Source organism: Urocitellus parryii, chromosome 11 (genome assembly GCF_045843805.1).
Source record: "Urocitellus parryii isolate mUroPar1 chromosome 11, mUroPar1.hap1, whole genome shotgun sequence".
Taxonomy (NCBI): domain Eukaryota; kingdom Metazoa; phylum Chordata; class Mammalia; order Rodentia; family Sciuridae; genus Urocitellus; species Urocitellus parryii.
This window is the reverse complement of record NC_135541.1, coordinates 21857361-21990130: the sequence shown is the minus strand read 5'-3', so window position 1 is coordinate 21990130 and position 132770 is coordinate 21857361. Positions and strand designations below refer to the sequence as shown.

General features: G+C 47.6%; 4 protein-coding genes across 6 annotated transcripts; 2 read left to right on the top strand and 2 right to left on the bottom strand.

Annotated features, from left to right (window-relative positions):
- The first annotated feature begins 12065 nt into the window (after positions 1–12065).
- On the top strand, positions 12066–49445 carry Dlgap3 (DLG associated protein 3). 2 transcript variants are annotated; one of them, XM_077791240.1, is made up of 10 exons: positions 12066–13172; positions 17148–17353; positions 17685–17757; positions 31008–31221; positions 31481–31794; positions 32169–32254; positions 46539–47023; positions 48017–48108; positions 48454–48564; positions 49227–49445. In XM_077791240.1, the coding sequence occupies exons 1-10, from the start codon at positions 12066–12068 to the stop codon at positions 49443–49445; spliced, it is 2907 nt and encodes a 968-aa protein (XP_077647366.1). The 2 variants fall into 2 exon arrangements, with proteins under 2 accessions (XP_077647366.1, XP_026249219.1); XM_026393434.2 differs by having other exon boundaries at positions 48421–48564.
- A 5627-nt stretch (positions 49446–55072) lies between these two features.
- Smim12 (small integral membrane protein 12) lies at positions 55073–59430 on the top strand. 2 transcript variants are annotated; one of them, XM_026393418.2, is made up of 3 exons: positions 55076–55180; positions 58329–58422; positions 58509–59430. In XM_026393418.2, exon 3 carries the CDS (start codon positions 58514–58516, stop codon positions 58790–58792), a length of 279 nt encoding a protein of 92 aa, XP_026249203.1. In that variant the 5' UTR covers positions 55076–55180; positions 58329–58422; positions 58509–58513; the 3' UTR covers positions 58793–59430. The 2 variants fall into 2 exon arrangements, with proteins under 2 accessions (XP_026249202.1, XP_026249203.1); XM_026393417.2 differs by lacking the exon at positions 58329–58422 and having other exon boundaries at positions 55073–55180.
- A 47634-nt stretch (positions 59431–107064) lies between these two features.
- Gja4 (gap junction protein alpha 4) lies at positions 107065–109739 on the bottom strand. Its single transcript, XM_026393422.2, has 2 exons — positions 109673–109739; positions 107065–108571 (listed from the first exon to the last, which is right to left on the bottom strand). Exon 2 carries the CDS (start codon positions 108553–108555, stop codon positions 107551–107553), a length of 1005 nt encoding a protein of 334 aa, XP_026249207.1. The 5' UTR covers positions 108556–108571; positions 109673–109739; the 3' UTR covers positions 107065–107550.
- A 7366-nt stretch (positions 109740–117105) lies between these two features.
- On the bottom strand, positions 117106–117912 carry Gjb3 (gap junction protein beta 3). The gene has a single exon (XM_026393479.2). The coding sequence runs from the start codon at positions 117910–117912 to the stop codon at positions 117106–117108; it is 807 nt and encodes a 268-aa protein (XP_026249264.1).
- Between the last annotated feature and the right edge of the window lie 14858 nt (positions 117913–132770).

Below are 132770 nucleotides of genomic sequence, written 5' to 3'. Positions count from 1 at the left end.
GGCCTAGTATCGGATCTGGGAACAATGGATAAAGTTCTTGTTGGGGGAGGATTGGTGTATGACATTGAGCAGATCTGGGTGCTGAAGAGCTGTGAAATGAACATGTATAGCTCTCGGACGGGGATGAGCATGTGGATGTGTGAGATGTGAGGTTTGCATCTGTGCAGCTTCTGTGCACACAAACATCAGAGTGTTGTGGATGAAAACACACATGTGTAAGGGCCTTTACAGGAATAAGTTTGTGTGTTATCTGTGTACATTATTTGACGATGGCTATATGTGAGAGGACAAATTCTGTGTAAGATGTATATAGATGACTTCATGTCTCTGCAGTTTACCTATACATGAACACGTGTTCAATTGTGAATGAGCAGTCTTGGGAACATACATAGCCACGTGGGAGGGAGGAAGGGATGGCGGGGGTGGAGCTTTCCTGAGGCAGAGTGCTGAGCCAGGGCCATGGAGTGCCGGCTGCTGGCCTCATCAGACCATTTTGGTCAGGGAGACATGCTACTTTAGCCATGTCTGTTTAGCCTGGGCTTGGTGTCCTGGTGGTTGAAAGTGTCAGGCCTGGATTCAGACACATATTGAAATCCCTCTTCCACCACCTGTGTGGCCTTGGGCAATTTTCTTTATATTCTAAGACTCTCTTTCCTCATCTGTAAAATGGGACAATGGGACTAGTGATGGTAGCTACTGCATAGGACAGTTGTGAGGACTATAGGAGGAAATGCATCCAAAGCACTTAACACAGTGTCTGTGTGGTTGTGGGCATTCGGGGAGCTTGAACTGAATTGAAAGGCACCAGATATAGTCTGTTCAGTGTTTGAATCCAACCTCAGCTCGCATGCCTCCCTGGGCAGGAAACTCCCAGCTCTTCAGCAACTGGGACCAACTTTCCCTGCTGTGAAATTCTGGCCCAGCTACAGGGAGTCATTTTTCTTCCGCCTTCTCCTGTTTCTCCCCCTTTCTCTAAGCATTAACTGGGAGTGCTATTTCTTGATGGCTCAGTTGCTGACCCTGAAAATGTTGGGCACCTACTGGGTGCTTGTATGAATCATGGCCTTTAAGGAGCTCACAGTCTCACAACACAGTTACCCTTCTGTGCTGAAGGGAAGTAGGGGACCCAAGAGGAGGTAGGACCTTCTGTGTCCTGGGGTTGATGGGAAAAGCACTCCTACGGAAGGCTTCTTAGAAGAGGGTGAAATTGAAAGGACAGGTCTTCTATGTGGACATTACAGTCTATACTGCTTCCTCTTCCCACATACCCTCCTGTTCTCTCCCCAGATGCCCACTCTCTTCTGTCCTTCTAAGCCTGGAAATTTAGAGAGGAGCAAGGGTTCTGACAACCCTGAGGCTGGGGCAGGGTCTGGCAGTTTCAGGTAGTGCCAAGATTTGAACCCTGCCGTCAGCCAACAAAAGGACCTTCAAGGGACCCTGGGGGAACAGCCCTGTGCTTGATTTCCCTATAGGAGAGGCTCAGAAGCAGGGGACAGGCCTCGCGCTGGAAGTCCCTGATACAGCTCACACAAAAGGCTTATAGGGAAAGAAATATATTAAAAAAAAATTGGGAACTTGGTAAAATGATGGATATGTTAGCTTAATTGTGGTATCCACTTCATGGTATATAGGTATATCAAAATAATATATCACACACATATTAAATACATGCAATTTCTGTTTTTTTCTGAAGAGCAGGCCTAGGAGTATCCTGAAAACTGTACTTTTGATGACTTCCTCAGATGATTCTGATTTAGATATTTGAAGAACTGTTTTTCAAATACTGAGTCGATATACAAATATGTACTACAGATGAAAATCAAAATCTTCCGTTGAGTGGTGGTATCCAGAAATTATTAGGGCCACAGAAGGATTAAAACCTTAGCAAGCCACATTTGGTAGAAGAGACACTAAAACACAAAATTGAATAACATTTGAAGAATTTCTTGGAGTTACTAACCTATGTCTAGAAATAAGTCTCATAAGAAATGTCAGTCACGATTTATCTAAGGATATAACAACTTAAGAAATGATTGTATTATATTTTCTGGAAAAATTATAAAAAGGCTTATAGGACAGTGTGTTAACCCTGGAGGCAGTTCTAAACTTAGAACCTCCCAGAGGGACTAGATACCTAGGCTGGCGGTAGGAAAGGTTATGATCCTGGCCAAGCACCTCATTCCCAGTGGACCCCTGTCATGGACTTGGACACCTACCTGTTGTTCTCAGGTGGCCCTGCAGGATCAGGTCAGGCAATACACTGAAGGCCAGGGCAGCACTAGCCCAAATCACATACAAATGAAAGAAGGTGCTAGGGCACTAAAGTCAGGAGTAGCCAATATATGGGGACAAATGTGCCAGTTGACTTGTTGCCACAACCTAAGGAAGTAGGCATCAATTTCCCTATTTTATGGATGAGAAAATGGAGGCTCAGAAAGAGGAAAGGGGTTGTTCATGGTCACGCAGGTAGGCTGCAGTAGATGATCGGAGGTGGATGATTGTCTCTCTAGTACCCAAGCTGTGAGGTTGCTGAACTTTCCCTTCCAGATCCCTGGAGTTGGAAGAGAAACTGCCAGCCCTGGCTGCAGGGGTTTGGCAGGATCTGTGAATCAAGGGCTTCTAGCTCTCTCAGATGACACCATCTTTGGCCACCTGGGCTGTCCTGCTGTCTCCTGCATGCTCAAGATGTGGGATATCTTCAGAAAGATCCCAGGCAAACAGATTCTTCAGTGCATGAAACAAATGAGTTTTCAGAGTGTCCATTTCTGATCCAAACCTCTCATTTGGCCACAACCTCAGCCCAGGGCTGTCTGAGACATCCTCCTAGAGGTCTCAGCTGGGTGTGGTGGCTCATGCCAGTCATCACAACAACTCGGGAGCCTGAGGCATGAGGATGGCAAGTTTGAGGCCAGGCTAGACAACTTAGTGAGACCCTGACTCAAAAATAAAAAAGTAAAAAGGACTGGGGATGTAGCTCAGTGGTAAAGCATCCCTGGGTTCAATCCCCAGTAAAAACAAAAACAAACCCACAAAAAGCAAAACCTTGTGTCTAATTCCCATACAGTTAAATTGTTTTTCTTTCATTATCCATAGCTACCCCTCGGCACAGTATGGGACATTTCATCTGTATTATCTTTATTCTTATGGCATCACAGTAAAAAAAAGTGACTATTTTTATTCCCATTTGAAAATGGGGAAAGTGACCTTGAGAGAGACGAAGGGACTTCCTTAAGGTTACATGTTTAGGAACTGGCAGAGCTGGGCTACGAACCCTAAAGTTTGGTTCCAGGCCTGGAACTCACAGTCTCTCTCACCAATTGTCCCTGGCCAGGATCTCTTAGGAGTTCTGGTCCTGGGAGTCTTCCTTCTTATCAGATGGAGGCTCCTGGAGAGCTTCAAGAGGGGGAGAATGGACATGGCAGGGCAGCATAGCAGAGAATCAGTTTAGCTGACAAGATGGAGGAGATGGCTGAGAACAGGCTGGAAATGTTGGCCATGATGGGTGAAGCTGATCAAGATGAATTATGTCTTAGTGGGCCTTTGGCCGCCCTGGAGAAGGAGGAGGAAGTTCAAACTTTGCTTTTGGCGTCTCTTGATTACATGGTCCAACTAAAGAAGGAGCTCTGGGACCCAGCAAGTTGGAGTGAGGAGTCCTACTTGGGGCTGGAGGGTGAACCCCGAGTCCTGCTCCTACATACAGCTCATCCATGAGAGCCCTCCTTACAGCCTATTCTTGCCATGAAACATTGGGATGTTGGGATGGTCACCTTTTTTTCTTCTTACTCCTTCTCTACTACCTTCCTTGTGCAAAAGGGCACATCTTAGGGTAGACCTGGGCAAACAGGATGAGCAGGGCTGGGTTCAGAGGCAGAATTTCAAATACCAAATTTTGAAGATTGTTCCAAAGCCTTTTTTTTTTTTTTGCAGTGCTGGGTATTGAACCCAGGGCCTCACACATGCCAGGCAAGCACTCTACCATTGAGCCACACCCCAGCACTGTTCCAAAGCCTTTTGAAGGAAAGGTGTGGAGGTCCTTTCTGTGGGCACCAGAAGGTAGGTGAGGCAGCCAGGGAAGACACTTATTCATGCAATAGATATTTTTTTGAGCATCCATTAGTGCCAGGCATTGTTCTAGATGCTCAGGATACTGCAGAGCATGAGACAGATACAGTTCCTGCCCTTCTGGAACTTAGGTTCTACCATGGTAAGACACACTCTACATGTGTAATGAATGGAGAAGATAATATCAAGGAGCAGTAAGTTCCATGAGGATAATAAAACAGGGTGATGTGGAACGACATGGGGGATGTGGCTGAACTTTAGTTAGAGCGAGTGGTCAGAGAAGGCCTCTCTGAGCTGAGCCCCAAAAAATGAGACAGAGGAAGCCATGGGAATATCTGGGACAGAGTGTTCCAGCAGAGAGAACATCAAGTGCAAAGCCCCCTGAGGTGGGATTTTCAAAGAGATTATAGGTAGTGTGGGTTATTCACAGGCTGAACGCCATCCAGTGGGTCAGGAGATGCATTTAGACTCAGATCTGCCTACATGTCTTGAGTGTTTTGGAGCAGTAAACCCATTTTCTATGAAATTCCTGCCCTATGCCCCCAGGAAGAGTTGATGAAATACAGAAGTGAAGGTGAGTGAATAAGACTGCAAACCTCTCTCCTTCCATTCTGTTCCTCCTTCCTCTGTCTCCATTTTCTGGGGCAGGGAGGATAGGAGAAGGGTTTTCCTTGGAGTCCTAAGGGCTGGGGTCTTCAGCCATGGGACAGGTTGAGGGGTTGAGGGAAGCACGGACAAGGGCACCAGACCAGCAGCTACAGAGATCCTACCACAGGCATCGGGGTAAAGCCAGTGTCACACTGGCCAGGGGGCTCAGGCAGAGGTAGGTGAAGGGAGAGGCCTCTGTGGGCAAAGATGAATAGCCAGGTCAGAGGCCCTGTGTTAGGCTCCCAGTGGCTAGCTTATTCAGTGTGGGCACAGGGCCCCTGCCACCCAGCCAGTCAGGGTTGGGAAAGGGCTGTACAGGAAAACTGAGACAGAATCCTGGCCATATTGGTTAGGTCAGCTCAAGGAAATGTGGGAGATAGGCGAAACCTGAAGCTTTGGGGTCCCTGGGCACACGTGGCTCACCCACAGGCATGGAAGAGCCCAGGCTTGTAGCATCAAAATAAATTCTAGGCCTCACTTGGTCTAAGTTCTGCTCTAATACTGGAACTGGTGAGGGGATGACCTCATGGGCTCCCTGTGATGGGATCGGGTAGGACAGACCCCCAGTGAGACAGCAGCTGTACCCTTTTGCTGAACAATCACGTCAAGCTTGTCACTCTCCCAGAGGCTCCCCGAGGAAGGGGTGAGTCAGCTAATATTCAGTAATAGAAATCTTCGTCTTTGCCCAAGGTGTCACTTTTTCAACCTCTGAGACACTTTGTTAAATGCACCTGGATCCCTGGGTCCCTAGATATGGACAATCTTAGGAACAACTTATCTTTTCCACAGCAGAATACCTTTGGCCTTAGATGGTTGTCACAGAGAGATTAAGTGACCTACCTAAGGTCACACTGTAAGCCAATGGAGGCTTATAGTGCTAGGTACAGTGCTAAGGGAATTATATGCTTTCCTTTATTATCCCTCACATCATTAGTACTTTATGATGGCTCTCATACAATCCCCATTTTGCAGGTGAGGAAATAGTTTAAGAGAGGTGAATCACCTGCCCAAGTACACACAGCTAGTAAGTGAGTGGAGAGGGATTTGAACAAGGATAGTCTGAAGACACAGTCCACACCAATAACCGCTTTGATCCAGTGAGTTTGTGAGTCACCTAGGTCTCAAGAAAATCAACTGATTTGGCTGGGCAGAGCCCTGGGGACTAGGGAGAGAAAACACTCTGACTCCTTCTTCTGTATCCCTTTTCCTTCCCCCATTTTCCATTCTTTTTCTGGAAGGTAATTGCTTGGGGCAGTGACAACCTCCCTGGCGAATTACACAGCTGGTTTCCCAGTGAGATTTGTAACAACAACCCCGCCAGCCTGGCAGCCCCCAGCAAGTTCCGGTTTAAGAAACTAATTGCTGGATTGTGTAGTTGGTGCTAAATTGGGTAATTTCTTGGTGACGGCATCTGTGCCACTTCTTCCATTCCCAGATAGATTCAAGCTCTATCAGAGAAGAATTTGTCACACAAGGCACCCTCCCAGACTCCTTAGCTTCCCACTTCCCAGCCAGCCACAAGCGACTTGCAGAAGTGGCTGCTTTCCCGGCCCAGTGGTTAATCATCTGGGCAGCTCCTTGTGTCCTGGGATAGTGGAGAGATGACTTAGTGCAGTAAAGTGGGGAAAATAATGGCAGCACCCAGAGTTGCCACAGGGCTTCAGAGTGCTTGTTTTATTCTGTGCTCGTCTGACTTTAGTCTTGGTATAAACTCGCCATGCAGGGGAAAAGGTTAAATCATGCACTGGTTTGCTCTGGAGTGTGTGATATAGGTGAGGTCTTTTGATTGGTTTGTTTGCTAAACAAAAGCAAAAACATCCAAATGCACTATTTCCTTCAGAATGGCATTGGGTAAGTGACTTCTCTGGGCTAACAGCACAGACAGTGGAGAAGTTAAGGCTTTGGAGTTAGGCAGCTCTGGGTTTGACTTCTGGCTTTGCTACCGGCTTTCAGTGTGACTTTAGGATGGTTAATTAGCTTCTCAAAGTCTCATTTTCTTTTTCTATAAATTGGGAGGGGTGGGGATAATCTCCATCTCTTGAAATGGTTTTGGGAATCAGATAAAATATCACAAATGAAAGGCTGTTGTTCTTCGTAGGCTCTAAAAAGTCTCTCAACAAGCACCTGCCACGTGCCAGGCACTGTGCTAGGGGCTGGGGAGAACACAGCCACTGAGACGGACAAGATTCCTGCGCAGAACTTACATTCTAGCGGGAGAGACAGGTGATCTCGGAATCACACAAATTTAAAATGGTAATGATGTAAGAGCCAGGTCCGTGGTGCCTTGAGAGCAAACAGCAGGGGGATCTGACCTACTCAGGGAGGCCAGAGAAAGCTTCCCCGAGGAAGCAACCACTGGGCTGAGATCTGAAGGGAATGCAGGAGGCAGCAAGGCAGAGGTGGTCCAGAAAAGCATTGGGGACAGTGGGAATAGGCCCCATGATGTGAAGGATCATGGAACTGAAAAAAGACTGGCATGGCTGAAGCAGAGAGAGCAAGGAGGGGGCATGTGGTGCGAGGATGTCGGAAAGCAGGAAGGGACACGCCGTGCTGGCCTGGTCAGACAGGTGAAGGTGCTTTATCCTAAGCATCATCAGGAAGCCAGTGAAGAATTTAAAGCAGAGAAGCCACATGATCAGATTAGCGTCTCCAGATGATCATTTGGGTTGGAGTAGGGTAAGAGCTGAAACATGGAGACCAGTTGGGAGACTTTTGCAGATGTACAGGCAGAAGGTGGTGTTCGGAGGTGTAGCTGGATTCTTCGTAGCGCTTTCTGCTGCACATGCAGAAAATCTGGCCCAGGGAGGTTTAAAATAGAGTTCATTCCCGATTACAGCAGGCCTGGGGAAAGGCAACCGCTTGTGTTGCTTCCTGGCTCCTTGGTGCCAGGACTAACATCCCTGCCGTTGCCGAGGGCTTTCTCTCACGGTGGCAAGATCGCTACCCTCATTCTGGCCATTGTTATTTTATTCTGGCCAAAAAGAAGGGGAGGAAAGATGGCACTAGCAAGCTCCATCCTTTTTGTGACAAAGGCAAAACTATTTCCCAGAAACCCTCACCTAATTTTTATGTTTTGTTTTGAAGTCCTGAGGATTGAACTTGGTGGTGGGCTACCACTGAGCTACATTCCTAGCCTCATTTTTTTTTTTTCCTAAGACAGGGCCTTACTAGGTTGTCCAGGCTGGCCTTGAATTTGATCTGCCTGTCTCAGTCTCCTGAATAGCTGAGATTACAGGTGTGTGCCACAGTGCCTGGCTCATCACATGTTCATGTATATATATCGTTAGCCAAAACTGAATCACGTGGCCTGAAGTTACATGGGAGGCTGGGAAAGGGAGGAGGTTAGGAATGAGTTTTAGCTAGTCAGCCAACAGTGATTGGTGGCAACAGAAATAAGTGGGTACATTTATTTTTAGGAAGCAGAATCCATAGGACTGGGTGATAGATTATGAATCTCTTCCTCACTTGTTTTTCTTTCCCTAGATCATGTCTAGTATGAGTAAATGGCTGTGCTGGAGAGAGGTGCCAAAATAGTGGGGACAGAGGGTGAAGGAATGTGGCTGTGAAGCATAATATATAGGAATAAATCAGTTGATAATGAATTTTTTTTTGTTTAGGAAATCCATAAATTAGATATCTTTTCCCCCCAGTAACTTGGATTTTTTAAAATACCCTTTACTATTTGAACACTGAGGAATTCAGAATTCCAAAATAAATGCCTCACATGAGAGATTACATTGCACGATATTTTAGAGTTTATAAAGTGGTTTTGTATGCATTGTGTCATTCGATATGCACTGAAGTGAGCAGGGATCTCTATAGAGAAGTTGGGTCGCTTGTCTGGGTTGTATACCTACTGGTCTTGAGACTGTGCTCTTTCCACTAGACAGTGCTGCCCTGTAGGACATGGGTCAGGGAGCCAGAAGGGTCTGTATGGAGAGGAGCAACTGTGAGGACTTATCTCCTCTGGGAATACAGCCAGGAGAATATGGATCAATTTTAAAGAGACTGAAGTTTGTAAAGCTCTTGATCACAGCTTACCTATGTGAAGCTGGATACAGAGAGCAACTGAGAACATCTACCATTGGGAAGTTCAGTGTGAGATTCCAGCTTAATAGGACTGCAAACCAACCAAATGGGATTGTGTGCAGCTCTGCCAAAGTGGCCTTTGGTGCTCTGCATCTCAGACATGGGTCCTGCCTGGGCCAGGAAGAGGAGTGAGCCATGGACAAAGGACCAGGCTGTCAAAGCTTCTATCCAAGGTGTGGAAATGTTTGCGAGTGCTTTTCCAAGTGCCTTAGAGGCAGCCATCTTGGTCTGAAGTGCCCTCTGTTACTCCAGAAAAGGGCAGTAAAAGAGAAGAATTGTCATAGATCCAGGCGGCTGATATCTGTGAGGTCACCCCAGTCTCTCTCTAGGCAAGATAACCAGTAGCCACTTCAGTTCAGTTCCCAGGGTGAGCTTGGAGCTAGGCAGATCTCACACTCTCCTCTATGGAAGATTCCCAGGAGACTCCACAATCTTCTTCATTGTCTCACATCCCTCAGGGTCAGGAAGTTCTTCCTGATGTCTGACTGCGTCTCTTCACTACTATTAATCATGCTTGCAAAGCTAGCTCTTCTTCCTGACATCCCTGTGTCTAATAATGGCATCATTAGTCTTCCAGTCACGGCGGCTGCAAACTTCAGAGTCGTCTTCCTTTCTGACTCCCTCTCTCTCCTTCCCACTGTTCTCCAAATCCTGTCTTTCTACTGGAACTTTCTCTTTATTTGTACAACTCTTCTGGCTTGTGCTTGCCTTTCCTCCATTGGGAGTTATATCCCCTCCACCTTTGTGAAATACACAGCCATCTTGTACTCTAATTCAGTACCCTCTTCTCTGAGAAGTCTTCCTTGATTTCTCTCTACTGAATGGTCTTGCTCTCATCTGAACGAGCCTAATATTTTGGCACCTCTCTCCAGCACAGCCATTTACTCATGTACTTAGTATATGTTTATTAAAGATTAGGTCTGAGCAAAGCCCTAGATTAGATTCTAGAGATCCAGAGATGAATAGGACTTGGTTCCTACCCCGCAGAAGACTATACTGGAGGGGAGGAGAAAGAAATGGCAACAATTTCAGTGCAGTGTGATAGTTGTTTCATGGGGCCACATGAAAAAAAAAGCCCAGTAGAGAGGCATAACCCAGAATGAGAGTACAGAAAGTCTTCAAGGGAAGGTGGGGCTTAATGTAAGTGTTAGCTGGGGTTGGGAGGTTTGGGGCAGGTGAAAGGAAATTCTAGGAGGAGGGAACAGCTCATGTAAAAATGTAGGGACCTGAAATAACTCTGTCATGCGAAAGGTTGTTCCCTGTTAAACTATAGACCTCTTGAGGACAGGGATCACATTTAAATTACCTCTATACAAGTCTCATTCAGAGTTTTACTCATGGTAGCTGCTCAAAATGTTTGTGGAAGGCAGCCATATTTAAGGGCAATGAAAATGCTGTGGCTCAGCACCATGGACAGATCACACAGACACCTGCAGTTGGAGGTAGTCCAACCTGTGAGCTCATTTGCATGCATTTGCATAATGAAGCCAACCTCATTTCCCTGGGGGTCTGAAGGCTCTGCATCATGGGGGATCCAATCAGTCTTGGTTTTGGGGGTTGGGAAGGGAAACTGTCAGGGCCAGAGACCAGAGGACTTCAGAAGAATCTCTTTTCCCTTTTGCTGACCACTTCTTTCTTTCCTGTTAGGATCCAGTGGTCCTGAGCCTTCTGAAGTTAGGATTCTGCCTGGTGGTGGGGATCCTGGCATCAAGGATGGGATACCCCGGATGGTGAGTGGTAGGAAATTCTGGGAGATGGGATTAGATTCAGGTTCTCAAATCTGAATAATTGGAGTTTGTGTAGCCTTACTATTTTGAGCTCCAGTTTCTCATGGTAAGTGTGGGTAATATCTGCATGATAGGCTGTCAGTGGGGTTAGGGTGTTAGGTATGCACAGTACCTGGTACATAGGAAGTGTTTAGGAAGTAGTATGAGATTAACTGGGAGCAGGGTTTGGAAGAAGCCTGAAACAGGGTGGGTGTGGGGAGGTGGTGGTGGGAGGAAGGGAGATGGAGTCTCAGAGGTGCTGCTGTCTGGAGTCTTCTGGATTGTCATCCCCTCCTAGTCAGCAGATGGCCCAGGACATGGTCTGGGATGAGGGAGAGCTCGGTCTGCCAGCTCCTTCGTCCCTGTCCTTCCTGCTGTCACCCCCTCCTGCCATAGCTCCTGTCCTGGCAGCTCCTGGAGTTCTGATTGGAGGCAGCTCTTGCTGAGAGTTGACCTCTCTGTCTGTAGCCTTGGCAGCCTGGGATGGGGGCCAGGGACACAGGTTCCAGACCTTCTTCTTCATCACCCCTCTGCCTTGCCAGCCCACTGTTCCTGGGAGGAGGAACTCCTGGGTTCCAATCCCAGTTTAGGATTCAGATACTACCTGTATAGCCAGCATCCCTGCTCTATGGCTTTTCCTCCCTCCTTGATTCCCCCACCCCCACCCCAGGGGAAAGAAGCTGTGGGAGGGGGTACATGACAAAAGGGGAAATTTCACTAGAGAATATTTGGAGCCCAGAATATTTCCCCGAAGAGGCCTTTCATGCTCATAGAGGGTGGGAGCAGCCACAGCTTCTGCATAAGCTGGCAGCCCCAGTGGAGGAAACAGGAGGAGTCATCTCAGGTTTTCCTTCCTGTCTCAGTGATGGGGGTGGGGGAATGAGCCTGCAGCCAGATGGAAGGAACTGGGTGTGGAAGGAAGGGGAGGGATTTTTCTGTGAAATGGTGCTAGATATGTAGATTTGAGTCCAGTGTTGTCTGGTCACATGGCTGGGAGCTGTGACCCTGAGGCCTGGCACCTATGGTGGTAGGCTGTGGAGTAGGGTTGGGACAGGTGTAGAGCTCTGGATCTGTTTGCCTAAACCCAGCATGTTAAAAGTTAGTTCACCTAATGACTGGTTTCCTTGACTATTTGGTGTGTTTGCTGTGGATTTCCTTTTGTTTTTGATAACCTAAGGATATTTAAAAACCCATTTGGCTGAGAGGATTTCCTCTTGTGAATAACTATATATCAAATTTGCAGCATTTGATGAATGATGGGATTATTTTGTGTCCTTGTGTCTTTGTCTGTTGTGACTATTTTAAGGACTTTTCAGCCCATTTGTGGAAAAGTAGTACAATTAATCACAATAAATTGATACCTAAAGGAATACAAGACTGCCTAATGAAAAATGGTTTTAGGTGAAGTAGCTTGTTCGGTTTGAAACCCATTTCTCCCTATTTTCCCAGGAGGTTCCTGGGGCCTGGCCCCCAACACTATGAAGAGCCTTTGCTGAGGCCATGAGGGGTTACCATGGCGACCGAGGCAGCCATCCCCGCCCAGCCCGCTTTGCTGACCAGCAGCATATGGACGTGGGCCCAGCTGCCAGGGCCCCATACCTGCTGGGCTCCAGGGAGGCCTTCTCCACCGAGCCCCGCTTCTGTGCCCCAAGAGCTGGCCTGGGACACCTTTCTCCAGAAGGTCCCCTGAGCCTGAGTGAGGGGCCATCAGTAGGCCCTGAGGGAGGGCCAGGGGGGGCTGGGGCAGGGGGGGGGAGCAGCACCTTCCCCAGGATGTACCCCGGCCAGGGCCCCTTCGACACCTGTGAAGACTGTGTGGGCCACCCTCAGGGCAAGGGTGCCCCGCGCCTGCCTCCCACACTCCTGGATCAGTTTGAAAAGCAGTTGCCCGTTCAGCAAGATGGCTTCCACACGCTACCATACCAGCGAGGTCCAGCAGGGGCTGGGCCTGGGCCAGGGCCAGGTTCTGGCGCCGCCCCAGAGGCCCGAAGCGAGAGTCCCAGCCGCATCCGGCACCTGGTTCACTCTGTGCAGAAGCTCTTTGCCAAGTCCCACTCTCTGGAGGCACCTGGAAAGCGGGACTATAATGGGCCTAAGGCCGAGGGAAGAGGTGGTTCTGGGGGAGACAGCTACCCTGGCCCAGGCTCTGGAGGCCCCCACACCTCCCACCACCACCATCACCACCACCATCACCACCACCATCAGTCCCGGCATGGCAAGAGGAGCAAGAGCAAGGACCGCAAGGGGGATGGGAGGCACCAGACCAAGGCCGCCGGCTGGTGGAGCTCCGATGATAACTTGGACAGTGATAGTGGCTTCCTGGGGGGTGGGCGACCCCCTGGGGAGCCTGGTGGTCCCTTCTGCCTGGAGGCTCCAGATGGGTCCTACCGGGACTTGAGCTTCAAGGGACGCTCAGGCGGGTCGGAAGGCCGCTGCCTTGCCTGCACTGGCATGTCCATGTCACTGGATGGACAATCAGTCAAGCGAAGTGCCTGGCATACCATGATGGTCAGCCAGGGCCGGGACGGATACCCCGGGGCCGGGCCGGGCAAGGGGCTTCTGGGTCCGGAGGCCAAGGCCAAAGCCAGGACTTATCACTATCTGCAGGTGAGGCTTTGTGGGGGTGGGGAACAGGGTCCTCAGCCCTCACCAGTCTTGTCAGCCAGGAAACAGGGAAAGGGTTGGATGGGAACCAGCTGACCCTCTGATGGAGGGCACGAATGCAGAGAGGTGCCACTTGCCTCACTGTGTCACCCTGAGTCCCTGTTGGGGCTTTAGTTTCCCAGTTTGTGCAGTGCAGGGGCCCTTCTTCTGATGATGCACATCAATGCCAGGAAGACTTCTCACTGACCTACTGTTTTGGACAAGGTGTGCTGACTTCTATCTTATGAGATTGGAGGCAGAATGAGGTTGAGAAAAGGCAGTGCATAGCGTGAAGCTCTCTGACCCTAGCTGCCCTTTAGCTTGGAGGTTGGCAGTTGGAAAACAATTCTCCTGGCCCAAAGCCTTCTCCTGAACTTTACTGCTCAAATCAGAGTGGTCCAGATGTTTGAATATGAAGGCCAGTTTCCAGTATATGTTCTGCTGAGGTTTGTCATTCTTGGGTACCTGTGGTGGGAAAGCCGGTGGGGGCAGGGTGGCGGGGTATGGAAGAGCCTTGGGTCACTGTCTTGTGAGTTTTCCTAGGCTGAGGACATGCTGAAGTCTGAGCCCTGATTTAATTCCAGGTGGTGTTGGGAGTGGAGGTTCTGACAATAATTAGCATGCTCTCCCCATCCTGTTTTACTATCTCTGAGGCCTCTTCTGGTGAGGCTAAGAGTTTTGACCTCTTCTGATGGACCCTTCATCGCACCCTCTGCCAGCCCAGTCTGTTTTCTTGAGCTCTCCTGTACTTTTAGAAGGAAAAGTCAATAAAAGTTCTGGAGGTCCAGCAGACTTAGGGTTATCTCCTAAACCCACATTCCTCATAGATGATCAATCCACATTCATTCATTCCATGAGCATTTACTTTGTGCTCAGATGGGTACAGAGTTGAAGACATAGACGCTGCTTGTGAGAACTCACAGTTTAGGAGGAGTAGACAAGGAAGCAGCTGGAATAGAGTATGATTGGCTGTGACAGAAGAGAGTCCTGGGCACCTTGGGGACATAGGAGTCCCCTCACCTGCCTGGTGATGGTGGCCAGGGGTGGCTTGAAACAGCTTCTAGGAGGAATGTCCCCTAAATGGAGTGTCAGCAGAGGAGTTGGAGTTATTTGAGTGCAGATTAAAAGTGTTCCAGGAAGAGACTACAGGCTGTTCAGAGGTGTGGAGAAGTGAGCCTGCATGTGTCTTTTGGGTGTTTTCAGCCTTGCTGGTAAGTTGTTCACACATTACGATTCTCCTGGGGGAACTCTTGAAAGCCCAGAGGAGAAAATAGGGCCATTGTGGAAGTAGAAAGGGACTTCTGGGATTCGGGACTTGTGGGTTGGCCTTGGATTGCCCCCTCCTGGGTAGGAAGGTGCTCTAAGCTGAACTTTGAAGGATGCAGGGAGGGAACAGCCACTATTCCTCCCCCATAACTGAGCCCTTGCCATCCCTGGAGGCCTGCCACCATTTTGCTGCTCCTCGCTGCTTCTCCAGGGCTGCCCTGACCTCCCTGGGGGCTTCCTTTTTAACATGCACCTCACAGTGTCCTGCAGAGGAGCGAGGAACTCTGCAGTGGCTACGGAGTGGGAGCCCTGCAGTGTGGCCGAGCCTGCCCTGGCTGGCCCACCTGCTGACTTATCTGCTGCTCCCTTCTGTACAGCATGGGGAAAGGGAATGGTCCTCAGGGTCTGGGATTCCAGGGTGCCATGGAGTGGGAAGTCCGAGCTCCTTTAGGTGAGAACCAAGGAGCTGCAGGAGCCTCCCAGACAGCCTGGCACTCCCCAGTGCACAAGCAGGGGGGCTGGCTCCATCAGGCTGGGTATCTTCTTCAGACTCCTGGACCTTTTGTTCAAGTCCTATTTCTCTCCCTAGACACCAGCCCTTCCTCAACCCTTTTCTGGGTCCTCTCTTTCCATTCTGAGCCTTGTTCCTTTAAGGAGCCTCATCTCCTTTCTATATTCCCGTTTCCCAGCCCTGACCCCTTGCTGAGTCCTGCTCTTTCTTGAGGGTTCCTTCTTGGGCTCTCATTCCATCCCTGGTCCCCAGTTCTCATACTGATCCCTGTCCTTATCCCTCCCTGGAGCCCTAGACTCTCCTGAGCCTTGTCCCCTCTTGGAGCCCTGTCTTTGCCCTGTGCAGCCTCTTCTTTACAACAAGTGTTTTAAGTCCCGTTGGCTCCCCTCGTCGTCTCCCCTGGCCTTCACTTAGATGACATTCTTTGCAGTGTAGGTGATCCTCGTGGACTCCCTCAGAGGAAAAGCCAGGACCACCTAGCTCAGGCTGATCCCTTTAGAAGGGCTTGAGCCCATCCTCCTCCATCCCTCAACTGTCCCCTTTCTAAAAGAAAATCTTTACTGTCTTTTCATCCTGAAAACATGCTCAAAGACACTTTCACCCTAAAAACATCTTTCCTCAATTTCACTGCCCCTTGTGCTTCTTGCTTCCCTTTCTACCTGAGTTCTTAGGGTCTCCTCTCTTCGTTTCCTTTTCCTTCTGCCCCTCACAACCCCTGACTGCTGAAGGGACCTGGTTTCTGAGAGCTACCTTCAAAGGGTACCTTCCATACCTATAATAGTAGTTAACATTTATTGATCACTCTCTGTGTCCAGGACACTCGGTATAGGTTTATTTAACTTTCCCAACAACCCTTTGATGTAGGCATAATTCCATTAGCAGTTCCCCGACAAGAAAGCCAGGTTGATGCTTAGAGATTAATCGGTTTTGCTCAAGTTCACCTAGCTAGCAAGCAGGGGGCCAGAATTTGCTTATGGATCTTCCAACTCCAAAGCCTGAGTTACTAACCTCTGAACGCACTGTGGCATTTGACATAATCAACTTCTTTTATTCTCGAGATGTCTCCTGTTTTTATGACATGGCATTCTCCTGACTTCCCTCCCACCCTCCTGCCCACTCCTTCTCAGGTGACTCCACAGGCTCCTCTTCTGTTCTTCACAGCCCCCTTTTAAATGTCAGTGGATTGCTCTTAGCTCTCTCTTCCTGTATCCCCTGGGTTGTCTCCTTCTCTCCTATGGATCCAGCTGCCACCATGACTCCCACAGATCTACCTCTAGCTCCAGTCTCCCTGCTGAACCCCAGACCAAACATCCAACCACCTCCTTAACAGTTCTGGGCCAAACTCAAGGTGCTCAACCCCAAACCTATCACCTCTCCCCAAGCCTATGGCTCCGGGGTTCTGTGGCTCAGTGAGCAACTGCACCCCGCCCCCCAGGTCCTCAGCCATCAGCCTGGCAGTCATTCTTAACTCCTCCCTGCCTCCTTTTCCCCCCACGGCTAATCAGGCTCACTGATGCTCCTTAACACCTCTCATCTGCATCTCCTCTTCCCCCTCATTGTCACTGTCTTAATTTAGGCCTCATCATCTCTTGCCTGGATAACAGCCTCAGCCTCCTAATTGGTCTCCCACCTGCCACTTGAGCCCCTGCCCTGCTCCTGGTCCTCCACCCTGCAGCCTCCGTCTGGGCTGTGGAGGGCTCCCTCTGAACACAAATCTGATGTGTCCTCTGCATAACATCCTCTTTGGCTCCTCACGGGGTCGAGCAGAATCAGAGGATGCAGCAGGCGAGCTGGTTCAGAGGATGGAAGAGGAAGGATAGAAGGTGCCTGAGGTCAGTGGATACTTCACTGCCGGGAGCGGGATTGACAAAGGTCACTTGGGCTTCTGATCTTCAGTCAGCCTGTCAGCACCTGGCAGGTTACACCCCAGACTCTCTAAGTGGCCCTCAGTTAAGTGGCAAGAGGTCCCGGGAGGATGAAGTAGTCTCTCCCTCAAGGGAGGGGCTGCCGATCTGAGACCTCCCTTCTTGTTCCTCCTCTGACTGCTCGTGAACATGGTCTGCCCCAACCAGGGAGCCCCCCACTGGCAGTAGAGGTAGAGGATCCTGGCCCCTAAATTGACAAGGGACATGTCTGAGAGACAGAGGCCCTTGTCCCTGCAGGTGCCGCAAGATGACTGGGGGGGTTACCCCACCGGTGGCAAGGATGGGGAGATCCCCTGCCGTAGGATGCGGAGCGGCAGCTACATCAAAGCCATGGGGGATGAGGAGAGCGGCGACTCCGACGGCAGCCCCAAGACGTCTCCCAAAGCAGTTGCCCGGCGCTTCGCCACCCGACGCTCCTCCAGCGTGGACCAGGCCCGGATCAAGTAAGGACAGGGAGGGCTGGCAGTGGGTGTCAGGAAGCGGATGCTGGGTTTCTGCAGTAGTGTGTAGAGTGGGTTCCTGTTGGGCAGCCCTGCAAAGGGTTCAAGTGGGGTATCTTTCTCTGTCCCATATGAAGGGGAAGGATTTGATCATAGTTCCTGTCTGAGTGCCTTTTTTTGGGGGGGGGAGGGGGGGAGTGGGGTGTCTCTTTACCCAGTGTCTCCTAGGGGATCTCTGGAGGTTTCTGAGGAACAGAACCTGGTCAGAAGTCCCATTGCCTTCGTTTCCCTTAGCAGACCCCCGTTCTGACATTGACATTTTGACTTTTTCCAGCTGCTGTGTCCCACCCCGGATTCACCCCCGGAGCTCCATCCCTGGCTACAGCCGTTCCCTCACCACTGGACAGGTAGGGAGAGGCCAGTGCACCTGGAGGGAAGGGAGGAGAGGGGTGTTCCGGGCCATATTCATCCTAGGCCTTGAAACCAGAGGTCTGGCCAAGGGGAGAGCTCAGACCTGGTTCTGGTGAAACTGGGAAACCCGCCTTAAGTCTCCCGGAGCTACTCAGACTGGGGGGTCTCAGTCGCATCTGCGGAACTTGCCAAGAATTCTCAAGGTTATGAGTTTGTAAGGAAGGACAACACTCCTTCTCTGAGGGTCTCTGGCCCTCTTCAGGCCTGACTGCTTCCAGCCCACCCCCATGCAAAGAGGGGGATTGATTTGTACAGATAGGACATGGGCCAAGCTGCAGCCTCCCAGGCGATCTGGGCCTGAGTTCTGCCCCTACCACCTCCATCCCTTGGGACCCCCAGTGAGATATCTTACTTCTCATGCCTCTCTTTTCTCATCTTTAAAATGACAACAGTAGTGGTAGTTATCTCTCAAGAGATTTGTGAGAGTTCAGCGGAAAACTGTATTCAAACACAAGGTACCAGTCCCAAAATTGGTATTTTGTACGTGTGAGTTTCATCCCTAAGTGTAGGCTTTCTCTTTAATTAAGCAGAGACAGCTGCAGTCTAGTCATTAAATCTGGAGATGGTCTTGAATTCCAGCTCAGCTACTTACCAGCTGAGTGACCTGGGGCTAGTAACTTGACTTTGTTTGAGCCCCACTTTCCCTATTTAAAAATAGGCATCATAATAGTGTTCTTGGCACATGGCCAGCACTCAATAAAGGTTAGCTATTTTTGCTGTTTGCTGGGGGAAAAAGCAAGGCAAAAAGTGATGCAGAAGACCGTCCACACTGACTCCCATTGTTCCCCACAGCGGTCTCTCAGTGTTCCTTTGTTACATTTCCTGAATCAGGGAATCTTATTGGCACAGCTGTCTTTTCACATCACACCAACCTATGTTGCTAAACCCACTAGTTAATGCTCAGTTCTGGTGTTACTCGACCCATCAGTAACATCTTACCCAGTTCCTAACTCTCTTTCTTGAAACATTTTTTTTTTTCCTCCTTGACTTTGGACACACCAGACCCTCAAGATTCTCCCCCTGGCTGCTTAATCTCACCTGTGTGCTGGATGCCTCTAAGACTGTAGGATTTCAACATTGGAGTTTTCCAGGGCTCCTGGACTGCTTCTACACCCACTCCTTGGGTGATCTCATCTAGGCTCATGGCTTTGAATATTACTGAGAGCCTGATGACTCCTCTGGATACACAACCCCAGCCCCAATCTTCCCAGGAACACCAGGCACATTTATCAAGCCGTGTATTGAAATCTCACTGGGATGTCCAGTAGAGATCTCAAACTGGAAATGCCCAAAAGTAAACTGCCGACACCCCCTTTCCCTCCTCCATGGATTGGTGCTCCATCCACCATCTTCTCCTTTTCAGATAGCATCAACTTTGTTCTTTCAGGAACTTGGGTCTGAAAGTTCAAAGTCAGTGCTTTCCTTACTTTTTTTTTTTTTTTTGTGTGTGTGTGTGTGTGTGTATGTGTGCTGAGATGGAACCCAGGCCCCCAGACATGCTAAGCATGTCCTCTGCAGCCGTGCAATACCCCCATCCCATGAAGTCAATCTGTTTTTTTTCCTCTCATATCCCCTATCTAATCCCTCAGCAAAGCCTCTGGGTCCCACCTTCAAAATGTCAAAATGTATCCCGGATCCAGCCACCCTTTACCACTTCTGCTGAAAGTTACCATGTCCTTTTGCCTGGGCTCTTACAATGCCTTCTAGTTGGCCTCCTGGAACCTGCCCTAGCTTCACTTCATTCTCATCAGTGTAGACAGGGTGGTCATTTAAACAGATTCCTGCATTCATTTGCAAATCTGCTCAAAACCCTCACCCTTGCTCAGAGTAACCATCAAGGACTTTACCACGAGTTATAAGGCCCTGCATGATTTGTCCAGTGCTGCCTCCAAGTTCCTCTCCAAACAAGGGTCCCTCTTCCACTGCAGCTGCACTAGACCCCCTGCTGTTCCTGGACACCTCACTGTGCTCCAGACTTAGGGCCTTTGCATCTGGGGCTCCCTCTGCCTGGGTGTCTCCTTCCCAGACACTGCCCTGGATCACTTCCTCACTTCTTTCAGATCTTTTCCCATATGTTCTAAAATTTTAATTTAACCACCCCCTGCCCCCCCCCCCCGCAACATTTCCGATTCCCTTTCCTCCTCCTTCTGCTCCTCTTCTTTTCTCCTCCTCCCACTTTACATTATCTAACATCACATATACTTGATATATTTCTCCTGGAGGAATGGCTTAGAATCTCTGCTTTACAGAAGAGGAAAGAGATTTAAAGCACCAGAGACGCCACCCTATTATCTCTAATAATGCCTTTTCTCTTAAGCCTATTTTTTTTTTTGTTCAGTATTTGCCCAGAACATCTTTTTCCATCTTTGACTTTAAAGATTTTATTTTTGTCTGCTAATGTTTCAGGTATGTCTGTTGTAAATAGTCTGTGGTTAGATTTGATTTTATAACCATTTGATAATTGTTTGAGAGTTTAGTACGTTTATATTTATTGTGATTGCTGATACACTTGGATTTATTTCTGTCATCTTATATCGTGCCTTCTGTTTATCCTGCCTCCTGGGTGATACATTTCTACTCCTTTGCTGCCTCTTTTGGATTGATTGCCTCTTTTGGATTGATTCTTCTTCTGCCAAATCCCATGCTGGTTTGGCAGTTATGTATTCTATTTTATTCTTCATGGTTACCTTTATAATTTTAATGTGCATACTTGACTTAGCAGTTCAAACCTGATGGGTTTTTTCCTACCTTCCCTCTGAACAATGCAAAGACCTTAGGACACTTAATTTTGATGACCTCTTCCATTCTTCTTTTTTTTAAGCAATATGAATTTATTTTCAGTGATACAGTTCTTTCCCAACATTCATGAGGCCATGGGTTCAATTGCCAGTGCCATACACACAAAAAATTATTATCTCAGAGTTCTGGGTGCTAAAAATACAATGTTAAGTTGTGGTGGGGGTGGTTTCTCCTATTTAGGGACTTGTATTTTCATGTTGTTGTTTGAAGAATAAAACACACTGAATTTGATCAGGTACTGTTCATCTAATTTTCTCTTCATGGTTGTACTTTTGATATAAAATTTAAGAAATCTTTGCCTAATCCAAGATCATGAAAATTAATATTTCTTATACTTAATTTAGGTATGTGATCTATTTTGAGTTTTTTTTTTGGGGGGAGTACTGTGTGTATGATTTGAGTTAGGGGTCCAACTTTATCCTTTTGCATTTTGATATCCAATTTTCTCAGCATCATTTTTTGAAAAGATTTTTCTTCCCCCTTGGCTCCTTTGTCAAAATCAATGTACTTATAAGTGTATGTGTTTAATTAATGAAACTTCAAATTTATTCCATGGCTATAGCCACCTGTTCGATTACTATAACTTTGTAGTAAGAATTGATTATGGTAAATTTAATAATAGGATTTTGTAATTCTTCATAAGGATTATTTTGTGTCTCCCTTAGGCTTGTTGAAAGGCTTCAGGTATAGTTGGGAATTTGAAGAAACAGCATTGAATGCCCAGATCAATTTTTGGGGTATTGTGTTCTTAACAATATTAAGTATTATTATTCTTGGACATGGGCTGTTTTTCGTTTATTCAGGTCTTTCTTTTTATTTCAGCATTTAAAAAATTTAATTTTATTGTAGATTGATAAATTGTATGTAATTATGGAGTACAAAGTGATGAAATAATATATAAACAAAAGGTGGAATAATTAAAATATTAGCATGCCCATCCCTCAAATAGTTTAATGACTTTTTTGTCAAAGGGATAAAAAATGTCTCTCTTTAAATATTTTTCTGGTTGTTGACGGACCTTTGTTTTATTTATTTGTATGTGGTGATGAGAATTGAACCCAGTGCCTCACACTATAGGCAAGCACTATACCACTGAGCCGTAACCCCAGCCCTTAAATGACTTTAAAAACAAACAAACAAACAAGTTTTCTTTTTTTTAAGTTGTAGATGGACACACTACTTTTATTTTTTAAAAATAAAAATAGGCAAGTGCTAGATCTACCACTGAGCTACAACCAAAGTCCTGAAATGACTTTTTGATGATCACTTTCCTTCTTTGTATGTACTTGTTGCCCAGCATTTCAGTTCTACCTTTTTATCTCTCAAATTAGTCTTTATTATTGTTGCTACTTTTTATGCTCAGTACTTGATTATGTGTGCTCACAACTTTACCTTTTTTCTTCTTTACCATTTACCATTACATCTTTTTAAAGAAAAATATTATGTGCATTTTTAACCTTTATTTTATTTATTTATTTTTATGTGGTACTGAGGATCAAACCCCAGCCTCACTCATGCTAGGCAAGCACTCTGCAACTGAGCTAGCTATGACCCCAGCCCACCATTGCAACTTATATCCATTCCTTTCTCCTAAAGTATATTCTTTTTTTAAAAAAATATTTTTTTAGATGTTGATGGACCTTTATTTTATTCATTTATTTTTGTGTGGTGCTGAGAATCAAACCACACATCTAGGCAAGTGTTCTACCACTGAGCCACAACCCCAGCCCCTAAAGTATATTCTTTAGTAAGTTTTTCAGTGAATGTCTGTTCACTATACAGCAAGCTTCAACAAAAATACATGTTATCCTCGGTTTTTATTTTTATCTTTTTGATGCCAGGGTTCAAATCCAGGGCCTCACATACGCTAGGCAAGTTCTCTACAACTAAGCTATATCTCCAGTTCCTTATCCTCATTATTTGATATAGTTTAGCTTACTAGGGGAATTTTAAGTCAATAATTATTTTTTCTCAATGTTTCAAAGCTATTTGTCATCTATCTTCTATTGTTGCTGTTAAGAAGTCTGCTATTAGTATAATTGCCTTTGTAGGTAATTTTCATTTCTGCCCGGTTGCTGTTGAGATCTCGATTTGATTTTGGTGTTCTGCAGTTTCATTGTGATATGTTTGAGCATGTGCTTCCTAAATCTGAGGATTCATGTCTTTCATCCATTTTGGAAAATTCTCTCTGGTTACTGTTTGTATGGTATGTTTTTTTTCCATTCTCTTACTTTCCACCCGTGTTTATTTTGAATCTAAGGTATGTCCATTATAGACCACATGTAGTTGGGTCTTGTTCTTTTGTTTTGGTATTGGGGATTGAACTCAGGGGTGCTTTACCAACGAAGTACATACCCAGTCCTTTACATTTTTTTTTTTTAATTTTGAGACAGGATCTTGCTAAGTTGCTGATCTTGGACTTGCCGTCCTTCTGACTCACCAGTTACTGAGATTACAGGCATGTACCACCATGTCTAGCTAATCTCTGCCTGTTGAGTGGGAGTCTTCCATCCATTAATATATAATATAGTTATTGACATGATTGGGTTGTCTCATATCATAATTTGTTTATCTGCACTTTCTTTATTGTCTTCTTTTGTGTTAAATGCATCTTTTAGTGTACCATTTCAATTTCTTTGTTATTTTTTCACTATATTATTTGAATTATTTTATTAGTGGTTACACTAGGAATTACAATGTGTATCTTAGCTTATCAAATATAATTAATGATGTTAAAATATAGAAGCATTGCTCTAATATATCTCCTTTTTATATCCCTGCTTTGTGGTATTATTGTTACTTATGCATATATTATAAATTTAATAGTTGTTATAATCAACATTGGTATTATAGTAAGTGCTTTATGTAACCTTATGTCTTTCAAAGAAGAGGGTGAGGAAAATATTTTACATAGCCTTTTATATTTACTCACATAGTTATAATTTCTGTGTTTTTCATTTCTTTTGTGTATCTGAGTTACCACTCGGTGTTATTTCCTTTTAGCCTGAAGGACTTCCATTAATATTTCTTGTAAGATGAGTGTGCTGGCAATAAATTCTTCAGTCTATATCTGGAAATATCTTTATTTTAAATTCATATTTGAAGGGTAGTTTTGCTGGATATAGAATTCCTGGTTGACAGTCTTTTCTGCCATTCCATTGTCTTTTGGTGTTCATTGTTTCTGATGAAAAGCCAGTGTTTCCTAGTATGTGATGAATTATTTTTCTCTTGCTGCTATTAAGTTTTCTCTGTCTTCAGATATCAACATTTTGACTGTCTGTTTCAATATGAGTCTCTTAGGGTTTAACTTACTTTAGGTTCATTGAGCTTCTGTAATCTGCAGGTTAATTTTTTTAAAGGAATTGGTTTTAGATGTTGATGTGTTTTCATTTTATTCCTTTATGTATATATGGTGCTGAGAATTGAACCCAGTACCTTACACATGCTAGGCAAGCACTGTACCACTGAGTCACAACCCCAGCTCAATAGGTAAATTTTTAAAAAATCAAATTTAGAAAATTTTAGGCCATTATTTCTTAAAATATTGTTTCTCTCCCTGTCTTTTCCCTCTTTCTTCCACCTTTTCTTCATCTTCCTTTTTCTCCTTTTCTACTTTTTTTTTCCTTTTTCTAAGGCTGCCATTACATCTATTTTGGTATGCTTGATGTTGTCCCACAAATTTCTGAGACTTCATTCATTCTGTTATATTTTATCTTTCCATTCTTCAGATTGGGAAATTTATATTGACCTATTTTCAGGTTTACCAGTCATTTCTTATGTAGAGCCCCTCTACTGAATTTTTCATTTCAGTTATTATACTGTTCAGCTCCAGAATTTCCATTTATTTCTCTTTTTAAAAATAATTTATCTTTCTTTGTTGTGCTTTGTATTCATTAAACCATTGTGGTTGTGCTTGCCTTTAAATCTTTAAGCATAAAAAAATATTTAAGAATGGCTTTTGGGCTGAGGTTGTAGCTCAGTGGTGGAGAGCTTGCACCTCATGTGTGAGGCACTGGGTTCGATCATTAGCACCACATATAAACAAAATAAAGATATTGTGTCCATCAATAACTAAAAGATCTTTTTTTTTAAAGAATGGTTTTCTTTTATTCTTTTAATTAATTAATTAATAGTACTGGGGATTGAACCAGGTTCTCTCGCATGGTAGGCAAGCATTCTGCCACTGAGCTACATCCCAAACCCTTGAATATATTTATAATAATTACTTTGTTAGTTTTGAGTGATAAATACAACATTTGGGGACAATTTGCATTTTCTTCATTATTTGCATGTCTCATGATTTTTAGATGAATACGGAACATTTTGGGTAAATGGCAACTCTGAATTCTTACTTTTTCCTCCTGAAAATTGTTATTGCTTTGTTTATTTGTTAATGTGTCCCTGGACAAAATTGGTGAAATCAATCTGCCCTATAACATGTAGCCACTGATGTCTCTGTTCAGTTTGTTTGTTTGTTTTTCTTTTTGAAGCCCTGTTTCCTCTGGAGGTTGTCCTTGTACCTACATATCTTAGTGTTTAGTTAAAGATTGGTCAGAAGTTGTGCTAAAATATCCTGAGCTAGGAAGGCTTCTTTCTCTCCCTTGGTTCTCTGCAGGGCCTAAGGGGGGATAACTTCAGGTTGTTTTCAAGGTTGCCATGGCTTTTACTCTTCCCCAGGCTGTCTTGTATTTTTCTCTGAACATATATATTAGTTCCTTTGGCCAGGGATGTGTAGGTGGTTCAGAGCCTCTCTGGTCTCTGCTGTGCATTCACCCAACCTCCAGTTGGCCCAAAATATGTGGAGAAGTTATCAAACTCACTGTGACTATCTCATTTCCTGGAATTTTTTTGTTAATTTTCTGGCTGATCTGCAAGTCCATTTCTTGCCCCATGCAGTGCTGAAACCTCAGCCTAGGAGCGTTTCTGGCCTTCCCTGTTCTTGAAGCTGTCACTGACAATGCTCCAAATGAAGTGGAGCCCCTGGTAATGGCAGAAAGCAGCTAGTTTCACACACTGGATGAACTGTTGTAACTCTGAGAGCTGGAGGCTTGGGAAATGGGAGCGCCTGAGGCAAGGCTACTGCAGAGTCATGCTGTTCTTATCCAAAATACAGAAATGTTCATGATGAAGGTTCCTTTTTTTAAAAAAAAATATGCTTATTTTATTTATTTAAGGTTCCTTTTTAAAAAAATATGTTTATTTTATTTATTTGTATGTGGTGTTGAGGATCTAACCCAGGACCTCACACATGCTAGGTGAGCGCTCTACTGCTGAGCCACAACCCCAGCCCCTGAAGGTTCCTTTTTGTGTGCCTTCAATTGGTTATAATGGGATAAAGTGATTATTTTTACAGTTTTTTTCTAGCTTTCTAGTCATCTTGGGTGATAGGATTTAATGTCTTCCTTACTCTTTTATGTCTGAAATCACAAGTCACAAAAATTCCCAACAAGTGTCTTATCTCTTTAAATATTGTCTCTCTCACAGTCTATGTAGTCTGTCCATCTGGAGCTCCTATTGTTGTAAGAGGGACTTTCTATTGTTTCTTCCATGTATCTATTTTAACCTCTATATTTTCCATCTCTTTGCCTCCCTATGCTGCTCCCTAGGTGTGTTCCTTGGGTGAATCTTCCAATTCGGTGACTTTTTCTTCAGTCATATCTTATCTACTATCAACTCATCAGTTGTATTCTAATTTTACTAACTTATTTTTATTTCTCAAAATCTGATTTGATTCCTTTTCAAATCTTTAGTTTCTCTTTCCCCCAAGCTTTTGTTCTCTCTCTCTATTTTCAGTTTTAGCTTTGAAGTTAGGTAGTTCAAAGCTTGGCACAATAACACATGTCTGTACTCCTTGCTCCTCAGGAGACTGAGGCAGGAGGATCACCTTAGCCCAGAAATTCAAGGCCAACCTGAACAACACAGCAAGATCCTATCTTTTTTATAAAAAGAATCAAACATAGTTTAAAAACAATTTTGCTATACATAAGGCAAAATTGCTTTATATGGCAAAAGTTTTATGTATCTTCTAGATAGTTAAAAACTGGATTCTCAATGACTTAATAGAAGTTTATGTCACAGTTTGTATTAGTTATCTATTCCTACATAATAATTTATACCAAAATGCAGTGTCTGGAAACACAGGAACTTATTATCTCCTATTTCTGTGGGTCAGGCATCTGAGGGCAGCTTAACTAGGTGCTACCTGGGTCAGGCATCTCACAGGGCTGCAATTAAGGTGATGGGCAGGGCTGTGGTCATCTCAGGGCTTGCCTGGGGGGAGGCCTGCTTCCATGCTTACTCACGTGCCTGTTTGGAGGCTTAGATCCTCACCACCCATTGGCCAGAAACATCAGATTCTTGTCATGTGGGACTCACTTTAGGGACATTGCACAACATGGCAGCCTACTTCCATGTGAATCTAAAATAGAAACCACAGTCTGTAACCTAGACTCAGAAGTGACATCTCCGATATCTGCCATGTTCTATTCATGAGAAGTGGGCCAATAAGTCTAGTCCGCACTCCAGAGGAAGTAGTGCATGCCAGGAGTTGGAGACCATTAGGGTGATGTCAGAGATGGCTGCTACATAAACACTGTTTGCTCATCTTCAGTGGAGGCCTGAGCAGCCTGGGTTAGGCATGGATCCCTCAGGTATACATTTTGCAGTTGCTTCTGTTAGAATATTCCTGGTCCAGAGCCATTTTATGTGAATTTTTAATCTGAGCCATGCAAGCCCATGAAGAGATAAAATCCTGTATCTGTGGGAGGACGGGTTTATGGGTACAGGTTTTTAGGGGATTTGTCTCCTTTCTTCCCTCTGGTGCCTGAACTACAGACTGGCTTTTTTCTATCAGCCTGTGGTAAGGATTGATTTTTAAAAAAAAAATTTTTTTTGTCTACATTTTCATCGAAGATTTCCCCTTTTCTAGCTTTTAAAGGTTCTCATTTCAGCTTCTCATTTGGGCTTCGTGTGAGCCCAAAGCCTCACTCCTCCGCCCAAGTGGGTGTTAAAACTTAAGTCTTTTGGTTACTGAGACCAGAACCCCCTGCCCCCACTGCCCGCCTCCACTGGGCTGTTTGTAGCATTGGCTCACATAGTTCATATTCTGATTTTCCAGTCTCCTCTTTGCTTTTGTCCCCTGGGGACTTAGCTTGCTTTCTTGTGAGCTCAGCTATGCATATAAAATGACATTTGTTATGTTTTATCCAGTGTTTTGGAGTGGCTTGAAACGAGAGGCTTCAAAGGTTATCTAAACGAAATAACTTACGTAAAGTGTACAGGATGTCACCTGGCCCCCAGCTAGACCCACTGACTCTAGCATGGGCGACTTTTAATTAGATTCAAACAAAGTATTTTCCTTTCATTATCCCATGTGCTTGGAAATGGCCACTGATTCTGAGTCTGGTTTGTAGAAAGGCTCAGGATCTCATTTCCCCAGAGGATTCTTTTTGACTCTCCTTCAAGTGGGGGTTGGAGGAAGGAGGATGGAAGTTGATGCAGGAATAATGGGCGTATTCACCATGCAGTGGGACCATTTTATAAGCATAATATCACATAGGGCAGATCAACTCAGGTGCAGTATTCCTCTGTGAGTCTATATAGATAGAGACTGGGTTTCCCTTGGTCTTCGTCCCTTGTAGACTCCCCAGAATCTCCTCTTGGCCAGTTGAGCTGGAAGGTATATGACCACCGGGAGCTTCTCACTCTGCCACTGTCTGCCTTGGATAGAGTTGGTTGTGGACACAGCTGGGTGTTATTTTAAATATACATAGAGATATTATTTGGAATAGAGAGCTCTCTCATTCTGAATGATATTGCCACTGTGTTTTAAGAACCCTTGCTACTAATAGTCATAGCTAATGTTTATTGAGCATCTGCTGTGTCAGATATTATGCCTACTGCTTTACACATAGAAGAAAACTGAAGTTAAGTTCAGAATGAGATTCCTTGAATCCCTGATGACCAGGCTACTTGAGACCACAATGCTCTTGGCTAATGTTAGATTAGCTCCCATGGGATCCAGGAGGGACTCTCTGGGCTGGATAGGTTTTAGTTGGGGAGTACTTTGAGCCTAATCTAGAAAGGGCAGAAGTTGGTTGAGCTCCTGAGCTCCAGGAAATAACCTTGGCAACTGCTGTCCATTGGGGTTCCCAACATCCAGAGACAGTATAACTGAATAGTAGATTACAGGAAGTCATGGTGACAGCCACAGATGCCACATGGTGTGGCTTAGGCTGGTTGGACATGGAAGAATTTAACTTCTACTGGATCTTGGATTGCTTTTTCTGTAGCCTGTGATTTCTTTTCCATTGTAATGAAGTTCCTTTAGAAAGGAATTCAGGCAGTCCTCTTTTTCAGTTCTGGGCCTACATTAGAACCACTGAGTCTGTGTCTTCAGCAGATTTTTTCTGAGCTTCTAAGCAGCCAAAGCAGAGAAAAGCATATAGTTAGAGGGCCCGAGTTAACATAGATTTAACAGGCTCCCTAGGAGATCCTGATACTCAATCAGCCTTACAGGGAAGCTGACAAATGTAGCATTTAATTTTAGTTTTACCACTTACCAACTGGCTATCTGTGGACAATTTATCTGTCCTCTCTGAGTCTTAGTTTTCCCATTGATAGAATGGGATGAAAATTCCAGCTCTATTTGAGCTAGGGCCTAGTGAAATCATGCTATACTTAGGAGGCCTAGTTATGGAAATATTAAGCAGCATTTTACACTTGGGTCAAGACAATTCTTTGAATCTCTGTCGACTGCACATAAATATGATGCTGTGAATCTTTCCTGGGAGATGTCACAGATGCAGCTTAGGATACTTGCTGTTATATTCACCAGGGGATATTATTGAGAACCTTGTGTAAGACTCCATCCAGTGGCCTCTGCACAGTCATCCACAGGGAGATTTATCTTGGGCTCAGTGACAGGAGCAGTTATGGTTCTCATGAATGCCCCTATCCTGTGCTTTCTGGGTGTGATTTTCTATGCACCAGTTGCCATACTAGGTGTATTGAAAATGGAGTGTCAAGATCAGTTGTTTTGATATTTATGAATTAATTCATATCCATACCAGGTGCTTGCCTCTCCTCTTAGTTTCTTGTCTAATTCAGAACAACAACAAAAACCAATTGCAAGTTCCCATTTTTTTTTTATTTTGAGTCCCTTCAATAGACTTATAAATATGGTACCATTATCATTCCCATTTGACAGATGAGCAATCTGAGGCCCCCAAACTTTTGCTTTCCTAGGCCACATTGCTAGGAAGAGACAGAGACAGCACTTGAATCTAGGTGAGCCTCATCTCATGGCCTATGTAGGCAACTCTCAGGCTACATTTCATGCATGCTTTGGCTGAGTGGAAGCTCCGGGAAGAGTATGTACCCATTTGGAGCAATGTTTAGGACTCTGTCAGCTGTGTTTTGTCACAGAGCTTACCTCTGGTACTACTTTTTCCTACCTTTATTTTTTTCTTTATGCTGAAAACTCTGTAGTATATTTAGTCTCAGTCTATGGTTTGTGGCATGGTTCCATGAACAAAAATTTTGTATTGTATTTTTCTTCCTTGCTTCTATATTTTTTTAACATCATGAATTCTGCCCCACAAGATGTGAAAAACAAAAACAAGAACTTCAACCCATAGGCTTGGGATGCTGAGGCAGGAGGATTGCAAGTTCAGAGCCAGCCTCGGTGACTTAGGGAGGCCCTGAGCAACTTAGTGAGACCCTATCTCAAAATAAAAAGGGGAAGTGATTCAGTGGTTAAGTGCCCCTGGGTTCAATCCCCAATATCAAAAACAAAAACTTCATCCAGTAATGGTTGAGCTTTCCTTGGAGGGTGAGGGCAGGGCAGGAACCAGTGGACCAAGTTAGAACCCTTGTTCGTGAGCACAAAGTGGGGAAAGCCTTGAGATACCTGTAGGCTAATAATTACATTCCATCTTGCCCCTGGGCATATATATCTATAGGTTGATTTTAATCAATTTTGTAATATAGTGAGGTAATAAGTAATAAAGTGTCTTTCCCTGCAGTCCCCACCCTGATACCCAGCAGGAGTATGGATGACAAGATTCTCTCTGTCAGGCTCAAGTGTGAGAAAGATGAAGAACTAGGTAGAGAAGAAAGTGTGGTCAGAGTCCGGGGTACAGCCAGACACCTGGAGAAGCACAGGTGGGGGACAGGTAGGGGTATTTAAATAAAACTGGGCCCCAAGGCAGGCCTTAGGGAGTACAGGTGTCCCCATCTTTCTTTGGGGACACTGAGAGTTTCTTTTATCCCAAATGCTGGAGAAGAAGAGTCACAGAGGGCTAGTGGATGAAGACTAGCTATGTACCTAAGGCAGAGCACCCCTTCCCAGCTCCTTGGTAACTGACCTCCCGGTCCCTGCCCCTAGCTCAGCGACGAGTTGAACCAGCAGCTGGAGGCCGTGTGCGGGTCTGTGTTTGGGGAGCTTGAGTCCCAGGCCGTGGACGCCCTGGACCTGCCCGGCTGTTTCCGCATGCGGAGCCACAGCTACCTCCGGGCCATCCAGGCCGGCTGCTCTCAAGACGACGACTGCCTACCCCTCCTTGCTGCCCCCGCCTCTGTCTCAGGGAGGCCCGGCTCCTGTAAGTATGCTTTCTCTGTCCCTGGCCTGGGCCTTGGTTGGAGACCACCCTGGCGTCCGTTCCAGTCAGTGCCATGGCCATGCTATGGACAGATCACTTTCCTCTCTGGGCGGGATGAGAACAGTCTTTGGCCCTGTGTGTAGCAGCACATGGCGTGCGCGTGGCGGCCGGGTCCTGGGGGAGCACATGGGTGTGCCTGGTGAGGGGCCTTAGATTCTTGCCGGGATGTGTATCTCATTCCCTGCTCCACCCTCCACAGCCTTCAACTTCAGAAAGGCCCCACCCCCCATCCCGCCGGGAAGCCAGGCCCCGCCCCGCATCTCCATCACCGCCCAGAGCAGCACCGACTCTGCCCACGAGAGCTTCACGGCCACGGAGGGCCCAGCCCGGCGCTGCAGCTCCGCAGACGGGCTGGACGGCCCCGCCATGGGCGCACGCACCCTCGAGTTGGCGCCGGTGCCACCCCGGGCCAGCCCCAAGCCCCCCACACTCATCATCAAAACCATCCCTGGCAGGGAGGAGCTGCGGAGCCTGGCGCGACAGCGGAAGTGGCGGCCGTCCATTGGTGTGCAGGTAAGAAAGGAGGAGGCACCATCCAAGGCTCAGGTCCGGCCAGCTGGGGAGGGGTTGAGAAGATCAGAGGGGCCTTCTGGATACATAGAGCTTCTTGGCCTGTCTTGAGCTGCAAGTAGACCCTGTGCCTGGTCATCAACAGGGCTGTTTCAGCAACTCTAGCGTGCTCAACTCATCCCTTTCCTTGTCCCATCATCCCTGATAGGGAGTGCAGAGAGGGGCCCAGTTGTTGCCACCTTGATGTCTCCTCAGGGAGATTATCCGTTGAAGATTTGCCAGTTGGCTTGGGGCTCAGCCAGTGCTGACCATTCTCACTGGGAAGGGGTGTGTCCCCTGGCTAGGCCCCGCTGCTGACTCCTCCACCCTGCCACCAGGTGGAGACTATCTCAGACTCTGACACCGAGAACAGGAGCCGAAGAGAGTTTCACTCCATCGGTGTACAGGTGGAAGAGGACAAGAGGTAGGTCATGGTGGGTACACTCAGGTGTCACTGGGGAGAAGAGGAGCAAGGGCTGGTCATGTCCTCCTTGGCTCACTCTGCCTGCACTTGCTCTCCTACTGGAGTGAGACCCCACCTTCTTATTGGGGAGAAGTCAGAGCAGACAGAGGTTGTCCACAGAGACCTCCAGGGTAGTCATCAAACCTAAAGCGAGTTCTCCTTGTACTCATGCCACTCTCAGGTGCCTAGAGGCAGACAGACAGCGGTTGGGGGAAGGAGAGGTATACCATAGGTGGCAAGCAGGCCTCCAGTCATTGTCCTTTACAGGGGATAATAGGACTGCCAATCCCTCCTTACATCCTGAGGTGTGCCAGTATGTGAACCCCAAAGAAAAAAATAAACAGGAAGTCTGCTTTTCTCGGCTCCTGGCAGATATAACACTCCTCCTCACTTGGTTGCACAAGGTTTAACCAGTTGGAGTACCTATTATATGCCTGAGTCTGTGGTGTACCCAAGACAGTAGAATTACCAGCAGCCACTCTTCTGGCATTAGGTGGCCTCAGAAACACTGCTTTCTTAATTTCCACCTGAAGAATTAGCATTGTAAGCTCCAGAGGGAATATTGAAAGAAGTCCTCTCTGTTGTTGGGTGTCCCTGAGGAGACACTTTCTTTAACAACCACATGGCCATGCCACAGTGCCCATCTGCCCTCTGGAGCACGATGCCTGGTGGCCCTGGGTATGGTGTCTGGGAACCTTTCTGGGGCTGACTGAGAGTTTTGTGGTAATCCAAGTTGTCCAGGCCATACCCACTGCAGGTGTCAAACTAGTGCCCCAGCACTGTCCCTTGCAGCTGTGTTCCCATGTGCCGTTGTTGGCCTTCTGGCCTTCCTTGTGGTTCTGCCGTCTATTCCTGGCACCCCCTGGGGTTCCTGTGTGTGTGTGTGTGTGTGTGTGTGTGTGTGTGTCTGATCAAGTCTTCTTAGGGTTTCTGTGGGAGTCACCCTTTTCCTTCACTCCTGCTCTAGCTCCCTGAAGGTCCATACACTCCTGATGTAGTAAATGCTTCCTTCAAGGGTGGCAAAAGACTGCTTCTGTCACCCCCATCACTCCTAAAGTCGATGTCCTCCAAACTCTTAATAGGTCAGGAAGATTACAAAGAAGTAACAATTTATGACAAACTCAATTTGCAAATCCATGATTTAAGTTTTTGAGGATGGATATAGCTCTATGCTCCTAATTCTACACATCACCCTGACTCCAGTGCTGTGGACCATAAACCAAGCCCATGTGTCTTCACTGCTTGCTTGGGATGCATCCAGATAGATCCCTGAGGAGTCCCTCTATTCCTCCTAACAGGCATGAATCCTGGGAGGAGTGTAGCAGGCATCCTAGCTGAGCACACTCTGCCATTCATTCATGATGTATTCATTCAGCAAATACTTATTAAGCCTTTGTTATATGACACGTTTGGTGCACTGCCTTAAATGCTCAGGGAAACACCAAAGACATGACTTTTGTCCTTATAGAAGTTATGATCTAGAGGGAAACTGAGGCAATCAGTAAATAATCCATGAATAAAAATAGGATGATACATTGTGGTAATACCATGTAATGATATTATTGCACATCATGGTGGGAATATGAAAGAGGAAGAGATAAGAGAGAAGGAACCTTATTTAGATTAAGCAGATGACATTTGAACTGATGTTTGAGAACACTACAGTGATGATTGGGGTAAAAGCATTCTAGGGAGAAGAAATCACATATGCGAAGGCCCTGGGGCGAGAAAGGTTTGACACGCATCAGGAACTGATAGAAGGTTCCTGTGATTGGCAAGGAGTGCAGTGGGGGAGTAGCGAGAGAGTGCATTGGAGAGTTCCAGGGGCCAGGTCATGCCGAGCATGGGCATGATAAAGAATTGGAATCTAATTATAAGTAATGAGTAGCTATTAAAAGGTTAAAGAAAGAGTGTGACATGCTCTAATTTATGTTTACAAAAGATCACTTGCTACTGAATGGAGAATGAATTTGAGGAAAGTAGTGGTGGAATTGAGGCTAGTAGAAAGGTGATGGTGTTTTGCACTATGGTAGCTATTATGATCTAGGTCTTTTTTTTTCTGTTTATTTTATAACGGGGCACTGCTAGTATATGGGGACACTATTAAGTTTTGCCTACTGATTTTGTATTTAGCAGCCTTGCTGCTCTCCCTTATCAGGTCTCAGGTTATCTGAAAAATCATGATGGGTTTTATGTATAGATTTTTTTTTTGCAAATGAGGATATTTCTTCTAGATCTTTATTTTAAATTTATTTTTCTTATAATAATGCATTGAATAAGACTTCCTGTTTACTCCTGAGTAGTAGCTTGCTTATTCCATTCTTGAGTTTAGTAGCTAGGCTTCTCAAGATGTCGGCTACATTTTGTGATAGGTACTGTTTTTTTTTTCAGGTTAGGGAATTTCTTTCTATTGCTAGTTGACTAAGAGTTTTTATTTTCATTTTTTTTTAAATAGAAAAGGCAAGTGGAATTTTACTGAATGCTTTCTCAGAGTCTACTTAGATGATCCTAGATTTTCTCTTTCCATGTGGAATGTGGTGCATTATATGAATACATTTTCCCAGTTGGTCCATTCTTTCATTCCTGGATAAACTCTGCTTGATCCTGTTATCAGTTTGGATTGAATTTGCCTGTAAGAGGGTCTTGGTGTCTCAAAGAAGTGTATTTCTCTTACATCTAAAGCCACCTGGATGTAAAGAGGTACGGTGTCAGAACCCCAGGCTCCTCTTCGGCTGCTTTTCCATCCTTTGTGTATTACCTCATATCCAGGAGCTGAAATTCAAGCTCCTCCTGCCATGCCTGTACTGAGCAGTGGGAAGGAGGAACTGAGGAAGAAGGGTATCATCCTTTTTAAAAAGTTACACACAGCACTTTAACCTACATCACCTCGGCTGTAGGCTGTAACCACATCACGTGGTGGCAACTGGCTGCTGGTGGGGGGGCTGTGGAGGATAGTCTTTCAGCTGGGAAGCTGTCTGCAAAGTACAAAGTCCACAGCTGAAAATTACAGTTCTTATGACTAAAGACTGAGATGAGAATGGATGTATGCAGCTCTTGGAGTTTTTATCACAGCCTTGCTGTATTATTTTTTATGTGTATTGCTATATTTTTGAGTAGTTATTATTTTAGGATTTTTATACCTATGTTCACAAGGATATTGGCCTGAAGTTTTGTTTTATTTTTGTTCAGCTCAGGTATTAAGGTTATGCTAGACTCCTAAAATGAATTTGGTTGCTTTCTTTGTTTCCGTTCTTTGGAACAATTTGTGTAAAGCAGGCATGATCTATTCCCTAAGGTTTGGGAAGGGTTACCTATAAAACTATCTAGGCCTGATGCCTTTTGGGAATAAGAGAGCTTTTGGAACTATGGTTTCAGTTTCTTTAGTGGTTATTGATCAATTCTGGTTTTATTGTTCTTTTTGAGTCCATTTTGGTGACTTGTATTTTTCTAAACAATGGACCATTTTACAAAAATTGGTAGTTTTCCAAATTGGCATGAAATATTGTGTCTAATAGCAATATAATTTTATAAATGTTCATGGTATATTTAAATTAGCTTCCTTTTCCTTCCTAAGACATGTATTTATGCTTGACCTCTCTTTCTTGATCAACCTTATATCTTCTAACATTGAAATGTATTTTTAAATTACATTTTATCAGCCTTTTAAATAACTAGCTTTTGGTTTTGGTGAGCAATCATAAATACTTCCTTTCTTTTACCACTTTGGTGTTACGATTTTATTTCTTCTAACATGTTTGACTTTTATTTTAAAAAAATTCTAGAACTCAAACACTGACTTCTAATATCTCTTATTTTTCTAATGTTCTTTTGGGGCTATAAATTCCCTTTCTTGCTATACTGTTATAACTGCATCTCATAAGTTTTAGAATTTGGTATTTTTCATTGTTCAGTTCTAAATAGTTTGTAACTTTCATCATATTTTTCCTTTTAACCTATGAATTTAGAAAAAAATTTCTGGTTTTATTGTTTGTTTATTTTTTAAGTTTCCAAGTGTATTTCTTGGAGGGAGGGCCTGCCTTTTGATGATTGGTTTCTGAATTTGCTGTGTGTGGTCACAGCATGTGTTCTGTCTGGGACTTAGTCCTTAGAATGTGTTGAGGCTTCCTCTATCATATATACACATATTATATGTATATCATATACAGCATATCACATATGTGGTCTAATTTATAAATTATATCTTTCAAATGTTTATCTTTCATTTTCTTGGTACATTTCTTGGTTTTTGTTTGTTTGTTTTGTTTTTTGGTATTGGGAATTGAACTCAGAGGCACTTATCACTGAGCCACATCCCCATCCCTTTTTTTGGATTTTATTTAGAGACAAGATTTCACTAAGTAGCTTAGGGCCTTGTTAAGTAGCTGAGGTTGGCTTTGAACTCAGATCCTCCTGCCTCAGCCTCCTGAGCCGCTGGGATTATAGCTGTGTGCCCATTTTATATATATATATATATATATATATATGATGGACCTTTAGTTTATTTATTTATATGCAGTGCCGAGAATCGAACCCAGAGCCTCACACATGCTCGGCCAGTGCTGTACCACTAAGCTACAGCCCCAGCCCCTTATCTTCCAGTTTTGAGAGAGGTGTGTTTAATGTCTTACTGTGATTGTGGATAAGTCATTTTCCCTGGTAACTTTATTTTTTGTTGAGTCTGACTGTGTGCTGTTATAGTTATTTTAGCTTTTCAGTAGACTGACTCATTTTATCATGAAATAGGCTGCTTCCCCTACTCACTAATGATTTTTGCCTTTTTTAAAAATTTCTATAGCTGCTTTCTTTTGGTTACTTTTCCAATACATCTTTCTGCATTTCTTTATTTCTTTTTTTAAATATTTATTTTTAGCTGTATTTGGACACAATACTTTTATTTTATTTATTTTTATGTGGTGCTGAGGATCGAACCAGGGCCTCACACATGCTAGGCGAGCGCTCTATGGCTGAGCGACATCCCCAGCCCTGCATCTCTTTATTTCTGATGTTCCTATATCCTTATGTTTTAGATGTGTTGGTTATTGTAAGCAATATTTAGCCAGAGTTTAGTAGACATGTTTATCCCATTTGATGTTGATATAGTAATATTTTTGTTATTTACTTGGATTTATTTCTGCCCTTTTTTTATGAGGGTACTGGTATAATTGAACAGAGGTGCTCTACCATTGAACTAATCCCTAGGGGTTCCCTAGAACCCCTCTTTTTTTTTAGTTTGAGTCAGAGTCTCCCTAAGTTGCTGAGGCTGGTCTTGAACTTGGGATCCTCCTGTCTCAGCCTCCGGAGTAATGAGGATCACAGGTGTGCGTCATCATGCCCAACTATTTGTCACCTGTAAATTTTTTTCTATTTAACATGCTTTTTGTTACTTTTCTCCTCTCTGATTTTTCTGTTTTCTGTTGAACTGATCAAGTATACTTTCTTTTTCCCTCCACTGGTTTGGAAGTTTTACATTTTGTAGTAGTGACTTACCTTACAAATTTGACAGATATGCTTAATTTCTTGGTTTTCTAATGATGTCTAAAATTAGTATTTATATCCCTCTTAGATACGAAACAAGAGGCTCTGAACACTTCCATTTCACTTTAACTCCTTCCCTTCATCTTCTATATTGTATTTATCTAGGATTTTGATTATATCTATTTAAAAGTTTCTGCTCGGTCAGTTGTTGTGTTTTTTTATGGCTTAATAGTGTGGATTTACAAACATGTTTGAGCAATTTATGAGCTCACTATTACTGCCTGCTCCTTCCTCACGGGCTCAGTTTCCACCGTGCTGTGGTACACCTTGAGCTTGGGACCACTTTTAAAGTTAATATCTCGGCTTGAATTTCTGTGTTTCCCTGGCAGTACACATTTGAACCCCACACCTCCGCACAAAGCAGCCTTAATGTTCTGATTTCCCAGCATCCTGCTTCCAGACCACACTCCTGAATTGCTGGCATGAGCTTATTTGGTCCAGGTTTGTAAACTGAACAGACCTTCTTGGTTTCTGGCTTCATGTTACGGGTATCCTTCCAGCATTCCATGACGCTCAGATTTGGGGTCTCTCCTCCCTCCCTTCCTCCCTCCCTCCCTCAGCATTCCCTTCTAGCCTCTAGCATATGTCTGGCCCCAGATTCCCGGGGCTCCCTTGGCTTAGACGCCCTCTCACTACTTGCGTTTTGAATTTCCTTTTTGCTTCGGGTACCTGAAGATGTCTCTTTCCTGTTTTCAAGCTTGGCATTGTAGCAAAAACACCTTTTCAGTTTGATTTTCTCCAGCGTTTCTAAGTGTTTGGGGCGTGGGCGGGAGCTTCCTAAGTGGATTCAGTCTACTATAGTGATCAGTGCTTTGATCACAAGGCTGATAGCAGCAGATTCAGGGAGAAGTGGACCCAGGTGAGAGGCATTTTGGGGTGAAAGGTGGGCAGGGCAGGGTCAGGCAGAGAGCCTGGGCTTACCTGCCCTCGTGTAAGTGGAATCAGTTTGAAAAAGTGTCTGAAAAATGGGATTGCCTGGGACAGGTGATCACACTGGGAATTCAGAGGCAGTGACAGGTGGGGAGAGGGGAGATCTGGCCCATCTCTCTGGCCCAGCTCCCTCGCTTGTCTGCTGAAGGCATCCTTAGTTATACACCTGTACAGCCTTTGCTGTCCCTTCTGTCCCTGGCACTTTGAGTCTGACTCACCACACGCCATGCCCCAGCTGGTGCTTAACAGTGAGCCATGAATTCCAGCAGCCTCACCAGGCAAATATCCAGGACTCCCCCCCGCCCCACTACCACCCATTTCCTTGGACTCCTGTCCTTTCCTCTGTCTATCTTGTCTGTACTTTGGTTTTAAAATTGCCGGACAGGAAAGTGCTTGTCTCTGCCTTTCAGGATCTTCTCTGCCAACCTCTTGGGTAGAGTTCAGATGCACAGCCTGTTACATCTGACAATTGCCTGTGGATCCTTCTAGTTGTCCATCATCAGTGATGACTTAGCTTAGATAAATGCACAGGGGTGGGGACTGCACCCTCACCCCCGCCCAGGACTCATTTGCCCACAGATGGATTGGATCCCTGTTATTTGCCAAATACTGGGCTGGGTATTGAGGATAGACGTGAGCAGAACCAGATACAACTCCTGCCTTGGGGAAACATAGCTCCATGCTAATCTCAGAGTCTCCTCAATAACAAGGAATAGGGCTGGGGATGCCACTCAGTGGGGGAGCACTTGCCTAGCTCTTGTGAGGCCCTGAATTTGATGCCCAACAGTGAAACAAAACAAAACAAAACCCAGGCCGGGGGAGACTTACAGCTGTGACAGCTGGCACAGAGGAGAGGCAGGTGTGCCATGAATCTGTATTCTGGGGGCTTTAACCTGGTCATAGGGGTCAGACCAGGCATCCCTGGGAAGTGACATTTGGGTAGAGACCTGATGGATGAACAAAAATTAACTCAATGAAAATCAGAGATAAAAATGTTCAGGCAGAAAGAATGGCACATGCTAAGGCCTTGTGGTGAGAAGCAACATACCTGAACACAGTCATCAGCTCTGTCCCAAGGTGACCTTACCACCCCGACTTCCCCACCCAGTACCCTCTGGGTCATGTAAAGGGTCATCTCATGTCCTTGCTGAATTTTAGAAGACTATCCTGGGGTCCCCTGGGGGGTCACAGAAGATGTGCCTCCAGCTCCATCTAACCATGGGCATCTGACAACCCTACTTAGATCCACTTGCACCCACCCAGGGCTACTTGGGAAGCTGTGTAGGAAGGCCTGTCCACCCCTTCCTTAGCATCATGGTCACTTTGGCGTTAGCACCTGGGGAAGGGCATGTGCTGAAAGGACATGCCCTTGGAGCCCCAGGAAGGAGTCTCCCATCCTCATGAAGCTTTACATTCCAAGATAAGCCCTGGCACAGGCATTGCCTCCCCTCCCCCGCTTCAACTCCAGGGTGGTTCCTAACTGACCTTCATGACTCCTCCTGAAATGCCATCTAGTCCCACCCAGGCTAGATGGGTCTCAGGGACCCCAGCCTGATCATCTTAGATGCACTGTGCCTGGCTGATGTGTCACTGCCCCTTCTCCTCCCCGCCCTTCCTCCTCCTGCCCCTACCCATCTCCTGCCCAGTACCCCTGGCAAACCCTCTTGACAGTTTCTGGCTTTTTCCTTGGACACTGTGTCTCAGGGGGTAATCCAGCTTTTTGCCAGAGGTTTATGTGTTATCCCCCAGGGAATCACAGAGGGAACATCTCTCTAAAGTAACCATGAAAACAACTTCCAGAATCCCCAGGAATGTGATCATCACCTGGAAGAACTGAAGAGGAGGAGGCCTCTGGAGCCTAGTTAAAAGGCCCGAGGAGAAAACACCGTGAACGCATTGTTACACGGCAGTGAGAATTCACAGCCGGAGCCAGTTTCTATCCTGTGCTTACAGCTGTTGGTGGAGAGCACAGCAAACACTGCCAGATCCAGAACTTCAATGGGGCATAAGCCCTGGGCTTCACAGTCCTGAAGACTCATCTGCTATAGTTAGGATTAGGTTTGGCTGTGAATTATAGATCCCCCTCCTCCAAATGACAAGTGACTTCAAAATGATTGAATTTTATTTCTTTGTTGCTGAGAACAATCCCAGAGGGCTGGTAGGTGTTCCATGGTGTCAGGACCCAGGCTCCTTCTGTCTTCCTGCTCTTCTACCCTTGACACTTGCTTGCTGTCTCATGTTCTAAGTGGCTGCTTGTGGTCCAGCCATCATGTCTGACTCTGGTTATCAGGGAGGAGGGAAGGACAAAAAAGGGCACACCTGTCTTTTTAATGACACCTTTCTTTCTTTCCTTTTCTTTTTTTGAGGGGACTGGGGATGGAATCCAGTGTTGGGGAAAGTATAAATGGCAGCCGCACCCCAAAGAAAAACCCCAACATGGCGCCTAACGACCTTCTCTTCCTACTTTCCCTTCTTTTCACTGGCGCGAAAAGTTCCCACCGGCGCAGGGCCTTGGGCATGCTAGACAACTGTTCTACCACTAAGCTATACTCCCAGCCCAATGCTTTCCATATATATATATATATATATATATATATATTCTGTTTATATACACTTGAGATGTTAAAATTATACAGATGGAAAACAGATCCAGTGCTTTCCTTTGAAGAATACTTTCTGGAAATTGTACATACCACTTTTGCTTATATCTTATGGACTGGAACTTAGCCACATGGCGATACCTAGTTGTAAGGGAGATTGAGAAAAGAATCTGTATCCAAAGTGGCCACTGTCCAGCTTAAAATTATGGGATTCTGTTACTAAGGAAGAAAGAAAGAATGGATGTTGGGGGATAATTAGTGGTCTCTACCATCCTTCCTTCCAGCCAACCAACCAATCAACCACCCAGCCAACATTTATGTTTGAGGAGCTGCCCTATTTAGTGGGAGAGACAGATATGCAAATAACTCACTACAATACAATGTGATATGGAGTATAAAAGAGGTTTTGTTTGGAGTACTGTGGGAGAACAGATGGAAGTGATCAACAGCAATCAGAATAATTAATGACTACAATGCCCTCGCTGGGGCCTCCTGCTACATTCGGACTATTGTGTATATCCAGCTCCCTTTCTTTGCAGTGAGAGCCGAAAACTTTCCTACTTCTCCATAATAGCCAACACAATGGGCCGGCAGGTGCTGTCCTGAGTTCTTCATACACATTATCTCACTGCAGTCTCGCAAGCTGAGACTGTTCTTCTCACTTACAGATGAGAAACAGGCCCAAGCCATGGAGCGGGCTGTTGGATGCGGGCAGCCTGGCTCCTGAGTGCCTGGGCTTAACCGCTCTGTTCTGTCGCCCCTTCCTCTGTCCCCACCAACTCCAACAGAGGGTCTCCTCCAACAGAGGGTCTCCCCAGCCACTGCACTGTGACGGCCCATGTCATCTGGTGGCACCTTGCTTCACCTCCAGGCCAGCCCCCAACTTGCCTGCATCCCTCCCCTGGCTCGGCCTTGGTCTTCTTGGCTAGAGCTTCCCTCCCCTGAAGTCTGGAGAGGCAGCAGGCTGTGGTGGCTTAAGGAAGTCACTCAGCCTCTTTAAACATCACTTTCCTGTCTGTAAGTAGGGATGGGACTAACACCCTTATCACGGGACTAGCCTTGCACCTACTCAGTGCTCAGAGGATGTTATTACTTTTTATCCCCCTTCCATCTGGTTCCTTGGACTGTTATCTCTCTGCATCTTCAATCAACTTTTCTTTACAGGTTGTATTGGTTTCCTATTCCTGCCATAACAAATGACCACAAATGTAGAGAGTAACGCATACATATTTAATGTCTTACATTCCTGGAGGTTAGAAGGTTGTACTGGGTCTCACAGGGCTAATATCTAGGTGTTACAGGACCACATCCCTTCGGGGGGGTTTTGGGAAGAATCAGTTTTGTTACCTTTTCCAGTTGACTGAGGCTGTTTGCATTCCTCGTGGCCTTCGGGGGGTTCAAAGCCAGCTGCACTGGTCCTGCCCTCAGGTTGCCTTACACCAGCCTGGATTCCTTCCTCCCACCTCCTGCCTGACCTCTTGCGTCCCTTTCTCACTGATAGGGACCCTGTGACTAAACTGCACAGCCCTGGATAATCCAGGGCACTCACTTCATCCCATCTGTGGAGTTCCCAACACATTCACAGGCTCAGGGGATTTGGGTGTGAACCTCTTTGGATGCCATTATCTTGCCTACCCCTGGGATTATTTCCCCTTGGGATGTAGTAGGTAAGAACCATCCTAAATAAAACACCTCTCCTTTAACTGTGTGCCCTTCACACTTCTTTGCTTCTTAGGCAAACTTTTGTTTTTGGTACCAGGGATTGAATTCAGGGGCACTTAATGACTGAGCACATTTCAGCCTTTAAAAAAATTATTTTGAGACAGTCTTTATTAAAATGCTTAGGGCCTCAATAAATTACTGAGGTTGGTATTGAATTTGCAATCCTCCTGTCTCAGCCTCCCAAGTGGCTGAGATTACAGGTGTGCACCACCACATCGGCTCTAGGAGTCATCTTAATTAGGTTTCCCACTTCCTTAAAACCTGCTGCAGTCTGTGTCTGCCCCCACATCCCACCAAACCCACTTTTGCCCTGGTTACAGTGGCTTTGGTGACTCTTTTCGTTCTGAACCAGCTGCATTGTCCGTGCTGTCTGCTCATTCCTGCTGGAGACCTTCCTATCCCTATCTTCCTTTAGGTCATTTTGGTTTTCTTTCTCATCCTCCCTGGCTTCTTCCTCTCCTCTGTGAGCTATGCTGTTCCTCTATGAGCTATGCTGTCTCCACCCACCTGTGAAATGTCCATGTTTCTCTGGACTTTAGATCTTTGATCCCTTGCTCTTTTCTTGCTAGTTTTAAATGCCACTTACGCAAGGATGGCTGACTCCTGTTTGTGCTGTGGAAATCTCTGGCCCCTGGCTGGGAGTGTTGGTGAGGAGTGTGCTTCTACTACTAATCTCATGAGCTCATCAGCTCTTCAGTCTTCCTTGACGCACACACAGTGAGAGAGCTCACTGAGGTAGTGACCTGAGAACCATGAAGCCTGGGGCACTTGGTGCTTCTGTTCCAGACTGTGTGGCTGCTTCCATGGAGATGGAGCGCCATCCTCTCAGGACTTCTCAGAGGAAGGTGTGAAAGACAGCAGGCCCAGGTGTGCCAAAGGACAGATCCGTGTTTAGTGGGGGTGACAGGGAAGCAGCAGGGATAGCAGCTTTTGGGTAGTGTATTTACTGGTGCAAACCCCATCTTTACCTCTGTGATTTGTAACTGCTGGAGCTCTGAAGGAGTTACATGCTCACTAGTTCAAAGGCACAGAACTATTCATGGGATGGTTCTTACCTACTGCATCCTGACGGTAGTTAGACACACAAGACTCTCACCAGGGAACAGTTTAACCAAATAGTGAGGCTGCCTCTGAATGCAAGAAAACTGCTGGGGGGGGGGGGCGTGAAACTGAAGAGTGGCCTGGGGACAGTCAGGAGATTCAGAGAGGAAAAGGGACTTGGCCATGGAATGGACAGGGAGTGAAGAGGAGGAAGGCCATTTGGGGCAGGGGAATAACATGTGCCAAGGTAGAGAATCAGGATAACAGATAATCTATTTGGGGAATAGGGAGATTGTAGGGGAGATGAGGTCAAAGATGAGGACAGCAGCCGGAGCATATGGGCCTCATAAGGGCTTTAGGTAGGTTCTAGCAGGAAGTTTGAACTTGATCTCGCTGGCAGTGGGAAGCTGTCGAATTTTTTGTTCCAGTTCTGGGCATTAAACCTAACATGCATGGTCCGTAAGTGCTGTACCACTGAACTATGCCTCTTACCTGAAGAAATGATGGTGTGTGTGTGTGTGTGTGTGTGTGTGTGTGTGTGTGTTTGCTGGGAATTGAACCAAGGGTCCTATGTATGTTAGGCAAGTATTTTACCACAGATCTACATCCCCAGCTCCTATTTAAAGGTTCTGATCACAGAAATGACTTGACAGAGTTCAGCTCTTTTAGGAAGATTACTCTTCGGTAGATTGGGGAGGGATTGTTGGGCCTTAGATCTTAAAATATGCAAGGTATACTTTTAGAGGATATACCTTGATAATTACTGGCCCATTCCTATAATCTTATATTCCTATAATTTTATATGTGTGTATATTTTTAGATATAGGTGCATATTTATATATAATATATAATCATATATAACATGTATTTTAAGTTTACTCTCACACATATTAGATGGCCTAGGTGAACACATAGTGACAAAGCTAGCATTAGAACTCAGGTCTGCCTCCTAGTCCAGTGATCTTCTATATTGATCTGAGTGGTTGCAGAGGTATCTGAAAGGAGGCTGTCCAACTGTCTAGGCACATGGTGATGCCAGTCTTGACCAGGGCAGACACCCAGGTAAAGACCATGTGGGAGGCAGTGAAGACTTGTTGTCTCTCCTCCTCTCTCTCTTGGTGGGGGTGGGGACATAGGGCTCGTTGGAGACTGCACATGAGTGCATCTCTCTTTCCTGGGTCCTGCAGCATCCTTCTGGGCCTGGTTTCTATGGCAACAAGCTCCCAGCAGGCAGCCCGCCAGCTGGAGGGAAGCAGGCAGGCAGGCAAGGAGAGAAGGCCTGGGCAGTATGGGGAAGGCTGAAGTTGGCGGGGGTTGGGAGTCTCCTGGGAAGCTGGACAGGTCTCTGGAGCTGTCCCAACAAGCCTGTTTGTCTTCTGACCATGTGTGGAGGGGGCGGGGAACTCAGGACCCATAGATCTTTCTTGTGAGGTCCTTGCATTCTCAGATGTAGAACTTCTGTTCATCCTCTGTCCCCCCCGCATCTCCTGACTCCCACTTCTTAAAGTATTGTCAGACCCTAACCTTATACCTCTTAGGAGGCCACTGAGTTCTTTATAGAAAAGAGCCCCTACTCTGAACTCAGGGGAAAAAAATGAACAAGGCCAATTGACTTTCTGTTTTGCATAGGATTTGCATATTATTAACTCAAAGACAAGAAATTTCCAGGCCCTGTGTCATTCCTGCCAACAACTTAATTCAGCTCCACTGGCACTGGCATACTGTGTCTGGCCAGGCTCTGGGCTGAGCTGTCAGGGTCCCTAGGGGAGAAGTCCTCCCAGCCGCCTGCCCACTCCACCCCCAGCTGCTCCCAGGCACCTCCTCCCCTGATGTTCTAGCAGCTGCTGTGGAGTGTGGAACAGAGTGCTCCAACTGCGGAACCCAGCAGGCAGCCCTGGGTCCAAATTCTGGCTCTGCTACTTTGTGGCTGGGTGATGCTAGGCCTCTGGGCCTAGGTTTACTCATGGGTCTTAGGGCTCAGTACACACTGTACAGCCAGTGCAAACCAGCATGGATTTACTTTTGTTAGAATGCTGAATACATTTGCATTCATCCATAAAGAGCTAACACTACCCTGGACCCTACCTGGGACCCTCTGATCTACCTCACAATCCAGCTTCTACAGGTACGGTCCCAGCACTTTGGTCACAGTCTGCTCAGATTGGTATATGACAGCATCTGTTCTGGCCATGGGAGTACTGGTTGTTAAATATTTTGACTGTCACCCTGTCGAGAGGTGGTGCGATGAGTAGGTATATTGGGTACCTACTAGTTGCAAGGACTCATCCGTTTCCAGTGCTTGGCCTCATGCTCACTGCTTTGTAGGTTCCCTTGCTCACTCCTTTCCCCTTTTGCCTGGGATGTGGGTGAGGGCTAAGATGGTCAGGGACAGAGGGGACAGGCACCTCTCTCCACAGGCGGGCAAGGTTCAAGCGCTCCAACAGCGTGACGGCCGGTGTGCAGGCAGACCTGGAACTGGAGGGCCTGGCCGGCCTGGCCACGGTGGCCACAGAAGACAAGGCCCTGCAGTTTGGACGATCCTTCCAGAGGCATGCCTCTGAGCCCCAGCCCGGGCCCCGGGCCCCCACCTACTCAGTCTTCCGCACGGTCCACACGCAGGGCCAGTGGGCCTACCGCGAGGGCTACCCACTGCCGTATGAGCCGCCGGCCACCGATGGGTCGCCCGGCCCTGCCCCCGCCCCCGCCCCTGGCCCCGGGTCTGGCCGCCGTGACTCCTGGATGGAGCGTGGTTCACGTAGCCTCCCCGACTCAGGCCGCACGTCCCCCTGCCCACGGGACGGCGAGTGGTTCATCAAGATGCTGCGGGCAGAGGTGGAGAAGCTGGAGCACTGGTGCCAGCAGATGGAGCGTGAGGCGGAGGACTATGAGCTGCCTGAGGAGAGTGAGTCGGCCCCATCCAGGGGTGTTGCAGGGCTGGGGGCTGGGGGCTGAGGGCACAGGAGACCACGGAGCCGGGAGAGTGGGGCTGCAGCATAGTAGGCTCCCCCCACCCCGTTGGACTGAGTTTGCCTTCTTTCCTGGTTCTTCAGCCCCAGAGTTGGGGAGGTGGGGGGTCAGCAGTGGCAGCAGGACCTGCTGGGAGCTCTTAGAATCAAGCCGCTCTGATCAGGTAGAAGGCTAGACTTTTAGAAGATGGCTATCAATCCAGGTCACCAAATCCATGAGGACAAAGGGAATCCAGATCTGAACTGGTGTAGGGATCCAGAGTGATCCAGGAGCAAGACCTGGAGGTAGAGGGAAGGTAGTGCCAGACAGATCAGATCTGAGGCTCAGCGAAGCAGTCATTGCCCTGGCCTGAGAGGGCATGGCCCCTCCCTGTAAATCCAGGCTGAGGGGAGGGGAGACACAGTCTCTAACTTTATGGGACTAGGAAGTCAGAGTGTCATGTTCATGAAATTACCTAATAATAATTCTTTTTTTTTTTTTTTCTTTTGAGGGGCCAGGGCTGGGACTGGGGATAGAACCTGGGATTCCCAAATGCTAGACAAGTGCTCTACCACTGAACTTCACCCCTAGCTGTCCTTATTTTTGTGATAGGGCCTTGCTAAGTTGCTGAGGGTCTAATTTTGGTCAATAGGGCTAGGCTGGGGCTGGTATCCATCTGTTCTCTGATGTGGAAGGAGGAGGATACAGGATGAGTGCTTAGCTAATGTAGGCTGTGTGAAGGAAGGAGCATCAGTGCCCCAGGATTCAGTCCTCTTGGTGAGGTGGGCAGGGAGCTGCTAGTCAGGAATTGAGGATGGGGTTGGGGAAGGGGCTGGGGGAGATAGACTGTGCAAATAACTGAGTGGTGAGAATCATTCAGGGCAGACTTCCTGGAGGTGGGGGAAGGAGATGTCTCATTCCCCTCCTTGAGTTTCCTTCTGCTCTCCAGTCCTGGAGAAGATCCGCAGTGCTGTGGGTAGCACACAACTTCTCCTGTCCCAGAAGGTCCAGCAGTTCTTCCGGCTGTGTCAGCAAAGCATGGTGAGTGCCCATAGGAATACAGCCCACCAGGTTTGTTGACCTGGCAGATGATCCAGAGTGTGACCAGGAGGTAAGACCAGGTCTGTGTGCCTGCAGGGGTAGTTTTGAGTATATTGTGCCAGGAGAGGGGGTCAGGTATTTGTGCCCAAGAAAGGAGAGACCTAGGCTCTTTTTGGTCTTGCTTTCTCCCACCCCCAACCCCTCTCCCAGGTTGAACTTCCTGAGGGTGAGATTGGATGGGGTTATCTGTGGTCCTGACTGGGGTCAGACCTCCCTAACTGGCTGCCCCCACTATGTCTTTCACTGCTGCAGGACCCCACTGCGTTCCCCGTGCCCACCTTCCAGGACCTGGCGGGTTTCTGGGACCTCCTACAGCTCTCCATCGAGGATGTGACCCTCAAGTTCCTGGAGTTACAGCAACTCAAGGCCAACAGCTGGAAACTCCTGGAGCCTAAGGTGTGTGTTGGGGGGTGTCTCTAGAGGCCACACCCCGAACAGTTACCTTCCATGGAGAGATGTGTATGAAGGGGAAGGGCCCATGAGGAGGGACCCATGGGCAGCAAGGTGATGGGTGACCATCCGCTTCCAGAACTTCTGGTCATTGCAATCTGGGTGGCCCCAGTACTTATCACTGCCTGAACTTCCAGAGCTGCTTCAGGCATCTCTGGCCCTTGCAGATAGAACTAGACCTAGAAGGTCACCTTCAGCTTAGGCCTACGCATAGAGGACAGAGCAGTATATATACCCTCAGACCTCAGCCTACTAGATCCTGTCTGCCATGGGTCTCAAAGGAGTAGCGGGTCACCTCGCTTGCCTAGCCTCGGTTCTCAGAGCTGTGCCCAAGTCCACCTGGCGTGAAAACACAGTCTCTCAGCCAGCATCCTGATGCGAGCTGTTCAGAACAGCTCCACCAGGGGGCGCTCGAACACGTCACGTTTTAGTGAAAGATGGGGGGGGGGGGCTTTGACCTTGGCAGATCGAGTACACCTGGGGCTTCTAGTCGCGGCACCCGCGTTCAGAGTCACACAGTTTCCATCCCTCCGGGAGCTGGGACGTGGGGGCACGGGATGCCGGGTGGATCCCCCGCGCCCAAGCTCAGCCGCCCGCTCTCCCGACAGGAGGAGAAGAAGGTCCCTCCGCCGATACCAAAGAAGCCCTCGCGGGGCCGGGGCGTGCCGGTGAAGGAGCGCTCCCTGGACTCCGTGGACCGGCAGCGGCAGGAAGCGCGCAAGCGGCTCCTGGCGGCCAAGCGCGCCGCCTCCTTCCGCCACAGCTCGGCCACCGAGAGCGCGGACAGCATCGAGATCTACATCCCCGAGGCCCAGACCAGGCTGTGACCCGCCCGGCCCGCCCAGCCCGGCCCGGGCCGCGGTTTTCTACCCGTACTGTACACCCAGCGTCGAGGTCACTGTGAACACGGGCCGCCCAGTGCGCCCGCCGCGCCGGCACCGCACGCCCCGGCCCCTCCTGCCCGTCACACTCTCGTGGGTTTTTTACCTTCCTGACCCCACGCGAAGGCGCCCGGGCTGGGCTGGGGGCCGTGCCTCTCTGCCCTGCGCTCCCCACCTGGAACCCCCACCTTCCTGGTCCGACGCTTTGTCCCCACCTCCCCATGGGCACCATCTCTGCCATTATTTCCCCCCACGGGCCAGGCCGGGCCGGGTCCCTCATCTGGGCTCTGCGTCCCCCCACCCACCCCGCGGGGCTGGGCTTCGTGGGGATCAAGCTTCGTGGCTTTTTATGAAGAATCCCAATCCCCGCCTAGGAGCCCACCCCACCCTCCCAGGGCTCCACCTTCAGCCCTCAGCCCACAGGGCCCAGGGACCACAGTGGCTGGACCAACCCAGGACCAGGGCGCCTGGGCCTCTCCCCTTTCCCAACGGCTGGGGAGGGGAGATGGGGGCTTCCCCTCACCACACCTGTGGCTGTTCCCACATCCCGAGTATCCCAGGAAAAATAAAACCGCAGAACTGCACTTGAGCCAGCTGCTCTCTCCAGAAGAGGCCACCTCTGCCTGGGGGTGGGCGTGGCAGGGAGGGGGGCAGAGAAGTGCCATGCTGGTGCTCTTGATTTTGGGACAGCACAGGTCCTAAGCCCCTCCACGGGAATGGGCCAGCTTGGAGAAAGGGGATTTGGCCCTCTGGTGGCCACAAAAAGGACCGAGGCTTTCCTGGAGGGGCTCTGGTGGCCTGCAGAAGGGAAGGTGACAACCTCTTCACTCTCCCTGGTTCAGTTTGGTTCCCTTTCTGCCTCCCATTCCTCTTAGGGTTCCCCCAGAGCGGGAAGCACTGGCGCTCAATGCGAGGCACACAGCATGTGCTCAACAAACAGTGTGGTTATTATTAGGTATCTACAAATATGGTTTATCTTCCCTTGAGGGCACAGTGTTCCTTCTGCTCCAGTCATTCCTAATCAGCAGCAGAAAACTATTCAGAAAAGTGCTGCAACTTCCTCTGATGCCTCCTGTGGGTGGACACTGGGAAAAGGAGGTAGAAGGAACATAACTTTCCTGGGAAGCCAATCCAAACCTAGTAGTAGTGATGGCTAATATTTATCAAAAATGCTTCATGTGGGTCAGGCAAGGGATGCATGCATTATGTGAATATAGCTCATTCTTACAATGGAGGACAAAGCTGAGCCCAAGGAAGGTTAAGTGATTTGTCCAAAGTCATAAAGCTAGAAGTGGTATGCCAGGTCTATTGCCAAGTCATGACTTCTTAGTTTTATAGCCTTCCTAGCTCACAAAAGACTTGGTTGCAGCCCCCACCCGGAAAGCCCTATTTGTAGTCCCTTGAGGTTAGTGTGTCACCTAATCCCCTCAAGGGGTTGGTTGCTCTTCTGGGCTCTCCTGGACCAATTCTCACATTTATTCAGCAAACATCACTCTCAGACACCAGAGAGGTAACTCTGAACTGTGCAGTTTCTGTCCTTATAGAGCTTATGTTCTTATGGGAAAACCAGACAAGTAAACAAGCAATTAAAATGCAGTGGTGAGTGCTGGGAATGACTAGGTATTAGCCACTGACAAAGGGCTGGGGCTGGGAAGAATGTTCCAAGATCAGGGAACAGCTGTGGAAAGGCCTGGAGGAGAAAGGGCATTGGGAAGGCAGAGATGGATCATGTGGGCTTCTGGATCTGGTTGAGGAGGGTGGGCCTGCATTCTGTGTGCCCTGGGGAACTACAGATGGGTTTTGAACTGAAGAGTGGTGTAAACGTTTTATAGGCTGGTTTGGGAGACTACTACTCTGACAACTACTATTCATGCACACTCCCATGAGCCCATGAGGAGGGCTCCCATGTGATCTGAATTCCCCAAAGCAAATTAGCTTGGAGCTGATCCCATGCAGATTCCTGGCCTTGGTCCAATACTTAGTGAATGGACCCCATCCTTGAATGGTTATTTAACAAGTGGTCCAGGTGATTCTGATGTGAGGCCAAGTTTGGGAACACAGGTTGGATCACACAGGCTTCCTTTAGAAGTGATGATTTGTCTCTCTCCCATAGATTTGGCAAGGGAAGCCTGGACTGCATTACTTCTCTGAGATTGTTTCATGTCTAAAATTGGGACATGAATGAGTTTTGAACTAGACAGTACTCAGAACAGTCTTGTGAAGTGGGTGTTGCTTATCCATAAGGAAACTGAGTCTTGGAGAGGTTAAACAGCTTACCTCAAATCCTGAAGCTAGGAAGCAGCTGAGTCCAAGTTCAACCTTCTACATTATACCATTGTTTTTTTTTCAAGGTCCATATCTTTTCTCAGAAATGGAGCTGGGTTTCCTGGATCAGGAGGTATATGGGAGTGGGCACAGAGGAGCAGGTCAGTTTCTGCAGTTCTGATCATCTTGCTACTGGCATGATGTTTAAAATATCCCCAGGTGATGCTAAAGTGGGGCAGTCCCCTTAGGTTGTTGTGACCTGGGTAGTTGGACTGAACCCTAAGGGTATATTAACGTGGAGACCAAGTTCTTGTGCATGAGTTAACCCCAGTCTGGCCATAGCCAGGAACATGAACAGAAAGGCTACAAAGGGAGGTAGACCTGCTCCCCTAGGAGGTCTGAGGAGATGAGAGTGGGGAGGCACTAGCAATCAGGGTGCCAGTCTGTTTTGTGCTGCTATAATAGAATACCTGGATAATTTATAATGAGCAGAAATTAATTGACTCACAGTTTTGGAGGCTGGAAAGTCCAACACCATAATGCCTAAAACCAGGGCACAGCCTTGTATGCCTGTAGTTCCAGCTATTCAGGAGGTTCATTTGAGTCCAGATGTTCAGGGGTCAGCCTGGAAAACAGAGCAGGATACTGTAAAAAAAAAAAAAAAAAAAAAAAAAAAAGTGCCTGCATTTGGCCAGGGCCTTCTTGCTGCATCATCCCATGGTGGAAGGCGAGAGAGGGCCAGAAAGGGGAAGAGGGGGCCAAACTCACCTCTTTAAAAGGGTACCAAATCCCACCCACCCACGAGAATGGAGTGCTCAGCCAAATCACCTCTTAAAGACCCCATTATAACAGCAATTAAATTTCCACATGAATTTTGGAGGAACATACATTTAAACCCTAGCATAGGAGCCCGAGAAAGCTTTCTGCTTTGTGAACTGAGTCTTGCAGGATGAATTAGCATTTTGCAGTCAAGGAAGAGAAGGGAGAACATTCCTTTCAGGTGAAGGGATCAACTTTGGCAGAAGCTTGGAAAGGGTATGTGTGCTGGGAATGATGGGAGAGCAAAGAATGGAGATGGGCACTAGGCTGGGATGGGGTGTGGGGGGAGTGGAGAGATGTGGCCAGAAGGGACCCATGGTGGCAGTGGGGTGTGGGGAGGTAAACTAGGGATTTCATGGGTTTTTTTAAAAAGTTTTTGAAAGACCCTTGGGCCAAAAGGATGTAAGTGGTCTGGAGGGGGCAATAAGAAGGCAGGGAGACCATTGCTAATGGGATCCAGGTAAGAGGGAGTGATGTTGACTTTGAGAGACATTTAGGAAGCTTTGGTGAAACAATCTCAGAGAAGTGGCCTTGAAAGTCACTCAGGTTTTTGGCTTGATGAGTGAATAAGGCCAAAAAAAAAAAAAAAAAAAAAGGATGAGAGGAGGGGCTGGGGCTATGTAGCTCAGTTGGTAGAGTGCTCGCCTAGCATGTGTGAGGCACTGGGTTTGATCCTCAGCACCACATAAAAATAAAATAAAGGTGTCCATCTACTATATATTTTTTTTAAAAAAAAGGACAGGAGGAATGACTGTGTGTAATATTTAACATATCAGTAATAATTTACTGAGCACTTATTGAGGAGGTGCCAAGTACTATGCCAAGCACTTTATATACCTTAAGGTGATTTAACTCAGCAATCCTAGAGGATAGGTACTATTATTGTCTTTATTTTTTTTAAAGAGAAAGTGAGAGAGAATTTCTTAATATTTATTTTTTAGTTTTCGGCGGACACAACATCTTTGTTTGTATGTAATGCTGAGGATCGAATCTGGGCCGTACGCATGCCTGGCGAATGCGCTACAGCTTGAGCCACATCCCCAGCCCCTATTACTGTCTTTAAAAATGAGGAGTATAAATATAGCTTTCCTGAGATTAGCAGATAGACCGAGCTGGGATAGCCATCTGATTTCCAAGTGTGGGCTCTTGAGCCCCACCTAGTTCTGCCTGAGGACAATGTTTGGACCCAAGACACAGCTCAAGGGCTGGTTCTTCTAGGGCGCCTTCCCTGATCCTTCCTGGTTGTGCTGATGGTCCTCATTTGTCATCATGTTTCTTATACCCTGGAGACATTCTGTAAATTTGTCTGCTTCCCCTTCCGTCAATTCCGGAGGTCAGGGAAGGTCCAGGGTCATTTCTGCATCTCCAGTGCCTACTACGTGTTAATTGGCTGGCTGAATGCCAGTTATTCTAGGCAGTTCTGTTCCCTTCTCCTTTCTTACTTATTCAATGTGCAAGCAAATAAGTTCTGCTAATAACAGTCTCCTAAATAGTTCTTTATACTGTTTCTTTCCATCTTAATTGCCAAACTTAGCTTTGGGCTCTTCCCAGTAATAGAGGAAGTGTCTCTAACCTGATAGTGCAGTATAGGAGGCTTCCTATGAAAGTAATTCATGAACTTGAAAACAAAAACAACCAAACAAAAAGTTACTTTGTTCAACAAAGTAACTGGGTAAGTACTTAAGGTAAATGGAAAAGCATAAGCAAAGTTACAGGCCTGTAAAACAGTTTGATCTGTGTGGGGAAATAGGAAGGTATTATTATGTATTACTAAAGATAAGGAAATATGCCAGGCAGAGATCAGTTTGATGAGGTTGGGAAGGAAGGTCCGTGTGGAACCATTAAGGAGGTTGGACACAGGGACTTTTTTTTCCCTGTATGTGATAAAATAGATATCTGTTCAGTGTACAGTAGAAATACAAAAGAGGGAGTGAATACTTGCACCCGAGGGGTCACAGGTTTTACTCTATTTCCATTTTTTGTACTCACAATAGCTGCTATTTGTTTCCCTGCTTGTGGTGTGCCTAGCACAGTACTTTACGTACATGGTCTTATATAATCCTCACAACATCCCTGAAAAATGGGTGTTATTACTTCTATACAGAAGAAAAGGAAGCTCAAACAGATTAATAATGTTCCCACGGTCACACAGCTGGAAAGCTAGCTCGGATCCGAAGAGGTCTTAAAACACTAGATTATAATCTCCTAAAGAGAGTTACTTTAGGTCAGGGGTCATGTCTTATGTTTCTGTGTACCCGACCTAGGTCTTAGAAGATGCCTAATAAACGTCAGTTGAATGAATGAATGAATGCCTTTCACTTTCTCCACGAGAAAAGCACGGGGCCACGTCACAGTGAAACCTCCCAGACATGAGGGGGCGCTGTACCGATTTCAGCGCAGTAGGGTCGGGCTGCGCACACCCAGCTCCTTCTCTCCCTTGGCTGGAGCTCAGCCAATCCCTGTGCTCGAGAGAACCCGCGGCCAGTGGGCGGGGTCACAGAGCAACGCCCCGCGGGCCGTCGGGAGCCGTGACATCCGTGCTCCCGGCTAGCGGGTGGAGAGCGGTGCCAGGCCGAGGAGTGCGGGCTGGGCCGCAGGTGAGCACGCGGGCCCGGAGATCAGTTACCTTCTCTGGAGCGGCAGCCGGGGCCGCCCGTTCCACGATGACGGCTCCAGGCCGCGACCTCTGAATTAGGGGAAGGGTGATAGCGAGTTTCTGCTCCCGCGCAGGCCCGGCCTAACGGAGCCCTCCCTTCCCGGAGCTTGGTTGCAGAGTCCGGGAGCCCAGCCGGCCTCTGCGGGTTTCTTGGCCTCAGGCACCCGAGTGAGGATAGACGTTGACAGGGCCAAGTGTGTGGTGGGACGGAGGAAAGAGGGTAGCTGTCTGGACCTTGACCTCACTTGCGCTTCTAACCCTGGCTGGGCTCGAGTGGCTTTGAGAGCTCATTCTTCCACCTTCTGAGGCCCCCTCTGTCCTTAGCAGTTTTCCAATTTGGGAGTGCATCTTCGGGTCTCACTGGACCTACGGGGCCCAGGCCCAGGTTTCTTGGCAGCCCGTTGATCTATATTGCATACATTATTCCTCCATTGGAAATAGTCGTGACAGTATTTGAGAGACACTTCTGCCTCTTTCATTTTGATACCCTGGGGTTGACTCCATGGAGTCTCAAGTTTTCGTGTAATCATCAAAGACATCTGCTGTGTTCCTGCCACCTTTTGAGGGTGGGTGGATGACTGCTGTGGTTTTACCCTAGTGAATTGCTTGAGCAGTCTGTCATTCATACAGTGAATTCGCTCAAGCTTCCCCCACCTTGACCAATTTGTGCCAGAGAGGTTGGGAGAGGTGGAGGGATGGATAGGACATAGTGGGACTGGACTATGGATATGGTCCTTGCTCTTTAGGAACTTTAAGGTGTTTTGAGAAATGCAGACAAGTAGGGCAAGCCAGCACAGTGCCCACACAGAGAACATGGTTATAAGTGTTGAATAAATGAATAAATTGACTTATTTGGGAATGACTATAACATAAGCAGGAAGACAGAGACCTTGTATTGAGAGAATTTCAGTTGTAGACTTGTGATTGGTATGTTTTAGAACAGATTGGAAAGCTCAGTGGAGCTGCTGTTTAGAAAAAGTGTTTGCTTAAAAAGAGGGAATTTGCTTAAATGACAGGAAATAAAATGGAGACGTGTTAGGTTTGAGATTCTTCAGGGTGTCTCTTTTAACAATGTCTTAAGAATTTTACAAATTTCTCAGTATATCAATTTGCAAAAAGGGAAGCATTTCTAGGTAATGAAATGCTAAGTTAATGGGGAAAAACTGCAGGAGGCTCTTCCTAAGTCCAAAATTTGGACAGAATCCATACAGGATCTGCAGTGGGTTCTTTCCACCAGAAAAGCACAGGCTTTGAAGTTAGAGAGATCTGGGCTTAAAATCAATGGGTCTATCATTTCTAGTGGTCTTGAGCAAGTTAACAATGCCTCTTAGCCTTTATGGCTTTAGACAAAAATCTGGGCTACCTCACAAAGACATTGTGAGGGCCAGATGATGACTAGTGTATAAGTTGTCCAGTGTAGGGTCTGGTGCTGAGACAAAGGACTAGGAAGGGATTCTTGAAGCTGCTGCAGTTTTCTGCCCCCATGATGGTCCATTATAGTCTTAGGTCCACAGAACACTTGGATTCTGAAAGGGAGAGAATGAAAGAATGGATTATCTTTTCTTTGGTGAGATTTTGATTGTTACTCTAGTCCAGAGATAGGCTGGGGAAATATCCACAGGAGCACAGACAGATTTTTAGTTGGGGCTTTTGGGCAAGTTACTTAACCCTCTTATAAGGCCATCTATCTTAGGGTAGAGATGAGGATAAAAGAGATAGTTTATGTAAAGTGCTTAGCCCAAGTCTAGCTATAACATGTGCTTAATAAGTAGTAGCCATCATTATTATAATTGTGAATGATATTTGATAACTGAAAACCCATTTTGTTCCATTGTCCCAGGTGTGAAACACCTATAAAAACTTAAAATTGAGCAACAAATATACTGCTTCTGGTAACTTTGAAGTAATTATTGTTTTTAGAAGTTTACTCTTTTGAGAAATGAAATAGGTGAATGATTATATCATTTGAAAAAATACATATATGTGTATTTCACATATATGCATAAAGGATTTATGAGCTCTAGAGTATGATTTCCAACCTATTTTATAATCTTGTGTCAATATCATTGAAATGTTTACAGAATTGATAACTTGGGACTTCATTGGTTAGTATCAATAATAATCATTTGTCACTAAATGGCCATTAAAGTGAGCCCATTTGTGTGTGTGTGTGTGTGTGTGTGTGTGTGCGTGCGTGCGTGCGTGTGCGTGCGTGCGTGTACGTACGTGTGTTTGGTACCTGGGATTGAACCCAGCAGTGCTTTAAACACTGAGCCACATCTCCAGCCCCTTTTTATATTTTTTTTAGAGATAGGGTCTCATTAAGTTGCTTAAGGCCTTGCTATGTTGCTGAGGATGACTTTGAACTCCTGATCTTCCTGCCAAGGCTCCTGAGCCATTGGGATTATAGGTGTGCGACACTGTGCCTGGAAATTTGTGTGTTTTTACATTACTCTGGCATTGTCCTGTTTCATTTCAGGAGGCCCTAGTACACTTCCACTCCTTTTATTTTCTGCCATGCCTTGTACAGTGTTTTTTTACAGAGAATTTTCAAGTCCTGGGTCCTGTGATGCCCAGAGTATATAATGGTTTGTGATATTTTTAGGAGCTTACTATGTAAATCTAAGGATATGAGTTTGATTGAAGATAGTATATTTTGAAGAAGGTTTGACCAGCAGATTTGGGAAGTATAGATTAGTCCCAGTGTTAGAAAATCAAGTTCAGAATAGGAATAAAACCTTTATTTATCTCACACCCAGAACAGTTAGGTGATGGATTATGGTTTTGGCTGTTTTGATATGCTCCTTGTACTTTACATGAGGAAGAGGAACTATTTTCTCATTTATTGAGGAGGTGGGAGATGACAGTGGGATTGTATATGGTCATTATCTATTTTGTAGAACAGAGAAAGGCTTTTTTTCCCTTCCTAATATGTTGGCAAACTGGAGGGTTTGCAGGGCTGTGGTCCACAAAAGGCTTGATGCTCAGAGGTCCCCTTGTGGGGAGCACTGCCATGCATAGGTGCATGGTGCATGGGATAAAGATTCTTTCCCTCTTCCCTAATAATTGCATATTTCAAAATTTCCTAGATTATTTCAGGGACCTGACTGTGCATAAAGCATAGTACCCTCTGGCATTACTCTGCAGCAGCTGGCTGCTCAGTAAATGGTGCCAGGAAACTTGGTAAGTGGTGTGCCCTGTGGGTTGTCGATATCTGGTGGGTTATGGGTGTTTGTTTCTCCCTGATTCTACCTTATGCTCTGCTGCAGATGTCATGTGGCCTGTGTTTTGGACCGTGGTGCGTACCTATGCTCCCTATGTCACATTCCCTGTGGCCTTCGTGGTCGGGGCTGTGGGCTACCACCTGGAATGGTTCATCAGGGGAAAGGATCCCCAGCCAATGGAGGAAGAAAAGAGCATCTCAGAGCGCCGGGAGGATCGTAAGCTGGATGAGCTGCTGGGCAAGGACCACACTCAGGTGGTGAGCCTTAAGGACAAGCTGGAGTTTGCTCCCAAAGCTGTCCTGAACAGAAACCGCCCGGAGAAGAACTAATGGAGGACATAGGGCCATATGGTCCACAGGGCTGAGACTGGTTCTGCCATGTCAACCCAGCCCCAGAACATACATCTGATTTGCTTTGCTGCTTATTCTGGCCCCTCCTGCACCCCACAACCACACTGTACTGGCTGTTCCTTTTTGGCCAGGCAGGCACAACAGCAGCTGAGGGGCCAGCAAAGAGGAAGGCTGCATCTGTTGAATCAGGTCCACAACTGCTCAGGCTTCTGGGCTTACGTGGGTGCACTGCACAGAGGACTGTTATGGAATGAACATTGGTTCTCAGACTACCTGGGGAGATGGTTTGGTCTCAGGTGGGAGGGCTGGGATTTGGATGTTGCCTTTAAAGAGGGGTCCACACATGTCAAGTTCTAGTTTGCACTGGGAAAAGTTCAAAAATCTACCTGGCTTCCTCAATTGATTCACCCTCTTTCATGTTCATTCTTTCAGAAATTCTGTTAGCTCAGGAATGGGATTCCCCAGGGAAGGAAAGCATTTTTCTGTTGTCAGAAGCTCAGGCTGCTCACCTTGGGACAGGGAGGAACATGTGCCTGGTGAATTTGCTTGAAAACAATCACTGTCTTCTACTCCTCACTGATGTGTAATGAAAAACCTTGATTAAAGTGGCAACTGAGCACTTGTTGATTGAATCCTATCTTCTAGAGGCATTTAGTATCTCCTTAGGAGTTAGGAAGCTCAGGCATTCAGGTGGGACAATAGTGGTGTTCAAGGACTCCCAGGGGCCTGGAAGCCTTGTTTCAGGTGGTTCACAGCCTTGGTAGTTGCTGTGAATCCCAGAGACCCAGGTTCCCAAGAGCCTTTTTACCATGACAACAAGAGGCTATAGCATCATCTAAAGTCCAAGTACAGAAGGTGGATGTGTGTATGCATGCATGCACATACTACACATGACACCCTTCTCTTGAAAAGTAATATATGCACTTTAGAGAAAATTTGGTAGGGATTAAAAAAGGTCACCCATGCTCTCAGTGCTCTAACTACTGTTAACCTTTTGATATCTTCACTACTCTAGTTTTTAAAGATATAATTTACTTTATTATTTTTTCATGTTTCTCTTGTTTTTAAATTTTTTTTCAGTACTGGGGATTGAACTCAGAGCTTTTCACGAGCTAGGCAAGCACTCTACCACTGAGCTATAACCTTATCCCCCCTTTTTAGCATTGTGACCAGGGTCTTGCTAAATTGCCCAGGCTGACCACAAATTTGGTCACCTTTGTGCTTCCACCTCCTAAATAGCTGGGATTACATGCATGCCTTACCATGCCTGGTTACATATTATTTCTTAAAATCATTTCCATCATATCCTGTGGTTATCATAATTTTTTAAAAAATTTTCTTTTATTTATAGATGGACATAGTATCTATTTTATTTATTTATGTGGTGCTGAGGATTGAACCCAGTGCCCCACAAATGCAAGACAAGAGCTCTACCACTGAGCCACAACCCCAGCCCTTATAAAAAAAAACAAAATGAAACAGAAGTTTTTTTTTTGTAGTTGGACACAATGCCTTTATTTTATTTATTTTTATGTGGTGCTGTGGTGCTGAGGATAGAATCCAGTGCTTCCCACGTGGTAGATGAGCACTCTACTGCTGAGCCACAACCCCAGCCCCTCCTAATTGTTTTTAATAGTTGCATAATTGCCCATCAAGTGGGAGTATGGCAAAAGTTTATTTTAAAGATTCCTTGTTGGTGGACATTTGAATTGTTTGTTCACAAGTTTACATACTGCAATGAAGATCTTTTACAAGGCTTTCCCTGCATTTTTGAGTTAATGGTAGGAAGAGTAAATGGTATTTAGATAAAATAATTAAGTTTTGAGGGTTTCTGTGCATAGTTAACTAAACGTATTTCCAAGAAGACTATAGGAGTTTATGCAGAATGTTACCACTTAAGATGTTGCCAGTGGGATTGTACAGGCTGCAGAGTAGAGGGCTGGAACAGGCATAGGATCATGTTGCCTCATGAAGCCGAGTGGTGAACCACCTAAGTGAGCAAGGGGATTGTAAATAATGAGCACTAGACAAAGAGGGAATCTCTGTCCTTGCCCAGCTTATCAGGTTCTCTCTCCCCAGGACCTGATGGTTTTAACTGGTAGGTGAGGCTGGAATTCCTCAACAGGTAGAGATGCCAGCTGTGGAGAGGAGGAAGCAAATCCAGTGAATGGCTTCCCCTCCATGTTGCTGAGGCCAGGTGGGGATGTTGAACTGAACTGCTGTTGTCTCCCAGGGAAGGAATCCCATGAAGAGCATGGGGGAAGATTGCTAATTCTGTAAAATTAGGGTTCTGAAAGGATCTGCTAAACTCAGCTTCTGTTTACAGACCACCTGTGGCATGCCTCATGACAGACCGGTGCTGCCACCCTGTGGCAGACCTGAGCATTACCAGGCCTGGGATAGCTCCAGGGGGCTAAACAAGGAGCAAACTTGATGCCTACAGGTCAATCAGAGGGCAAGTGAACAGTAGGCTAGTCTGACTGGGAACTGGAAAGTACAGCCCTGCCTAGAGGGGGCAGTAGTGATTCAGCTTTCAATTTGTGCTGCTTGCACAGTGGCAGGAGATTTTCCATTTTTTTCCTCAAAAGATGCTGGAAATTCAATGGAGTTTTAATTTTTTTATTTGTGAAAACTTCTGTTTCATTTTGTTTTTTTTTGAAATGTGACAGTTTGTTTTTAAAAAATTAAGCATGCTAACACACTTGCAGGGTTAATTGGGCTAGGAGCTGCCAATTAGTGATCTTTCAAAATGCCCTTCTCAGAAGGGTCACATGGGTGGCGTTCGCGGGAGTTCGGGCAATAAAGGAGTTCCTGTTTGAACCTACAAGTTCCTCCTGGCAGCTGGGTTATTTTGTGCCCAGCCAGACTGTGGCACTGTATATTACATTTTTTCTGCACCCAGGTATTTTAAAATTTTTTTAGTGCTAGAGATTGAACTCAAGACCTCATGCATGCAAGGAAAGTGCTGTGTCATCGAACTATGTCACCAGACCTCATAATGCAATGTTTAAATGGTACCAAAAAGACTGAGAATGAAAGATACAAATGTTTATTCAGTGAAAAATGAGAGTGGGACAGACATGGTAGGCACAAGATACAACCTTTGTTCTTTTTTTTTTAATATTTATTTTTTAGTTGTAGTTGGACACAACACCTTTATTTCCCTTGTTTATTTTTTTATGTGGTGCTGAGGATCGATCCCAGGGTCTCGCACGTGCGAGGTGAGCGCTCTACCACTGAGCCACAACCCCAGCCCCACAACCTTTGTTCTTTTTTAAGCCTCTGAGATGCCAAGTTGTTTATTGCTATAAAATACTCTGGGAGCTGAGGTTGTAGTTTAGCAGTACATTGGGTGCCTATCGTGTGAAGTGCCTTGGTTTCTATTGCCAGCACCAAAAAAAAAAAAAAAAAAAAAATGCCCTTCTCAGGATGTAGCTTGTAGACTGCTTGCCTGGCATGTGTGAGGCCCTGGGTTCCATCCCCAGTATTGGAACAACAACAACAAAAAGCCCCGCTGCTAATGACATGGCCTAATTCATTTTTTTAGTTGTCTAACAACTTGTAACAAATATCAGGTCACATAATTGGTTTCCATTGAACACTTTTGGGTCTCCTGCACATGCACAGTTTAATATCAACCTAAGCAAAACATTTGAGGAAGGAAAGCCACATAAATGATAGAAAAAGATTTTCCCAGAGACATTTTTAGATTTTCAGATATTTTAAAACAACCCTGTCTCTGCTGGTATGCCTCCTACCAGTGCCTCTCTAAGGAAGCCCTATCTTTGGAAATGCAAGTTGTTCCCTTCTTCAGGCTCACTTTGATTGTGCCCCCTTTTAAATAATTTCATTTCCTAGGGCAAATCCTGGCGGAATTTCTGCCTCCAGCAAGTCTATTAATATTCTCAGCTAGATCTTTCCCACGGACTGGCTGAGATCTACTGCCGTAGTGGCTGTGCATGTTCTCCTGCTTCTGTGCAGGTGACATCAAGTAGCAGGGCTAATGTAGATGTGGGTAAAGACAGGTCATGGTTGCTGGGGTGAATCAGGGCATGGACTGGTTTTCTTCCATGTTTGCTGATTCACCTTGAAAGCATGTGACCCTCTGGTCCCACAGTCACAGTTCATTGAAACACATTATTAAGTGGCTGAGCTTGGAGCTCTTTGCTTGTCCTCTACTCCCCTAGGTTCTTTTATTTTTATTTATTATTTTTTTTAAATAGCCCCGTGATGGTGGTGGCTTTGGAGCAGGGTTATCCTGTTTGAACACGGCAGGAATCACTTCTCTGCCCTCAGCGGCTCAGTGTCTGGTGCTTTTCCACTCTCGTCCCTTTCCTGTGCCTGTTGCTGTGTTAGCATGTCAGCTGGGTAGCTGCCAGGACAAACCTTCCAGAGAGCCCTTTGACTCTTGTCGGCTTCCCAGGGCCCTGGGCTGGTGGGACTGTTGGCCAAATGAAACAGCATGGAATTAGTCCCACTGAAGTCTGGGTTGGGGGCAGTTAGCTGGGATGAAGAGGCTCTGCCTTGCCTCGCTTGTCCTCATCCATGTTGGCATGGGTCTCTACGTATTTGTGGAGTGCTGAGCCAGGGCAGTGTGGTAGAATGAGAGTAAAATGGGTTTTGGAGGTTGGCAGACTTGAGTTATGAACAATGCTTCAACAACTAGACCTTGGTCAAGTCACCGAAGCCTTTCTGAAGCTCAGTATCCTCATTTGAAAAACATATATAAGACTTTTTGGAGGTGGTTTGAGGGGGGATAAGGTAGTGTATGTGAAGTTTTAGCACAGCCCATGGCAACTAGTAGGTACTCAGTGAGTGTTAGCTGCTTTAATTTTTATTACAGGGAATGCCTATATTTCCTGCAGTTGTTGCATGTACCATTGTGATCCTGGTGAGAGGGAGAAGACAGCGATTTCAGCTGGTGACCCCAAGGACCCTCATAGGCCTGGTGGTTGAGGGCTTCTTAGGAATAGTTTATGGAAAGGACTGGCTTTCCTAAGAACCAAGCTGACCTGGGGGACTGCAGCTTTTAGACCTGGTTACTGAGTAGTACTCCACAGTGTGGTCTGCAAAGGCAAGAGGTGAGAAGTGGGGAGTAAGTCACCCAGAGGTGTTCTGACCCAAGAGGTCATGGATCAGGAGAATGGGAAGACAGAGCCTTGGACTTGAAGGCAAGAGAACTGGGAGGCTTGGGGATGCTGTCCTTTCTCCTGGCCTTTGGTTTCCTAGCCTGCAAAATGGGGTGCTAAAATGTTCCCTGCTGGTAGCACAGGAAGAGAAGCCGATTTGAGTATTTTGAAGACATGCAAGGGCTGGATGTGCTGACCCAGTAAAACTTCTCTTTTATCTAAGTGGGATGGCAGCCAATCTGAACAATAAAGTATAAATACAAGCTCTTTTATTCCTTTGCTGTACATGGTCTCTTTTAAAAGGATTTGTTAAATAGAAGTCTTTGGAGGATTCAGTGTGAAGAGCAAAGAATAATTATTAATTGGTGTATCTGTTTTCATCCTCTTCCAGCAGTACCTCTCATGTGCTTAAAAATTGTTTTTTTGTGCTGGGGACTGAACCCAGGCTTCATGCATGCTAGGCAAGTGCTCTACATTGAGCCACACCCTCAGCCTGGTGTATTCTTTTTTAATTAAATTTGTTAACATTATCTGTTAAGCCGCTTTTACATAAAACCATGGCTTTAAACAATGGCAAACGGGCCTTCTAAATTATAGAGATTTTAAAACAATGTTTAGCATCCTGGCAAGGGCATGGACACTTTGGAAGAGTCCAGGGTATTTGCCTTATGCCCTCTCTCACTGCCCCAAATGCTTCACATCCACCTCCATCTCCACTATCCATTGTTTTTCTTTTTTTGGTACTGGGGATTTAACCCAGAAGGGTTTTACTGTTAAGCTACATCCCTAGCATATAATTTTAATTTTTTATTTTAAGACAGGGTCTCACTAAGTCGCTGAGGCTGGCCTTGAACTTATGATCCTCCTGCCTCAGCCTCCTAAGTTGCTGGGATTACAGGTGTGCCCTGGCTCCATTGTTCTATTTCCTTTTGAGCCTGCACTGCCAAGTGCAACTGGAGCAATTTGTGTAGCTCACTCCAGGCACTCTCCATTTGTGGGTTCTGGATGCAACACAATCTGGAATGCTTCAAGGTGATCATTTTTTAAAAAAAATGTTTTTAGTTGTCAGTGGATCTTTATTTTTTTTTAAATTTATATGTGGTGCTGAGAATCAAACCCAGCGCCTCACACATGCTAGTCAAGCGCTCTACAACTGAGCCACAACCCCAACCCGAAGTAATCCTTTTTAAACAGGCTCCCTGAGTCCCCAACTCTACAGCTCTCTTAGCTGTGCTGCTTGCTCCTGCCCCTGCCACTGCAGTGCTGAGTCCGTCTTGGCTAAAAGCCTCTGTGATAGTAAATCTGGTCTCTTCGTTCCTTGGTCATGTTTGAGCTCTGCAGTTTGCGGCACTCTCTCCATGGACTTCTCCCTGACGTCACCACCATCTCTGTGTCTGTCCGCTTCTCTCCCCTGTTCTAAACATGATCAACTCCCAGCTTCATTTTTGCCTCTGCTTCCTTGTTGGGCAATCCTAGCCTCTTTGTGGCTTTAGCCACTTCCTGTCTCTGCCTTGATGACTCGCACATACATTTCTAGTTCTGAATTCTCCCCTAAGCTTCAAAGCAGTGCCCTGTACATAACCTGGAACAGATACTATGCATCTCTGCTTTGTTTTACTGTACAGTATGATAGTTAAGTGTGAAACCCAACTCTGTGATCTACTCATGTGACTTAAACTGTAGTGCGTCATCTGTAAAGCAGGGCTAATTCTGCTTACCTCTCAGAGGTACTGAAGACTGAGATAATGTTTATAAAACACCTGGCACAGGCTCTGGCACAGAGCATCTCTTCTGTTGCTCACATCATTTTGATACTTCCTCCTCCCACTGTCCCCTTCATGGATTCCAGTGCCACCCTGTGGTGACCCACTCCTACATCTGGAATCCATCTCACTCCCCTGCTTTAGGCCCTCATCTTCTCTTGCCTAAATTCTTGGTCTTTTCCTGAACATTCCTTTTCTACCAGCATTTTCTTTCTAAAACAGTGGTTTGAGGTTATTCCATGAAGACCTCTGGCTCCTCTTGCCTACCTTGGCAAGAACCCTGGTGCCAGGTAAGATCTTTCACCATCTTGCCCCAAACCACCTCTTCAGCTTTCTCTCTCTCACTACCTGAGGGCAGAACCTGTTTTTTGCAATTTCCTCATTATGTAGTGCTCCTTCAAACCTTGGTGCCTCCTGTCTGTGCATGGGCCTCCTTGGTTCTTGCCTCCTCAGCTACCTGGCGAACCCTAGTTATACTACAAGATTTACCATGTGGGTCCACACCTGACTTCCCCAAGCAGCGACTACCTTTCCCTCTCTGCTTCTCTAGCCCTGTGTTCATTCTACTGTGGCATTTGTTCCCAGGGACCATGACTACTGTGTATATGTTTCCTTAGACTGTGAGTTACTTGAGGGTAGGGACCAAGTCTTACCACTGTCCCTTGCAGGTGTCATACATTGTCATTGTCAAAAAATGTGAAAGAGGCCCTTGAGAGTGATTCTGGGAGGGAACAGGTAGTGGGGTGGGGGTGGAGAGCTCTCTGAAGGGTAAGGCAGCAGGGTACCAGGTTTGTGCTTTGAGGGGCCCGCTAGCCTGGAGCTAATGGCAGCTGTGTTTCGCTGCCCCTTTGCCTTCCCTAAGAGAAAACATTGGCTTAATTTTCCCAGGGGAAGTGGGCCTTGGGCAGAGGGCTGCCTTTCTCCACTGGGTAGGACCTGGACCAGCACAGCCATGATGAATTTGACCCTGATGACTCTGTAGTGGGGAACAATGTCCTCAGGAAAGCATTCAGGAAACCCTTCGTGTAGCAGTGATCAAAGCCCTACAGTAGCTCGGCGGGGTGGATGGGAAAACTCCAAGGAATCCAGCAAGGCCCTTGGGTCTGAGCCCAGGGAACTGCTTAATGCACTCAGCAGGTGGAGCGCTCGCCAGGCCTCAGACCCCTGGGCAGCCCTTGGGAGAAGGAAATCGTGGGTGCAGGCAGGAGCACCTGCCTGGGAAGCCCTAGCTGCTGGAGTACCTCATTTTCCCCTAGTGTCTTCCTCCACCTGAGGGACTGAGAGCTTGGGGTGGGCTGGCAGGTGAGGCTGAGAAGCCTCATGAACAGGTAGGGCAGGCTCTGGTTTCCATTTCATCAAGAAGCTGATGGAAAGGGGTTGGGAATAGTGTAGCTCCGTAGTAGAATGTACACTTTACATGCAGGAGACCTTCCATTCCAATCCCCAGCACCAAAATAAATAAATAAATACATTTAAGAGAGGGGATGACAGGTTTCTGCTCCTCCCTTCAGAGGTTCTAACTCAGTAAACCCAGGGCTGGGCTCTGGGATCTGCATTTTGGCTGGGCTGTGACTCAGTGGTGAAGCTTGTACTCGGCACGCACAAGCCTGATCTCCACCTCCAGCCCCCAAACAAAACAGAATCACACTAACGCAAGACTTCTTGTATTTATGTGAAATGATCTTTTCACTGCCCTCATCCTGGAGGAACGCAAGTAGACGAGAGAGCTCTGGTTGTCCTTATACCAACAGCAGGGACCTGGGACCTGGAGCAGGAAATGGCTCACCCCAGATAACGTAGGGTTCTTGGCAGAGCTGGCCATGCCGTCCCATGCCCTCTCCACTTCCCAGCTGCTGTTGTCATCTCACCAAACCAAGGTCAGCTTGTGGCCTGCAGAGTGGCTGACGTGATGACTGGGAAACACCCTTGAGTGCCTGCTGGCCATCAGGCGCCACCACAGCCCTGTGGCCAGCGGCTCCCCTGACTGAACTCTGGAGCAGCCTGCAGCCTGCTCTTCCTGCCCCTTCTGGTTTCATTTCCCAGAGTGCAGACCCAAGACCAACTCTAGGGGTAGCTCTGGCCCTTTGATGCTCTCCAAGCTGTTTTTCTCACGTGCAGGAGGGTAGAAGGTCACGGTCTTTCCCACAGACGGAGTCCTGTGTGTTTATCATTTGTTCAATTGGTGACAAGGGGGATTGTTCAGCTGCTGTTGTCCCTAAAGCCCTGTCCCTAGCTGCCTCTCTTCTCACTCACATTCTATGCTGGGGTCTCTATAGGCTCAAATCCATGCCTTCCCCCTACCCCCTCCAAGAAACTGCTCTGGAGTCAGATTTGTGTCCATACCCTGGCACTGCCACTTACTGCTCTGTGCTTTTGGCAAGCCACTTCACTTCTCAGTGTCTCAATCTCACTTGCCAAATGGGGCTAGTGCACTTCTTCTCTTCCAGGGTTTTTTCAGGTCTAAAACACACCAAGGCCCTTGGAACAGGGTGTCCCATTCAGTTAGCACTTAGGGAAAGCTGGTTACCGTGATGAGAATTTCCCTCATTCCATGCATTTAGCCTCACTTCAGGGCCCAGGTCTCTGGGTTCTCAGAGGGGGTGCCTGAGCATAGAGGGGAAGCAGGCCCGCAGTGATGCTGTGGCAGAGGGCTAGGGAATGGGGGGAAAGCCATGCTCCTCACTGCTGAAATCCTAGACCCTGCCATTTGCTGCTTCTCTGCCCATTTCACTGCCACCATAGTCCTGTTCTGCACAACCTTGGTACCTTGCAGTGTCCACCAGCTCTAGCTGGGTCCTCAACACCCACACGGTCCTGACTTGGTTGGCTCACTGATTGGCCTGGTAGAAGCTGGGTAGTGAAGAATGGGCTGAGCTGAAAGGGCCCTGCCTGGGTTATCGGGCTCCTGGAGTGCTATCCCAGTGTGAGGATAGCACACAGCTGGGTGTGCATGAGGAGGAAGTCTCCCCAGACCCTTCTTCATCTCCCAGACAAGTCAGGGAGGAGGCCTTTGTTTGCTAGTGCTGCCATAACAAAACACTTCTGAATGAGTGGCTTAGACAGCAAAAAGTTTATTTTCTCACAGTTCTGGAGGCTGAAGTCCAAGGTCAAGTTGCCAGCAGGGTTGGCTTCTATTTTTGTTTTTGGTACTAAGGATTGAATGTGGGGATGCTTAGCTACTTACAGAGCCACAACCCCTCTTTTATTTTGTATTTTGAGACAAGGTCTTGCTAAGTTGTTTAGGGCCTCACTGAGTTGCTGAGGCTGCCTTTGAACTCATGTTCCTCCTGCCTCAGCCTCCTGAGCCACTGTAATTACAGGTGTGTGCTACCATGCCTCACTGGGTTGGTTTTATTTGAGGCTTCCTGCCTGGCATTTTGCTGTTGTTGTTGTTGTGCAGGCTGGTTTTGAACTCCTGGGTTGAAGTGATCCTCCCACCTCAGCCTCCAGAGTAGCTGGGACTATGAGTATGCCACCACACCCTGTCTGCTGTCTTTGACTTTGCAACCTCCTGCCCTCTTCACATGGTCTTCTCTCTGTGCATGAGCACCCCTGAGCCTTTGTCTCTGCGTCCAAATTTCTCCTTATGGACACCAGGCAGATTAGATTAGGGTCCACCCTATGGCTCCATTTAAACCCAGTGAGAGTTAACAAAGGATACCTTCGAGTATAGCCACCTTCTGAGGAGGTGGGGTTTAGGTCTTCACCATCTGAGTCCCTGACAAGAGGATAGATGACAGCAGCATGGAAGGGGCTTCCCCTGGGGAAACCTGCAGAGTGGGGACAGCAGCCATGAGGTAAGGTATGGGCCTACTGAGGGCAGGCCTGCTGGTCCCTGGCTGCTTGCTTGGCCTTTAGGTGAGGCTAATACTGGGTCCTCCTCCTCTTCTCCCCAAGAGGTCAGGTGGGAACTAAATGCTTGAGGCTGGAAGGCTGTGTGAACTGGTGATCCCTGTGGACTCTGGGGCGAAGGAACAGTCAGGGGCCAGGCACGATCCTGTCCGTCCCCTGCCTTATCAACCTGGACATCCTTCTGCCTCCAGGCTGTGGCCCAGGATCTCCCAGTGTGGCACACTGACTTTGAAGGGGTAAGGCTGCCACCTTTGTTTTAGCTGAGCTCTTCAGCATTCTGTGTCCCCTGCTGGGCAGGGAGTGGTGGAAACAGCATGGAGAATCCAAACATCTCTTCTATTATTTTTTCCAGAAGACTTCACCTGCCTGATGGGGTTGATTCAGGCTGACACTGTAGTAAAGGTTTCCCCTGAGCTCATGAGTTTCCTGGTAAGAGTGAGGGCAGGTGGGGAAGCCGCTCAGCAGTGTGGTGGGAGTCAGAATTGGCCATTATTCATGCAGCCCCACAAGGCAGGCTGGGGGTCATTTCAGGGGCCTCTGATGGGGCACTACCCTCCCCAGTTCTCTGTGTCTCCCACTGGGTCAGTAGTCCTAGGCCTCATGAGGTTTCTTATCAACCAGGACTAATGAGAGGCAGGAGGGAACTGCCCAGCGAGTCCCACGAATCCCAAGCTTGCAGAGGTTCCTGGCATCTTGGAAAAGGGTCAGAGGGCGGCTACCCGAATTCTGTGGACCTTGTCATCTTGGGAAGCTAAGGCAGAAAAGTCCTGGGAAAAAAGAAAAGGGAAACTGTGCTCACTGAACTGCAGGTTGAGCACCAGGCTGGACGCTCATGGGATTCCATTCAATCCTCTTGAGAGCTTTGCACAGCAGGGATTGTTTTTGCTATTTTTACAGAGGAGGAAACTGAGACTCAGGCTATTTAACTGCCCCAATCACACATTGGACAAGAGTTGGTCTTGTGGGAAGGAGAGCCTAGGTCTGCTGTCTTTGGATCTCTTTTCTGCTCCCAGTGAAGCTAGGTGTCCTTCCTGACTTCTCTGTGCCCTTTGCCTTTCTTCTCCTTGGACGGTGGAGGGTGGGAAAGTAGGAGAGGGCCTACTCCCCGCCTCCTTCCTTCCAGTTTAGAGACCTCTTTGTTCCCCCATTCCTGTGCACTCCACACTCCTGGCTGGCTGAGCCATAGCTTTCAGGTCTCCAGTGGCTAGGAGGAATTGAATGGGTTGTCACCTCTGACCTGTCCCCTCCTCTTACACTGACCCTCCCAACACAGACAGCCACAATGGCCTGAGTACTGCTCAGTTGAGTGGAGAACAATCTCCCTAGAGAAGGGCTCCTGGCAGATCTGGGAGCAGCCACCTGCCCCTCTCCAGGGGTGTTTCTTCAGTGCCAGGAAGGTGGGGGAGGACAAAGATTTGGTGGGTGTGTTGGGGATGGGGTTCTTAAGAGCAGATGTAAGAGGAGGGGACATATGGTACTTTCTTCACACCCTTTATCTAAACCTGACTCTCAGTGTCAAGCAGGGCTGTGTGTAGTTTGGGCTACTTCTTATTAGTGGATTATGTGGTTGTCTCTCTCATTAGCTGGGTGTCCCCGGGCCACTTAACTTCTCTGTGTCTTCATCTTTAATATGGTGATTTTCTACCTACTTCAGGTAACCGAGAGGCAAGTTCTCAGCAGAGTGCCCAGCTCCATAGAAGACATCAGCTCAGCTTTCCTGACAGTTGGTGGGTGTTCTGGGTCTTGGTGATCAGTTTCTGCTGGGAGGCCAGGTGCAGGGGAGGCTCAACCTGGGTAAACCTTTTCCCAAGCCCTGCAGGGGCCTCCTGCTTCCTGCTCCCTTGCTTCACTTTGCTTTTTGCAATGTGGAGGAAGCTGAAGGAACTGTGATTATCCACTCTGGGAAGATAAAGCTGGGGGTGACTCAATACGTTTTTGTAAGCCGCATGAAGGTTATCGTTCAGAGCAGAGTGACCAGTGGACACCAGGAAACATGATCAGTGTGCAGCAGAGAGGGATGGAGTAGACATGAGAAAGTCTTTCCCAGCAGTGGAGGCCTGAGGTCCTGGAAAGGCAGGGGGTAGGCGGGTGAGATCTAGGAAGCCTGTGAAATCTTTAAAAATAGGTCGTTTTGTTCTGGCTGGGCTTGGGTGGAGTTTATCCAAGAGGTGGTCAGAGCCACTGGTCAGAAGCCAGCAAGGAATTCACCCTCGAATCAGAACTCAGCTGAGATTGGTGGCATCCTTAGGGGACAGTGTTGAATATTGGAGATGAGCCTGGACCAAGGGAAAGACAGGGAAACCCTGCCTCAGCCCCTACCCCCAGCTTTGCCTGGCTGTATTTTCGGAGACAGCACAGGAAGTGGGCCTTCACAATGTCAGGATACAGGAAGCTATCGGACTATTGAAGGCCACTTCCCGTGAGCTGGTCATTCACATACATTTGTCACTGGCTATCAGGCCTTTTGGGCCCTGCCATTGTCTGGAGGGGTTGCAAAAGGCTGGGGGCCCCAGCAGAGGCTCTTGGAAACAGAATGTGCTATTGTGCTGAACTGGCAGCACCCTGCGGGGTGGGGAGGAAAGTAGTGGGTAAGAAAGGGGACGCCTGCCTCTCATTGTCACTGATTGCACAATGGGGCTGGGGGCTGGGGTCCTCTCCTACTCGTGGGAACTTCTAGAAGCAGGGGTGACTGCACAGGAGGCTGACTTCAGGCATAGCCCCAGATAGATCTGGAAAGTATTCTAGTACCTTATTAGCACTGGTGGGTTTTATCAGCCTTGGTGGGTTTTCTAGATCTCTGCCAGGAGCCAGTGTGTTTTAGAATGGGCTTGAAGTCAGGCCTAGATTTTGAAGTACTTCTCTAACACTATCAACTGGGTGACTTTCCGCAAGTTGCCTCCCCATTCTGAGCTTCAATTCTGCTCTATGAAGTGAGGATAGTTCTGGCTAGCTCATAGGGATGGCCATTACTTGAGAGAATCTGTTGAAGATTTTAGCACATATTAAATGGCAGGTGGCACACACTAGATGTCCTTCTCTACTCTCAACGTTATTTCCAGCTCACTTCTGACCCTACCATCTGGTCCTCCAGTGAGTGAGCAAATCAGCATGTACCGGGGTATGAAGGGGTATTTTAATGTCAGCCCAAACAAAAGCATTGCTTTGCCTTCCTTGATGCCAAGAATATCAAATCAACTGTTAATTATCTGCTCTAATGGATACACAGCAGATAATTTTTCTTTGGTCATGTGCCTTATGTGTGAATCTGGGTGTGTTTGATTTCTGGAAGTTCATGTCAAGCCAAATAATGTGGTTCTAGCAGGCGAAGCTAGCTCAGAGAGAGGAACTGGAGAAATGTCTGCTGCCCAGAGCTCTACCCTGCTCTGTAATCCAGCAGTTCTGGGAAGGGGTCACTCTCTTTTCTCAATTAATAGGAGGAGATTGTGTACTTCGGAGTCAGACACTTGGGTTCAAGTTTTGTTCTGGCCTCAATGATGAGATAGACTTGTTAGTGGCACTTTACAAGTCTTTTTTTTTTTTTTTGGTGGGGGGTGTTACCTGGGATTGAACTCAGGGGCGCTCAACCACTGAGCCACATCCCCAGCCCTCAAGGTCTCATTGACTTGATTAGCACCTCGCTTTTGTTGAGGCTGGCTTTGAACTTAGAATCCTCCTATCTCAGCCTCCCAAGCTGCTGGGATTACAGGCATCACCATGGCTGGCACCTTATAAGTCTTAACTGTATTTACCTTTCAGAGTTTTTGTGAGGATGAAATAAGAGCATGCAGCTGCCTCGGTAGCACACACCTGTAATCCCAGTGACTAAGGAAGCTAAGGCAGGAGGATGGCAAGTTCAAGGCCAACCTCAGCAATTTAGCAAGCCCTCGCTAAGCAACTTAGTGAGACCCTGTTTCAAAATAAAAAATAAAAAGGGCTGGGGATGTGGCTCAGTGGTTAAACACCCCTGGGTTCAATCCCTGGTAGAAAAAAAAAAAAAAGAAAAGAAAAAAGAATGCACATGCCATATCATCTGTGTGCTTTCCTTCCTTTTCTTTCCCTTCCCCCTTGTCTCTGTCACCTCAGCCATGCTCTGATGGCTCAGGCACACAGCTAAGGTTAGATATTTGGACTTCAGAGGGTTTTACTGCCAACTGCATGGAAGAGCTCAGGCAGGGCTGTTCAGTATGGAAGCTCCCAGCCATGTGTAGCTATTAAAGGTGAAATAAACTAAAATGAACAATGCAGCGCCCCTCTAACCACCTTTCAAGTGTTCAGCAGCCACAGCGCCTGGTAGTTATGGTCTTGGACAGCCGAGGCAGAACATTCTTGTAGGCACAAAATGTCCTGTTGCATAATGCTGAGCTAGAGGCTAACTACGGAACCTGGTCAGCAGAAGGAAATAAACTAGCAAGGACAGGGGGTTCGGGAAGCTGAGATCTGAGTCAGTAGTGGCCCTATGCACTTGGAGTGTCTGCAAGGACTGGACTCTTCATGCTGGTGTGCTTAGTCTGACACTCAAAGGCTGGGGGACCTCTGAGGCTGGACCAAGAAAGCTGCCCAAGTAGACTTACATGGCCAGGGACAGGTCAGCTCCAGGCCTTATTGACTTACTATTGCCTAGGTGCCACAGCCCCCAGGTAGGCGTGTTGTGACCATTAGGCCGGGGGACACCACAACCACCACAAGACCCTTTAACCTGTCTGCAGCTCTATATTCTTGCATTTGTCTCCCATCCTTGGCACAGACACTGTAGATACTGACATGGCCTCACCCTGCCATAGAAGACACTCATCCTCTAAGAATGGATGGTAGTTCCTGCACATGACTCTATCTCTCCTTACTCAGTCCCCTTGACTGCAGGGGGCTGACCCTGACATTCTCAGCATGAGCACTCCCAGCCAGGCCTGGTTCCTGGGCTTCGGCAGGCTGCTGGGCTTGGGTCAGCCCTATTGCAGCAGCCTGGTGTGCGTGAGTCCTAGGCACCCCTAGACCTTAGCCATCTGACCTCAGCAGCGTGTTCCCAGTTTATGCTGTTTACAAGCCCTGCTTTACTTCCTGACACTGACTAGTCAGTGTCACCTCTCTCACCCCACTGCAGGAGCTGGGCTAGGCCTCTGTGCTCTTGTGAACTGGATTCCTGCTCTGAACTCACGTGTCTTCTGAAACTGCAATTCCAAAATCTGCTCTGATCATCAAACTTGCCCTAAAGATCTCTCACTGGTGTGCTGGGTCTTGCCTTTGGAGTAGCTCACCCTGTCTGCCCAGTCAGATTTCTGGCCTTTCTCATTAGCTGCACCAACAGTGAAGTCCTAGCATGCCTGACAACTGAACCATTAGTGTTGGACAGATTTAGGGAGGCCTGTGGACTTTCCCACCTTGGGCAGGTTCATGGACAGTCAGAACATGCAGAGTTCAGAGCTGCTGGGCAAGTGCTAAGGTCAGGAGCTGGTCTGGGATTCCACTTGTGAGGTTAACTTGTCCCCATACTTGGGGGTAATCAGGATTTGTAGCTCAGAGTATATTCTGCTCTGATTGCTTCTTTCACAGTTGGGGGCCCTGAGGCAAGATAAGAGATATGGCTGTATATTGGGGGGTCTGATTTGGGACCCAACCCATCTTGCTTCTGTTGGTCTGAGGTCGCTCAGCCTTTTTCTCCATCCAAGCCCAGGGTCATCGTCTTCCACCCTAGTCCAGTATGAGCTATTCTTTTCCCTCCCATCTGACCTCTTCCTCTCCCCTCCTGCCACTTGAAGTTGTGGTCAGAAAGGTGGTTCCCAGGCATGGCAAGGTGCCCCTACCACCCATTCCCACCTCTGCTTCACTCAACTGCCAGCTGAGAGGTGGGGGCATCCGGGGAGGGGTCTTTGATTCCAGAAACAAACAATGTTGCTACCCCTGCCATTGTTGGGAGAAACCTAAGGGACAGCCCAACAGGGGGTGGTGCCCCTCCCCCCCACCCCAGGCTTTTCTTTTTCCTGGGCTGCTGCTCATTGTCCTTCCTATCCTGGGCTGGACATAGGGCCTTAGGCAAGTGACCAAAATCCACCTCGTGCTGTTCAGGCAGAAAAAAGATTTTAATGGTCTACATGGTACCTTCAGTGACAGACACAAGTCAACAGCACTCCCCATCTCCCACCTTTGCATCTCTCTGAGCTGGCTGTGATCTCTAACTAAAGTCTAGTTTCTTCCACCCAAGGAAAACCGAGCCATAGATAGCTCCCAAGTCTTAGATGTCATAGGAGAGGGCAGCTATAATCCATGAGTTCTTTATCTTTATCCAAAAATCTCAGAGAAGGGACACACTGGCCCAAGTTCCTGTCCCCAGATGAATAATGGCTAGGAAGAAGTGTCAGATAAGGACATGGAAGCTTCAGCAATGGCCTGTGGATGGGGCCATGGTTCCTTGAGAGGGCATGTGACTCCTTAGATGACAGTACAAGGGAGAGCAGAACAGGTGTGGCAAGGCCTCTTGGGCAAGGGCAGGGGTTCACGGGATGGATTTATCCCTCTCTGCAATGCTGATTTCTTAGTGGCAGTGTGCTGGCTTAGAGAAGGAACTGAGGAGAGGATGGTATGAGGATTTGGGGGATTTGTTCTGGAAATGGCATTAATGGTGTCCCACGTAGGCTGGCACCATAGAAACAGTCTGAGGCTCTGCCACCTCCACAAGATTTAGCATCTATAAGCCTGATCCCCATATCTAAAAGTACGCAGGAAATGAGTTTTGCTGGCCTCACCAACCTGTGGGTACAAATGAAATCGCACTTGCCAATGCCCCACTGTTTCTGTCCCATAGCTCCTGGTGTGTGTGACCCTTTACTTACTGAGCTTGGAGAACTCTCAGGTGTCCATTGCTTACTATTTCATGATTGAATCCATTCTGCAAGCCACAGAGAGGCTATGGGGTCCCTGAAAGTGTCTTTATTCCACATCCACTGCTGTCCCAGGGGCCTTAAACTTGCAGACAGCTTGGGTGGCAAGTGTCACCACATATCCATTGGTCCTTACTACGTGGAACCACTTGGAATTCCATGAAGGCGGGAGAAGATTCACCAAAGCCAGCTCATACTTTGTCACTGGGCCCCAGAGCAGTGTGGCTTGTGAGGCTTCTCTCATAAGATGCCCAGGAAAAAGACGCCCTTGACCTCTGGCAGGAGCTCCCCTCCCTTTCTAAGGTTCCGACCTGGTCCCAGGAGCTGGGCTGGGAAAGGTATTAAACTCTGGCCTCTTTCTCCAGGACCCTGCCTTCTGCATACTCCCACATCAGGCCTGCTCTTGTCAATGGATGCTAGGAGGAGGGGACTGTCCTTCAACCTATCAGATATAACCTGACTCTGAATCCCAGTTTAACCTTGTCCAGAAAGCCCTCTTTGCCAGAAATGCAATTCCTTTTCAGATCGCTGTGTCGATTAAGGGAGATACACGAAGGGGCTCAGAAAATGTTGGTTCCCTTTCCTGAATCCTAGAGTTCAATGGCGTTCTTCTGGGAAGGCAGGGGCCATCATTTTCAACTTGTATAGCTTCTGGGAACCAGAGGTGTCCACTCAGAAGGTTAGGGATCCCTGGCACGGCTTGGCCAGAAGAAACCAGGGTTCTCCCAGCCCGTAGCTCTTGTGTAGTCTTTTAGGGAGAGGTTGGTGAGGAGGCTGTGGTGGAATCAAAGATCCCGGCCGGTGGTAATATGTCACTGTCTTAAGACAAAAGGCCAGGGAGAAGGCCTCCTGGCTGAGGTGTGGACAGCAGACCTCAGACTTGAGAGGGGAGAAAGAGGCTGGAAATTTCTAGAGTCCTGAAAACCAGCGTTTCACCTGTGCTGCCCCCTGCAGTGTGCGTGTCTATCCCGCTGAAAGTGAAAACCGGCTTTCCTCCTGGCAGGAAGGCCGGCACTCAGCCTCTGCCAGGATGCGCCAGACAGCAGGCCCATCAGATAGGAAACACTCGTGCTCTGGCTCAAAGGCCTCTCCCTATGTTGGAATGATAACGAATCTACCAGGGTTGGAGGGTAGACTAAAGGCAGGAAGGGGAGAGCCGGCTTCAAGAGTTCAGCTGAAAAGTAACGTGGGGACGGGACTAAACAAAGGGGAGGGAGAAAGGGCTAGGCCAAGGTCTTGGAGATGTTTGAAATCTTCCTGAGAGGAGGTGTCCTCCCCAGTCAGGTGTTCTGGGTTCTGGGAGCCAGGCCCAACTGTCCCTAAGCCCCTCCTCCGGTTTCCTGGGAAAGGCCCTCAGTGAAAGTTCGGGCCGCATCACTCCGTCTCCAGCACAAGTTGGGACCAGATCACTGACCCATGAAAGGAGCACACAGAGGTGGTGTTCTTGGGGACCAGGCAGAGTCAGGATCAGCTGGAAGTTGAACTTCAAGGCTGGAGCCCAGAGGAGCTGAAGCCAGAGGAGATGGCTGTGAACACGTGGCTCTCAGAACTCCCTCCTGTGAAGCAGCCAGTATGACCTGCTGTCATTTTCCACAGAAAGACACATAGAACCTAGTCACACACACAATGGAGGTTCCATCGCCCGTAGGAGCACAAATGGCCACGCGCATGCCTGTGGACACACATGGCCCGATACAGGACAGCACTTCCTCCCATCCTCAGCCACTCTGGTGCTGGAGAGTTTGTCCAGGCCCAGCATGGTTTGCCCCTCCTCTTCTGCCCTCACCCCACCCCTGAGAAAGTCCAGCTCAGGGGTCCCCAGGGCTGCACAGGAAATGCTTTGTACACTACGGGTCAGCCAGGCTATTTTCTGTCCCAGAACTGGAGGGAGGTTGGGCCAGGAGCAGCCTGTCACGACACATTCAGCTGTTCTTTGCCTTTCTTTGTTGTGGCTTTTTCTCTGCCTCCACAATCAGTAGCGGGTGTATCTCTGTCTCTGTGTCTCTGTCCTGACTCTGTTTCTCTTTCAGGCCTCAGGATCATTTTGACTCAATGTCTTTGCCACCTTTCACTCGATGGTGACCTAACAGATCCTCCAGAGCTTAGCTCAGTGCCACCTCTTCAACAGCTTTCTCTGATCCTTTCTCTCCCCATCCCCAGACCCATGTGCAGGAGGGACTCTGAGGAAGGTGCTCTGTGGATGAGCTAGGTCCCTCCTCCCCAGCTGGACCAAGGGCCCTCACCCTGGCTTAATGACAGTGTTTCTCAGCATCGGAACACAGAGACATACATTACACGTGTGTCCATGTTTACCTCTGTTATTCATTTACTCACATGAAGGGAGGCAGCACCTGTAACGGTTAAGAACCTGACTGTGCAGCCAGACAGCCTGAGTTGCAATCTTAGCTGTGTGACCTCAGGTGAGTCACTTGACCTCTTTGGGTCTCAGGTGCCTCCACTGTAAGATGGGGATAAGCTAGCACTTGCTTCCTTGAGTTGTTGGGATACTTAAAAGAGTTAACAGGTATAAAGTACTGACAGCAGTGCCTGACCATCACAAGTACTCTCAAATGTCATCTATATTGTTATTTCACTAGTGCTGAGATGGAGAAATTGCATTTACTGGTACATCCCCCAGGGAGAAAACTATTTTTGGAAAGGATACTTTGACTAATCACTAGGGTGGAAGCTCTATTGTCAAAAGCTATATCCTTGAGTAACAAGAGATGGTTGCTAACCTGTCTTTATTTATTTATTTAGTGGTGCCTGGAATGGTACCTTGGCTCTTGAGCATGCTAGGTAAGTGGTACCCTGGCTCTTATGCTAGATAAGTGCTCTGTCACTGAGCTATACCTCAGGCCCTCAACTGCCTTTATTTAAGGAGGGTGGTTTGAGTAACTGCAAGGCTTTTGTTTAGTTGAGTGTTATGCCACTTCTGGGCCAGAGCTGAATTGCTTGAGATGGGGCAGTCTGGGTAGGGTAGGGGGCAAGGGCAAGAAGGAGATGTGTGTGTTAGTTTCCAGTCACTGCTGAAACAAATCACAACACATTTAATGGCCTTAAACAGGATTGATTACTGTAAAAACAGTACAATTTCTTATCTTACAAGTTCTGGAGGTCATAATTCTGAAATGAATATCACTGGGCTAAGGTGAAGGTGTCAGCAGGCTGAAGGCTCTCAGGAAGGGCCCATTTCCCTGCCTTTTCGGGAGAGGCTCCTACATACTTTGGTATGTAGTTCCCTTTCTCTATCTTTAAAGCTGACTCCAGGGCTCTCTACTGCTGAGCCACATCCCCAGCCCTTTTTATATTTTATTTAGAGATTTAGAGACAGGGTCTCACTGAGTTACTGAGGCTAGCTTTGAACTTGGGATCCTCCTGCCTCAGCCTCCTGAGCCACTGGGATTATAGGTGTATGCTACCACATTCATTTTATACTTTTTTTGAGGAGGGCACTGGGGATTGAATTCAGAGACAATTGACCACTGAGCCACATCCCCATTCCTTTTTTGTATTTTATTTAGAGACAGGCTCTCACTGAGTTGCCTCACATTTTTGCTAAGGCTGGCTTTGAACTTGAGATCCTCCTGCCTCAACCTCCCAAGCTGTTGGGATTACTGGTGTGGGTCACTGCACTGGCTCTTTTTATACTTTTAATGGCTCCTTTGACAACCCCCCAAAAGATATTTTCTTTCTAAATGTCAACTGAACCTTCATTCTCTTTTTATGGAGGAGAGGTTCTATGGATAGAATGCAGGCCCTTGTGCATGCTAGGCAAGTGCTCTACGGCTGAGATACATCTCTCACTTTTTTCTTCCATTTTTTTTTTGTTTTGAGACAGGGTCTCTCTCAGTTGCTGAGGCTGGCCCCAAACTTGCCATCCCCCTGCCTCAGCCTTCTAAGTCTTTGGGATTTCAAGCATGTGCCGTCATGCCCAGTTCTTAATTCTCATTTGCCTTGTAACCTAACATAGTCCCAGGTTCTAGGGACTAGGACATGGACATCTTGGGGTGGGAGCATTATTCTGCCCACCCCTAAGGACTAAATGGTGGCAAGGAGCGTGGGGAATAAATGTATCTAATGAGCATTTGGGGTTCTTGCTGAGGGGTGTGCTTCTGTCTTACTTACAAAACTTCCAGTTCTCGGGCGCTTTGTGGATTGCTTTTTCTTTGGGGGAGGGTGGAAATGTGGAATCTCACTTCAAGGGTTGACATGAGGTAAAAGCAAAGGTCACCCTCGACAGGAGGAGACCAAAGTGGATTACACAATCATTCACTCAACCTGTGTGTGCCAGGCCAGGCCCACAGGCCTGTAGCCTTTAAATCATGAACAATCTATTGGAGGAGACAGGTGTACCAACAGGGGAGAGTTACTCCAGGTCAGGAGGGTCAGTGATGAAGGTCTGTGCGGTCAGAGCACAGAGAAGACCCCTGATAGCCGGGAGAGGGGAGGGGCTGGGAAGCTTCCTGAGGAGGAGATGCCTAATCTGAACTTTGAAGGAGAAATAGAAATCCATCAGATGACCATTGAGCTAGGGTGAAGAGATGAAGGCTCAAGTTGGCACGGCGTGTATCAATGTGTGTGACGGGCCTGGCATGTGAACAGTGCTCCAACAATACTGCATTTCTAGAAAGAATACTCTGGGGTTATCCTGTCCTATTTCCATTTCTTAGCTGGTCATGGACCTGCCAAACTTAACCAAACAGGAGACACCCCCTTTAGGAGAAGTCCCCTGCTGTTTGAGTGACCTGAGAGGTCTTTTTTCAGGAGCTTTCATTAGGAAAAGAGGAACATTAGTTTCTTATTTGATCTTCAATATGGCAATAACTTTTCACATCTAAAGAATGCTTCACACTTTACTGGATCCTTTCACCCACCAGCAGAAGAAGCCAAGGCTCAGAGAATTAACTACTTTTCCCCAAGGTCACACAGCTGTGTTGTAGAACCAAGACTAGGGTCCAAAGTCCCTGCTTCACAGCCAGAGGCCTGAGCACCTGTGAATTGCTGGGCATCCAGCCCCTTCCTTCTGGCTGCTGAAGCAGCTGGGGAGCTGGTCTGGTCGCCCAGTGCTGCCCATACCATTGTCCTCTCCTTGGGAAAGGGTTTTCTGAGGGTGGAAGTGGGCCCTGAAGCACAGGGAGAGCACATTGTTCAGCTGCACCTGGAGGGTGAGCTCATGTCGGCAGACAGAAGGGGAGGTGGTGCCAGATTGGAGAGGGTCTGCGTGGTTCTTTGGGCCCATGACCCTACCTCCATCTTTGCTGTCTCCTCCTGGGAATTGTTCCTTTCCTTGAGTCCTAGGCTGCCAATCAGGGGGCCAAGAACCTAATAAGGCCAGCAGAGTTCCTAGTTTCCCTGGTGAGGGTTGGGTCAATGGGGTTTCCCTCTGTGTGGTGGGCTGGTTATTAGGCCTGCAGAACCTTCTCTAAGAACAGGGCTGTGTGCTCAAGTGAACCAGAGAGCAGCTGAGGATCTCTGCACCTTGCATAGCACAGCTCTAGGAAGAAATCCAAGGTCGCCAGCATTTCTCACTTGACTTGTTGGCCCCGGGTTGTTCTCATACTCCCAACCTCATGGTTCCATTGCTGACACGTGGGGAAATGTGGGAACAGGTGCTCTCTAAGGTCCTCTCCTCACTCTCCCTCCAAAATACCAGCCCTCAAAGGTTCTGAACTATTGCTGACTTTTGTCATATAATTTTGGCTGCCCAGCACCCCAGAGTCCCTCTTTGTTTTGAGATACCTCCTTTGCATCTTGGAGGGAAGCAGAGCTCTCTTCTCACCACAGAAGTCAAAGGGACCAATGTGTTTCCTCCTCCCCCTTCTGGCTACTTGGGCAGGCACATATAGTCGAGGCTTAGGACTTTGAATCTGGAGGGAATGACCCAGAGACGGAGGAACAGCGGAGGATTCATTCAGAGAGGCCATGTCCACAGGCACACAGGAGCGCTGAAATGGCATTCTGCATGCATTCTTTGTCCACAATGTCACCTCAGCTGAGCTCCTGCTGCCACGCCTCCCTGGATTCCTGATTGTTCTCCGAGTCTCACTGGAAGTCTTCCTATGGATATTCTATATCCTCTAATATTTTTATGACATAGGTTGGCTTGAGTTTGTTCTGTTACTTACAACCAAGAATCCTGACTGAGCTCATTGTGGGTGCTAAGAAGTAATGGTTAAATGAATCTACACAAGCAATTTCTGTCCCAAGAAATGTCTCATACATGGCAACATTTGTTGCCTGTTTTCCTATTTTGTCAGCAATGCAATCCTAGCCAATACAAACCAATTTGTCTGGTCCCACAGTTTCTGAGTACAGGCCTTCTATGGCATGCAGCAGGGGAATCCAGAGATGGGTCACACTTGCTCTGTTTCCCAGGACCACTAAGACCAACATGGAGGACCAACCTGGGCCTGCCCGGAGGGCCTAGCAGAGTACAGTGGAAAACCATAGTAGAAAAGAAGAGTTCTGGAGCTCCCGAGCCTGGGCTTTAGGAGGGTGCAGGTCCAGATGGGTGGAAGGCCATCCTAGGCTAGAGGAACAGCTCAAGGGGTGTGAGAAATCCTGGGGCATGTATGAGTCCATATAGAGATGGACTTTCATGCTGATTGCTGCTAACATTTTGAGCAGGGGAGGGACATAGCAGCACGAGCCTGGGTTTTGGAACCAACAGCCAAATGTTGCCATGTATGAGGCAGAGCTCGGGCAAGTCACTTGAACTTTCTGAGCCTCAATTTCCTCATCTGTAAATGGAGGCAGTAAAACTCCACAGTTCATTACAAGGATTTGAGATATTTATGAAATGAAGTACCTGGTCCAGGAGGCACCCAACAAGGATCCCTGTGCTAGGACCACAAGCCCCCTCACCAGGGACCATGCCTTTTCTCTCCTAATTCTTGGCACAGTTCTTGGAACAGAGCAGGTGCTAGGTAACTCTCAAGTGGAAGACCCGTGGATGGAGTTTCGCAGCTAGTGTGGAGGAAGGAATGGAGAGGTGTAACTGTAAGAGGGATCCAGGCCTCAGGTTCAGAGCCACTCCTGGAGAGTGAGGCCTGACTCCAAGGAAATAAAACACTCTCGATTCAGCAGCTGTTTCAACCTAGGGGGTGAGGAAGAGCAAGGCTTCTAAGAACTGAGGGTTTCTTGTCCTGTGCAAGCAGAGACAGAGAAAAGGCTTCATGTTTTGGACTTTGAAGTGCTTGGTACACACTTAGTTGAACATGCAGATGGGCCTAGGAATGAGATGGTGTGAATCTGTGAATTGGTCCCCAGAATTCAATTGGAGAGAGATTTCTTAAAAAAATTTATTTTTTAGTTGTACTTGGACATAATACCTTTATTTAATTTATTTATTTATATGTGGTGTTGAGGATTGAACCCAGGGCCTCACATATGCTAGGCAAGAGTTCTACCACTGAGCCACAACCCCAGCCCCTTGGAGAGAGATTTTAGTTCAGAATATGGACATACTTTTAGAATAGACTGCCTCTGGAGGTAACTGGACTCCTGTTGGTGGAGATGGTATGAGCAGAAGCTGGGAAGCCATTGGTAGAGAAGCTGGAGCACAATGGTCCAGTAGCTGCTGGGAAGTGTATCTGTCAGCTTCTGCTGCATAAGAACCATATAACTTCAGTGTTATACAACGATAAGGATTATGGCTTACAAGTCTTGAGTGAATTGGGTTGAAAGGCCAACTCGGCTGAACTTGGATGGGATCATTTGCAGGTCTGGAGTGGTCAGTCGTTGGCTGATCTAGATTGCCATAGATGGGGTGATGCTGTGTCCTGGCTCTGATCCACATGTCTTTGTCCTTCGGCAGATTGGCTCAGGCTTGTTCTCTTGGTTATGGTAGAGGTGCAAGACAGGAGACATGTACATGAAGGCCCCTGGGACCTTGTCCCATAACTGGCACTCAGTCACTTCTGCTGCAATTTGTTGTCCAGAGCAGGCCACAGGACTGACTCAGAACTAAGGGGTAAGGATATAAACTCCAACTTGTGAGAACAGTGGCAAATCTGTGTGACAAAATTGGGCACAGAGGAGGGTTAAGAGGGAGGGCCACTCACAGAGTGCCTGGTGGTGAAGCCAGTGCTCTTCAGCCTGAGCTCTGTGCACACCTAGGTTTCTGTGCATTTTTGCCAGGGATCCTTGGAAGAGGCTGAGTGGGCTGGACTTTCCTCTGGACTATTAACTTAGGATAAAAAATGGGACACACTCCCGGTAGGTTCAAGGTGTTCACTACATACCTGGCATATTTTACCTCCTTATTTAATATTTTTTAAAAAAACTCTATATTTTAAAAATATTTTTTAGTTGTCAATGGACCTTTAGTTTATTTATTTACATGCAGTGCTGAGAATCGAACCCAGTGCCTTGCATATGCTAGGCAGGTGCTCTACCATTGAGCCACCAGCCCAGCCCCTCCATATTTAATCTTATAAGCACCCTTGCTATGGCTTTTATTACATCTACCATTTTGTTGATAAAAAGACACTGAGACCTAGAAAGGTTAAGCAATGATCCCAGAGTCACATGGTTGGTAGGACCTGTCTGATTTCAAGGTCCTCTCCCTGCTCTTCCACCTCCTGTGTCTCCATTCCTGGGACTGCTGATTGGTTTGACAGGTGGGGTAAGACCCAGGTTCCAGGAAACCGGAGAGCACAGGTAGCAGCAGAGCCACGGCAGGGGCTGCAGAAGAGCTTGTGGTCCTCTGTGGCCTGAAGGGCCAGTTTTCTGGAAAGGGAGTCAGAGGCTAAGATCCCGTGGGAGTTTTTGAGAGTCGATGCTGCCCAGGGCCTGTGAGGCTGAGCATTCCTTGACTTCTCCACCTACTTGATAGCTACTGAATGCCAACTGCAACTAGGCTCTGCTCTGGGTCCTGGGGATGCAGTTGGGAATGAGATGAACCAGAAGTCTACCTACCTGAAGTTCACTTTCCAGCAGAAGGGAAGACACGAAACCCATAAGGGAAACCATGATAGAACTTCAGCTAGCGGGAAGAGCTGAAGGCCCAGCCTCCCGGTGGGGGATTCCTCGCAGGTTCAAGGTTGGATTGATGACACAATGCATAGGTGAGAAGTCATCTTCCAGGGCTCCCTGCGGGGCTATGCTATCTGACAGAGGCAGAGCTCTGCCCAAGGTTAGAGCAGCAAGAGGTCTAGCCTGTTTGGATTGGATTCCCAGGACAGGGCCTGGGGATAGGAAACAGGTGGATGCAGCAAAAATAGAGCTGTGGAAACATGGGAAGATGGGTAAGGGCTGTGAAATGAAGAGGTGGGTGGGCACAGGGAGTTGGACTAAGCTTGAGATGATGGGGTCCAGGCTAGATCACGAGCCCAGAGAAGGGATATGTGGACTCATCAGAGACCTAAGGACTCATCCTTTAGGTCCTAGGTATGTTAGGTACCAGGGATCATTTCTGAGGCCAGCTCAGAATGTTGCTGCTTAGAATAATCTATGGAGGCAGCATCTTACTTCTGTGGGAGAGCTGATTGGTTCATAATGTCTGCCAGCGTTACAAGCTGCGAGGGGCGTGCAGTGGTGCATGATGGGGTGTGGTAGGAGTAGCCCCACCTGACAGGGGGGTATGTTTTATCAGTGTTTTACTCAGCTTTTTTGCTGCTGTGACTCAATGACCCCACCGGAACAATTGTGGAGGAGAAAAAGTTTATTTGGGGGCTCAAAGTTTCAGAGGTCTCAGTCCATAGGTAAGCAGACTCCATTCCTTGGGGCTCCAGGTAAGGCAGGGCATCAAGGAGTATTGGAGGAGGGAAGCGGCTCACATGATGATCAGAATGCAGAGACAACGAGATCTCTACTCTCCAGGTACAAATGTATACCCCCAAGCCCCGCCCCCAATGCCCACCTCCTACAGCCACACCCCACCTGCCCTCAGTTAATTAATCCCATCAGGTGAGCAGTCCACTGATTGGATTAAGCTTCTAATGACCCAATCACTTCACCTCTGATCTTTCTTGCATTGTCTCACATGTGAGCTTTTGGGGGACACCTCACATCCAAACCATAACAATCACTAATATTCTCTGGATGCTGACAATAAAGAGCAGACTGAGTTTCAGTCACCTTACTATTCTTTCCAAAGGTACCACAGACAGGGCTTCCGGTAAACACCCCACACCTGGGGTGCTGCACCCATGCAAACCACAGGACCAAAACAGACTAGAGTGCCTCTTCCTGGCATCTGCTTTAAACCTCTGTAACAGGACACACAGTCCCTTTTTTTCCAAAGAGTTGGAATTGAAAGATAGTGTGCCCTCTTAAAGTCAGACAAGCCACTGGACTTCCAGCGCTTTTCTCTGTGCAGAGAAGTGCCTGGTGTGGCCTGCTAGGCACTCAGCACTCTGTGTACATGGACATGGTGGCACTAGCCAGTGAACCAGAGGGGTCTGGATTCCTCAAGGAGGACATGGTGAAGGGTATTTGGGGACTGATTATTGGACAGTAGTATTATGACATTTCTCCAAAAAGAGAGAAAAAAATAAAATAAACACCAGCCAGCCTTTCAGAGGGGAGGACATGGATGGGAATGGAAGGCAGAGGAAGATTCCTAGGGACTCTCTCTGGACAGGTCAGGTTGGCCAGGATGGCAAGACTTGTCATTTCCTGGTGGGGTTCAGAGCCTGTGGGTTGGCTGCAGGGGCTGTGACCCTGGGAGAGAGAGCATCCTCTGCCTCAGAGCTGACGAGGGTCCCCGTGTGTGCAGGGAATGGGCTGGTGTGGCCTGAGGAACAAGAGTTTCTTCGGCCAAGTTGGGGCGGAGCTCCCTACTGCACCAACTGCAGCAGGTGTCACTGCCTCAGCCACAGCCCGGCACAGGTCCTTCCACTCATGCTGTGAACTGGCTGCTCTGTGCCTGAGGACCGGCTGCAGGGGCTTGCTCGGCCCACTCACGGGGCAGCCTGGGAGCCGGGAGAGTAGGGCGCCAGGAACAGCCCTTGGTCAAGGACAGGCACAAGTGTGGATTCATAGTCCAGCTTCCTTGCATCCTGAGGCATAGGTCTGCTCTGTGCTGTCTTCCCAGAGGCCCCCAGAGGCCCCCAGAGGCATAGACCCCAGTCACTCCCAGCAGTCCCTTCTCCCTTGGTTCCCTCTCTTCCTTATCTCTGTTGCTTTATGGAAGCTTCCTGGGGACCAATTCCCGAACAAACCCTTTGCATACAAATCTTTATTTCCTACTCTGGGAGGATCTCGTGAGACTCTAACCAAACTGGTCTGTTGTGAGCTTCCTGACAAAAAATGAGATCTAGATAAGGCAGGTTGATAATGCTCCCACCACATCTCTAGGACATTAATAACTTAAGTCTGATAAAGCAAATATGGTGGGCTGTGGTGGGACTGGACAGGGCATGCAAAAGAACATGGACTTGACAGGCAGCTGTGGACTTATATCCCATGGGCACCAATTGCCGTGTGACCTCGAACAGTCATTTAACCTTTCTGAAAAAGCTGATGGGCAGCAATCCTGATTTCTCATGTTCTCTAGGAGCACTGATAATGGTGTTCCTGGTGAGGGGAGGGACAGAGAGGCTGGCTAAGAGCAGGCACCGAGTAGGATATTGCAGCTCTCAAGGCTGGCCTCTGTGCTGCTGGATTCAGTGATTGTCCCTGCAATCTGGCCACCTCTGGGCCCTTCTCTTTTCAGTGAAGAAAGACTTGGGTTGGGTGTTTTTCCCCCCGAGTGGCAAGGAGCTTTCTATTCCCTCACCCTACTCTGAACCTGGCAGGCTGGCCTGAGTGACCTCTGGGCTCGGCCTGGCCCTGGCCCTGACAGCAGCCCCAGCTGGCAGCTTGGCAGCCAGACCCCGTCTGTGCTTATCAGCTCCTGTGTTTGCTCAGGATGGGTACGGGCCTCCTCCTCCCCCTCAGAAAACAAGAAAACATGTTTTGCCAGTGGTGGGGCGGAGTGGGGTGGCCTGGCTGGCTCCAGGCCAGCCCCCTGGTGGGGCAGCCAGTGGCGGGCAGCCTGTTGTTGTTGGAGTGGAGGGCTGAGCAGGCCGTCTGTTTCCTCCAGCTGTCCAAGCACCTAGGGCTGGCGAGGAAGCCCGCAGTCCCGTCCGTGGGCCCAGCCGAACCCCTTGTCACAACAAGGGAACAATGGCTTGGATGGGCTGGTGGGTAGGTGGGAGGACAGCCCCCTCTGCTCCCTGTTTCCACCCTGGACAGGCAGGTTGTGGGGAGGCGGGCCTGCTCTCTCCTTACCCCCAGCCGCTGTCTTGTTTTCCACCTCTTTGAACATACAGTCTCCCAACTTGGGGGCCAAGGAAAACAGCAGCCTCAGGAAACGTCTCTGGGCTGGTGTTGGGGTTTGTGGCTCTTGGAGGCGGCAGAGCTCAGGGAGGGGATTAGAGAAGGACTGGAGCTCATGGGTCGTGGTTCCGTTTCCCCCGAGCACCTTGCAGACTCTATCCTCCTGCATCTTTGGGTCTTCGGTCCCAGTGTAAGACCTGGGATGGAGCAGATGGCAGAAAAAATTCGTTGACTAAATCAGTGGAAGATTGAATATATGAATTAATTAATTTTCTAGCTCAGTTACCTGGTAGCTGTGTGACTTTCCGCTGGTTGCTTAATCTCTCTAAACCTTATTTCCCTCATCTGTAGACTATGCACCTCATAGAATCGTTGTGAAAATCAAATGTGCTTCTAGCATTTTGGCTTTGTCCTGGGGAGTATATAGTATAATAAATCCAACGGATTTTAACTAGTGTCCCTGGATGATTGTTGTGTTGTGGTGCTGTTGTCAGCGTGTGATTTAGAGGAGGTTTCAGAGTATTTCCAATAAGAAGTCTATGATTTTTGTCTCTATGGATACAGGGAAGAGAGATAAGCAGATGCTGTCCCTCTGGAGCCAGGAGGGCATCTCTCTACCTGTTCACCCTGCTGTGCGTTGTAGGCTGGCTCCTGGGGCCTGGTCAGCTCTGGTAATCCTTGGGAACAAGCAAAGGAGTTTGGGTCTCCTGAGAGACTTGTGTCTTTCTCAGGGAGTGGGGCCCTTTTACACATCCATCGCCAACTTTCATCTCCACGAAAATACTGCAGAAGTCAATAGGATCCCCGTCTTGGAGATGGTGAAACTGAGACTTAGAGACGGAGTCACATAGTCCAAGTCATACTTTTCAGTCTAACTTTGAAACACTAGACTGCATTTGCTCTATCAAGCCTCACTGCCAAGAGATTAAGGTGTGCTATCCTACAGCTTGGATGATCAGTGGGGATTGGGCTCATGGGTGATTCTAGACTCAGGAAGCAAAGATGGAGATTCAAGCTTGAGGCCAGAAATGGAAACAACAGAGCCGGGAACTGGTCTGCCACGAACTAAGGCTTGTGAGGAGTTGTGTTCAGTGCAGGAAGGGTAAGGCTAGAGCAGTGCTGTCTGTGGGTGTGCACTGCGTGGCCATGTTGGATTAGTTACACTAATGAGTTAATGACAACAAAAATAAAAACCCAGCTCTCCGTGGCTCTGTGGCTTAACACAAGAAAGTTTGTGTTTTGCTAATTTCACAGTCCAGGGCAATGGGCCCAGCCCTGCTTTGTGTACTCCTGTAGCCTCCTCTAGGAGGCTAAATCGCTTATTCTACTATCTTTTTTGTAGGTTCATTGGGATTTTCTAAATTATTGTATCTCAAGAATAAAGAGAATTTGACTTTTTCTTTTATACGATGTATGCCTTTATTTCTTTTTCCTTATTTCATTGCACTGGTCAGTAAAACGTTAAATAGAAGTGATGTGATCAGAAATATTGCCTACATTGAGTGTGGTTCTTAAAATAGACACTCTGTATCAATCAGATTGAGGAAGTTCTATTCTCAGAGTTCTCAGCTGAATCTTCTCCAGTGCCCAGCAAAGAAAGGGAAACATGGGGAAGGCAACTTGCCCTGAGCTGCCTGGTCTGTAAGTAACACACATCACTTTCATCCTCATCCTGGTGGTGAGAACTGGTTGTGTAATTCTGCTAGATGCCTGGAGTCTGGAAGTGGGGTCCAGCAGTGTGTCCAGGAAGAAGAGGTCAGCTCAACCAGTGAGCCTTAGAAGCTCTGCTGCAATAATGACACTTCTTTTAAAATATAGCTAACAATTTTGATGTGCAAGATACTGTGTTCCATAGAGGTTATTATTTTATTTAATTTTCATTTAATCCTTGCAACAGCCTGATGAGTAGGTAGGTAGTTAGGGAGATGACTTCCCCACTTTGTAGACCAGGAAACTGGTACCTATTAGTCTGCTTTCTATCATTAAACTTTTGTCTGTTGTAGAATTTCTTTTTTTTTTAACTTAACATGGTTTTGAGATATATCTATATAGTTGGTCTGATAAATCTTCATTTATCCCCTTTCAAGCATTTTGTTAGTGGTGTTTCAGTGTGATTTAAATTTGCATTTCCTTAAGGACTAACATTGAGTACATTTTCATGTCTTTTAGTTATCATTTTGATGAAGTCTTATTTATTAATTTTTTCTTTATGCTTTGTGTTTGTAAGAACTTGTGGTCACAAATTTTTGCCTATCTCAAGAATTTCTATTTTTTTTTGTACTTCTAGAAGTCTTATATGATTAACTCTCAAGTTTAGGCTTTAAAATTTATTTTGGGATAATTTTTGTGTTTGGTGTGAAGTAAGGCTAAGGTTCTTTTTTTTTTTTCTATATATTCAACTGTTGCAGTGGTATCTGATGGGGGAAAAAATCCTTTCCCCACTGATTTACTTTAGCAGCTTTGTCAAAAATCAAATGACTACATGTGTGTTGGTATGCTTCTGGATTCTATTCTGTTTTATTGCTACATATGCTTATCTTTTTGTTAACATTTTGATCAAAATGACTTTAGTAAACCCTGAAAACAAGTAACATGTGTGTTCCATACTTGTTCTTTTTCTAGGTTAATTTCTGCCCCAAGTATTGATGAGGTTACCACCAGGATTCTATTTAATCTGCAAATCAACTTCAGGATGATCAACAACTTTAAAACGTTGCTTTCTGTTATCCATGAACATTGTATGTCTTCCATTTAGTTAGATCTTATATTCTTTTCACCATATTTCATAGTTTTCAGGGTAGAGATCTGTACATTTTATTAAGTTGATTCCAAGGTTGTTTTTTTTTTTTTTTTAGCTTTTTGCCATTGCAAGTAGCATTTTTATTTTTATATTCTTAACTATTCATTTATTTATTATAGTACTGGGAATCAAACCCAGGGGCCCACACATGCCAGGCAAGTACTCTACCACTGAGCTACATCCCCCAGCTTCATAAGTGGCATTTTTAAAAATTCAAATTCTAATTATTCTCTGTGGTATATAAAACACAGTTAATTTTTGTATACTGACTTTATAAATTGCAATTTTGCTAAATCGCTTATTTGTTCTACTATCTTTTTTGTAGGTTCATTGGGATTTTCTAAATTATTGTATCTCAAGAATAAAGAGAATTTGACTTTTTCTTTTATACGATGTATGCCTTTATTTCTTTTTCCTTATTTCATTGCACTGGCCAGTAAAACGTTAAATAGAAGTGATGTGATCAGAAATATTGCCTACATTGAGTGTGGTTCTTAAAATAGACACTCTTTATCAGATTGAGGAAGTTCTATTCTTAGATAACAGAGTTTTTTTAACCACTGGGTGTTGAGTTTTGTCAAATGCTTTCTTGTACTTTTTGAAATGATCACATGGTTTTGCTATCTAATGTTTCAGCAACCTTATATTCCAGGAATGAGCTAATTTAGTCACAGCTTTCTATATATCACTAAACTTCTGTTAAAGATTATTTGTGTCTAGGATGGGTGCAGTGGTGCATGCCTGTAATCCCAGTGGTTTGGGAGGCTGAGGCAGGAGGATTGTGAATTCAAAGCCAGTCTCAGCAATTTAGCAAGGCTCAAAGCAACTTAGCAAGCCACAACTTAGCAAGTCTCTAAATAAAATATAAAGCAGGCTGGGGATGTAGCTCAGGGATTAAGTGCACCTGAGTTCAATCCCCAGTACCAAAAGGGGAGGGAAATATTTTATGTGTTTATGTCAATGAGGAGTTTTGGTCTGTAATTTATTTTTTGAATTTTGTTATCTATTATTTTTATAAGGCTAATGATTGCCTCCTATACTGAATCAAGTTTAAAAAAATATTCTGGAGGAGTTTGTGTAGAAATGCTAATATTTTTGCTTTACATGTTTGGTAGAATTCACCAGTTATGTTATCTGAGCCTGGAGTGGTTTTTTTTGTAGGAAGACTTCAAACTTCAAACTATTTCTTTAAATAGATTCAGGGGTGTCTTGGTTATCGATTTTTGAGTGAGCTTTGGTTGTTTATATTTTTCAAGGAACTTATCCATTTTATCTGAATTGTTGGATTTGTTGGCATGGAATTATTCATAATATTTTCTTATTCTTCTAATTTTTTTCGGGGGGGGGGTACCAGGGATTGAACTCAGGGGCGCTCAACCACTGAGCCACACCCCAACCCTATTTTGCATTTTATTTAGAAATAGGGTCTCACTGAGTTGCTTAGCTCCTCGCTTTTGCTGAGGCTGGATTTGAACTCCCAATCCTCTTGCTTCAGCCTCCAACTCCTCTGGGATTACAGGTGTGGGCAACTGCGCCCAGCTCTTATTCTTTTAATAGCTGTAGGATCTCTGTACTTCATATTGGTAAAATAGGTCTTTTCTCTTTTTGTCTTCATCAGTGTGGCTGGTGGTTAATCAATTTTTTATGTCTTTATGTATTTTTTAAAGAATGAGTTTGATTTAATTGATTTTCTCTATTGTTCATATATTATTCAAGAATGTTATATAAATGGAATTGTACCATGTGTAGTCTTTTGGGATCGGCTTACTTTACTCAGCAAGATTAGTGGAGTGATATCTCATTGTGATTTTAGTTTTACTTCCCTAATGGCAAATATGTCGATACACTTCAAGTTCTTATTTGTCACTAGTGTATCTTCCTTCAGTGAAATAACTCTTTATGTCTTTTGCCCTGTTCTAATTAAATTGTTGGCTTTTTTACTGTTGAGTTTTGAGAGTTTATTGTATATTCTAGATACTAGTCCTCCCTTGGATATGTGGTTTGCAAATATTTTCTTTCTCTCTGCTTTTTCTTTTTATTCTCTTAGAGTCTTTCACAGAGGGTATATTTTTATTTTGAAGAAGTTCAATTCATCCATGTTTCCTTTTATAGATCAAGCTTTTGGTGTCAAGTCTAAGAACTCTTTGCTTAGTCCAAAATCTCTTTAATATTTTTTTTTTCTTTTTATGGTGCTGGGGATTGAATCCAGGGCCCTGGGCATGCATAGCAAGCATTCTACCAACTGAGTTATATCCACAGACCTTCTTTAATGATTTTTTTATAACTTTACAATTGATATTTAAACTCCATGATTCATTTTGTATAAGGTGTGAGACTGAGGGTGAGATGCATTAAAAAATTTTTTTAAATAGATGGACACAATACTTTGATTTTATTTATGTGTTTATTTTATGTGAAGCTGAGGATTGAACCCAGTGCCTCACACATGCTAGGCAAGCACTTTACCACTGAGCTACAATCCAGCCATGCATTTGTTTTTTTAAAATTTATTTATTTTTGCCTATGGACGTCCAATTGTTCCACCACTATTTCTTGAAAAGATTACCTTGCTCCATTGAATTGATTTTGTGCCTTTATTAAAAATCAGTTGAGAATAATTGGGTTTATTTCTGAGTTCTCTGGTTCATTCCAGTGATGTTCTATCTTTCCATTGGTACCATGCAGCTAGTTCTGGTGCCTATCTAATAATTCTTGAAATTGGATAGGCTGATTTTTTTCATATATATAATGCACACACACATATATGTAATTTTAGCTATTCTAGTAAATTTGCATTTCCATGTAAATTTTAGAATAACCTTGTCAATATGAATAAAAAGACTTACTGGGATTTTGATAGTAATCCCCTTAATCCTACATATCAATTTGGAGAGAATTATCTCTTTTTTTCTCTTTTAATACTAGGCATTGAACCCCAGGGTCTTGCACATGCTAGGCAAGTGATCTGTCACTGACTCAATCCTCAGACTTTATTATTTTATTTTGAGATAAGGTCTTGCTAAGTTGCCCAGGTTGGCCTTAAACTTGAGATCCTTCTGCCTCAGCATCCTGAGTGGCTGGAATTACAAGCATGCACCACTATGACCAATCAGAATTATTATCTTTACTATATTGAATCCTCCAATCCATGAACATGATAAATCTCTCCACTTACTTTTTTTTTGAACCAGGGATTGAACCCAGGGTTGCTCAACCACCGAGCCACATCTCAGCCATTCTGATTTTTTATTTTGAGACAGGGTCTCACTAAGTTGCTCAGGGACTCACTAAGTTGCTGAGGCTGGCTTTGAACTTGCCTCAGCCTCCTAAACCGCTGGGATTGTGGGCATGCACCACCACATCTGGCTTTATTTAATTCTTTAAAAAAATTCTTTCAGGGGCTGGGATTGTGGCTCAGCGGAAGAACGCTCGCCTTGCACGGGCAGGACCCGGGTTCCATCCTCAGCACCACATAAAAATAAAGGCATTGTGTTGTGTCCATCTACACCTAAAAAATAAAGAAATAAATATTTTAAAAATTCTTTCATTAGCATTGTGTAAGTTTTAAATATGCATATTGTTAGATTCACTCCTCATTTTTTTAGTGATTTTAAATGGTATTGTATTTTAAAGTTCATAAGTTCATTGTTAACATACAGAAGTACAAGTGATTTTCTTCATACACAATCATGTTATCAGCAAATACAGTTTTCTTTCTTTCAAACATGTGACTTATATTTCCTAGCTCCCTGCTTGGCTTTCTCTATACCACCCTGGAAGGGTATTGGGAGCAACTTGTTTTAGCGTCTTGAGGGTGGAAGTCTAGGCTCCCCACCCAGCCTTTGCTAGTGTGGGTGGGTGTGTGGCCTCACCGTACAACATTGTGTGCAAATGTACACACGTACAGCCTTGTGACTTGCCCAGTTTTTTTTCCGTGGTGTTTGCCTGGGGTGGTTATTGTCTCAAAGTTTTCTGCCTCGCCAGGCTGCCTCTTTCTTTGGCTTTTGTCTAGAGAGAGCAGTGTTTGTTGGAGCTTTTTCTTTTTTTTTTTTTTTTTTTTTTTTTTTTTTTTTTTTTTTTTTTTTGGTCTGTGCCTGTTGGCATTTAACGTTTTCTGCCTTCTTAGCCTCCCAATCTTGGATTTTTGAGACAAAAAGAAAATTTAGAGCAGTCACTATCACGTTATTCCTCTGGTTCTGGAGGTCTCTGGTGCCTCTTTCTGGAAGTGGAAGCTATGTTATTATGTTTACCTCCATTGTTGACTTAGAAGCTGTATCTCTATTTTAAGACATGTTTTTGTAGAGGTTTTCTCTAGGGTTTACAATATCTTTAATTTATTATCGTAGTCTGTCTTCAAATATTATTTTACCACTTTGTGTATTATGTAAGAACCTTGTAACAATGTATTTCCATTCTCTTACTCCTGGCCTATGGGTTACTGCTGTTCTGTTTTATTCCTCCATACACTATGAACATCATACTATAATGTCATTATTTTTGACTTCAGTCAATTAAAATATAATTGAGATTTGACTTCAGTTGATTAAAAGATTAAAAGAGATTTTTAAAATGCGTATATTCCCTCACATATTTATCATTTTTTCTCTCTTCATTCATGTAGATCCAAATTTCCATTAGTATCCTTTTGCTTCTGCTGGAAAAATTTTCTTAAACATAACTTATAATGCAAGCCTGCTGGCAATGAATGAGTTTTTCTTTGTTTGAAATACCTTTGTTTTGCTTTCATTAAAAAAATAACAACTTTGATGAGATGTAATTTACTTACCATACAATTCACTCATTCAAAGTATACAATCCAATGATTCTCAGTACATTCGAGGAGCTGTTCAGCCAACGCCACAGTCAATTTCAGAACATTTTACTTGTCCCAGAAAGAAATGGGGTACCCCTCAGCAGTCACTGTCACCCCCTAGCTCCCAGCCTGGGTAACACTAAGCTGCATTCTGTCTCTAGATTTTCTTGTTCTGGACAGTAACTGTCAAGGCAATCGTACAAGACCTGGTCTTTGTGACTGGCTTTTTCTCTTAGCATAATATTTTCATATGCATTGTAGGCATCTGTCAGTTTCATTTTGAAATGTATTTCTCTAGATTTAGAGCAATAGGTTAATAGCCTTGTTTTTAACTTAAAAAATGTCCTGTTTTGTTTTACGTGCTTAGTACCTCGTTTTTGCTGAGGTCAGCTTTGAACTCATAATCCTCCTACCTCAGCCTCCCGAGCTGCTGGGATTACAGGCATGCGCCACCATGCCAGCCCTCTGTTCCTCTTAATGCTTCTTTTTTCTCTGGATGCTTTTAAGATTTTCTTGTTGTCTCTGATTTTCAACTATTTGATTATGATGTGTCCTGGTGTGGTTTTGTTTATATCTATCCTGCTTCAATTTCATTGAGTTTCTTAGCTGAGATTCTGTGAGTTTATGATTTTCATCAAATTTGAAATATTTTGGTCATTTAAAAAAAATTCTTTTCTGGGCTGCGGATATAGCTCAGTGGTAGAATACTTGCCTGGCATGCACAAGGCTCTGGGTTCCATCGCCAACATGAAAAACCAACAACAATACAAAAACAAACAAATATCGACCCAGAAAACAGAAAAACAAAATCTTTTCCTGTGTTCTCTCTCTTCTTCTGGGATTATCCTGTTCATTATTAGATGGCTTATTATTATTATTATCTCATGGTCATTCAATTTCTTTGAATAATTTTCTTTCTGTACTTCATTTTGGCTAATTTCTATTAGCATGTCTTCATCTTTATTGAAAAATTTTACTAGTTTCTATTCTTATGTAAATTTCATCCCTTGTATTTTTTTCTGATATCACATTTACTTCTCTTTACAAAATCCATTTTGGTCTTTAAAAAAATATTTTATATTTTTTCTCCAGAACAATCAAGTTTCTTTTATATCCTCAAGAATATATTTTTATATTTATAATATATCTTAAATTTCACTGTTAATACCATCATCTGTATCATTTAGGGGTCTGTTTTTATTGATTAAAATGTCTTCTGGTTGGGGCTAGGGGGTGTAGCCTAGTGGTAGAGCACTTGGCATGCATGAGGCCTTGGGTTCAAGACCAGTCTCAGGTGTTTTGTTATAGCAGCAGAATTGGACTAAAGACATCCAGCCAACAAGCCCTCCAAGAAATGTTCACTTAAAACTCCCGTGCTGGTGCTGCTGTCCCTAGGTGGAATTTCCTGTGGTGGTCATGAGTCTGGAGTCCCTGGATGCTCTGTAGCATGCATTGGGCTTCTCTCTGCCACTTTCTGAAGAATCCTTGATGGGACCGTCTGATTTGGTTGAATGTAAGTTAGGGCCAAACCTGGCTGCTAGGTTCCAGGGAAAAGGTACAGTCTCCCCACTTTGGCTTCCATTATGGGAGGTAGACCCTGACTTCCATGTGTCCTAGGACCTCCTCCCTAAATTGAAGGTACTCAGATGTCTGTTCAGAGCTAGCTCCCCACCCAGAGAAGATTCTTCCCTTGTGTAGGCAGTCTCTGTCTTCTAGCCTCCCTGCCTGTTCCTACCCCAGGGTCGTAAAGGTGGCCACCGTTCCTTTCTTTTTGTGTCACGTACCTACCTCACATGCAATTTTTGGGGGTTCTCTTCTAAGCTGACTGTCATCTGGGTGTGGTGGCACACGCCTGTAAACCCAGCAGCTGAAACACGCTGAAACACAATTGTATGCTTAATCTTATTTGGAAATAATTTCCGAAGTCCCATTGATGCCATGCTTGGATGGTAGAGTTCTCAGTACTCTCAGTGTATCTGCCCCTGAAAGGCCCTGCTGTCATCTCTGCTGCCCTTCTAGAGGCCACCATAGAGCCTCCTGGGAAGTCACCCTGGGATCCCTGGCTTATTATGCTCTGTCTGGGCAAGGACTGACCATGGTTAGAGCTTGGCATTTGCACCTATGATCCTAACAGAATGCCTGGCCAGCTCCGCTGGGGAAGCTGGGTGGACTTATACTGGGCTTGCTTCCTGTGTCTTCCTGCCCTCATTTGCCTCCTGAAGATTTGCCTTCTCTCCTCTGGAGAGCTCCTGTTTCTGGTTCCAGAGATTCCTCTGGGCATGGCCCAGCTGGGCTGATGGAGGTCCTTTGTGCTCACTGAATGGCCTAGTTAAGTCCCCCCACCTCAACTTTGGGCTCCCTGCATCACTTTCCTCTGTCACCTCCCATTCTGTGGTTTGAGGTGGAGCAAGGGATATGGCTTTTTTGGAAATGATATTTTGAGCTTAACAAAAACCTCAACCAACCAGACTCTAGAATCAGCATCCTCTCTGCCAGGGAATGCCATTACATTAAGCTCCTTAAATTTATCAGAGGGAGGAGAAATCTGATTTATCAAAGCTGGGAGTGGCTAATACTCCAGATGGACAGAATCTAGGTTTAAGAGGATGATCCTTGTCAGATCAGTGAGCTGAGGTGGACATGATGACATTGAATGGGTGCAGATGGCAGATCGTCACTTTTATTGCCCAAATTCCTAATCACATAAGCTCATGCTTAGTAATAGCTTAGTGGCTTCCTACTTGAAAAAAGCTCAGGGGTTTTAGTTGAAAACAATCTCATTATATCACCAAACTAGCCTAACCCTGATTACAAAACATCTCCACGTGGCACCCACAGAAGCCAAGGAACAGTTTTATTTCATGCTTTTGGTTGTAGCACAAACAGAATGAAGATATATCATGTGAAGAAATAAGGCAGTCTGAACATTTAATTCCAATAGGCATTCCTTTTTTTTTTTTTTTTGGTGAGGAAATACAAATTACTAAGATACATTCATGAAGAAGAAAACTTGAATAGACAATTTTTTGCCAAACAATTTTTGAAAAAAGGCACCAAGTCCAGCTGGCTTTATAGGCATATTTGTTAAAACCTTCCAGGAATCATGGCATTAAAACAATTGCAGGCCTGTGTATAGAATTCCAGGCTTAAAATCAGGTTTCTGGAAATCCTGAGGGCTTTGTTCCATTGTTTGATAGCTTTCAATATTGTTGCAAAGCCTGATGCTATTCTGAGTCCTGAGATTGTACATGGAACCATGGGCTCGCTCTCGGAACATGTAGGCACATCTCTGTCTCTGGTGTTCTGAAACTCTTCAATAGGGTGGACCTCTGTTCATCCCTTGGCACTTAGTGGCCTCCCAATCTGGAAACAATTGAATTTTCTTTGATTACTTACACTCCTGATATTTTCTGTCTCCTTCTCTGGAACTCCTGCTAGTTGGACCTCCTTTACTCATCCTTTGATCATTTTTAATCTTTTTTTTCCCTAATGTCTCTATCTTTAATGTTTTACTCTAGCTTTTGGGACTTGCATAACTAACTTCCAATCTATCTACTGAAGTTTTTGATTCTGCTATCCTGTCTTTACTTTCCAATAACTTGTTTTGTCATTGTTCTCTACGTGTTTTGTGGAATCTCATCTTCTTATTTCATGGATGCAAGGACCCTCTTTTATCCTGAATAAAACATTGAGTTTAAAAAATTCTCCATGCAAAATCTCTCCTTCCTCTGGACAGCTTTATTCTGCTTATTTCAGGCTCTCTCAGATAAGATGGTTTTCTCAAAAGCCTGAGATCCTCAGTTGTGAGCTCATCTTTAAGAGTCACTAGGGCTGAAAATGTGGTCCAATGGTAGAGTGCTTGTCTAGCAGGCACAAGGCCCTGAGTTCTACCGCAGAACTACTCACCCCACCCCCTCAAGAAAGAATCACTAAAATCTGTTTAACTAAGACCGAACTGTAACTGGACATGTTGGTGCACTCCAGAAATCCCAGTGATGTGGGAAGCTGAGGAGGGAGGATTGAAAGTTTGAGGCCAGTCTCCAGTCTCAGCAACTTAGCAAGGCCCTAAGATCATGTCTCAAAATAAAAAAATAAAATGAGGGGTTGGGGTTGTGGCTCAGTGGTAAAGTGCCTCTGGGTTTAATCCTCACTCAACGCCCCCCTCCAAAAAAAAAAAAAAAAAAAAAAGAGTGATTTGGGTGATAATGATATGTCATTATTGGTTTATTGGTCATGATAAATAAATGTACCCCTCTTGTGGGGGGTATTGATAGAGAGGCTGTGCATGTGTAGGGCAAGGGATATAAGGAAAAACTCAATCTTTTGCTATGAGCTCTAAACAAGACTATTAAACAAACAAACAAAAATTAAACATTGTATTGGAGGTTCTAACCAGTGCAGTAAGGCAAATAAAAATTAAGTTAATGAAGGAAAAAAAAAAGAGCTTTTTGGACACTGTGTAAATGATTGGGACCTTCTGATTAGGATCAACACAGTCTGATTATTCAGTTATTTACTTCCTTGGGGGGACTCCCAGGCCACTTGTGTTTATCTTTTCTGTGGGTCTGTCAGATTCCACTGAGAAGACTCTTGTGAACACCTGTCTGAAGAAAAAAAATGTATATATCCATAGCTATCTATCTATCTATCCATCTATCTTTGGCTTCTAGGACTCTCAAGAAAAGGAAAAGGAGAATGTCTTCTACCAGGTATTTATTAAGGTATCTTACAAAGCTACAGCAATGAAAACTGATATTATAAAATGATAGCTCAAAGGAACACAATAATTGGTAGACAATTTTATGTATGAAAGTCTAGTATATATACTGTGAGGTCTATATGCTGCTATATACTATATATATCACAGATGAGTGTAGAAAGGATTACCCAATAAGTACTGCTGAGACACAGGATTTATTGGTTCTTTGTCTTGTGAATTCAAAGAATGAGATCCACTGACACTAAGATGAGAGTAAAGTAACAGGATTTATTAAGTAGAAAGAAAGGAGCGCTCACCCAGGGGCAGGGTGTCAAGACAGGGTTGCCACCAAGTGGCTGTCGTCTAGGGGTTTATATGATAATGTTAGAGGGGAACTGAGATCCTCAATTGTGTGCTCATCTTTAAGAGTCACTAGGGCTGAAAATGTGGTCCAATGGTAGAGTGAAAATCATATGAAAATCATAGCCTGAAGTTTTTTTGGGGGGTGTATAGGGGAATGAATTCAGGGGCACTCGACCACTGAGCCACATCCTCAGCCCTATTTTGCATTTTATTTAGAGACAGAGTCTCACCGAGTTGCTTAGCACCTCACTTTTGCTGAGGCTGGCTTTGAATTTGAGATCCTCCTGTCTCAGCCTCCTGAGCCACTGGGATTACAGGTGTGCGCCACTGTGCCCAGACTTGGGCTGGAGATTTTTTAAAGAAGTGGGGGTCTCTGAGTCCAGTCACACCAGGGCACTTGTGTTCATGGGTCCCCAGTCCAATCAGGATGTTGATCACGTGCTGCTTTGCTTCAGGGACTGGCTCAGGGTTCTGGTGCAGACTTTCAGGCCCCAGTGGAGTCACTGGTTACTAGCTGTCTACTCTATTTATAAACTGGGGGTGGGGGGCGCTTAATCCTGCTGCCTAACACATTTCTATCTCCTGCTGTCACTGCTAGACTCTTAATTTTTTAATTAATTAATTTTTTTGGTGGTACTGAGGATGGGAACCATGGCCTCATGCATGCTAGCCAAGTGCTCGACCACTGAACACCTTCCCCCGCCCAATCATGGGTTATTTGCAGGGTAAATTTAGCACTTCACTTTACATTGTATGCTAAAATTAATGTAGAGTGGAAGGCTAAAGCATACTATTTGTGGAAAGGGAAAAATTGATAAATTTGACCACATAGAAATTATAAATTTCTGCAGACAAAATAACACACTGAGAAATTTTTTAATAATATGCCAGATAAAGGGTTGATATCTTCCCTGCCTTCGCCCACTTGGTGTGCTATAACAAAACGCCACAAATTATGTGGTTTATAAACAAAACACTAACACTTATTTTTTTTTCCCCCTCTGTTCTGGAGGCTTGGAAGTCCAAGTTGAAGACACTGGCAAATTTGATGTCTAGTGAGGGCCTGCTTCCTCTTTGAGCTTTCTGATGTCTTCACATGGTGGAAGGGGTGAACCATTTCAGTTCAGTTCTTTTCTTTTTTAAAATAAGGGCATTAATTCCATTTGTGAAGGGTTCACTTCCATGACTTAGCCCACCTGCCAAAGGTCCCACCTCCCAATACCAATAATCTCTCAGGATTAGGACTTCAACATGTGAATTTTGGAAAGACATATTCAGACCATAGCATTCTGTCTATAAAGAACATGTACAAAATGATCAGAAAGCACTAAAACCTGCTAGAAAATGGGGAAAGATATATACATATATCTATATAAAAGAAAAAGCAAGTGTCGAAGCCTTATGTTAAAATATTAACCCTCATTAGTAATCAAGGTGATGATTACTAATGAAATTAGTAATAAAAGGTGATACCATTTTTTCTTGCTGTTTAATAATAATTAAAAGTTATAATAATGCTTAGCATGCACTAGACTCCAGCATTGAGAATAAATTTAAAAAGCTAGTACAAGTGCCTTAAAATGAGGACTTTCATACAATACCATTGAACAAGTGATTTTTTTTTCTTGGTAGTACATACCGAAAACAACCCTGAGCAATAAATACATCAAGCCCCTTTCTTTTTCTTTTTTTGTTCCAGGGATTGAACTCAGGATCACTTAACCACTGAGCCACATCCCCAGCCCTGTTTTGTATTTTATTTAGAGACAGAGTCTGGCTGAATTGCTCAGAGTCTCTCTAAGTTGCTGAGGCTGGCTTTGAATTCGCAATCCTCTTGCTTAGCCTCCAGAGCTGCTGGGATCACAGGCATGAGCCACTGAAACTGGCCTCAAGCCCCTTTCTTCTTCAGAACCTTGGAAAATGTTCCTTCTGCTTGGAACACTCTTCCCCAGCTTTCCCTAGATCACCCCGCCTCACCCTTCAGGTGTGAAAGCTCATCTCCTCCAGGCAGGCTTCCACCACCTCCAGGCTAGATCAGATCCTCTTTCTTTAATTTTCTATCCAGCAGTGTTCTGGAGAAGCAAATGGCGGGGGGCAGGTGGGGGCTGAAATCTCGCCATTCAGTGTTTAAACTTCCACTGAACTCCTCTATATTTGTTAATTGAGCTCCTGTCCTCATCTACATGGTGTTTCCTCAGCCTGAGATAATCTTATCCTTTCTAGAGAATAAACTTCCATCCTTCCACGGTGAGGGGGTGGTCACCTCTGATGGAGCAGGGACTTGGGCATAACTGCATTAGGTCAGCCCTCCTCTTTTTATAGCTCCACCTCCGTTTCCCCTGGGGGAGTTGGAGCCCTCACTCTTATCTTGGGCTTGTTCTTCTCTGTGTTTCTGGATGTCTACAATGAATCACTTTCACCATCAGAAAAAAAATATCCTAAAATTTTTTAAAAAGTCCCTAAATTTTAAAAGGTAAGAAATTTTAAAATTTCTTTGACCCAGTGATTTCATTTCTTGGAATCTCTCTCTTTTAGGGAAATGGAAACTTGGAAAACATTTATGTACAGGGCAATTACATCACAGTACAATTTATTGTAGAAGCTCATAAGATTTTATCATCAGTTACTTAACCATGACCTCAACCTTAGATTTTTAGAATATAACTAATGATCTAGGAATGAAAGATGACTGGAAGGAATGACTTTAGAACGTCACATCACGTTTAAAATCTAGAAAAATAATTCCATATAAGAAAAATAGAGAGAAATTAAAAGGTTAATGTCATCCCAGATTGCATGAAGAGAGGGAGAGGTTTTGGGTTTCGAGGTGTAATCTGGATTCTGATCACCTGGAGAATGGCGTCCAGCACATAGGGGAGGGTGACGCATGTTAAGAAGAAAGAGGACAAACAGCAGGTGGGTCAGAGACTTCTGGAAATAAGGGTCAGCTGAGGGGATGGGAGGAGCAGGGCCTCTGGTGTTACTGCATGTGCCTGCAGGGCCTAGCGGAAGGACAGAACAGCTGAGTGTCACGTGGCTCCTGGGGTCAGACCAAGGCTGTCTGCAGAAGCTTAAAGGTGGAGAAAGATGTTGGGGCAATCCTATGTTGGAAGCCTCTTCCGGAAAGCATGCACAGTCAGGCGAGGTTGGTGTGAAAAGGACATGAAGGACCCCAGACAAGGGCTCTTGAGGTCAGTGGTAGAACCGTGGGGTCAGGCACCCAGCGGCCAGTGAGCAGCATATTAGATGGGGAAGAAGTTCAGACATCACCCGGCCCAGAAGCTCTCTGCCGTTCATGACGTTTGTGACGTCCACATGCTCCCAAGGGCCATAGATAAGATGACCTTGGGTTATGCAAAATTCCCAGTGCACTTTATATAACCCCGTGCCTTTATTTTCTACTCAAGAAGGCAATGTAAATTCAAGTGCCTAGAATTCATCTTTTTATAGAAATAACCTTGAATCTGTTCTGATTCATAAAAAACAACACATCACTCATGAGCTTCAGATCAATGATTTGTATACAGCACTCCTGTACCCAATTGCTGTTTCTCACACAGACGTTTTGTTCACAACAGGGAAACCGAGGCCTAGAGAATGGAAAGAACCACAGTCCAGTGAGTCCGAGAGGTGGGAGGTGGGGGCCAGGTCTCCTGTCTCCAGATGGTGGATCTTTCTGGGACTGAGAACCACCTGCTATTAACTTAGGTTTGGGTGGTAGTCAGGGATAGGCCAGTGAGAGGAAGGAGAAGCAAGGGAAGAAGTGAGACCTGCACCTCCTGTTCCATCCAGTCCACACCACCAAGCAGGTGCCTGAGTCTCACACATACTGACCGTTCTCAGCCTCCCTGACCAGGGCTTAGAGGTGGGGGTGGGGCAGGGAGGGGTGGAGACAGACACACAGGGAGAATGTCATATGAAGATGGAGGGGGAGATGGAGTGATGCTTCTAGAAGCCAAGAAAAGCTGAAAGAAACTACCAGAATTTAGGAGAGAGGCATGGAACAGATTGTGCCTCTAGGAACCAGCCTTTCAGACACCTTGATCTTGGCCTTCCAGCCTCCAGAACTGTGAGAGAACAGATTTTCCCCATTCCAGCCACCAGCTTGTGGTACTGTTACATCAGCTCGAGTGGGCTCTGAGTGCCTTCTACCAGTAGAAGGCACTCAGAACCACTCTTCCCTGCAGAAGTCTTCCTACCATCCTGGCCCTCCCCAAACCATAATGTCCCACCCTACCACACTGTCCTCACCTTAAACCAAGTCTACTTGCCTGTGGGTTTGTGTGACCACCAGTCGAGGTCCCAATTTCAATCTTGCGGAAGGTCCAAGTCCTGAGCCTCAGCCTGACCCCACGCACAACACCAAACTCAGAGCTGGTGAGCTTTGAGGGGTGGGTAGGGTGTCCTCTTTTCTCTCTTAAATCTTCCTGCTACTTTCCAAACTAGGACAGGTAGGGGAAACCAGAAACTCAGGCTCCCAGGGCCCTCGGGTAGGGCTGGCTCCAAGACACCAACTTCTAGCTCACAGCCTCTGGCTGAGGGATTCTATTGAAGAGGGCCTCCCAGCCTTTTCCAATGTATGCATTGCCTCGTTTCTGCCCAATTTAACTTAACCCCCATTTTACAATCAGAACTAATGCTGTGTGGGGCTTCAGTGGGGCTTCTGGGGAACACAAGTATCTCCTTGGCACTATCTTGCTGAGAAAGGCATGTATTGAATAGTGGTCCAGATCCTGAGAGGGAGAGACTAGAGCTAGAGAAGTCAGGGAGGGCTTCTCAGAGGTGTTTTTAGCCTTGCTGAGAAGTGTGAATTGATTTACTGCTTGACTATCATGAGCCAGGGTCAGGCATATTCTATTTTCTCATCATAATGAGTCAGGCAATGTGATCTGCATTTAGATATGAGAAAACTGAGAGGAGTGAAATTGTTGGATTATATATGTTGGGGGCAGCATTCACATTCAGGACCCTCTGATGCCAAAGCTCATCTTCCTTTTCCTTCTGCACTGGGGCTTTTACCTTTTCCAGGTCTACTAGTGTTTAAAGAACCGTGGGCTCTGGAAGTGTGGGGCAAGGATTGTCCAGGCTGCCGTGGTCTGATCTCCCTGGGTGTGTGGGTGCATGGAGGACGGCTAAGATGCAGACCCTTCAGCTGCTCCTTCCGGAGGGTGGACTAGAGAAGGCCAAGGCAGGAAGGACAAGCAAAGTAACCCTCCCTTCCCAAACCCCCCGGGGTCCGGGATCAGGCAGGACAGATGCAGGGTGCATGGGAAGCATTTGAATTGGGCTGTGGAGGGCGTGGCTGGTGGGCACACTTGGGAAGCAAAGTGTCCAGTTGGAAGCAACACTGCAGGTGGCAGTGTGGCTGGGGCCGAATAGGAAAAGACACTGCTTTGGCCACCAGTTGATGGGCCTGTTGATTACCAGGGTCCCAAATGGGCTGAGGCAGTGGGATGAAGAGAAGAGGCCAGTGCCTGGGACGTTTCAAAAGGCAGAAAGTTAGGACCCAGGGCTACTAGGAGGCAGGACACAGGAGCTTGAGGTCTAAGGTACTGGCTGGAGTTGAGGCTGAAGAGACAAAGAAAGTTTGTGCAGGACTGAAGAAAAAAAAAAAAAAAGTCCCAGGCAAAGTAATAGTCCCCTCCCGAAGCGCATCAGGACAGCATCGATACACACCTCAGTTGTGGCCAAGTCCCATTTATTTTAGAAGTACAAATAGTGGAACTAGGAAAGAGTGACAAAAATAAGGCACTAGTCTCCTGGACAGGGCCAGAGCCAGCACAGGTTCTGTCTGACTGTGTGATCAAGGCTGACCCAGCAGCCTCCATTAGCCTTTTCCTGTGAGGAGAGGTTGAGAGGACAACCTAGGTAAAGGCCACTCTTCCAGAAGGGTAGGTGTAGAACAAGGTGGCTCTGGGTCCCTCCAGATAGGTGAAAAGGCCCACAACACCCTTGTCCAAAAGCACCTGGGCTGGCTCTGTCTGTGCCCAGGAGTGTGGAAGCCATAGGGCCCTCTGGTCACCAGGAAGACCCCAGGAAACCAAGAACTACCTGCAGTGGGGCCCCCTGGCCAGACAGTATCCTCATCCCGGCCATCTCTGCAGAGCCCTGGAGAGGGGGCCTCCACAGCAGTCGGATTTCTCAGGACCCCTCTTTTGAATGTCATAAGTCTCAAGCCCCTACACATACTGTTTCTTGGAAGAACAGGTGCTGGGGCGACTGGGGGATTTCCTTCCAGTCTGGGGAGGTGGGTCCAGGAAGAGCGGCGGGGGGTTGGAGGAAGCCAGTCTTTCCTCAGTGGTCAAGTTGGCCCAGTTTTGCTCAGTGGACGAGAGCCCATTGTAGGTGGGGCATGGTGGCGATGAGGGCCCCTCACCCATGGGGAGGTAGAAGAACACCTGTTCAGGGTAAGGGTCTGAGGAGGTGCCCTGGGCGGGGGTTGTGTCCCGGCCTTGCTGCGCCCTTATCCCCCGGCTGAGGCAGCGGCACAGCAGGTACGCCAACTCCAGCAGGTTGAGCACCAGGGAGATCACTCCAACCACCAGCATGAAGATGATGAAGATGGTCTTCTCCGTGGGGCGGGAGACGTAGCAGTCCACGAAGTGGGGACAGGGTGCACGCTGGCACACAAACACAGGCTCCATGGTCCAGCCGTAAAGGCGCCACTGGCCATAGAGAAAGCCTGCCTCTAGCATGCTCTTGCACAGCACGCTGGCCACATAGGTGCCCATCAGCGCCCCACGGATCCGCAGGCGACCATCCTCTGCCACGGAGATCTTGGCCATCTGACGTTCTACGGCTGCCAGAGCCCGCTCCACGTGTGGGTCCTTGACTGGCAGGGCCCGCAGCTCACCCTCCTTCTGCCGCAGCCGTTCTTCTCTCCGGGACAGGTAAATGACGTGGCCCAGGTAAACCAGGGTGGGCGTGCTGACAAAGAGGAACTGCAGCACCCAGTAGCGCACATGGGAGATGGGGAAGGCCTGGTCGTAGCAGACGTTGGTGCAGCCCGGCTGGGCCGTGTTACACTGGAAATCTGACTGCTCATCGCCCCACACGGACTCTCCAGCCAGGCCCAGGATGAGGATGCGGAAGATGAAGAGCACTGTCAGCCAGATCTTGCCCACCACAGTCGAGTGCTCCTGGACCTGGTCTAGCAACTTCTCAAGGAAGCCCCAGTCACCCATGGCTCGCGGCCTCTGTCTGTGGGGAGACAGAGCAAATCAGCATGGCAACGGAGCATTCTACTCAGTCTGACCTAGCAACAAGCCTCGTGTGTGTGTGTGTGTGTGTGTGTGTGTGTGTGTATGAATGGAGTGTGGTCCTCCCATGTCCATTCTACCTGCAAGGAGACTCAGGCTCAGCAAGGAGTCAGGGCCCGAAGCAGAGCTTTGTGATGATGGCTGCTAAGTTGTATGCCCTTGTTTTACTTATCTGAATGGCAGGGGCAAGGGGTATTCATGTATTTGTGCCTGCTTGTCCCCACCCAGAGCCCCAGGATGACCCCAGGAGATCTGGATTGAGTTGAAGCTCCTTTGCCTATGGGATCAGAAAATTTGAGGAATTTATCCAAGGTTACACAGCTGTGCTCTACCCTTCCTCCCTCTTGCCCAAGGCTGGCTATTCCCAGATAGAAGGGTGGGTGAGTGGTGGGTGGTAGAGGTGTTAATTTCAGATTCTTAGGGGGCTCAGATTCTCAGGCTCCCCCCACCCCCCACCCCCGCTGGCCTCACTGTACTCTGGGCTTGCAGTGGGGGTGGGGAACAGACCTGAGTGAGGTTTTAGAAACTGAAGGGGGCTTCCCGCATTAACTTCACCTGGCAACAATAGTGAGCACCTGCCACTTAAATAGGGCTACTTGGTCCTGTCCTCTCCTCTGCCCTATCTCTCCCCTGACCTCCAAAGCTGCTTCTGTCAAATTTTAGACTTTTGAAAGGAATTGTCTTTGCAGGGTGGAGACACAGGTCTCAAAGTTCCCAGAACATTTAGGGGGAAGGAAGGTGGGGGGGAGAGAAGAGGGAGTGCCTCTTCCCGGGGGCAAAGCTGTTGAGCGCCAGGCTCTGGAACCAGACCAGGGTTCAAATCTCCCCTCCTTCTTACTAACCGGCTGAGCACCTCCGTGTCCCCTCCCGTCAGGATTCAGTGAAGGAAGGGGGAAGCCGCTCTTGGTGCGCAGCCTGGCCAGAGGCAGGCAAGGTGTGCGCTGCCTGCCTGTGTAGCTGGGATCGCGGCGGGCGCCCCGCAGCAACCCCCAGCCCCTAGCTGTGGCTGGACCCGTGTCACACATCCCCTGCCCCGACTCACCGCCTGCCAGCCTGCCGGGCCCGCCCAGTTGGAGGTGGGGGACGATGGCCTTAACGGCGCCCGCGGGAGCCCTGCTGGACCGAGCTGGCCGCAGGCGCCTTAAATAGCGCCGAGGGGGCGGGGTGGGGGCAGGAAACGCCACCGGAGGGCGGCGGGCGCTGGGGAGGCGGGGCGGGACTGGGAGGGGAAGACTCCCTGAGCTCACCCCTGGAGGTGGCACTGTGAGTTGGGGGACCACAGAGGGCTAAATCCTCTTCCCCTCTGCTGCCTCTGGCCATCGAATTCCCGATGGCAAATTCTGCGCCTGTTTCTTTGGCCATGGGATGGGAGTTCAAGGCCAGGAGCTTTTAGGGTGGCTGAATTTGCAAGGATTATATTAAGAATTTGCGGATCTGCGCAGCCTGCTGAGAGGCTGTGAGGGATGGGCCGTGGAGACCACTTATTAGGTGGCGGTGGTATGGCCAGGATTTGGCAATCAAGGCTCATTAGGACATGGGAACCGTATGGGAGGGAGGGGTTTTACTCCAGACTTCCTAGAGTCGGAGGTGGATCTGGGAGTCTACACCTAGCTCATGATCTTCCCGAGGTCTCAACCATCTCTGTTCCTGGGCGAATTTACAGAATCAGGGCACTAAGCAATTCCCTGGAGGCCCTTGAGATTGGGAGTGGGGGGGTACCTCCTGCCCATTAGGTTGCCTCTAAGCAGGAGGGGGCATCAAAGAAATTAAAGGGAGAGGCAGAGCACATGGTCATTTATTCAGGCTTCCTGTGTGGATTAATGAACATTAATAAGATCCATGAGGATTAAGTGCACTGCTGGAGAAACCATGAGAAACCAGACTGACCTGGTCTCTGGGTCCAGTTCTCACGGCTGGTGCAGAAATTGAGCGCATCAGTCCTTGGGTGACGGTAGCTGGGAAGTCACGGGACTTGGTTAGGAACTTTTCCTGGAGGAGACTGCGGGTAGCCAGGTGGAGCAGAAGAGCCCTCCAGGGCAGGGGGGAGGGACCGGCACTGTGAGGTTTGAGACGGTGTCTCTGTTCCCAGAGTTGCTTAAGCCCTAGTTCTTCAGTTTCTGCCTCTACAGAAGAGGCTAGTAATAGGACCTAAGGTGCAGGGTTGATGGTGGATCCAATTTAAGCACTCTGTGCCTGAATAGTACATACAAACGAGTGTCTAAAACACTGTGATAAGAACTTTGTGATGAGAAGGTCCTGCGGGGTGGTCTCTGAGGGGGCAGAAAAGGCAGGAAGCTCAGGGACAGCCTCAGAGGCTCGTTGTGTCTGTCTGGGACAGCAAGTGTGTAGGCTCAGACCTCAGAACTCCAGCAATGGCTGCCCCTGGGGTTCAGGCTGAGCTGGCTTTCCCTTCTAGGCCCTTCTCTCAGGGCCAGGCAAAGCCAAGACTCCTGGGATTCCAGGGCGGACAACTGCGCCCACTTAGTTCTGACCCTTGAGGGCATGGGAATGGAGGCCCCTAGAGACTGGCTCTCTCCACCCGCCACGCCTCCCTGCCTCTGCTCCAGTGTTCTTTGCTTCGGCTGTGCCTGGCTCTCCTGAGGCCTTCCTAACCCCATGGAAGGGGAAGGAGGGGAAAGTGGGTGAATGGGAGTGATGTCAAAGCTGCCCTCATCCTGCTCTGACCCCTTCCTTAGGGGTCCCAGAGGTCAGGGCTTCAGTAACCTGGTCCCTTCCCCAGAGGAAGAAGGAGCTGGAACCAGCCAAAACAACACTGTCCAGAACTGTGGACATTTCTGGAAGGAAACATTCCTAGAACACCACATGTCCTCCTTGCCTCTGGCCCTCCCAACTCTCCAGCAGCCTCCCAACTAGTCTCTTCCACTTAGCCTCCACCCTTGCCTAGAACTGACCATAATGTTACCTGGTTTAAATCTTTTCCCTGCTCCCCCACTGTCTTCCAGGTGAGGCTTATGTTCTCCCCCATCCAGGCCTCGACCCCTTCTCCATTTCCACTCCTTTCCCTCATGCCCTCCGTTGCCCAGGCACATCTAATTATTTGAGTTTCTCTGTGACCGCTTGTCTTCGTCCATGCTGTTCCTACTGCCTGGAGCACCCTCACATGCGGGTCCCTGCTGAGATAGAAGAAGATAGGCAGTGGAGAGGAGGGAAGGGATGGTAAAGGTCGACGGGAGGGCAGACATGAGAACAGCCATTTTAACATGCTCCAACATGTACTTCCGGCCTGCACTCTCGAATGTGGAACAATTGAAATATCAAGAACCAATCAAGATAAATAGACTGTGGGAGATATATATAATATTACTCAGCCTTAAAGAAGAATGAAATGATAGCATTTGCTGGTAAATGGATGGAACTGGAGAACGTCATGCTAAGTGAAATAAGCCAATCCCCAAAGAACCAAAGGCCAAATGTTTTCTCTGATATGTGGATGATAATTCACAATAAGGTAACGGTGGTGGGGAAGAATAGAGGACTAGATAGAGGGGAGCGAAGGGAGGGGAAGGAGCATACGGGTAGGAAGGATAGCTGAATTGGACCTCATGACCCTATGTGCATATATGATTACATGACCTGTGTGACTTTACATCATGTATAACCAGATGAACGGGAAATTATACTGCATTTATGTATGATGTGTCAAAAATGCATTCTCCTTTGTCCTGTATCACTAATTAGAACAACAACAGCAAAAGAACCAATCAGGAAGAGCTCATCAACTTCATATGTGCCTTCCAAAGGAGGAGCTGTAAGACTTAGATGGCGATCTTCCTTCTCCCAGGTGCACTGTGCTTAGTTCTGAGTATTTCTTTCACCTTCCTTTAAAAAAAAAATTCCTGCTCACTCGCTTCCCTTGTTTGCAGTGTTCATTCGTTGATCCTGGGGAACATGAACTTGATCCTGACTCCTTCCGGAAGATTCCCAGTCTTTCGGGTGTTTGCTCAGATGTCACTTTTCCCAGCAATCTGCTCGCTCGCTGCCCCTGGGTTAGGTGTACCTGTGTGTGCTCAGTGGCTCAGGTACTGCCTGTGGTCCATTGCTGCTGTTTTTTTTTTTTTTTAATTGTGGTTAAAACATAAAATTTGCCATCTTAAAAATTTTAATTGCACCAGGTACAAAATTATAGGCTCCTGCCTATAATCCCAGTAGTTAGGGAAGCTGAGGCAGGAGGATCCCAAGTTCAAAGCCAGCCTCAGCAATTTAGCAAGTCCCTAAGCAACTGAGTGAGACCCTATCTCAAAATAAAAAAAAAAAATAAGAGGGGCTGGGGATGTGGCTCAGTGGTTAAGCCTCCCATCCCCCACCCCAGGCTTCAATCCCTGGTACCAAAAAAAAAAAAAAAAATCACATTCCAATGATATTGAGTATATTCACATTGTTGTGCAACAGATCTCCAGATCCTTTCATTTTGCAAGACTGAAATTCTATACCCATCAAACAACTCCTTTTTCTTTATACTGCTCCCATTAGATTGTGAGCCCCTTGAGGGCAGGTGGCCAGGTCTCACTTATATCCCAGCACCTAGCAGCACACCACACAACAGATATATACTGAGCACCTCCCAGGTGCAGTGGCATTGTCCTAGACACTCTCCTAGACACTGGAGACCTAACAGGAGACCCACACAAATCCCCGTCCTTAAGGAGTTCACATTCAGGCTGGGGGACGACAAATAAAATTGGGACATGTTAGTGATCTGTGCTAAGGGTCAGGTAAAAAGGCTTGAAAGTGCAAGGTTGGCTAGTTTCACCCTCAGAAGAGACGAGAGATTTGCACTAAGCAGCAGACGTGGGAGGTGAGCTGTGAAGGAAGAGAGGAAGCGTTGTGGCTCTTTGGGGAACTGAACATGCAAAAGCCCTGAGGCAGGAGATTGTCCTGCTTGAGGAACAGCCAAGATGTGGTTGGAGTGGGTGATCAAGGAGAGGTGAGGACAGAAAAGCACTTGTGGAGTGGAGGCAGTGGAGGCTGGGTGGGGCAGATCTTGTAGGCCTTGCGTAAATAAGAGGCCTTTGTAGGTTTTATCTAGCTTAGATTTTGACAGGATCCCCCTGGCTACTGGGCTAGGAAGAGACTATGAGGGTGGGTGGCAAATGGACATCTCCCACTCTTTGCCCAGCATGGAGTCTGGTCAGCTGGCCTCCAACGGCTAGCACTTTCAAGTCTGCTTCTGCTGTCCAGGTGGCCCAGTGCTTCTTGGGCTGAGCTTGGGCAATAATGGAGCCCTGGGGTGGTTAAGGGCCCAGCCATTTCTGCCTAGTGCAGGACGCGTCATGGCCAGTCTTAGCTTCAGAGCTCCTGTGGTGGATCTTGTGGCTCTCTCCTGCTCTCCGTTTCCCATCTGCAGGGGTAACTCCCCAGCACTCTCTCTGCACTCCCCACCTCTTCTCAGAATCTGCCTCCCAGAGTCAGGGCAGGCAGCAGAGAGATGGAAGCCACAATCCAGGTGAGAGGTGACAGGGTGTCTTATTCAGGTTGGTCCCTATAACAGAGTTCCAGAGCCTGGGCAGCTTGAACAAAGCCACTTTTTTCCTACAGATCTGGAGACTGGAAATCTGAGATTGGGTACCAGCATGGTTGGGTTCTTGGTAAGGCCCCTCTTCATGGTCTGCAGATGGTGACCTTCTCATTGGATCCTCTCTCGTGATAAGGGCACTAAACTCACTCAAGAGGGCTCCACCTTCATGACCTGATCATTTCCCAAAGTCCCTACTGCTTAATACATCACACTGGAGGACAGGATTTCAACATATGGCATTGGGGGAGAGGTACGAGTTCGGTCCATACAAGGGATTTTGACCAGGTGAATGCAAACAAAACGATCTCCAGTTTACCTTGGGCTGCAGGGTGGCCGTGACTGTGTGCAGTAGACGTGGACTTACAGACTATGTGCCGTCTCCATCCATCATATGCACAATTCAGGGAGACTTGCAGTGAATCCTGGTATGGTGGGGGACAGGGAGGTAGAGGTGTATTCTCAGAAGAGAACACCAAAAGGGACATGAGAGCCACCTTGTGGTGACAGTGAGTCCCTTGTGGGGATTCTGGTGAACAGTAGCCCCACACATGCTGGATGAAATCAGTGAGCGGCTTTGCTCAGAACAGCTCTCAGGCCAAAGATGGGATGTGCAAAGCTGGAATGTTCCTTCCTTTGTGGTCTTGGCCTGCATCCTGGAGAAATGTGGCCAGGACTGCAAGTTCAGCCCATGTCGAGCCCTGAGGTCCTACTCAGAGGGCCAATTATGTTTTCTGGTTGCTTTGGCTTCCAGGCCACCCTTGACCAGGCAGCTGGAACCACCCAGGAAGATACTGGAATTCACAGCAGCACGTAGGCGAAAAAGATCATGCCTCCCAGAGACTTTATGACCCTCTAGTCCTGACCTACCAAGTAGCCTGAGCATCAGGCAGAGATGTTCCTGAGCACTGGCACACACCGGTATTTATGGGACACATCATGCTTATGTTTCACCCACAGTGTCTCCTTTGATCCCTATAACAATTCTACTGGTATGCACTGTCCCAAGTGCTGTGTTGAGTAGTCCCCCTGCCCCTGAGAGCTACACTCCACCCCACTGTGCCTGGGAGCTTGACCTGTATTGGCTGTTTCACAGGCTCCCTTCCCCTCTGATTTCTCCTGGGTCAGTGGGAGCCACTGGCAGGCGAACAGGAGGTGGGAGAGCAGGAGGGATTTGTCTGGTTGCTGTCGTGGGATGCATCTCTTAGCTGCTGGCTGATGTTACCCTGCTGCTAGCCCCAAGGTACTGCAGTATCCCTTGTGGGTTCCCTTAGTCATGTCCACACCTTTGAAAACAGTCTTTCTTGGAAACTCCTTAAAGCTACTCGGTTTGAATGGACCATCTGTTTTCTGCTGGGACCCAATTCCTTTTTGTATGGATGCCAAGACTGAGGTCCTGAGAGCGCAGTCCAAGGTTAGTTAGGGCGGTGAACCTGTGCTTGTGAAGAGGTAACGATCAGTCCTGGGGGTGTGGTGAACGTTGTAGCCCAGCCCTGGGCCCTTTAAACTCAGCTGGCTCATCCACCTGCCAGGGCCACATGGGACAGCAAAGGTGAGCCACAGCCTGTCTCCACAGTGCCCTGGCCTCTGCTTGCACTGGCTCTGGCTTTTCTGGCTCCTGACCTTGGCCTTGATGGTCACTAAATGTTCCTCTGGGGTGGTTTATCCTTGTACCCTCTTTTGCTTCCTATTCCGGTCTAGCCTGGGATGTTGGTGTCCTCTGAATGCCCTGTCAGTCAACGCTGGAAGTGGGGCTGTGAGCCATCGTGGGGGGGGGGGGCAGGGCAGGTGAGTTTTTTCTGTGTCCCTCGGGATCTGAGCCCCTTGGGCTCGGGTCCTACTCCCCTATGCAGTCTCAGAGTCCTGGTAAGGTCTGGTGAGGGGGAAATGGAAGGGGCTGAATGAACTGCTGGGCGAGGCTTGGACTGCATGCAGGCTGTTATGAGAGTGTGAACAGCAGGGATTGTGTGTACTCAGGGTGGGGATGCAGGTTGTGATGGCAGTGATTGGGTGACAAGGGAGGAGGGAGTGTGGTTCGCCTAATGAAAAGTGCAGTGATTGTGTGTCTTCAGGGCAGAGTCTGATTCTGAAGGTTAGAGGAGCGGTTGTAGAGGGAGGACAGCGCCCTCTTGTGTCCACGGCTAGAATACCAACATGTGTATCAGGTTCCCTGGCTCCAGCCTGTCAACCCCAGCTCTGCCTGACCCCAGCCATCTCCACCCTAGCTTCACCCACCAGCCACGCGGCTCTTCCCTGCTGTCAGGGAGCTGTGAGTGGCAGTACCAAGCATGGAGCCAATCTGTATAAAATACAGCTTTATTGATTTCAAGGAGCTGCCTTGCGGGTGTTCCTACTGGCACATCCACCTGAGTTCCTGGGGACAGAGGGCACCAGGCTGAACACCTGGGGAGGGAGGAAGACAAGAGCACCGCTGACTGAGGCTGGAGGAAGGTTTGGGGGCAGGGGGCTGCTGCTGAGGGAGGAGGGTCCCTGGGTGTCTAGAGCTGTTGCCTCTTCCCACACCCCCTGCAGACTTCCGGTGCTGGAGGAGACCTTCCCACCTGTGGAGCCTGGTGTGCCCAGCCTGGGGCAAACATCTCTCCTCTGGCGGCACCCAGGCCACCATCTCTCCTCTGGGGAGCATGCCTCACCCCTCTAGTGCTATTCCCTTAGGGAAGCCTGGCTTGACTGTCCCCTTAGGGGTCACGAAGGAGCCCCGCTCCCCGGCATGCTTATGTTAGGTTCATTTGCTTGTTTAAATGTCTGCCTCCTCCGTGGGGGTGTGCAGTGTGAGCTATATCCAGGTGGACAGCACAGTACCCAGCAGCAAAAATAACTGCCCCAAATGAAACTGGAGAGCTTGGTGAGTTCAAAGTGGGAGTTCCCAGCACCTACAGGACCTCTTCACCATGCAGCCCCTCTCACCTCACCCCCAGACATGGTCAGATGGGGGTCAGTTTGGGTGCCGAAGCCTGCAGCGTGTCATCGTCTGGGTTGGGACCCAGCTCTCTGGCCTCCACCAACTTGTGGTGGCAGCGGCAGGTGGAGGCCCGGCTGCTGGAGGATGGGAGGGTCCTTGTGGGTTTGTTCTTGCGCAGGCCTCGAAGGATCCTGTGGAAGATGAGGTAGCAGATCTCACAGATGGTGAGTACGATGCAGACGGCGGAGGCGCCCACCATGAAGTAGGTGAAGACCTTCTTCTCGGTGGGCCGTGCGATGTAGCAGTCCACGGTGTTGGGGCAGGGCGCCACGCTGACACACTGCACCAGGCGCGGCATGCTGAAGCCATGCCAGAGCGTGTGCAGCATGTACAGGAAGAGGAACTCGATGATGAGCTTGAAGATGAGGCTGAACAGGTAGGTCCACCACAGGCCCCCGTGCTTCTTGCCAGTATTGCTGTACAGCCTGGCACACTGGTCCCCGTGCTTCTGGCGGTGCCGCCGCTCCCGCTCCTCCCGGTAGGCAACGTGCAGGATGACCAGCAGCGAGGGGCAGGTGACGAAGATGAGCTGCAGGGCCCACAGGCGGATGTTGGAGATGGGAAAGAAGTAGTCATAGCACACGTTGGTGCAGCCAGGCTGCTTGGTGTTGCAGTCAAAGTCCTTCTGCTCGTCACCCCAGACGCGCTCTGCGGCCACCACGTACACCAGCAACCGGAAGACGAATACCACCGACAGCCAGATGCGCCCAAATGCTGTGGAGTACTTGTTCACGCCACTCAGGAGGCCCTGGAGCGTCTTCCAGTCCATGGTGCCTGGTGGGGACAAGGGGGACTGTGCCCACCTGAGGGAATGATTGGAAAAATTGTCATGTTAATGAATCAGTCACATTTATTGAACATTTACTAGGTGCCAGGCATTGTTCTGTAGTCTTTATGTAGACAGACAAGTTCAATCATCACAGTGTTCCTTTGAGATTGGGACTATTATTCCTCCCGTATTATTCCTCCCTTTCCAATAGGAAACTGAGATACAACGAGAAGTAACCTGCTCACAGTCAGAGCTAGTAAGATAGCAGAAGGGAATGTGTGCTTGTTGCCAACAGTGACCATTCACTGAGCATTTACTATGAGCCACGTATGAAGCTAACCACCCCGTGTGCAGAAGCTCACTTAATCCTATAATGACCCCACAGGGCAGATAGACTCTGCTCCCCATTTACAGATGAAAAGCTGGTAATCAAATGACATAAAATTGCAAGGCACACACTACATGGTAAATGTTCATGAAATGCCAGCTATTTATTACTGTGAAGGGCCGAGAGGTCAAGTCCCTCACTTAAGCCTGACTCAAGGCCAGGCTGTCCTGCTAGGGCCTGTGCTCTCCACCTTTCCCCTCCCTCTGTGCTGCACACCTGCCTGTCACCTTGTTCATGCCTTCACATCAGCCTATGAAGTTGGGGTTTATGAGCCCCAATCTCTGGAGAGGAAACGAAGTCTGGGAGAGGAGTCAGAGCCTCCAAGGTCTCCTGGCCAGTGGGTAGTGACGATAGAAACCATTTTGGGTTGACGATGGAAACCATTTTGGGTTGAGTGCACATGGAGGGTTATGGCTTTGCTCCTGGAAGGTCACCAGATCCAGGGACTCTGTAGAGACAATCCCCTCCTCCCCATGCTGGGCCTGGGGAAGTCCTGGCCACCCTGAGCCATGCTGGTTGCCAGGGCTTCGTGGTGAGGTGTGCTTTGGTCTATCCTTAAATCACACATCCTTCTCCCAGCCCTGGAGTGACTCACAGGGTGTGGCTGGGTGAGTCACTGAGTGTACCTTGTATCCGTGGCACGCTGCCATGGGTGTGAGAGCTGACACCTCTTCAGGTGCTTGTGTGGACCTGCATGCACTTGTGAGCGCCTTGGAGCTGGGCCTGTGCTCTGAGCATGTGTGGGCCACTGCCTTGCTCTGAGCCACCGTACTCTTGTCTACATCACTGCCTCGGCCGCCTCACTGGCCTTGAGGCTACTGCTTGTGCGCCCCTGAGTCCATTCAGTCACACTCATGCCACCGGCTTAGAACCCCCACTAGCTTCTCACTGTTTGGAACTGAACCCCGGATTCGACATCTTCACTGTCTTCTCCCACTCGCTTGCTCTGCCTCTCCCTGCTCCGGCTGCACTGAGGCCTCTGGCCGTTACATTGATTCCTCTGCCTGGAATGCTCTTCCTCCAGAACCCCACATAGCTGGACCCTTCTCATTTACCTCTGCTCAAACATTAGGACCTCTTAGGACTCCCTTGGATCTGAACCTGTCTCCAGTCGCTCTGCTCCTGCCCCCTTTCGTTTCTTCACAGTTCTTAATCACCACTTGAAATTCAAGTATTTATCATTTTTTTGTTTGTTTGTTCATATTTATTGTCTGGCGCCCCAGTTAAAATGTCAACTCCGTTTTGTTCAGGGCTTCATGGTTAGTGCCTAGTGCCTGGTATACAGTAGGCACTCACTAAATGCTCAGTGGGCAAACAAGTGAATGCTGAGTTCTCAGAGAGGGGGTGGGAAGGCTCAGCAGGAGCTGCGTGGGCCTGGACAGGAGAAGGAGGGTGCGGACCCCTTCCCTACATCACCCTCCTGACCGCCTGCCCCTTGGAAGCACAATCTCCCACAGCTGGGGTGACTGAGAAGACCTCAAGTCTGGAGACCCTCCTCTGTGCCCCACTCCCATCTCCCCAAGCCTGGCCTTTGGGGAGGACTGTGAACCATGCAGTGACCATAAAGTCGTGCCTGCAGTCAGACCTCAGCTCTGCCATTGACTAGCTGAAAGCCGCCCAAGAGTTCTCTAATGTAATTGGCTTCTTTACCTCCAAAGGGAAAGAAGTCCTATTTTCTTGGACTGTTGTAAGAATCCCAAGAGAAGGTTCCCTCCCCTGATCGCCACTCACCTGGGGAGAGTTCAGGAGGCTGAGGTGGAGAGGGGAGCATCACCTGCAACCCCGGGAGAAGAGGAGCCCCAAGAGCTGCTTCCACCTGAAGCCCTCCACCGCTGCCCCCTGGGCCCCCACCTTCACCTCCAGGTGCTCAGGCCCATCCCGCCTGCCAGACACACCCGAGGGAGGCAACTCAAGGGGAAAGAATTTCCCTCTCAGACCAAGCTGCGGACTGGCGGATCCGGTTCTGGACCCCTGCAGTCCCCCACCACTAGCTCCCAGCACAGTCTCCTGAGTGCCTACTGATCCCAGCTCCGGGGATGGGACCGCGTCCAGCTTTTGCTGGCCACCCCTACGATGCCCTTCCCTTCCCACCCGTTTCCCTTCATTCCGGGCAGCTCGGGAGCTTGTGGTTCTGGGGTGGTGGTGTCTGTCCAGCAACCTTCCAGCATCTGGAACGGTCACCCCGCCAAGAACCGAGGCGCGAGCAGGCATCGGCAGGTTGGGGTGTCTCTCCCTCTGCCGCCTGTTCGCTTCCTGCCCCCAGCCCCGCTGCAGGGGAGCGCACGGGAGCACTCCCACCCCCGGGGACCGCCCCTGTCCCGCTCTTACCGTCAGCAGCACCGCCACCTTGGGGCCTGGCCCCGCGTCCCCGAGGCCAACAGCAGAGGAGGCCCGAGGGAGGACCAGCGCAGCTCTGAGGCACGCGGCGGGCTGACCCGGGTGGGCGGGGAGGGAGAGTCCAAGGTCGAGGAGGGAGGGTCCAAGGTGGAGGAGGGAGGGTCCAAGGTCGAGGAGGGAGGGTCCAAGGTCTAGGAGGGAGGGTCCAGGGTCGGGGGCGGAGCCCCCGCCGCCCGCGGGTTCTAATCCCTGCGCCGCACGCGCCCCGGGCACGCTCCCGAGGAGCTCGCGGCTCGGCCCGGCCTCGGTTTGCTCACCCGTGGAATGGGGGCGTCGGTGGCCATGGGCAGGGCTGTGACAAAGGCGCCAATGAGATTCGAGGCGTGAGGCCCTCGGCAAACTGTTAAGCGCCGCGGCCGTGGGACAGGCTGCAATCTTGACTCGCCCCCGCGCGGTACCACGGATTCTGTGCCAGTGCCCTGCCCATCCTGGTCCCCGCCCGGCGCAAGGCCCCAACCCTGCGTGAGGACACTCCAGGAAGCCGGCTCCCGCCTCCCCCGGCCCCCACCCCCCCACGGGTCCCCGATGACAGCGTGGACGGAGCCAGGTGCACTTTGGAGGGCCACAGTGGGGGCCAGACTGTGCCCTCGGCGGAAGGGCTGCGGGGAGACCTATGCCTGCAAGGGAGATGTGGGGGGTGAAGGCGGGATGGAGAGGTCTTTGCCTGGAGTTACGTCAAGGGGCAGAGCCTGTCCCCTGGTCAGATCTGTGCCCTGCACCCTCTGGTGAGAGTCAGGGGCCTGTGGCTGAGTGGCACCTCTCCTGGGCTCTGGGAACAAAAATGCTTTGTCTTATTGACTTATTGCTATGATGAGGAACCTGACAAGAGCCCATGGTGTCCCAGGCTCCTTGGGAACCCCCTGGCTTACGGACTAAGGGAATCCCTGAATCTTAGTCACCCTGAGTCACCCTCAGGCCTGAGTCCTCCCTGTCTGGACAGAGATGGCTGCCACTATGGGAACGGCACATCGCATTTGTCCTGGATTTGCACTGGTTTATGCCTGCGGTCCTGGCATAATTAACAGCACCACTTTGTAATTTAAAAAATGGCCCCTGGGCTGGGGAAGTGTGGCAGTGGCAGACTGCTTGCTTGGCATGCATGAAGCCCTGGGTCCCATCATCAGCACCGGAAAACAAAACAAAACAGGAAAAAAACCCTCCTAAGTAATGCATCAACTATGGTCCCCCTGCCACTTCTCATTTTGTGAGAGAACTACCCTAAATTGGCTGCCCAGAAACATCTCTGTGCCAGGCTCTGCCCCACAGGCCTTATTTCATCCTCTCAGCATGCACACTAGGCAGGTGTGATTCTTCCTGCTTCTGTGAGTGAGAAAACTGACACACAGAGAAGTTGGGTGACTTGCTCAGGGTCACACTGGTAATAAGTAACAGAGCCAGCTTGGGGGTCTCAGCAGGGTTGAGGACCTGTATATAGGCCACCTTTTACTCGCTGTGGCCATGACCCTGAAAATCTCTGCTGAGATCCGACAGTGGCTGGTCTGGGTGGTGGTTCTGTGCCGATGTGTTTGAGGGTGTGTGGGTGTGATGGTGGGGGTACCATGACTTTGCCACCTGCTGCCTGTCTCCTGTTGCTCTGCTCCGTTTCAAAGCTTGCTTCCCACCTCCTTACCTCCTAGCCCCGTTCCAACTCATCGGAACAATGTTCCTGTCCCTACTGCATTACTAAAAACAGCTTGTCAAGGCCACCATGAATCTCCATGATGCCAACCCTGACAGCCATGTCTCAGTCTCCATCTTCTTTGACCTTCAGAAGCACCTGAAAAAACTGGCCCCTCCTTTCTTCTCAGAGCATTTTCTTTCCCAGGCTTCCTTGACACCCGTTCCTGATGTCCTCACACCTGGGCACCTTCATGTCCTGGGCTCTAGGTGGGCAAGTCCCAGGACCTTTCTCTCTCTCAGGTGAGCTCCGGGGACTTTAACTCCCATTTGTCCACTGATGATGTGCACGTTTCCAGGGCCAGACCTGAGCGGCGAGGGCTGCCCTCTTCATGTTTTTCCTTCCTGAGTCATCTGTGCGTATTCAACTATGGCAACAGCCTTCATCTAATCTATGGAAGGATGCCAGGAAGGTAAGTGGGCACTTTGCCTTTTTCATTTGAAAAATATTGGACATTTCCCTTACCTGTAGGTAAAGAGCAGATTCTTCTTCTTCTCCTCCTCCTTCTTCCTCCTCCTCCTCCTCTTCTTCTTTTTGTAAAAGAACTAAATAGTATTTTTTCTATAATCTATTTAATCAGTCCTCTTTTAATGAAAATTAAGGCTGTTTTTAGTCTTCCTTTCTATCTCAAACACCATTGCAACAAATATCCTTGAATAAACATTGAATTCATTAAAAATTTTGTTTATAGGATACTTTCCTAGCAGTGGAACTTTTGGGTTGAAGGTATAGGCTCATTTAAAAATTTGGACGTGAGAATTCTTGTTTCTCTATACCCTTGTCACTGTAGTGTTCCCAAACTTTACGATTATTGCTGGTGGTACTTCATTATACTTTTATTTTACATTTTTCCTATCATGGAGTGAGATTGAACATCTTTTCATACATTTAAAAGCCATTTTCGTTTATTTTCCTGTGAATTGTTCTTTGTCCATTTATAATTAGATGGTTGCCTTTTTATTATTGATTTCCTAGGAGCTCTTTTTTTTTTTTAAGAGAGGGGGGAGAGAGAGAGAGAGAGAGAGAGAGAGAGAGAGAGAGAGAGAGAGAAAGAGAATTTTATTATTTATTTTTTAGTTATCGGCGGACACAACATCTTTGTTGGTATGTGGTGCTGAGGATCGAACCTGGGCCGCACACATGCCAGGCGAGCGCGCTACCGCTTGAGCCACATCCCCAGCCCCCCTAGGAGCTCTTTATATATTAAGGAAACCAGTCCTCTGTCTGAGATAGGAATAGAATTTCCCCTCTCCAGTTTGACATTTATATTTTAAGTTATATACAGAGTTTTTATCAAGCAGAATAAAACATTTTTATGTCGTCAAATACATTAATCTTTTTTTTTTAATGCCCTCTGGGTTTGGTCTTATTTAGAAATGCCTTTGCCACTCTGAGAATATTTAAATAAAAATGTCTCCCATGGTTTCTTCTAGTGATACAAACCGCATCATGTCACTCCCCTATGAAAACCTTGCAGTGACTTCTCATTACCTTTAGATCAGTACCCACTCTCCTGAGGTTGGCCTATAAGGTTGCAAATGACCTAGTCTCTCCTCACCTCCGGTCACACGCCATCCCTATGATGACTCTCCAGTCTCAGTGGCTTTCTTTCTGTTCCTCCAACAAGCTGTGCTGCCCTTTGCCTTTGCTGTTCTCTTGGTCTGGACTGTGCTTTCCCGACTCTTTTTTTTTTTTTTTTTTTTTTAAAGAGAGAGTGAGAGAGGAGAGAGAGAGAGAGAGAGAGAGAGAGAGAGAGAGAGAGAGAGAGAATTTTTAATATTTATTATTTAGTTCTCGGCGGACACAACATCTTTGTTGGTATGTGGTGCTGAGGATTGAACCCCGGGCCGCACACATGCCAGGCGAGCGCGCTACCGCTTGAGCCACATCCCCAGCCCCAGCTTTCCCGACTCTTGACCAGGCAGGTTCCTCTGGTCACCCTGTCCAAAGCCTCCTCGCCCCCTTCCTCAGCACTGCCCCAGCAGCACTCTTCCTGGTTCTCACAGAGGACCCCCAGGAGCAGAGGCTCAGGGCTCAGGTCTCTGCGGCCTCTCCCAGGCCTTGGGGTGCAGCAGACACTGTTCCTATTTGTAAAGTAAATGTGCAGAAAGTTGAGTGTGGGGGAGACGGTGTGTTTCTGGCGTTAGTGTGGACGGTATGAGTGGGTGTGTTTGGATGTGTGCGGTTGGGGAGGTTATGTGTGCGTGTGTGTGTGGCTGTGTGTGAGGCGGTGGTGTGTAGGGTGTGTGTGTGTGTGCATGCGCACTTGAGTTACTCTGCTCTAGTGACCTGGTGACTTCACTGCATAGGTCCTGTTAATCTGACCCTGCCAGAGGCTGCCCTTTCCTCCTGTGATCAGGAGGTACCTCCAAAACTGGCCTTTGCTTTGGGGGGAATGAGCAGGGAGAGCTCCCCATTCCTCAGAGAGGCTCTGAGGACTTGAAGCCTCACCCTAGATTTCTGCTCCTTGAGAAGGGGACTGTGTGGGAGGCCATCTAGGCCATCCCCCTGCCTCAGGGCAAGATTGTGTTGCGCCAGGGCTTGGCAGCTGCCTCTGCCACCTCCACGCCCCTTAGGCCATACACCTGCCATCTGGGGGTGGTAGGCCCTAAGCCACTGCATCTCTTCCGGCCCAGGCCCTGGTCCAGTCTCGTCTTTCTCCCAGGCTGCCCCTCTGTCTTTGCCCTGGCCTTGGGCAGGGGTTTCCGGGATGGGCAGGACCTCCTCTGGGGTTGCCCTTGTGTTCCTGCATCTGCAGCAGAGGCCTGAAGACTGCTTTATGCCTTGGTCAGAGAGATGGGACAGGGAGAAGCCACCAGGAAGTCAGGTGTGAAGGGATGCGGCTGTCTACTCCTGCCTGGGGTGGCAGACGGGAGGAAGCCAAGTCCCAGGACCCAGGCTAGAACGTGCTTTTCTTCCAGGACACCCCATGTTGCTTGAGACATCTGCATCCACAGATGCAGAGGACATCTGTGGACGTAATGGACAGATTACTGAGTTGCTGTCTGGATTCTACAAGTTCATCCACCCTGCTGGCCACCAAGGACTGACCTCCACCTCTTCTCTCCACCGCCATCAGCCTTTTGCTCTGTCCTGGATCTTGCTCATTTCCCCACTACAGGAAGCATCTTCACACACACACCTCTCCTTGGCCCTATTTCTTCTTCTGGTGTCTGTTCATTTCTTCTTACCCCTTCATTGAAAAATTCCTTAAAAGAGTTGCTGTGATTCATTGTCTCCATTTCTCCCCCTTTCTTATGATCTCTTGAAGTTATTCTAGTTAGGTTTTTGCTTTCCATACTATAGCTCCAGCTCTGTGCCGTGGCACTCACTTGCAATCCCAGTAACTTGGGAGGATCACAAGTTCAAGACCAGCCTCGGCAACTTAGGGAGACCCTGTCTCAAAATAAAAAATCAAAAGGCCCGGGGATATGGCTTGGCAATAAAACACGTCTGGGTTCAATATCCAGTTCCCCAGTACAAAACAAAAAAAGTTAACCCTATAACATCCTCCAGAAGATCCTCTTCCAGGAAGCGAGTTTTGACTAAGCCTCATGCTCTTGTCGAGACATGGCTAAATCCCATGGTCAGGTCCTCATCCTTCCCCGGATTCTTAGCAGCATGGAATGAAGCTGGTTCCTCTCTCCCTCAGCTGTTTTGGCTTCTAGGACATCCCACTCCCCTGTCTTTCCCCTCTTCCTTTCTCAGTCTCCATATCTCCCCAACTTCTAAGTATTGGGACATCCTTGGGCTTGGTCCTTGGACTCCTCCTCTTCTCTGTCTTCACTCACTCTCTTGCTAATGCCAACCAGTAACAGGCTTTGAAACATCAAAACTCGGTGGACAACTCCTAGATACTGGACCCCAGCTCAGGCTGTTTCCATTCTCAGGTATCCAGTCTCTAAGTGACTTTCCCTGTGGATGCTCAGTGGGAAACACACCTTACGGTGTCCCAAATTAAGCTCTTTACTTACGAAAGTTGTCCGACTTAGGAGCAAAGCCAAACCAAATCCCAAACCAAAGAGGCAAAGATCAACACACCGAGTTAAATTTGAATTTTAGCTTGTACGTGGGCCCTGCTTGTCTTAAAACAATCTCATACTGTTTAGGTGACGTCTGTTTATCTGGCCATGAACTCCTTCTCTTCTCCTCCAGGAGTCTCTTCTCACTTGGCTCTTCCAGGAAGTGGCATTTTTACTCACCTACTCGTTTAGGCCCCAGACCATGAATAAAGTCATTGCCGACCCTCTTTTCAATTACCCAACATTCCGTGGGTGGAATTTTGGTGCTGCTTTCAAAACATTTTCAGAATCTGACCAAACTGTTCCATCCTTTAGGGTTTGTACCCAGGAGTGGACTTGCAGGGTCCTGTAGCAACTCTGTGTGGCCCTGGTAACATGAAGCATAAGCCCTATCTTTCCTGGATTAATCCATGACTGAATCACCCCTGGGTCAATCCAATAGTCTCATACTGCTCCCCCAACTTTAGTCTTGCCCCTCATTCATTTATTGTAATGCAGTCTCCCGAAGGGCTGTGCATGTTTTTGTTCAAAATGCCCCCCCCTTCCCCACCCCTGCTCCCCTGCTCACTCAGACTGACAGCTAACAGCATCAGGGTGGCCTGTAGGACCCTATGCACACAGGCCTGCCAGGCCTCACCTGCACACTCCTTCCCTCCTCTCCTGGCTCACTGGCGTCCTAGTGGCCACGGATGAACAGCAGGTCCTGCCCAGCCTCAGTGCCGTGGACGTACTCTTTGTCTGGAGCAGCCTGGCCGACCTGCCCTGGCCTTCCTATCTGGAGTTGTAGTCCCCGCTCCAGCTCATGGCAGCTGTTGAATCAGTCCCCCTCTAGCTTAGCGCCCCATCTCCAGAGGTTTCTCCCTGACCACCTGCTCTTCTTCCGGAAGCCTTCGGTGACCATATCTCCTTTTCCCCCTCCTTCCCTCTACCAGGTGGAAATCCCAGGGGGCTGAGTGGCCAGCTGGAGTCCATCTGCTCATCCAGCCTCTGCTCCCTCTGGGTTAGCGGTGGGGGATGGAGGGCTCTTTGCTTGTCCTGTGCTTCGCGTTGCCAGAGTGTGGGACATCAGGATGGCTGGGGAAGCCAGCTGGGGGTGAAGTGTGTACAGCAGGCCTTGATGCTAGCCTGTCACCTCATGTGTGGGAGCTGCCTGGAGCTTCTGGAGCCTCGATCCTGGCCAAGGAAGGAAGGGACACTGGACATCGGGGAGGAGAGGCTTGGTTGGGTCTGGGTTGCAGGGATGTGTTTTTTGTGATCACTGTCCCTACACCTGGGAGAGGTCCTGACCTCAGCAGTGGAGAACTGGCTTGCCAAGGCTGAGCTGGGAAGTGTGGGTGAAGGAGCAGGTGGGGAGGGAAAGAGAAAACGGGGGTCAAAGGGAGCGTCACTGTGCCTGGAGTTGGCTAAATGACTTGTCGTGATATTCTGGTGCAGCCATTTTGATCAGGTCTTTGGGACATTCTGTCGCAGTCCTGAAAAGACCCTTTTTGTCATGATGTTACGCGCACAATAGACAGCCTCACCTCCTCACCCCCCATCCCTGAGCCTCACCCAATTTCCCACACTTAGCCCATCCCGGAGCCTCAGGGGTGGGGTGCGGCTCTGGGCTGGCTGCCTTCACAGAGCCAAATTGTCTTCTGTACCCTCAGTGTTGCCCGTGCGAATGTGACATGGCGCAGTCTTTGTGGAAAACTGTTTGGCAGTTCTTCAAAAAGTGAATCAGAGTTACCACCTGAGCCAGCGAGCCCACTCCTGGGTACACACCCAAGAGGACCAAACGGAGGGACTCAAAATCTGGAACGTGAATGTTCCTCGCAAAAAAAGCACTCACGATAGACAAGAGGTGGAGACAACCCAAATGTCCATCAACGATGAGAGGATAAACGAAATGTGGTCTAAACCCACGTGGGACTCTATTCAACCATAAACAGGAATAGAGTTCGGATACAGGCTACAACAGGGATGGATCTTGAGCATATTATGATAAGTGACATGGACCACATGCCAGAAGATAAATGTTATGTGACTCCACTTTTGTGAAATATTGAGCGGGCCAACTCATAGGTACAGGAAGGAGGTGAAAGGTGACCAGGGACTAGGGTGAGGGGTGAGTGGGGGTTAGTGCTGAATGGGTACGGAGTCTTCATTAGGGGCAATGAAAAAGTTCTAGAATTAAATGCTGGTAATGGTTGTATATCGTTGTGAATGTGTTGAAAGGCACCGCCCTGTACACTTAAAAGTGGCTAAGGTGGTCATTTTGATGGAATGTGTTTTCTATCAACATGAAAAAATGAAAGAAGAGAGTAGGGGTGGAAATATGGATTTGGGATTCAACATTGTCCTGGTGGGAAGTCAAGGCCACAGGAGAGGGTGAGATCACCCAGGGAGGGTGTGGAGAATGAGGAGAGCACAGGGTCTGGGATGGAGCCCCAGGACCTTCCCAGCTCAGAGGTGGGCTGAGGCCGACAGGGAGAGCTGGGAAGGAAGCCAGAGAATGGTGCTGCGGAAGCCTCAGTCGGGGCCTTAGCTGGGACTCTTCACTGCGAAGGAAGGGCAGGGCTGGGGTTGTGGCTCAGCGGTAGAGCACTTGCCTGGCATGTGCAAGGCCCTGGGTTTGATCCTCAGCACCACATATAAATCAATGAATAAAGGTATTGTGTCCAACTACAATTAAAAAAAAAGACAGAAATGCAACTTGAATTAGTTTGGGCATGGAAGGGGAATGCATGGGTTCATAGAAACACAGGAAGGGCAGGGGTGGACGCCTTGGGCTCCTGACAGCACCTGGAGCTGGCTCTGGAGTGTGACGAGGCCCTCTCCCTCTCCCTTGCCTCCTGTCTTTTCCGGTACTGGTGGGATTTTGCATAAGACTTTGCACGAGGTCACCAGCAGCTCTGAACTCATGTCTTCCCAAGTTTTGCCACCATTTGCTTCACTTAGAATCAACTGAAATAATCTGAAGATCATTGCAGGCCTCACCTGAAGCATGTGTTCACCCTAATTCACTCCAAGGGGCCCCGATGCAGGACTGACAGTCATCTTTAGAACCCCAGTATAGTGGGAGAGCAGTCCTGGGTGGACAGAACAAAGGGCCCATGGAACCGGGAAGAGCGTAGAGAAGGAAGGCGGTGTGCTATAATCGCCAACTCATCAAGGCAAGAAATGGAAAGCCTCCTTGTATGACAAAGGAATTGTAGGTGAATCTGGCACAGGCAGGGCTGTGGGGTGTCTTGTGGGGGCAGAGATGGATCACTGCCGGTGGGTGGTGGGCAAGAAAGTAGGAAGCCAGGGAGGAGAAATGGCTGTGAAAGCCAGGAGAGAGATAATGAGGTCGCTGCAGGGGGTTAGGGTTAAGGAAAGGTTGGGCTTTTGTTTTTTGATGGGAAAGATCTGAACTTGCTTATGTGCTCAGAGAACTAGGGGGGAGGCCGAGATCACAGATTTAGGAGACAGCAAGGAAGTGGGGGGAATAGGCTCCTTGGCACTTGTAGGGAGATTAGAGAAGTAACAAGTGCAGCATCCTCACCGCCCCCGTCCCCCCACTGGGCTTCAGGGGGAGAGGGAGGAAAGGGAACGGGTGGTCTGTGGGCTTGGAGACAGTCACAGGGAGAGTATGCTTCTTGGACAGCTCTGCTTTCTCGGAGAAATAAAATGGAATGAGCCAGAACACTTGCCAGGAGAGACATTGGGAACACTGCCACCATGGTCAATGGTCAGGAGACTAAGGGGCAGGGCTGGAGGACGTGAATTGGCAGTGATCTGGTTTTGTGGGCTGCTCTCATGGAGCCCAGCACAGGGAGAAGGGATGGAAACACTCATGAGGACTGACGGGGGCCAGGCGTTCTGCTCAGCGGGACAATGGGGATACTGCTGGGACAGGAATTTGTTGCAATCTTTACCTGGGCAAGAGTTTGTTACCTTTTTACTGTACGCCTGGCATGGGGCGGGTGCCATCCCTGCTGTGGTCCAGGGGAGATGCAGGCATCTGTTGGCACGTGAGATGAGGGTGATGTCAGAGATGCTGTGGTGCTCAGGCCTCACCCGGATACAGAAGGAGGGGAACAGAGGAGCGGCTGGTGGACGGGGAGAAGGGCTGCGGTGCCGGTGAGGTCCTGAGTGGAGGAGCTAAGTGGGGGGCTGGGCGGCAGCAGCAGTCCATGGTGGGATGACCTGACCTTGCACCTGTCTCACACCTGTCCTTCTCTGGTCCAAGTCTGAGCCTCCCAGGGGCTTTGGATCCCATTCCCTTGAGCTCCCTTTGGGACCTCGACCTTCCCCTACCAACCTCATACCATTAGATATTCTTAAATATCCCTTTCAACACTCTCTTCCAAGCTGGCCATCTCCATTTATTTGGCCCTCACTGTCCCCCCGCTTCACTGGGACCTGGCTTCTTCCTGTGTCCCATCTCTGCAGACCACTCTACTGTCTCAGGTACCACTGTGTGAATCTACTGAGTTCACTTCAACCCTTACTGAATTTGACCCACATCAGCCTTTGGTTCTGAAGATCACTTTCACCTTCTAGAAACTTCTTTCTCTTGGGCTTCTTCCTCCTCTGTGACACTCATAGTCCCTCGGCTTTGTTGACACCTATTGACCTAAGCTCGGCTGACTTTCCTGCATTCCATTTGGCCTTTCAGCCTCCATCCTTGGGCATCTTTCCTGGTCTCCCTGCATCTCTGTACAGCATCACCCGCTCTCCAGGCTCATCACCTCCCACCACAGAGGGCAGCCCTCCCTCCTCCCAATAAGAAGACGCTGCAGACAGTTTGGGGCTAACTGAATATATAACCTTCTAGCCAGGAGTGGTGGCACATGCCTGGAATCCCAGGGACGTGGGAGGTTGAGGCAGGAGGAGCCAGCCTCAGAAATTTAGCAAGGCACTCAGCAACTATCAAGAGTCAAAAAATAAAAAGGGCTGGGGATGTAGCTCAATGGTTAAGACCCCATGGTCTCAATCCCTAGTACCAAACACACACCACAAAAAACAAAACAAAACAAAACAAAACCTTCTAGTGTGGGTAGAATAAGAAGGTACTCTATTACCCTCATTTGCTATATATATTTTAGAAAGTCATATATTGTTTTTCTTTAATAATTTTTTTTTAATATTTATTTTTTAGTTCTCGGCGGACACAACATCTTTGTTGGTATGTGGTGCTGAGGATTGAACCCGGGCCACACGCATGCCAGGCGAGCGTGCTACCGCTTGAGCCACATCCCCAGCCTAGAAAGTCATATATTGTATAAAATACATTAAGAATTATTGCTTTTCCTCTCCTCATATTTTATGGAGCCATTTTATTTAATAGCATCAATTAACATCAATTCTGGTCAATATTAGGGTTTTGTTCTCATCGACATTTTACAGAGCACAAAAACCTTATTTCTGTCCAAGTTATTTGTGTCATAATGCTTTTTGAATCTCTATGAGAAGCTGGAGGTTTTATTCTTGGCCACAAAAGGCTGCATGATATTAGGTGCGTAAATTTTAAAAATCATCCAGGGGGTGTGTCTGTTCTCTCCACAACATAACCACTTCCTCTATGGTTTTTAAAGTATGTCTTTTTTTTTTTTTTAAGGGCTTGCTTACAAAGACAAAACTTGCAGTCGTAAGGTTCTACCCTAGGAATAATGATGAGATTTTGTGAAATGTCTTTGCCTCCATATTTTCCGATTCTGCCAAGTGACCTCCATGAATATCCCAGACTTCATTGATTGAGGTTATTTCAGGCTAATGAGTTTCCCCCAAAGAACATTTTGTTGTTCAAAATGCAATAATTGAGATCATGCCCCATAATGCATAACACTTTGTAGGGACTTGATTATAAGTCAAACCCTTCCTACATGAGGGGTAATTTTGGAACAAAATCTTCCCTTCTGTTTTGGCATTTGTGCTGACTCCCAACTCTGTATCTCCTGGTTGATCCTTTTGCTAGATGTCTCCACCTGGGTGCCCATCAGTCAGTCAGTCAGTTGACACTTTTTTATTGAGTGCTTACTATATGTCAAGCACTGTCAAGGTGTTAGGGGGAGCCTGTGATGAGCACAGCAGAGTCAGTCCCTCCGCTCTAGGAGCTCACTTCTGTGGGGACATAAAAAGAATAAACTTGTAAACGAATAAGAAAATTTCATCAGCTAGGATGAACTACAAAGGAGACAAAATGAGGCCTGGGATAGAGAGTGCTGGTGTGGTGCGTGCTTCTGGGGAGGGCCGGTCAGAAGCAGGCTCTGGGAGTGGGGCTGTTTGATCTGCGATGTGAAGGCTGAGGAGACAGGTGTGTGAGACTCTAGGGGAAGGACCTTGCCAGCAGGAGCAGGTGCAAAGACCCTGAGAAGGAGAAGGTCACTGGGAGGGGAGTGTGGCCAAA

Excerpts from the sequence above, each read along its gene's own strand:
- Dlgap3 (XM_026393434.2), top strand. The coding sequence starts at position 12,066 with ATGAGGGGTTACCATGGCGACCGAGGCAGCCATCCCCGCCCAGCCCGC. Across the intron at positions 17,758-31,007 it reads GTTCCCTCACCACTGGACAG|CTCAGCGACGAGTTGAACCA; the intron begins GTAGGGAGAGGC and ends CCCTGCCCCTAG. Across the intron at positions 32,255-46,538 it reads CAGGTGGAAGAGGACAAGAG|GCGGGCAAGGTTCAAGCGCT; the intron begins GTAGGTCATGGT and ends CTCTCTCCACAG.
- Smim12 (XM_026393417.2), top strand. The coding sequence starts at position 58,514 with ATGTGGCCTGTGTTTTGGACCGTGGTGCGTACCTATGCTCCCTATGTC.
- Gja4 (XM_026393422.2), bottom strand. The coding sequence starts at position 108,555 with ATGGGTGACTGGGGCTTCCTTGAGAAGTTGCTAGACCAGGTCCAGGAG.
- Gjb3 (XM_026393479.2), bottom strand. The coding sequence starts at position 117,912 with ATGGACTGGAAGACGCTCCAGGGCCTCCTGAGTGGCGTGAACAAGTAC.